This window comes from Ptychodera flava, chromosome 17 (assembly GCF_041260155.1).
Source record: "Ptychodera flava strain L36383 chromosome 17, AS_Pfla_20210202, whole genome shotgun sequence".
NCBI lineage: Eukaryota > Metazoa > Hemichordata > Enteropneusta > Ptychoderidae > Ptychodera > Ptychodera flava.
This window is the reverse complement of record NC_091944.1, coordinates 8,718,209-8,848,262: the sequence shown is the minus strand read 5'-3', so window position 1 is coordinate 8,848,262 and position 130,054 is coordinate 8,718,209. Positions and strand designations below refer to the sequence as shown.

The following is a 130,054-nucleotide window of genomic DNA, read 5'->3' as shown; positions in this document are numbered from 1 at the left end:
GGTGGAGGACTGTATTTTGAAGCAAAATGAAGGAAATCATCCCACACACATTAAAAAAACATGTTTGACAACACCACTTGTATATATGTCACTTGTATTTCCCTAAAATTCTGCCTTTCAACTAATTACTATATCGAAGAGCGACTGTCACGAGCTGCGTGAATTGGCTTGCGACAAAACGGGATCTGAAATACATTGGGTAGACTAGTGAAGATAGGTAACAGAAATCAATGCGTTTTTTATAAGTTTGCACTAAATGACATTCACCATTCCTTTTACGTATTGTAATCAACTCTCCGGCAACTTTCGTCTAAATATTGACAGATTCGTGTACTTGCGTGTAAGCCGTGTGTGAGATCAGATCGTATTGAAAACGACTTGTCGACGTTTGACGTTCGATATTAGTGTGGTATCAAAGATGACAAACGAGATTTTATTCGATGACCATCGAACTAATTATGGTACTCGTCTAAAAAAACAATTTGCGCAAAGCGATGTCTTTATGGAGCTCAGTGGAGAAAATAATCCCCACACAAATGATACATTCAGCAAATCCTGACAACATTACTTGTATGTCACATTTCCTCCAAAATCTGTCTTTCAACTTATTACTGACTAGTGCACATAAGACTGACATTTGTCACGTGAATTAGTTCGCAACAAACGCGATTTGAGGTATATTGGAATAATTTTGTGGTGAGGAAAACTGAGAGAAAATATGTTTACATTCTGTCGTTTTCTAGTTTATCAAGTCTAATATTTGTACAGTAACTTTTCCTCAGTCATATTTTTTTCTCAAGAAAAAATAAAAAGTACTTGTCACTACTCGAATTACGCCACAACCGTTCCATGCGTGTGGCATATAAACTTTTACCAACCCTCGATCAAACGAATCCAACTTTAAGATGATCAGGAACAGTTACGTATGCAAGCAGGAATTTGCCTAAAATATATCCCCTAAATCCTTCTCCGGAGCATTTTTCTGGACCAGAAAGATGCACCGCCTATTGAAAGTCCCAGTAATCCTTTGAAAGCTAAAGCTAACATATGGGAAAACACATGAGTGTTTACGGGTATGATTTTTAGGCATTCAAATATACTCTCTAATGTAATAATGTAACGTGGCATTTGTGTAATTTCTTCAGTAAATACGATTCTGTACACCTAGGGTCAGATGGAACCGTGCCTTCCCGCTATCACCGTCACGGTGTTTATCGATTACGACAATCTAGCAATTCTCGCTTCTAGAAAACATACACAATGTGTCTTGCGTTCCAGAAGAATTAATTCGAAAAGAGTACCTGCGGCTATAATAATGCAAGGTGCGACGTCGGTAAAAAGTTCACCTGAGCATAAAAATGACTCAGTTCTTAAGTTTTCCTAAACCATACTAAGAAACTTTAGCTGCTTTCATCATCATTGAATCCACCACCAGACTTTTTTCTGTCTAACGTAATAGCAGACGAGAATGGCCTATGCATGAAGGGCATTGGTTTTAAAGGCAATGTGATGTTTTTAATATCCGGAACACGTTCAAATTTCTTTCCTGTACGAAAGATAAGTTATCAAAACGTAACTGTAGGGTACAGTCAATTGTGTATATATATATATATATATATATATATATATATATATATATATATATATATATATATATATATATATATATATATATATATATACATGTATATTGTTATTAAAAGACTGGGCAAAGGGCAGTAATAATGCATTTTCAAAAAGCTCCCTGTTTCTGACCTTACACTTTCATAAGTTTCGCAAATAGAAACATTTTAGGCTTGAACTACCCCTCCAAACTGATGAATATGTAGTTTTGATCCGACGTACGCATTTTGCTGTTGTCGTCGCCTTTAGGGATAGCATTGCTAGTCTTTGCAGTCTAAATGATGTTTGGACCCTGACTCGTGCAAATAATATTCCGAATTAGGTAAGAACCACACAGTATCTATAGTGCTTTTTGTAGGTGGTAGTCGCAACTTAGAAGAGACATTTAGGACAAGTTTATGGCCGAAAATAGGAAACGTGATCACTGAAGATTGAAGTATTGTCGAGAAATTCCGATAGTATTTGTAAATTGCGTTTAATGTTTGAGCCAGCCCTTGTAAAATCGTTGTCAAGTCATGGCTTAATCGTCTGGTATCGTGTTTCCTCGGAAGAACTCGGCCGGCATAGCTTTGACATTTAAAAATGAAAGGAATCTATCGTGACGTGTCTCGCTCTACACTATGCACTCTGAAAACGATGTCCATAACATTCTCAATTCACTTGTGCGTCGAGAAGATAATGAAACGAGTACAAATGAAGGATCCATTGCAATGTCGAGGTACGTAAGGCACTCTCAGATATTCCAGTGTTGCCATTCGACGCGAGAATTGTCTTCGTACCTCCTAGATCCTCTGTGAAAGTATGAATTTGCTCTGCTACGAAATGTACAATGGTTTAATTTCAAGGACTCGTGTATAGTCCTCCACTTGCGATAACAGAACGTTGCTGGCGCATGGAGTGTTCTCGTTCACTTGAGAAATTTATCGTGAATGGCACACTGAAGCCTTCAACGTCATCAAAATGTGAACTATAACCTTCGAAGACAATGGCATTGTCAAGAATGGAATAACAGCTCTCGTCTCGATGATATTGGCAGACTGGTTACTTGTGTGCAGCCATGTTTTAGATTAGATCTGATTGAAAACAACATTTCAGATTGACCTCGTATTTTAGAGGATGAAAACTACTCAGCGCAAACAATCTATCGATTACTGCCGAAAGAACAAGACCTATCTCGACGATCAAATATCAATGTACGCGAAGCACTGTATTTTGATACAAGTCGTCCAAGGGAAATGTCACATAATGTCAATCACAACTAACAAAACCTATATATATAATAATCCTTGTGAATAATCGATCATTAAATATACAGTATATATATATATATATATATATATATATATATATATATATATATATATATATATAAAGTATGTATATATATATATATATATATATATATATATATATATATATATATATATATATATATATATATATATATGAATCTCATACTTAAACGTTAGATTTCCCTGGCTTATCGCTACATCTTCTGGACATTCGTCGGGTACGCCATTTTAATACCGTTTCTCGAAGCCAGAATTTCAAAGCAAACAAGAGTGCTGCCCTAGTTGAAAATGAGGGTATGTGCTAAATCGATGTGGCGCACGGGTCAAGATACTTCCACAGTTATATATCAGTTCTGACAAACATGTACGTTAACTTCAAGCAGAAAGCGTTCCCTAGCATGTAAAGTATCCCAAAGGGGTAAGATTAGTAAAAATATGACGTATTTCTCATTGCTGAAAAAACCTTTATTCGAACTAAAAGACACGGGTAAAAGAGAGAAATTAAGTGAATATATAAAGCCACGTTGAACAATGTCATTTCAATTGTCTTGAAAACAGTAGACCTAGTGTTATAACCAAATCTAACCGTTATTATGATAAAATGTGATCACTTTCATTATCGTGTTTATTTCCTGTGACAGTACTTATACCAACACGACTCATCTATGCACACGTAACTTTGAAGCTGAATCACTACATAAGACACAGAAAAATGTGGCTGTAATAGAAATAGTTGTGAAGTGATTGGCGGCTATAAACGTGTATCAATAAGAAAGAATATGCCTAAAAATTTTCCCCTTATAAATGTTATATTTGTTTATTTAGGACTACATACTTGTCCATGTACATTTTGGAATATAGAAAAATGAATAATAACACTGATAATATGTAAAACAAAACAATTGCTGAAGGCAATGAGTACTTGGGCCGTGATAGAGTAATTTTGAGGACAATATATACTACTATTCAAATATGGTCTTGAATTTCCTCCTGTCAATGAGGCATTTGATTAACTGGTTATTAAACGAAGCAATGCAAGCAAATATGTCTAGCAACTTTTGTGGAGTTTGAGGCAGGGGTTCTTTATTTATAGCGGGAATTGCTTAAACTCCTTAAATATTCAAATTACAGCAAATTTCTTTTGTTCTCGATGGTAGATGTCTAATATTTAGATGGGCATATTTAGATTTCTACCCTATAGTTATCCCTATATACCAAAAATCGGACATCCAGCTCTATTGGCTTGCTCAGAATTAGATATGCGCATAATTAATGAAGTACAATATGTGGTGTCATAAGGTGTCCCATCATACCATCTATGAAGGGTGTAGCACCGTTGTGGTTACTGAGTTGTGGACAAATATATATATTTGAGGTCAAAGGTCATCGAGGTCACGTGACATTTTGTCAAAATAATTGTATTGCTAAGTTATTCCTATATACCAAAAATCAGACCTCCAGCTCTATTGGCGCGCTCAAAATTATATATGCGCATAATTAATGAGGTACAATATGTGGTGTCATAAGGTGTCTTATCATACCAAATATGAAGGATGTAGCAAAACTGTGACGTGACCTCAATGACCTTTGACCTCAAATATATATATTTGTCCAAATAATTGTATTGCTAAGTTATTCCTATATACCAAAAATCAGACCTCTAGCTCTATTGGCTCGCTCAAAATAAGATATGCACATAATTAATGAGGTACAATATATGGTGTCATAAGGTGTCCTTTCATACCAAATATGAAGGGTGTAGCACTTGTGGTTACTGAGTTGTGGACAAATATGTATATTTGAGGTCAAAGGTCATTGAGGTCACGTGAAGTTTTGTCAAACAAATTATATTGTTAACTTATCCCTATATACCAGAAATCAGACCTCTTGCTCTATTGGCTCGCTCATAATTAGATATGCACATAATTAATGGAGTACAATATGTGGCATCATAAGGTGTCCCGTCATACCAAATATGAAAGGTTTAGCACTTGTGGTTACTGAGTCATGGACAATAATGTATATTTGAGGTCAAAGGTCACCAAGGTCACATGACATTTTGTCAAAATGTCTGAGATATCTGCGTGAACCGATGGACTCACTGATGCACTCACTGACGGATATGAGCCAATCTATAGCCCCCTGGACTTTATCCGTGGGGACAAAAAAACTGTGTCACTGCATCCTTTAGGCAATATGAATACGATGAGAAACTAAATTTTTATTTTTCTTGGCATCATACATGCGAGTCTATGGAGAACTGCCTTATACATGGGAGTCTATGGAGGTGTAAACTAAAAAGTCCTCTAACATGGCCAAATTTGATAGCATTGTGAAACAAATCGACGTGCATCTGTATGGGGTTGGGTACTGTAGGCGTGAACGGACGGACGGACGCACGGACATGACCAAACCTATAAGTCCCCTCGGACTTCGTCCGTGGTGATTAAAAACAACGCAACAGTTATTACAGCTACCGGCGGTAGGTTCATATCCAGAGCCCCGTACGGTCTGCCGCCGTCGCTTGAAACAATCTCATGCACCCGGCCATATGGGCAGCTGGCCGGATCACAGTCGCTCGAGAGCTATTCAGCTCTGGGACTATTCGCCCCATAGACGAGTATACAGAAGCGAGGTATTTCTCGCTTCTGTATACTCGTCTATGGGCGAATAGTCCCAGAGCTGAATAGCTCTCGAGCGACTGTGGCCGGATGCATGACTTCCCGGAGAAGGCGAGCTGTCACGTTCACGCTCAGGATTATTTGTCGATCAAATTTCAGTAAATTTACCTTACCTAGATGAAATTTTGTCTATAGGCTGAAATTTCGCCGAAGTTTGACAAAATTACATCGATTTTTCAGGTTCATATGCGACATTTTTGAGTTTTGAGTGCAGACAGAAATAAGTTTTGAGGCAACATGGCTGCGACCCCATGTTGACCCCCAGCCCTGCGTACGATGCTATGTGCTACAGCTAACACACAGCATCGTACGCAGGGCCAGCGAGAGAGTTGCCGACATCGACGGTTATTTACGAGAAGTGAATAAAAGACTGTCATTTTTGGAAGCGATCGAGTAGCTGAGGTAGGCTGGGATACGACTTGGGCCCAAGAACGCTGAATTTCGGCAGTAATTTGGCTTTTTACGTCAAGTCCCAAAATGGATTTGAAGTCACCGACCCAACGTACGGGTCTTTGCAGGCTGTGGTGAGCGGGGCGGTTAGCTGTAGCGGAACACACAGCATCGTACGCAGGGCTAGTTGACCCCCAAGTGAAAATGTGTTCGCGATCAAATCTTCCTATATTTTTTTCAGAATTTTCAACAAAATCATTGCTTCTTACATCTTTTGTAAAATATAAAATACTAAAATAAAACTGCGATGTGCCATGTCTCCAGATTTCTAAAATATCGTTCGTTGACCGTTCGACGCAAACTTGTGACGCAGTTGAAATTCAATACTGACCGCCAAATAAATGAGACGAGATCAGTCTAGACATCCTCCAAATTATCCAACCATTCGCATTGGAGTTCAGCTCGCTTAGAGTATCATAACATTTTTCGGCCTTTTAGATCGACCCTAATATCTCCCATTTAGGAAATAAATACACAAGCTACCTCGACAAAACTTCGTGCACCATCCAAGACCAAACGCACTACAAATCTGTCTTGCTGTCATCATCTCCTTACATGGTAATCGGCATACCGTATTTTTTAGCAAAGGGGACACAGAATACGTCGGGTATTCAGTTTCAAAACGTATTACATTGTGTGATGTTGTCAAAAAAAGTCATGTTACTGCAGTGGTATAAATTACAAAACACAAAAGTTCAAATCAGTTTATTTTGGACTGGCTTTACCCAACATTTCATATTGTTTCTTATGCCAGATTTGACCACGTGCTTACTGGCGACCCCTTTTCATGCAAATTTTGTGTCAAATGATGTGTTCCCCTGGAAAAACAAACGTACGATTTCTAAATGAAGGAGGCGAAATTTGCCCTCAAGACTCGAAACCACCCCTTACGGGGTGTACCTAGCTATTTTTAACGAGCTTCTCGAATCTGCAGCTCTATTTCGAAATGATGGTCTGGTTTTCTCAGCTCAAGGATAAGTGTTCTCCATCGCTGTGGGCGTTACTATTCTCAACCGGGGGTACAGTTTCCAGTCGTAATGTTTTTCATTGTGTCCGGGATATAAAACCTTTCCTTTTCAAACTTTCTCTTTGATTAACATTAATCCACATCTTGTCAGTGATTAAACATGTTTCAAGTTTAAATGTTAAATTCTGGTCTCGAGCCCTCCTGTTCGACCAAACCGAAATTACCCCTCCCACTTTGGCTCGTCCAGTGGGTGTAGCAAGGGTCGTGCCATCGCCTAGTAAACGGAGGGTGCATTAATTGTTGCATTTCGATGCACATTTTGATTATATTCAGAAGATATTGTGGCAAAACTCAGATAGAGAAGCATTTATATTCACATCTCACTTATTCAAGACTGGCTGAGAGCAGCACTTCCATTCAGTTAACATCATTACGCCATTTATTATGCCAAGAAAGATGAAGCCAATACATTTTGCCCTCCCTGGTCTCAGCCAGAAATGGTTATACCTTACAGTTTTTTCCCACGGAATGAAAACAAATGTACTTGGGCTGAGGCCCAAGTACAACAAAAACACTTGCAGCTGCCAACGGAAATATATTTTATACATATATACTCATAGTAAAATAAATCTTTCTTTATCAACCATTTTCTTAAGTCTGAAATCATTTTATTGGCTATCAGACTGGACTGCATAATGTACGTTTCAGAATGAATAAACATGCCGATGATATGTAAAACACACAAAACTTGCACGTGCTAATGGAAATGTATTTAATAACTCACAGTAAAAAATCTGACTTTATTCACCATTTTTCTTAAGTCAGACATTATTGTCTTGATATATTTGGGACTAGACTAAATACTTGTCAATATACATTTTAAAACCGAATAAAAATACAGGTGGTATATGTATAACAAAACTGCAGCTGCTTATGGAAATATATTTCATAGTAAAAACTGACTTTATCCACCATTTTCGTCAGTCAGAGTTGAAGGTATACGTAGTATATGCATCTGTCGTATGCACCTTGAAAGTGAAAGACTTAACTTTCTCAAACTGTCCTTAAGAAATCTTTCAATCATTCTCTTTCAAAATCAATAATAAAAATCGGAGGTCACAGTGCAAATTTTGGTACAAGAGAAACAAATAAGCCAAGATTTACCGAGATTTGATATTCAAAATGGCCGCCATCCCTGTGTTAACTCTATATAGAAAAATAAAATTTTCGAATTTCGAAATATTAAGTTGGTGAAAAGTTTTCTTACACCAAGAGCTTTAAAATGAACCCCCACAAGTGGTATATCAGAAAGGAATTGTAAAAGTTTGAGAGTCCGAATATCAGTCCACGAGGTGCAAGCTACCACGTTACAGCAGGGCACCAAAGCCACCGATGTAATTACAGACAAACATTGATCTAACACTACCATACCTGTCATAACCCAAGAGTATGCATGAGTATGGAAAGAAAGCTCTCAGAAAGCTTTTGCCTTTTGTTTGTGCATAGGGGAAACACAGAATATTGAGTTTTAGTCAACTGTACTTGTTACTTGTTCAAAAGTCAAAATACAGACCGTTTTCTCATTCTCTCTGTATAGCGTTGACTGTAGGTGTTACTGGGCGTAAGATTGTGTGTGGGCTAAAATATCTCATTATTGAATGTAAATAGGCTCTCAAATTTTATCAAAACTTTTCTGGTCTGTCACTTATGGTGGATCATTTTGAAGCTCTAGGTGTGAGAACAATCTTCACCTTCTTAGATTTTCGAAAATCGAAACTTTAGTCTAAGCAGAGTTCAACTCAGAACTTGCGACCATTTTGAAATTCAAATATCGGTAAATGTTGGACGATTTGGTTTTTTTTTCAGACCACACTACGCATCGTGTTAAATCATTTTATCATTGATTTGGTGAGGGCAGTATTGAAGGTATCACAGAGAAAAGTTAGAGCAAAAGTTTAAGGCTTCCATATTCGAGGCGCATACTACGATAAGTTTTGTTGGTTGTATTTTGTTTGAAGGTATTGAACATTAAGATTTCTTGCATCGGAATAGAAGGTTGGTGCCTTCTAAAGCTCCAACAAATATTAATGCCGATGAGTTTGTTCCGCTGCCGGTGTGTTTCACACTGTGGTCACCAGCATTGTTATTACACGTTCTTTACCTGCGACGTGATTTTGACCGCTATCTTTCATCATACCGTTAGAGTTTTGATATCTTCCGTCAACTACTGAGTCAACCGGTAACTCTTTTGCGGCGTCTTTACGGCGATGGCGTGGTAGACAGCTTAAATTCTTCACACATCGGTTCAACGGCTCCAGTGAATGCATGCATTCAGGCAAAAAGTTCCAATTTCTGAGCGTTTTTGGCAGACGGTGCGGAGCCTTAGCTTGTAGAACATTCATGATGATTATTAAGACAATTAATAAGACAATAGGCACGCCCACTCCAACTAACCACTGCCACCCTGCGAGAGATAAAGCGAAAATAGAACCGGGGAGGAGGAAAAACATAAAAATAAGATACATGAGGGCAAACCATCTGTATTTTGCTGTTATGTTTCCGAGCTTTTTAGCCGCTTCAATGGGAATTTTCCTCATGTAAGGGAAAGGATACCAGATTATAATGCCGCTGATGTTGAAAAATAAGTGACATAGCGCTATTTGCAAAGCATGCTCGAAGTGTTTGGCATCCGAATTGGCAAGCGCCGCCAGCAGTCCGGTCACGGTCGTGCCGATGTTTGCGCCGAGCGTTAGCGGATAGGCTCTCTCAAGTTTTATGACGTCCAGGCCGACAAGAGGGGTTATGGTCGACGTGAATATCGAACTGCTCTGTAGTAACATTGTCAGACAAGCACCGACAAGGATTGCCACATAACCGGTGAGAAAACTCAGCTTCCCCGGGAAGTCTGCGTTCACCATCTTCTTGACAATTCTATCAACGCCCCCTCTGAGCATGGATTGGAGAAGTTTCACGATCGATATGAGACTGCTAATCATAATCAACAAGGATATTATCAGCAATATGATGCCAATAATTGTGTCGTTTAGGTCGGAATGCGCAAATATGTGGTCACCTGAAACGAATGAAAACGAAATACAAAAATTTAAAACTTGAGTGACTCTACTTCTATAATAAGCAAGATTGAGTTCTTTCACACTTTCACCTGAAAATGAGACGTTGCAATCCGAGATAGGCAGGAAAGTAATCACATTGCAAATATGCGTATACCGTGATGAGACTTATAAATTCAAGCATAGTGGCGGGTGGCGTTGCATATAACACATCGTATTTCTCCCAAAATCAATTTCTTGCAAAGATTAATTCGTTTTTCATTAGTTTGGTAACCTAAGCTATTGCCTGCGGTCACCTTTATGCATGACAAGCAGTCGTTAGATGGCTGCGTAAGAAGTGTAAATTTATGGAAATTTAAAAATCATATTATGAAGCACTGTATACTAGTAAACGAGGTCGTGAGAACATAACTGACAGTGTGTTTCTGACAGACCATGAAGATATCCCTAAACTTAATGTAGAGCAGAGTCAAAAATTAGAGGGTGCATTGACAATTGAAGAATGTACAAAAGCATTGAAAGGTATGTCAAATAATAAAAGTCCAGGTTCAGACGGCTTTCCACCAGAGTTTTATAAGATGTTCTGGGTGACAATTGGAAAATTCGTCACGAGGTCATTAAATCAAGCTCTCCATTCTGGTGAATTCTCAATAACACAAAAACAAGGTATAATTACATGTTTGCCAAAACAAAATAAAGACAGGCAACTTTTAAAGAACTGGCGACCAATAACTCTATTGAACACAGATTATAAGATTGCATCAACAGTGTTAGCCAATAGAATGAAAGGTGTGTTACCCGATATTATCCATGAAAATCAAAAGGGGTTTTTGAAAGGGCGATTTATTGGGGAAAATACCAGACTCGTCTACGATGTTTTATCCACCGCCAAAGAAAAGAATTTGCCAGGTTTAATGTTTTGATCGACTTCGAAAAAGCTTTCGACTCAATAGAATGGGACTATATGTTAAAGTACTGAAATATTTCAAGTTTGGTGAAAGTTTCTGTAAATGGGTAGGAATTTGTTATAGAAATATAAACAGTTGTGTAATAAATAATGGGAACTTTTCACAATTTTTCGATCTTCATAGAGGAGTTCGACAGGGTGACCCATTGTCGCCTTACTTGTTCATTACAGCAGTCGAGCTTTTGGCAGCCTCAATAAGAAGGTCTCCCCACGTTAAAGGTTTTTACATAAGTCAGAGAGAATTCCTGCTAGGTCAGTATGCTGATGATTCGTTTTTACTCTTAGATGGTTCACAAAGGTCATTGCAGGAGGCCCTTAACATATTGGAAAAGTTTTCTTTAATCTCTGGTCTCTGTCCAAACTTTGATAAAACTAAAGCGATTTGGTTTGGTTCAAAAGCCTGCTGTGGGGAACGGCTGGAAACAAAACAAAATATTCGATGGTCTGACGAACCTTTCACTCTACTTGGAATCACCTTTGATGTAAAGCTTGAAATAATTGAAGAACTAAACTACTTGCCGGTTGTCAGTTCAATTGAACGCTTGTTAAGTATATGGGCGACAAGATCTCTGACTCTATGTGGGAAAATATGTGTGGTTAAAACATTGGCAATACCGAAGCTCATACATATTATGTCAGTCCTACCAATTATGTCCACAACTCTCGTAAAAAAAGTGAATGACGTTCTCTTTAACTTTATATGGAACAACAGACAGCCAAAAATAAACAGACTAAGATTATGCTGTGATGTGCAAAATGGCGGTCTGAACATGTTAGACTTGTCAACATTAGCTAGTTCTTTACATATTACTTGGATTCATAGATTAATGTGTGATAAAAAAAGTCAATGGAAGGAATGGTTTAAGGCAGTTAGTGGATTTAGTGGTCAGTGTCTCCACTATTTTACTCCATCAATTGCAAGGAATGTAGCATCAATATATTTTAGTCAAAATAAGTTCTGGAAAGATACTTTGATGACATGGTCTGACCAACTGAAACAATTGAATCAAGACGACGAAGAAAGCGATCCAGTCACACAGTGCATTTGGTCCAATCCAAACATTCAAATCGATAATAAATCAGTGCATTATGTTAAGTGGCATAGACATGGTATCTGCAATTTGGAAGATTTACTAGATGAAAATCACTGTGTCATGACATTTAATCAATTTAGTCATAAATACAATATACCACAATCAGAAAGGTTGAAGTTCATAAGTATTATTGATGCTATTCCTAAGCAATTGAAAGCAAAAATAAAAAATAAAACACATAATCGATTAATAAACCAGTGTTTTTCAGAAAAAATATGTAGGAAAGTATATTTAAGTCTTTTTCAAAGTACGGTAATGAACAAAGTTAAAACACAAGTCAGTACGACCAAGTGGATAGAAAGATTTCATGTCGGTGACCTAAAAAAATTCTTTCCATTGACCTTCAAAATTACAGACGATACTGCCCTGCAAAGCTTTCAGTACAAGATTCTTACACGTACAATAGCTACCAATAAATTTTTAAAAATAAGAAATGTAATCACAAATGACAAATGTACTTTTTGTAATGAATGGGTGGAAGACATAGTCCATCTTTTTTTTGAGTGCAAACATATTCTTCAATTTTGGAGTGATGTAGAATCGCTTTTGCTGAAAAATTGTAATATTCCAATAACACTGATTCCAGAGAACGTTATATTGGGAATTATAACGAAAGATGATACATTCACTGTTAATGTTTTAGTAATTTTAGGTAAGAAATACATATATGATTGCAGAAGATTGCACAGAATACCAAAGATTCACAATTTACAATATGGGTACAAGAAGAATAACAGTAGAAAAACATAAACATAAATTAAGTTTCTTTGATAAAGATGACACGGATTCAAAATGGTCAAAATTAAGTCTATTTTGCCAATAGAATTTTGAGATTTTAAACCGAAGCACTGTCCTGCTTTTTTGTTTTTTTCTTTGTTTGGTTTTTCTTTTCTGTTGTTGTTATTTTTTGTTTTGTCTTTCTTTTTCTGAAAGCCAATAAAAAAATAAAAAAAAAAAATAAAAAAAATTATGGAAATTTATGCAAATGACCCGATTTCCTGGTTTCTTGTTCGTCCCGGTTTCAACAGTTCAAAGACATTTAACTCCACTATGGCCTAGTTCTATTTTTGTGAACTATTCATTTTAAGTTGTTCAAATAATATACAACAAAAAGAGAACTTTACTAAACAACGAAGTTCCTACATTTTGAATCTCTATTATGGTTATTGTGATTTAAAACAACCCCTGCCATATTTAAAAATGAGAACAGATATTACAAAACAAATTTAAATTGTTATTTTTTGGTATATACTCTAGTTTCAGATGGCATATTAAATTTCATAAAGTTGTATAAAGTTTGACTTAAAAATTCATTTTAATTATTAATACCCAATTTTCGGTTTTCTACCCCAAATATACTTCACTTCAATCTGTGAGTAATCTATTGTTATCATACGAAGTAATTAAGGAAGTTAAATACTTCTAAAAAACCTTTCATCTTCTGTAAGTTATGATTGAACGCTGAGAAACCTATCCACGCAAAGAATCGTTGCAACGTAATCAATACTTACAGCGCTTTATGTAGTTCGTATAGTTTGTGACTTCAGACAAAGCTGTCACGTTGGTGCCATTAACCAAATTAGTCACGTTGATGTTCATCATGATATCGTCCTTCTCACACCATCTTTTCACCAGGCTAACTTTTGATGTTTCCGCTATCTCACCGAGGGCAATCTTTGCGATCAAACTCTTATCCAGCTGCAGATAAATGAATAAAAGGTTGTTCAGAACCTTCCGGTTGTTAGTTGTAGTCGGAGACGCACCGTACCCTGATTGCCATGTAGAAGGTAGTTGATAATATTCGCAAGGTTTGAACATGGTACACGATTGTAATTGTAGCTTGTGTAGTTGTTTGGCTGTTTCAATGTTTTGATTATATTTACTGAAACAACCATAAAGTCCAAATTGACGATGTTTGCCCATCTTTGATTTTTATGACTACGGTTGTAACATGAGGGAGCTCTTTATTCAGTAATCACGTGACAACGGCAGGTACTCTTAAGACTACGCGATAAACTTATGATGGGGGAGTGTAATTGTATTAGAGCATTGGAGAAAGGTCTGAGACCAATGTGGCTTACTAATATGGCAGTAAACATATTTGAAAAATTGTAAATGCGATATGAAAATTAGCATTACGTACTTGTATGATCAATTTTGTTAACGGTTTTGTGATTACATTAAGGAAATCAACGTGAAAATCTTCGTTTGCCTCTACATTAGAATGACCAATGATGGCTTCGGTTAACAGGTAGAGATAGTTACTAGCGACCTCCAGTGGCAGAAGAACCAAAACTGACAACCAGTTAAAGCAGTCGTGGACAGTAGCCCCTGCAAATGCCCTTCTGAATTGCTCTGGACTGGCGACTTGACCCATGGACACGATAGTGTTTGTGATTGAAGTTCCAATGTTTGCCCCCATTATCATTGGAATCGCTTGCGTAACGCTTATAACTTATAATCAGTAGGAAAGAATGCCAAAGAGAAACAGAAAGAGCTAGGTTACAAGTCAGTCAATTAAAAAGCGTGTATTACTTCGTTGAAATGACAATACGAGCATGATACTTTGTGGATATACATTTTTTTCTTATCACAAATTTGATTCTAGCCCAAATATTCGTCACGTTTTCATTAATGTTTGGAGTTGACTTACACCATAACGACATTTTGCTTGATAGAGAACGCTCTTCCATCGTATTAAACCTGGTTCTACTGCGTAACTCACTGCACAAAAAAAATCTGTCGAATAGTGTGCAGTGTACAGTGCTGGATAGCGAATATCTAATAATTTCCCCATAGAATTAAAATAGGGATGGCAGCCAATTTGAATTTCAATTATCGGTTAATATTAAGTAATTTGTTTCCCTAGTTGAAACTTTTGCACGGTGACCCCTGACTTTCATTCTTGACTCGGTAAGAGAATGGTTGAAAGTTTCATTTAGGAATGTTTGAGCAAAAGTTTAAGTCTTGCGCTTTCGAGGTGCATACTACCTCAGCCATTTTCTATCTGAATACTTACGATCAGCGGCTACCATAGCGACGATAAGTGAAGTCGACGTACTCGAACTCTGTACCAAAACCGTGACAATGACACCAACCATCAACCCGGAAACAGGATTATTCATGATTTCGCTCTCAAAGACAGCTTTGCCAGCAGTAGAGCCCCCAATCAGAGTGAATGCTGAACCCATCACGTTGAGCGAACAGACGAACAGGTAGAGCAACAGTAGCAAGAGAATCACCTTCAAGCAATTTATCACGGCACATTTCGACGTGACTTCACATTGGAGTTTACCTTTTGGAAAAAATAGAAATTAAATTTTAAAGAACTTAGGAATAAATGCCGACTGTTTGCTTTCATCACTTTATATTCATTTGTATATTAAAACATATCAAGAATCTGTTCTTCAATGATTGATATTCTAGTTTCACATGCTTTCGTTCTTGACAAACGTTTAAAATAAAAAAAAATGCCCATTTTATATTTCCTAAATGCTAGTGACTTGTTTTCCAGTAGGTTGTTATTCACTAGCACTGCAGTGGGCATATGCAAATGAGTGTGTAAATTACGGTAAAGACACAAAGTGATATGATCTACGATTTGTGTATGCAGGAAGTTGTTATCAATGCTAATCAGTTTACACGCAATTATCAGCTGATACAGACTAATATAACGTCATAACTGCAGTACTAAGGTATGGACCATTACTTTATCGAAATGATGCGGTCTGCATGGGTACCTGCAAACTGTTTTTGTTTACATTCAAAAGTCTTTGCAACTCGTTTTTTTAGTCACGAAGAGCTTGCACTTTAAATTGCCTAAGTGTTAAAGTCTTAGACGCGAACTCACAACTTTTCGTCCATACATACTGGAAACATTGTGCGCACAACTATTTTAACTCGTTTTGAGTATGCCAGTTGATACTTTAAAATCCTAAGTGACAAAATGTCTCCAACGATGAAAGCCATGATGAACCTCCAACAAAAACTGGAAATACAAGGTTATTAATACACTGTAACTATATGTACATAATGTTTTGAATGTATTCAAATTCTTCAATGTTTATTATACAGAAAACATCTTTTTCACAATGATCACATTGTACTTCTCATACGTCATCAACATGCAAACCAAAAATACAACAAAACAACAACACACATACAAACAAAAAGTCCTTTAGGCACATTTCCGACACATTAGTTACCGAATGATATTGTCTTCACAGCTCAAAACCTTATCCGTTACGCCCTTTGGTCATCATCATCCCAGCTAACATGTAGTATCAGAGTAGTAGAATAGAATGACTGTTTCTGTGTAATTCTTGCAGGTTTTCCGGATTTTCAAACCATTATGCGTAATTTTGCCTGGATTACAACCTAAGCAGTCGATGTTAAAGGCATAAAATGGCTTCCTCATTCTATGTAGCACTTGTGTCAGTTACATAATTTACATTACCCTTTCGGAGCCCGACATCAGTGCTATAGCCACAGATAGCCCTCCCCCAAAAAACCAAACTAACCTTAAACAACAGTTAAAGCTGCAAGTAGTGTTGGCGGGGCCCAAGCGGTCGCAATGGTTGAAAGTACTTGCACTGATGATACTATGTGCGAAATTTGAGTTTTAAAAGGTCTTTTGGTTCTTGTAAATATAATTTTGAATATCATCTCATGGTTATTAAAGTTTTTTTATGAAAACCAGTATGGCCACCAAATTACGCGACCAATCCAAATATGCTTTGCACACTTATTAGTACTTACACTAAGGACAATCAAGTAAAATTTCAGTTCAAATGGTGCATGGGTTCTGGAGAAGAAGATTTTTGAATATTACTAACTGGTAATCGTAGGTTTTTCACAAAAATGTGGCTGCCAATCCAGTTACCAATAGAAATGCTTTTCACAAACTTAATAGTACACACTCTAAGGATGATACAAGTCAAATTTTTAATTAAATGGTGAGTTGGTTCTGGAGGAGAAGACTTTTAAAGATTAAATTGGAATTTTTTAAAACTAGCCACCAAACCACATGACCGATCCAAATCCCCTTTTGTAAGCTTGAAAGTGCTCAAAATGAGAATAATCGGAGTAAAATTTCAGTTCCATTAGTTTGTCGGTTCTGGAGAAGAAGATTTTTACAGGTTAAAATGTTAATTTTTGAAAGTCCAATATGGCGGCCAAGGTCACGTGACCGCTCAAGATTTCATTTGCAAATTTGAATGATCAGAGGCAAAGGTTGCTTTACAAAAAAATTAAAATCGACCAGCCCCCTAGGTCATTAGGAGAAGCCATTTTTCGTTGTTCCGAAAATCCAATATGGGCGCCTGGTCATGTGACCAATGGACAAATAGACCTCTCAGATGCCCTGACAACTGTAACAAGTTTGAGAGATGTAGCTGTAATGGTTTTTAGTTCTAGAGGAGCAAATAAACGGCAGAAGAAGAAAATAGAAAAATGCCAGTAAGACCAATAGAGGCCTAAACGTAAGCTTGGCCCCCCCTAAAACATGAAGAAACAACCTACCAAAACATTACATGACTATGTAACACTAAATAAATTTTTGTAAGGGAGCTATATTTTACAGTAGATATTTCCATATGCCTGAATCCTATGTCATGGATCAACTTGAACACCAAATATTCTTGCAGGGGTGATGAAGCTGTTTCGTCATCGTTTGCATCATGACAAAAATACAATAACATCCAGTCGTTTAAAAAAATTAAGAGTCTGGCATTCCGTAATGAAGCTAAATATATTATGATACTGATTACCATTATGCAATCATTGACTGGGATTTACTTTAAGGATGTGCCTGTTTGTCCTTCCTAGCCTTCACATTCTCAATATGAAGGTAAACAATATTGCTATGTCTTTTCACAAAACTTTGATTTTACACCAAACATCACTATGCAGTGTCTATGAGGCGAGGTTAAAATATGTCAACATCGAAATTTCGCCAAAAGCAAGCCCACTAGTCACATAAATGAGTTCCCACTTCAAATTCCCATTTCTTTCTTTTGAACATCGGAGGGGTATAATAGTCTGCAAAGTTGGCCTTTATCAGAAGTATGGAGGGGCGATGTAGTCTCCGGCAATTTTGCTGGCTTTCTCATAAAGTGCAAGGTCTTCATCTGTTTCACTTATCCCTCTCATCAATCTGCATAATGTCAAGGTCTCTTTCACCCAAGTCATAAATCATTTGCAGATGTTCATAATACTTTTCAGTATCCGCCTGAAACAGTTCTAGGACTCGATTATGCTGTTGTCTTTCTCCTCTGTACCCTAATAATTGAGTATAATTTCTATCGGATTCAAACCCACAACGTACGGCACCTAGCAAATCCCCACCCTTAAAAAAGAGTGGTTCAATAACCGAGTTAAGTTGTTATAATGTTTCTAACTGTGACCCCTCCTCTCAAGCTGTGGATCTAGAGTTCATTAAGCACTTACATTCACATACTCACTATCAAACTGGGCGTAAGACAGCCAATGGGACAATTCTGTCCACCAGCAGAACTATCACCCCTGGGTAGAAATTTAATGTAAAACAAGCACTGAACGTCCTTTAAACACCATTACATTAGGTTATGTTCCTAAAACTGTCACACCTATCACTGCTATATTTTTATCTACAGATAAGGTTCTTTTGGAATAATATTGCTCTCCTCGAAAACATATTTTGTGGCCACAGCTCAGATAACTACCCCTGCTAGTTTACAACTCCTATAAAGAGATGGTTTCTTGCATTTTCAACCTTTGTTTTCATAATAATCAGGCCGATAGTGATCCATCATACAGTGGGTTTACGAACAGCTCCATGTCCGCTATGGAAAGAGAAAAGATTAATTATTCAACATCATGAACTGCGTAGTCCCCTGGCCCATATAATACATCTTGGCTGTGGTGCTGACATCTCCGGTGATGCATTTTTACAGTTCAAATACTGGCTTTGCTTGATGTAACCCAATAGCAGTTTTGCTGACAACTGTAATACCTATAAATATGTAACAATTATTGTACAATCTGTGTTCTGGCACGTCTCTGATGGACCCTTCAGCTGTTCGACTTGTTTTTTCTGAAATTTAATCTGACGACTGGCTTCAACCCTAGCCTGATGTTTTTCCACCTTTGTAAAGTTATTTTTCGATCATTTATCTTCAGGCTTAACAATGCAGTCACTTTAAAAGCTTTGTAAGAGCCCTTCGTAATCTCTGGTATGGTCTCATCCACTTCGGGATTCACAATTTGGAATTCGGGATTCATTCGTAATCTTCATCGACATGGCCATCACCGCAATTAGGGTTGTTATTGCGCCCACCCCAAATTCCAAATGTTCAGCAGTAATTAGACCAGCATTAAAGGGCAACCACGAATCCTCACTCGTTGTCTTTGCGGCCTTTTATTGTTTGTATTTCAGTAGTGAGAGTCAAGTCATTCTTAAGATCAGTACTAAGTTGTCACTGATAACAGCACAGAGGCTTGACTCGTATGTCTGGAAGGCCCCTTATGTTGCCGATCATTCCAATTCTTGACTTTTCCTAACATGTAATTTCTGACAGAAACATCTTTTCACTAGTGTCATCACCCCGTCCTCTCGGACAACAATGTCTCAGATCCCAGCATCTCTTGAAGTCTCATTAAATGCACTTGTCATATCTGCTATTCTTAGTAGAAAGAAAATCTATGTCAAAATTTTATACAGAAAAAATAAAATATACATGGTGAAGTTATGATGTACGTCCCATTCAATTTGCAAAAAAAAATGCATTATTACTAAGCATCTTACCACAATAAATGCCGTTATCACTGATGTAGTTGCAATTACTATTAACCCATTCTTTATATACTCATATATTGGATCTGGATGCTCCATCTTGGACTGTACCGGAGGTTCCCTTCATGGCTCAAGCACACTTTGGAGCACTAATGTAGTGCCCTGACGTACAATGTAAAGTGTCTGATGTGATCTTTCCATTTATAGACTGCACTCTGTTATCATGAAGTATTGACATCATCATTGTAACCCAATTTCACATCCGGAGTTTCAAGTTACAATTCATTGCTTTAGCCAGCCATACTGTACAGGAAGATTTCCATACTGCTTGGTAACAGGTAAAGTTGAGGACTGACGGCCATTTCTAATATTCCCTATGTTTATGCGATTCTATCTTGGTATCTTTGATCATTTTGTCTTCGTCTGTAGCCACAATCATACCTTCAAGGCGTCTGAGAGACTGTTGCTGTGTTAGGACGGCCCCGCTGCTGCCAACGGCCATGCTTGTTCTTTCCCTGTGCATTGAGGACACATATACAAGCACTGTAGGACAGTCAGAAAAGTCCCGCTGGGGTCAGACCTTTACCGTGCCGTTGTAAAAATCGACAGTATTTGCCCTCTGCATCTCCATTTTTCATATAACTTATACGGGCTAGCACTCTCTTAGTTGCTGATACATGCACTGCCATTACCAGATCATTTGTCTACTTCCTTCCGAAAGCATAAAATAATTGATCTTTTGAGTTGAAGACAACGTTCATTTAAATTTGCATCAAATTTTCATTTGACACTATATGGATTATCTTTACTGTAAGCATGTACGGATATTTATAACCAAGTCCTTTGGCGTCACCAAAGTTCAAGGATGAAACTGACCAAAAGTAAATTAACATAAGTTGATATAAAACGCCTCTGACAACAAGTGGGATCTGCCATTAGCAATAGAAGTTCTTCAGCATTGGGTCTGGAGGTGGAAGCCAATGAACGAAAATCCTGCATCTTGTACACCTCGTCACTGCTATCGTAGTCCAACGCAAATGGAACACTTGGCACTCCGTTGGTGTGACCACACAATCTAGCAACTATGGTAGGATGCATGGATACACAATTTTGCTGCGCTTCGTTCCAACTGCAGCCAGAAAATATCATTGCTTGTTGTGATTGCACGTATGCTGAGTCTTCTTGCTCACTCAGGGTTCCTGGCAGATATTCGTGCTGCTGTACTCCTGGTAGGTTTTGTACAAAATAGCTTTCAGCATGCTTGTATTGTAATATATAGCCCCTGCGATTGTTCTTAAGCATCTTTGTGCCCTGATTAATTTTCACATCTCCGATATCATTTAAGCATAGATTGATAATGGGTTTCATGTGTATTCCCAGTAGTTACATATATTTGTTTGTCTGTGGCTATGGCACTATGCCAGGGTCTGAAGGGGTTTAGGGACTGGACAAAAATTACAGGGGGTGGGGGTGGGCCGGTGTTTTTTTGGGGGTGGGTCGCCATTTTTCGCGCAAGCATTTTTGAAGGGTCATAAAATTTTGTGCTAGCCTATGGGGGAGGGTCACCTTTTTTATGCATAAAAGCTGAAATTGCATGTGCACGTATTACAGAATATGAAATACTGAAAAATGAAAAAATACCTCCTGGCACTTTCATTTTCTGTCATTTCCATTTTCGGCGCCCCCTTCGGGCGCAAGTTTAAGAGTATAATAAACAATGTATTGATGATCCAAGCAGCCACATTGATTTAAGTTTTCATGATTTCTACTTATCCAACTCCTCTATTGTACAAATAAACTGTCCCCTATAATGACGCTTTCAATAACAATTTGGGAGATCACTTATTTGATATCATTCTCCCATTGACAATACATTGGGCATAGGTCGGTGTCAAATGTTCATGAAGCTGTATGTACATTTTTCATTTTTTGAGGACATTGACAGAATGCAAACTATTCAGAATAGTGCAAAATGTCATCAATAACAACTGGAAGCTTCAGGTCGAACAACTTTTGAATAACAATTTAGGATCAGATAACCTATGAGTTATGTGTAGTTTCCTCATGGCCTACAATGTATAGTGAATCAACATTCTGTGAAATTCCAAAATCAAATTTCTTGCACAACCATTGACTTGAAACCACTCTAGTCTAATCATGAACATTAATACTAATAATTAGGTATACATAAATGCACAGATTTACCTAGTTTTGTATTGGAAAAAAATATTCATAGATTCATAGGCTGCCATGCATAGTGAATGGACATTTCAGTGAAATTCCAAAATCAAATTTCTTGCACAACCATAGACTTGAAACCACTGTAGTCTAGTCATGAACATTAATACTAATAATTATATGTACATAAATGCACAGATTTACCTAGTCTTGTATTGGAAAAAAATATTCATAGGCTGCCATGCATGGTGAATGGACATTTCAGTGAAATTCAAAAATCAAATTTATTGCACAACCATTGACTTGTAACCACTCTAGTCTAATCATGAACATTAATACTAATAATTAGGTGTACATAAATGCACAGATGTACCTAGTCTTGTATTGGAAAAAAAAATATTCATAGTTTCATCATATGCTGCCATGTATAAGGAATGGACATTTCAGTGAAATTCCAAAATCAAATTTCTTGCACAACCATTGACTTGTAACCACTCTAGTCTAATCATGAACATTAATACTAATAATTAGGTGTACATAAATGCACAGATGTACCTAGTTTTGTATTGGGAAAAAAATATTCATAGTTTCATCATAGGCTGCCATGCATAGTGAATCGACATTATCGATGAAATCTAAAAATTACATTTTTTGTACATGCATGCACTTTTTCCTGCCACTTCAAGCAAAGAACATTTACATGAATTATCACACACATATGATTTGTTATTTTTTGGACAAAGCTTTATATCGGCCGCATTTTGCCTTTTTTTGGGAGGGGACTTCAAACGTATAGTAAGTCAGAAGGAGGTCTTGAACACATTGCGTGTTTGTTTGGGATACTTAGTAACAGGGGAGGGTCACTTATTTTCATGCAGGGATAAGGGGGAGGGTCACTAATTTTTGTGCATGAACTTTTGAAGGGTCACTATTTTTGATGTAGCGGTGTTTCAAAAAACACCGGCCCACCCCCTGTAATTTATGTCCAGTCCCTTAGGAAACAGCGTAACTTATGTCGGTGTTATATAGAATGGGGAGATCATTTTATACTTCTTAATGTGACTACGCAGTCTGAAGATGCTCACGTGTTTCATTATGTATTGCAGTTATGTGTAAATTTGAACCTTGGCCACATGTTTGCAACTTCATTGAAAGTGTTATAATCAACATGAGTAATATTCAACAGGATTAATTCTAAATCCAAGTATATATTCCCAATCAGGAAAGTTCATTAAAATATGCAAATTAGCAATTGACTGAAATGTTCTCATTAAATACGCAAATAAGGAATTGGCTGAAGTAAAAATGTTAAATGACTTTCAATAATGTCGTATCATAGTATCTTTAATGTACAAAGCAATTCGTCAACTTTGATCTAGTCAAGAAAGATAAATTCCTTAATTAGGAAAGTTCATTAAATTTGCAAATGAGGAATTGGCTGAAGCAAAAATGCTTAACGACTTTCAATGTTGTATCATAGTATCTTTAATTTACATAGCAAGTTTCATCAATTTTAGTCAAGTCAAATCAGATATATATCCCTAATTAGGAAAGTTCATTAAATGTGCAAATTATCCAATATATTTTTGTCACCCCTTAATATCTTTCACAGCTGATATATCTTGGTGTGATCAACATTTGTAGCAAATCTCATCAAATTGTGTGCAGTCGTTGTCAATATATATCCAGTTTTTTTCTAAAATCATTAATTATGCAAATGAGCAAAAAGTAAGCAAGCCACACCCACCAAAAACTCATCAGTTCTTGCCATTTGCGAACTAAATCTATTTACTAGATTTGATTCTGATCCGATGAACCGTTTTTGAGATATCGAGCACAGAGACAGACAGACAGACAGACAGACGCACAGACAGACAGACAGACAGACACACAGACAGACAGACAGACATCGCTGCGACATATGCTCACGTGTGTGAACACGTGAGCATAAAAGGTCGCTCTATACTACTCAAAGAGTTTATTATGTGTGACCGTATTTGTTTATTTGACATAATGATTGTAAACGATTGTGCGCTTCATTTGTGATTGACGACCTTTAGACTGCATCATGACCATGTTAAACGCTCGCAGGATAACTCATGGACAAGTTCAGCAGCACTATGTTTTCATTCAACAAATTCACACCTTTTGCTATATGGGTTCGATGCGGTACGTATTTACATATGATATGTATTGACATCTTCGTTGTTGCAATCGTTACAATTTTGGTGTAGTTTTTATAGATCTGTTGAGTGTTGACTGACATGCTCTCCAAAAGACGTATACACTGACATCCCGCTGATCTGGACCCATTTTATAGCCAAGCCTTGCCTTTAAACAACAGTCAAAATATGATATTTGCAAAACAAGGAAGATTTATGTCTGTCGGCCTTCTTTGAACGATCGGTTTTACTATGGCTTGTTTAAGTATGTAGATGTTTATCCTGTGGTGTCAAAAAGGTTCAAGGATGAAATCATGAATGTATAGCTATAGCTATAGCTAAGAGTAAACAAACAACATTTGATTTAAGACACCCTGCCGACTACAAGTGGAATCTGACATTATCAACAGAAGTAAATTCTTTGCGATACCTGCAAAACAAGAGAGGGTTTGAAGAGAGGTAATTCGAAAAAGATATACCAAAGTTATAGTTTTTGTGGGGAAAATAAACTACAAGTGTGGATCAGAATTTCCGAATGGAAAATTGCACTTGATGAATATATCGTCGTGTTCTTCTTCCATTTTGATTAACCTTTCTTATTGTTATATTACCCCAATCAGAATGAAACTAACGCAGCTTTAGAGTAACATCCTGTTTTAATAGGTTGAAATATACCTGTTGATGTTTCCAAGTTTTTGACGTCATCTTCCTCATCTTCACGTTTATCTTCAGATGATACTTTTGGTGGACAATGTCCCGATTCAATCCTCGTATACATCATGCAGGCAACTTCGAGGAAAAAATGAGACAATTGCATTACTTTCTTCTTTGGTGATTTTGACACATTCTGACGTACTATCGTGCTTAAATTCTTAAATTTCGGGGTTTATTTAAACTGTAGTAATTATTAGGCTTTGATAAGGAACGAGAAACGGTTACATGGAGAAATTGAAAATACAAGAAAATGTTACATACACAAAATGCCGAGTACTTGCATACACGCATTTGCTGTTCCAATAAAGATACCAAAGTGTAATGTTTGACAAAAAAGAAACACCTACTAACACAGTGGGAAATAATTGCCTTCCTGCAGTGCCTGCCTGGCGCGGGTATATCTTTTGGCTGAGCACATGGAATTTCACATTTTGCTGCCCGATGTACTTGTGAAATAATTTCCGATCTTTTTGTATGCCGAAAGTATAGGTGAGGCAGATTAACAGACCAGTTACAAAAATGTAATTTGCTGTATGAATTTTAAAAATTACCCGCTCTGATATTTGTTTCTACGAATTTCTTACAGTGCCGTAGTTCAAAGATGGTCAAAGAGTGGAATATTGATTGATTAAAAACTGCAATGTGCACATTTGTTTCACTAACCTTACGTTATATTTCTGACGAACAAAGCACCAAAGCAGTGGGTACTGTGACCTCAGCCTAAATAGTATATCTGAACGAATCTAATGTTTATAAACAATTTATTAGTCCCCGTGTCCGGGGCACTTGGTTGGGCAATTTCAAGCGTCCAATAGCGTCCTTTCACGCAGATATCTAAGCCTGCCCCGGTCAATTTCTTCCAAACTTGACATAAAGATAAATAAACGATGGCATACGCATACATATACCTTTCATGTCGTTTTTTCGATCCTACTAATAAGAGTTCAACTGTGCCTAATGACACTTTTAATAAGCTTATATGCATATTTAATGAAATTCTGTCATTAGGCTGTCTATCAAGACTGTGCGCCCCGATTTTGACATGACCTCTGTTATATATTGGTCATACCAAGGTCTAGTCATGTTATGAGCACGACATTTTGAACACCACCTCATGGGCATATTTAATAAATTTTGGTAAAGAGACTTCATAATAGTTCCGATTGCACTGACTTTGACGGTACCTCAGCAGTATAGTAATCATGCTTAAGTCTAGCTATGTTATAGCTTTTCTGAGCACGAGATTCCGATTACTAACTCATTTGCGGTAATATCATAAAAACCCAGGAAAAGTACTTCTTGAGAGAAGTATAAACTAGCAGTGGCAGTTACTAGAGCTGTTTCTACCAAATAACATTTTCTCGTAGAGCAGAAAAATGTTTTTCTCAAATAGATGTGGCAGGATCAGTTGGCATATAAAGATTAGACGTAGTGTTTAACACGACGGCGTTTACAGGATATTCAACTTTCGGACGAAAGTTGTCAGGTCAAGGTGAAGAAATGATCAGGAAAGAGAAAGGTATGGACAAATGCATGCCTTAGGACTGTAATCAATGAATATACTGAGAAGTATTGTGAACAGCCGCAAATGGTTTATGATTGGACAAATACAGACTTATAACCATGTAGATTAATAAAAATGACCTAAGTGTGACAGATGGGGACCTTTTACTTTACCTGGACTCGTCAAAGGCAGCAATAGATATCAAATCAGGTCCAATAAACATTATCATTCAAGGTAACTATGAAATTTACCAGGTCCAAGGAATATATTGAAAATGACAAAGGTAATGGGGTCATCTTGAACCACGAAATAGTGGTGGTATCAGGTGTCCGGAATGGGTAAGCGTACCCTGCCAGCTAGCTGCACCCATCAAGATTGACCCAAAGCGACAAATCCGTTGTTATTGATGAATTCTTTAAATTACTTTTGTGAGTCAAAATTTGGTATGCAGTCACTCATCATTTGAGAAACAGACAGGTCATATTATGATACAACATATCCGTATATACCATAGAACTTCTTAAATGATTGCACTAATCTACTTTCCACATTCAGGGTCGATGATGTCAGAATCACTTAAAATTGACTTTGCAGTTTATTATACTCCTTCAAACGATCAAAATAAATTGGAACACATTTATATGACTGGGGAACTTGCTGTAGGGGAAGTTTTGAAAAAATAGACATTTTAACCATTTACATATAGTCCTAATTGGTGGATAGCATATATTAGATATTCTGAAAAAATATAGCAATGCTTTTTCTTTTATATTGAACTAAATTGTGCAGGCCAAGAAGGACAAAGAGGCACATGCCTAAGGTAAATCATAGACAACGGTTGTGTGATGATAACTTGTACTCTTACTACAACAATCTTAGCTTCTTCATAATGCTAAAGAATCAACTTTTTCAAAAGATCGTGTCTTATTTGTATGTTTCAAAAGCAGAAATCGATGAACATTTTTAACCACCACTGGCTGCTTCAAACCAGTTAGAACCGGTTTAAACTGGTTAGCCAGCCCTGTGTATCCTACAATAGTATATATCTCGCTATAGTTGTTGCTGTAGCAATATTAGATGATAATGAAGCCCTCTACCACATACTATTAGGGAACTGGGGTGCATTTCTTAGAAAACGTTTGCCATACATTCTAAAACTCACATGACTAACATTTCATTTTTATTTTCGATAAGCGTGTATCAAAATCGGAAAAGGCAGATGAAGAATGAGATATTCCGAGGTGCCACAGCACATGAACACATACGAAGCATGACCATACCCTACCTGCACAAGAATTTATCATAAAAAGCATCGTGTGACACAAGACAGAAGATGTGAATATCTTCATCCATTTTCTTATACTCCATGTCAGAGGAATCAATTTCAAGTCATATAAGGTTGAAAGACAGGAACAGATATACAAGATCTTAAGCAACGAGAAATACTGTTGCCGGCTGTTTAAGCGGTTGATGACTTCAGCTAGGGAATTAACTCGCTGAGAGGTAACACAAGATGCTACTACACAGAGACGTCGTAAGTTGAAGTGGACGATGTTTATTGCAAACGCTGTCAGCTTGACCGACCAGAAAGTCATGTTCTTACATCCCAAAACTTCTCATTAAATAGACAATTTTTCAGGGCGTAACCTGAACATGTAAAGTAGTTTACAGGAAGTAACTGTTCATTGGTTAAAAAGTATTAAAGATACTTGATCGGATAGAAGATAAAAATCCTAGTACTTGATAGGAATGAAGTTTCTAAAATATTCAGAATTATTCTGCTGAGTTGGCATCTCAACTAACGCTTTTTAATATTTATAATGTTCTTTTGACAAGAGTCGACTTCTAAAAATAATAGTTACTACCGTTGTGTGGTCAAGATTTGTGGAGCCAGAATTTGATTATGTATGTATGTGCCATTGTTTCATGCCGAAGTCAATTAAATGATGACCACTGTGATGTAGCCATATCGGTGTCACACTTCATTTTTTTAGCTTAATTGTCCACTCGAGTACCAGTATCAATGTCAATGTCAGTAAACATCTTTTGTTCGCATTTGTCTGACCGGTAGTGGCATTGTATGTTAATTAACACATTGGCAACGAAACTTGAGTCAATAAAAGAACTACCGGTAAAGATACTTCAGTAAACAAAAGAAAAGACCCTTCACGTTGTACTGTGTGAAATTGTTTATCCCAGTGAACGTTCGTTATGAGTTCAACAAAATTGTACACATTCCCTCTAATACTTTTACTTTAAAAATTACAATCGTAACAATATCCCACTTCCCCTCCAGAAAACCAAAAGCTAAAAACAAACGAAAACCAATAATCTACCTAGAATGTCACGATGAAGAAGTAAAACATACAAAAACCCACCTGCAGGCGTAAGAAGCAGAACAGCCTAAAGAATCAGCCAGGAGTTGATTTATCAAACTCTTGTACTAAATTAGATCAGTGTTTTTATTATATCCCACGGCCAATAATCTACGGGGTAACTGCAATTGTTTCAAGTCCTCCAGCCACTATTGTAGATGTTGCAGCATGCAGCTTTTAAAAGGTGAGTCAGAGCTCTGCAACAAATTAGTCATCGAGTATGGGTCCTGTACATCATATTTTAAATGCGATGGAGCAAAAATTCTGACAAGCAGAACACTTTTATGTAATAAGTAGTTGCGGTTTCAGACGAGCTCTAATTATAACCAAATTTTAACTTTTATAAACATATATTAAACATTTCGTTGTCAATGATCCTTAGCAGGTTGAGGGATAGGTTGATTGTCCATTGACGTCGATCATCTGTCTTCGCTAGCCTTTTTGAATTTCTTTCTCGGAGCCACTGCTCAGAAAACCTTAATATTTGGATTTTAAATAAGTTTGATGAAATCGTATTTGGATTTCAAGTAAGTTTGATCGAGCTTTCCTCATTTTGGTCAAACATCTTTTTTCTCGGATACCGCTTGACCGACAACTTGCAAATGTATGTACACTTAAAGGTTTAATTTACATAAAGCTTCTAGGTACAAAAGTTTGAGAATTTCTTCTTTATTTTTAGCTCAATTTTCTTTAAAAGTTCTTCTTTTAAATTGTTCATCGTGAAAAAGTTTAGTTATTATGGATACGATTGGAACTAATTTGGGATCTTCATATTTTTCAAATTTATCAAATATGTTAGGTGCCCTATGGGTGAATGTCTCGATATTACCAATTACTCATAAAAACAGGTGTGTAACGTTTAAAGAAAAACAGATGAGCAAACATTTGCAGATTTTCAAGACATTACTTCACCATCCAATTATCCCAAATTAGTTCCAATCGTGTTTATGTTTTTTTTTTGTATTTAAAATTGTTTTATTGGTAACATTTTTTTAGTAACATGAACTTAAGATAAAAATGAAGTACAGTGCTTAGTTATCCACAATTTTGTGTAAAATTGAAATCCATTTGTTGCAATGTCTCTCTAGTTTGTCTTTTTCCAGAGCTATTTCGTACTCTAGATGGTAGTTGAATTTCACTTGCAACATAAAAGCTGCAAAGTGTGGTTTACTCTGTTTCATTTTCATGGCATAGATGTGTCTTTTGGCTAACAGTAGCAAGTGATTATGAATGTCAGAGTAACCGTCAACACCAAAGAGCACTTCATTTAAGTTATGTCTCGTGAACAAACTGAGAGATGCCTCGAAAAATGTGTGAAACTCGTTCCAGAAGGTCTCAGTGAATTAACAGGTGTAGAAAAGATGATCTAGTGTCTCGTTGCTGTTTTGGCAGAATGAACAGAGCGGTGATTGGTCCATGCCTCTTCTAGATAGATCGTAGTTTGTGTATAGAATATGATGAAGAAGTTTGAACTGGAATTCACGTGTTTTTTTGTCTATGGCTACCTTAAATGGTAGACTATATATGGGAGACCATGGTCCAGTAAAGTCATATTCTCTTTCATAATATCGTTCATTAATTGGACTTAGTTCCTCTTTACAGTCAATGGCGTTTCTGATGCTCTCCCTGGTAACTTTGTGGGAGGGTCGAAAGTTACAATAAAAAAACTCATATTCATATTCATCTTTAAACACCGGCTCAACCAGCAATGGCTCCGGCCACCTAACTCTGAGACATGTGATTGCTCCATAAAGAAGGAGGACTTCGTGCCCTTGGAGGTTTTTGTTGGTTAATTTTTCCCATGACAGATACCCCTCCTCGGTAAGTAAATCAAATATTAATTCAAACCCTTTCTGTCTTAGCTTTGGATTATAGACAGAATGCCCTCCAATTAGAACATTTCTGTTGTTCCAAATTGTTTGACAAGTAATGTCAATCTCAGAGTCATTGACCTCAACATTGCAGACCGACCAGGATTCAAGCATTTCTTGGTAGAATCTCGGTAGGGGCAGGCTGAGTGAGTTAAAATCGAAGTTACACTTGAATAGGTACTTTCCACCCACAGATTTTAGACGATGGTCTAGAAAGAGTTTCAGGGGTGCTCTATGTTTCCATCTAAATACCTTTTAATAAGGTTTATACGCATAAGCTTGTGTGTAGTTTTCACATCGGGAGCCTTTAAGCCCCCCTCTGAGACCCCTCTGACCATTACCTTTCTGGTTATTCTATCTTTCCCATTCCAGAGGAAATTGAAGATAAGCTGTTCAAATCTCTTAAGAATTTCAGGTGTTATTGTGGTCATTCTCATGACATAATTAAGTTGTGATAGGGCGAATGTTTTCAAAATCTGAACTTTGCCCATGAGTGTCAGGGATCTCTTTTTCCATGTTCCCAGAGTTCCTTCGATCTGCTTGAGTGGTGTTGCATAATTGAGAGTGGTGTTTAACTCTTGGTTATACGAAATGTAAATTCCTGCAATTTTGATTGGTGAAGTCGGCCATTTGATGCCAAATGGTTTTTTCTTACGTCTTTTCCACTTACCAAGCCAAATAGCTTCCGTTTTAGTAGGGTTGACCATCAAGCCTGAGAGTGAGTGGAACTCGTGCAACATTTCAAATATTCTCTGACATGACTGTTCATCTGTAACAAAGGTCGTCAGGTCATCCGCAAATGCGGCATATTTGCATTCACCTATTCCTGACCTGATACCCTTGACATTGGCGTCATCATTCAAGTTAATTAAGAATATTTCTAGCGCAAGGATGAACAAATAGGGTGACAATGGATCTCCTTGTCTCACCCCCCTTTCAATGTTAAAATATCCGGTACTGAAACCATTGTTCATAACGCAACTGCTCAAGTCTATGTAAAATGTAATGAACCATTGTTTAAAGAGTGGGCCAAACCCGTACACTGCATGAAAACGCAATAATACAGATAAATTCACATTAATGAGTTGCCTGTATCATAGAACAATACCCGTGAATTCACATGAATCCACATGGATCCAGGCTTCCTGAACACAAGAAATGGATTCTTGACTGTATTCATCTGTATATGCACTATTCAGCTAAAATACAAGCAATAATCCATGCTAATACAGTTAGTATTATTGGGTTTTTATGCAGTGGTATGTATTTAAACATTCCATAATGTAATCCCATTCTAAACTGTCGAAGGCTTTCTCAAAGTCTATGGCAAGCAGTATTCCCGGGAGTTTGTTTTCGTCTGTATGCCAGAGAATTTCCCCACTCAGCCTGATGTAGTCACTTATATCTCTGTCTTTGACAAAGGCACTCAGCTGGCAGTTAATGAGGCTAGGCAAAACATTTTTCAGACGATTGGCGAGACACTTTGCAGCTACTTTAGCGTCGGCGTTGATGAGAGAGATCGGTCGCCAATTTTTGATGTATTTGGTGTCTCTCCCTTTCTTTTCTATTAGTGTGATCACACTTTGTCTCTGGGAGTTGGAAAGACTCCCGTTTTCGAACCCATAGTTGAGAGAATCAACTACTGTTGTCCCAATTGTCGGCCAAAATGTTGTGTAGAATTCTGCTGGCAATCCATCATTGCCAGGGGTCTTATTTCTTGGCATCATAGTGAGGGCACAGTAAATTTCATTGTGGGTTATTGGTGACTCACAATTTTTCATGAGCTGGTGCTCAAGTTTGGGGATGTTGTCATTTTTCAGGAAGTGGTGGTCAGTAATATCCCTTTCTGGGTTGGTTTTGGAGGAGTAGAGAGTACTGTAAAATGTCTTTAGCTCAGAAAGGATGTCTTTCTGCGATGTTTTCAGTTCATTGTTTGCGCCAATGATTCTTTTGATATGCCCTTTTCTCCCCCTCCTCTTCTCCAGCCCTAGAAAATACTTATTGTTTTTCTCCCCTTTTTCATGCCATCTGACTCTTGAACGAATAATTGAACCTTCAGTTAGGTAGTCATATTCCCTCTCGAGCTTTGCTTTTGCATTTTGGAGTCTGAGGATGTCGTCCTCTGACGCATTTGGCCTGAGGGAGGTCTCTAGATCGGAAACTGCTCCCTCAAGTTCATTGATACGTTTCTTTTTGAGTTTCGCAATTTGTTTTGAGTATGAGATTGAAAATGTTTTAATCTCATATTTCAGGAGGTCCCATTTGAGACCTTTGTCCTCTATTCCGTCGTAATCTCGGAGCCATATGGTAAACTTTTGGGAAAGTTCGTCAATGTAAACACTGTCCTGTAATAAGCTGGTATTTAGTTTCCAATATGACAGACCAAATGGTGTGGTGACAGGGTCAAAGGTCAGAGTCACTGCTGAATGATCTGTTGCAATGGAAGGGATAATCTCGGTGGAGCTGATATCTTGTTGCAGTGAATCGCTGATAAGGAAGTAGTCTAAGCGACTTTGTGTAATGGAAGGCCTGTGTCTACGCCAGGTGAATTGAGTGACCCCGGGATTACATACTCGCCATATATCAATCAAAGTGTGATGTTCTAACAGTTGCAATATGCTCTCCTTGGCTTTTTGCCAATTGGGACCACTGGAGCCCGATCTGTCGATTTCATTATTAAATGTAAAATTAAAGTCTCCGCCGATGACAATTTCTGTGTCTGGTTGAACTTCATGAGACGACAGTATGTCAAGAAGTTCCTGTGTGAATTGAACATGAGATTTTTCATCATTGGGTGCATAAATATTTAGGAGCAGGAAGTTTCTGCCATCAATTGTTACATCTAGCAAAATGTACCTTCCATGCTCGGATGTTAGTGTTTTGTTCACAGTATGATTACAGGTGCGTAAAATAGTCATGACACCTCTACTATTGTGTGTCCCGTGAGAATAAAAACAGTCGCCCGAAGCCTGGGATGACCAAAATTTCTCATTATCTGACGTGCTGTGTGTTTCCTGAAGGAAAACAATATTTGGCTTCTTATGTTTTAACCATGTTAACACCTTCTTTCTTTTCTTAAATTCCCTGAGACCTCTCACATTAAGTGATAAGAATTTCAATTTGTGCATGTTTGATGAAATTGGAATATTTTAAAAGCACACTTACTTCCATTCTGTTGGTTGTTACCTTTTTTTGGATAGAATAGTAAAGAACAAGGATAAGAAAAGGACTAAAGGAGAAAAAACAGTTCCTACTAAATCTAATGAAAAAAGTTCTGGCAATAGTTAAAGATAGTTGTTGTCGCATGACTTGAGTGAAGATGATGTGGCAGTGTAGCTCTCCAATCTGCTGGTCGAATGTTCATGCATTCGCATGGGTGGTCTGAGGCGCGGTTCTTAAACCACATCGAGTGTTGGTGGGGGTCGTGAGGTTACTTGACTCCGTCGATATACAGCATTCCATTCCGGAAGATTGGTTTCTTTCCGTCCTTGTAAGCTTGCGCCATGAACTTGTGGTACAGGCGTTTTTTCTTGTAATCTGCGGGGAGCAGGTATTGTTTGATGTAGATTTCTGTTCCGACTAGGGCTTGCTTGGCTTTGCGTAATATCTGTTGACTTTTCGCCAGTAGAGTGAATTTCACAATGATAGGTCGTGACCGATTATTGGTGATGCTCCCTCTTACTGGGGCTCGAAAGGCTTTTTCTATTCCGTGATCACTTACTTTGAACTTGTCCGTTAGCAATTGTCAGGCAACCTCCATTGGCTTTTCGTTTCTTTACACCGTAGAAGCGGAGGGAGCATTCTCTTAGTCGACGTTGTGCTCGAATACTTTCCTCCTGAGTGTTTTTTAAGTTTTCTGTGAGTTGACAGACTTTCTGTTCGAGGGAGGCGATCCTGGTTTCATTGTCGTCGGCTTTGGTAACAGCATATTCACTCGATTTCTCGATGTCGTTTTGCCTCTCCTCGAGTTTTGTTACTCGATCTTCGACATCTGATAATACCAAGAGTTTGGTTTTGATCGTGGTGACATCTGCTTGCAAAGTTTCCAGTCTTTTGTAGAGCATTTCCATGATGATTTTATCTGGAGAAGGTTCTTCCCCGTCGCTGGCCTCGTGTTCATGAGGGGTGTCGTTTTGGCCGTCGCTTTGGTCTGAAGCAGTTCCAGTGAACGCTGTGATGCTTTTTTGCTTCTTTTTCTTGCCTTGCGGTGGTTGGATCCTCGGCATTTTCGGTCTGCGGGGGGACTGGGTATTCACAGAGGTGATGATTGAGTATTGGTACTCAGACTTTCTGAGAAGAGCTGAAAACTATGGCAGATTTGGAGAGCTGTAGGGTTAACGCACTTGCCTAGTTGTACATGGTCACGTGACTCATCGTGTTTATGTTTAAGAAATGACCTTATTTAGTTTTGTTCAAATGATGATGAAGTTTGTATGGGCAAAATATCAGAGCTCAGTTTCAGGTAACGTTTGGACATTTGCTGGTTTTCACCAATACTATTCCAAACCAAGTATCGCGTTGTTTATTTTAATCATGGATAGTGCGATTTGTATTTTTATCTTATTTACTTGAGCTGGGTCTTGCAAAAACCGCCTTCAAATTATGGACTAATAGTGCGCTTTAGTGTATCATCGCATGCATTCAGGGCGACATAATTTTGATTGCAAAAAAAAGGACTAGTCTACGAATCTATCATAACTTCATGGTGACACTGAATGAACTTTGTTTTGTAATTCTGTTATTTAAAAAAATCGTTCTGCAGTTTGCTGCTACCATAAAACTACTGAAGTAATTTATCGTATGCGTGGGGATTAAACTTCGTCATAACTTATTCGTCGGATTATCATACTTCCATACTTTGGTTCAGGGAAGGGAGTTTGCAGTCAAACGCTTGGAATTTCGTTTGTAATATACGTTTTCAGTATCCTGGGCCCCTCTTATGTTCGCCCATTCTTGATCACAGATGAGAAAAATGTAACAACTTAGCCGGCTACTGAACCACTCTTTTTTGGGAGTGGAGATTTAGCCGAGCGGTTCTGTCTATGGCCTCTCAGCTAGGCGACTGATGCCGTATGTTGTGGGTTCGAATCCGATTGAAAACTAGCCGTATTTTCTACCCTGGGTTGGTAACGCTGCTGGTGGACAGAATTGTCCCCGAGGTTATCGTTCGCCCAGTTAAAGCTATGAAATTCGTTTCTTCGCTTCGATAAAGTGTGTATGTGCGATATACGATAGTGAGCATGCGTGCGTGAGTGCTTCACGAACTCTACAACGTGTTGAGCGGTCTCAGTCAGAAAAATGTAACAACTTAGCCGGCTATTGAACCACTCTTTTTTGGGAGTGGAGATTTAGCCGAGCGGTTCTGTCTATGGCCTCTCAGCTAGGCGACTGATGCCGTATGTTGTGGGTTCGAATCCGATTGAAAACTAGCCGTATTCATTGTCAACTAGAAAGAGTTCTTGAACTTTTCACATACTCTCTGAGGTTTCTCGTCCTTTTGCAAATTGTGACGTATCTGCCGAAATGATCGCTTGGAGCAGAGTTGAAGTTTAGAACTTCGAAGGTAAACGGGCATTTATTTCAATATCTAAATTATGCAACATTTCCAAAATTATTATTTAATCCTGTTCTTAGGCCATGTAACGATAGTCATATCAACTATGAGGTCTTGCGTTTAAACTATTGACAATAAAAAGTTCATTACGCCTGAAATGACCAAATGTTTAAATAAAGAAACCACATTAGAAGTTCAGCTTAGTATATGAAATTTTAATTCCTTGAAAATACTCCACCTAGTCGCCTTACCAATTACTTATCTCTATCTGTATTGTGTCCGTCACATTCGTTAGCATCAGTGCCTTCAAGCGAAATATATTTCGATTGTACAGAAGAACACTATTCGTCTATTACGTTTAAAGCTTGATGTGGATGAATAATTTCAAAGCGTCAACAACTAACTTTATAATACCCTCAACAGACTTAGTGGAGGGAAAACTCGATATCGATGCAAAACTAAGCAGGAGATATCCATTAATTTACAAATTTTTAAGGTATTTTCTTTTCTTTTGACCTGAATTCTTTCAAATTTAAATGATATGGTGATTTGGTAGAGGTGCCAATAGCAATAGACAGTATTTTGATGTGGTCAGGCGCATCAGACATCTACTATTAATTTTTTCAGTTCTGTACTTGCTCTTGGTGATGTTTAAAAATCCATCTGTTAATAATTTAATGATTCTTTCGATATCAAAGTTATGTAAAACATCATGTATTCCAAGTAAGTCTGTTGAGGGGCCACATTAATAAGTTATGTGGTTTGGAAGTTTTGTTTCTTCTTTCTCGTCTTGTGTATGTTCTTCTTGTCCTGACTCTCCCTCTGCTTCTCTGGATAATTTCTTGCAACAACACCGAGAGAGGCACGACATCCGTCCCATGCAATTGTCAAGCCACTCTAGCGAACGCATCCATTGTGGTAAGAATTCCCAGTTTCTTAATTTTCGTGGCAGGTATTGCGGTGCTTTCTTCTGAAGTTGATTGATTACAACAATTATGATAGTTAAAGTTAAGACTATCCCAGCAAATATCACCGGATATATCCATCCAGCCAGCGATAGTGCAAAAACTAAACCTGGCAGAGCAAAGAACATAAACGCGAGGTAGAATAGAGGAAACCATCTATACTTTGCCGTTATTTCTCCTAATTTTTTTGCAGCTGAGATTGGGATTTTTCTTAAAAATGGAATGGGAAACCAGATTAGGATACCACTGATATTGAAGAAAAAGTGGCACAATGCTATTTGCAAGGCCTCTTCGAAGTGTCTTGCGTCAGCGTTGGCAAGGGCAGCCAGCAGCCCTGTCATTGTGGTCCCTATATTTGCACCGAGCGTCAGGGGATAGGCTCTCTTCAGATCCACGACACCGAGCCCGACTAGCGGGGTCAAAGCTGAAGTGAAGATCGAACTGCTTTGCAACAACATGGTCAGACCGGCACCGACTAGGATTGTGATGTAGCCCGTAAGGCACTTTCCAACTTTTCCTGGCAGTTTCGCATTTACCACTTTCTTCACAATCCTGTCTACTCCACCTTTCAACATGGATTGAAGGAGCTTAACAATCGAGACAAGACAGATCATCATAATTGTCAAAGATATTGCCAGCAGTATACCGCCTATAACAGTGTCGCTCATCGTCGAATGTGAGAATAGATGATCACCTAAAATGAAACAAAATAGAATTCTAAACACCTACTTGGAAATGAAAAGTTCATTTCTGCTTATACTTATTGTAATTGTAACGATGATTCTTATAGCCCATTTTGAATTTTAAATGGGTTGTGTTTAGCATTAAATATTCGTTGGAATATGTTTATCTTACTTTGTTCATTCTAATGATGATCATGAGTGTAATCACTTGAGAAAGATCTGTTATCCGATCAAAACCAAGACATGATATTCCAAATCACACTATGGCAAGCCAAATTTCATATTGTAATGATCTTGCACTTGCCAACATGGGTAAAGTTCAATTTCATCGGTTAACGCACCTTCTTGGAAAGTTTAACTTTCAATGAAATGTATCTTTGGGACGTTTTCTGGTATTCTTATTCTGTCTGTTGAGAACGCTTTCTTACTGTACGTCCGAAATCATATCATCGCAATGGATAGTGTTCAATTTCAAATGTTGAAAATTGGATTTTTGTCCGGACTAAAATTCATTTTCAATTACATAGACTACTTTACATTGTGTTAGTCCAGCTCGTACTCTAGTACATTTCAATATGCTGAGGGATAATTACAAGAGAACGAACATGTTTAGTTCTTGAAGCAAATGCAATGAAAATACTGTCAAAGATATTCAGCCATTCTTCCTTTAATATTTCTATTCTTTTAAAACATCCTAAACCACTTACATCGCTCTATGTAGTTCGTGTAGTTTGTCACTTCCATTAGGTTGGTCACGTTGGTTCCGTTGATTGATTCTGTCACATTAATTTCCATCATGACATCTTCCTTATCGCACCATCTTTTAACCAAACTCATATTTTGTGAATCTGTTTCACCTAGGGCAATTTTGGCAATCACGCCTTTATCCAGCTGTAAAGATACAAGGATTATCATTAGAGTCGAGTCGGAATTTATGATTCGTTACGCTACAAAGCAACGTTTCAAAGTTCGGGTACTGTGCATTACTGAAGTTACTTCTAAGTTGCTCTCAAACCGAATAATGTTGCTTTCTGACTTTACAGTCAGATTATAAAGAACCCCGAGGAAACTTCTCATCCAACTCAAATGCGGCTCGTAGTACAAAAATTCCTGATCCCAATGAAACTAGACAGTTATGCCGACCGTTAGGTGATTACACTGATACTTGATCATGGAACATGAAAATAAAGGAACAAAAAATACACTACATTGTCATTGAATATATTCATCTCAAAGCAAACATAAATAATGGATCACATCTACTTTCAAAGATGATGAATGTTACTGCAAATAAGTTACATGTGACAAATCGGGTGCAATCTTTGCAGAGGCGATGATTGAAAAAGACTCTTCGTGGCCATTTTTCCCTCAAGCGCATTGATAGTTCTATGAATTTTTTCTTGAGATGATGTAAGTATACTTGCCTGAATTATGCTCTTTGTCAAAGGTTTTGTTATTATTTTAAGAAAATCAACTTTCAACTTCTCGTTTGCTTTAGCATTAGTGTTGCCCACGATTTCACCCGTCAGTCTGTACAGATACCCAGTGGCTACCTCCACGGGTAGTAGTACCAATACCGACAACCAGTTGAAACAGTCGTGGACGGTGGCTCCCGCAAAGGCCTTTTTAAAACGCTTTAGATTGGTGACTTGGCCAATCGATACGATGGTATTGGTAATCGAGGTCCCTATATTTGCACCCATAACCATTGGAATTGCCTGCCGCACTTTTATAACTGTTGAGACGCCAAAGAGAAATTCGATGGTTTTAGAAATACGTATTTGATCGCAGTTGTAGCGGGCAGAGAGAGAGAGAGAGAGAGAGAGAGAGAGAGAGAGAGAGAGAGAGAGAGAGAGATTTTACGTTGTGTTTTGATTAATTCGCTGATTCGTACGTTTTACTCATTTTATTGGATAACGAAAATATTTTTGTTTTAGTCCATTAATTAAAGAGACTGGCAATGTTCTTGAATAGTTTAATGAGGTACTCACGATCAGCGGCAACCATGGTGACAATCAGTGACGTCGACGTACTTGAACTCTGTACCAAAACCGTTATCAGGACACCCACCATCAACGCAGAAATCGGATTGTTCATGATTTCGCTGTTGACTATAGTCTTGCCGGCAGTACTGCCGCCGATTAAAGTGAAAGCTGAACCCATGACACCAAGAGAGCAGATAAAAAGATAAAGTAGAAACAGCAGCAGAATTGTTTTCAAAAAGTTTATCACACAACACGTAGTATTGCACTTCTGAACAGATTCTGCAAGAAAAAATACAAACACAATTTATTTCGTAAAAAGATTGATTGGTTTTGTGCCTTTGATGTGTCTTATTTAAGCAATAAACCACACCAAGCGACGGTATAACACGAGATTTTAACCAGTTCATGAGCGATATAACGAGTGCATATATGACGGGAACAGGTCAAAATCGAGTATTATACCCGTTATTGAGGTGGTTTATTGCTATTATACATTATAAAATTAAATTGAAATTCTGGCCTGAAAGGTCAAAAATGGAATTTTGCTCCAGCTAGGGCTCGTGCCTGTTCCAACTGTACTTACTATAGCAGGATTATTTTCCACGTTTCGACCAATCAGATCAGTATTTGCGTCATCAATATATATGCAATGGTATGATAGAACTACTAGTTTAGCATGAACCATCGTGAATTATTCTTATTATTGCACGGCATTGTGTTTACATTCGGAAAGATACGTCGTCATTTAGAAGTACAAGTTAAGGTAGACAGGTGATATATGTAAAGTAGCTTCTTTCTGACTTAAACGTACATATACCTCTCATGCTACTTCTTTCTGAGCGATCACAAATTGTTACCTAATTTTTCTGAACTTTCTGTTTTCTCGTTTGAACCGTTGACCCTCACTCCTTCGTCGCTAGACTTTTCAGGTTCGGCCAGTGGCACCAGCGTGTACTCCCCAGTGTCCGACGACATCTGTTAAATGGAAATTTAAGTCAAGATTACCCCATTGCGTCCGTGAACAAAGCTTTCAATGAATTGTTATCATTTTCTTTCCTCGGTAAATTTGACCATTGCAAACTTTAGGTATGATACCCTATTTCAACTGGCATATTTCTTCATTTCTATATTTTTTATTTTAACCATCCTCATCTTAGTAAACTGGGTCTAATCATCCTTACGAATACATTTAGGCTTTCATGGGGGTTCATGTTATGGATTTTCAAACAACAGTCACTCCACCCTCTACTGCTACTCTTATTACCCTACTCTACTTGTTTTGAACAGCAACTTTTGGCCTTTGTTTTGCGCGGCTCCTTTCATCTTGCCATAAATATTTAAGGCACAATAGTAATGTATCATCGAAGATAAAAGGGGCAGTAGAATAGGCAGTACGGTCAGCCCTAAAGATAAAGTGACTGCTTCGTCAGCATTTGTTTCTTAGTACATCGTATACGCAAAGTTAGTCGATGTTTTAAGTTATTTTCTCAATTGTCATAAGCCCGATTATGATAAGAAAAAAATGCACGCTGGGAATAAACAGAGATTACATGCAAAGGAAAGTCATGTGAGTAGAGACGCCGCACATCGCCGGGATGTAACGTTTCATACTCAGAATCGAGTTGGTTCATCCTTTTAATAATTGGGCACTCACCACGCATCGATGCCAAGGAGGCGTTCACATGGTTTGTTGTAAAACGCCAGTGAGTAGATTGTCACTATATTTGTGAATTCAGAGGGGATATTCTGTGGAAAAACATTGATGTAAAAGCGTTCCCGCCACAATAATATTTGCAACAGAAGTGTGACCATTAAATATTTACCAAAATTCGAATCAATAATACTGTTTGACGATTGTTTGCATGGTCGTAGATAGCGGACACGATATCCTTCTGCTTTCTTTGGTTGTTCAGAAACTTGTCGAAGCGTTATGGCTTATTTACTTTAAGAAATTATCTGAAAGTATCCACCCTTATCGACAAGAATTTTGTCTATAATTACTTGCTAAACATTGATTAAAGCTACATATCAGTCAATTGATATTTTTTATAATACGCCATCATTATTAAAGTCTTAACAGTATATGACATTCAAAATGACCGCTATCCCTGTGTTAACTCTCTGGCAAAAATTAATGTTCACAAGCATAGTCACTCATTAACCTTCAGAATGGGTCCCCACAAGTGTTATAGCAACATGCATTGTAAAACTTCGACCACAGACGTTGGAGCGGAAGACCCACTGTCTATGGCTTTCCGTTCTTCCTGAATATAATAAGTGTACCTTTAGTCAGACGTGTTTTTAAAAGCGACTATAACAAGACGAACGAACTTACAGCAAACATCAAAATGGTTTACCTGTCTACAGCAGTGGATCGACTTATTTTTGTGACCTTAGACGGGTTGAAATTTGCGTTCGATTTGGAATGGCGGTATGGTTATCTGGTTGCTATAGATCGGGAGAAAGGCCTTGTGGTGTGTTATGTCGCCATTACGATATGATGTCTTCCATCGGTCCACAACCTGCGAAAACAGGACAAAACTGATTTATTTAAGAAAGAATGCTGTACAACAAGTATTTGGCCGTGTTCTTCGTTGTTATTTCGCTAGTGAGGCGGAGGCAACGCTCAGGTTTGCCCCCGTGTTCACACTTGTGATCTGGTGTCGCACCGATGTCTGTTGACTCGATCAAAGTTGACGAAACTTGCTATGAAAATTTTAGATACTATGATGTAACATTGTTGAAAGTTTTTTAGCATTTTTACTCCAGCTAATTCCTAATTTGCACATTTAACAAACATTCAAAATTTGGGATTATATTGACAAGAGTCGATGAAAGTGTCATACAAATTGATGATAAAGTTATAGAATAGCAGGATAAGAAATGTTGAATTTTCGCGTCAGCAACTTGATAATTTGCATAATTAATGAGCTTTCACAATATGATATAAATAGCTTTACGGAATCGACCATAGGCAATTACACTTACAATGAAAAGTGGTGAAAAATGGCAACTCTCAAAAAAATAGGGTATTTTCATTTCAGCTACATATTTGTGCACTTAAATTGGAGTAACATACTTAAATTGGAATTATCTATGATGAATATTTTCGTGATGGTTATCATAATACTTTCAATGAAGTTGCAAATTTGTGGCGAATGTTTCAATTTACAGACAACTGAAATATATACTGAAACACGGGAGCATTTTCAGTTCATCTCTGGTTTTAAGTAAGTTGTTCAGCTTTGGAAGTCCAAAGGACAAGTAAACTGTATTGGCGACCTATGGAATGTAATCTTGATTGGGTCAAGGATGGACGAAAGATCGAAATCAAACATCATTGTGATTTCGTTTATAAAATTGTCACGAAAATTTGTTTTACGACATACAAAACAAGTAAAGATATATTACAAGTAATAACGACTTATTGACTGAAGATTGAAAACAGATAACAATCGTTTACATGTAAACATAGCTGAGCCTAGTTCTCTGGACAAACAAAGTTGTTTTATTGTCTTTGAATCCAGATAATTTGATACAAATTAGTCCTTAGCAATAGGTTGACTTAATTGCACAAATATATGTAATTGGATATGATCTATCCCTTTCCCACTAGGGATAATTCTATCCTCCCTGGATATACAAATTTTGTTCAAATCCTTGACTTTTGAGCCAATATACTGGTAACGACTACTTCCTGTGCCGGGTCAAATAAAGTTAATGGCGTCCTTGTCATCTGCTATATCTGGGTCAGTGGTAGCAGTAATTCTCCACCACGGTGCAGTGTACTGTGTACATGAGCCACAGTTTAGCAGTTCGTACCCTGAACAGTGCAAAGTCTTACGGTGTACATTGCTTTTTCTCTCCTAGTCAAGATAACAGTTATTGAATGAGTAGATTAACATAAAAGGAACCAAAATTGGAAATCATGCATGTATGCGCGAAATATAAAGCCAAAACGTTGTTGATCTCCAGAGGCAACTTAGCTTCTTCAGTGGTATTTACTCTTGATTATACATACACGATCAGAACCGGCATGTTCTCGAACATTACAAAGTTCTCGAACATTACAAAGGATTTCCAAACCAGACTTTGAGACAGCACAGGTTTGAGTATTGAGCCGATCATGGTGTCCAAACAGGAGGACTTTTCGAAATATGACCCAATAAATTCTGCGGCCCGGTACATGAATCCTTAATGCGACAAGGACAGCTAGTGTGACATACATACCTTTGTATCTAGCCATTACACATCAAACCCACAGCACGACCTGACAGTACACTTCACAGTTGACTTCAGAGAGATGCGTAATAAAGGCATTACAAATTCTCGCCATCTACCCGACTGGTCCTTAGAAGGTCATATATCCCTAAAATACTTTGTGTCATTTATGCAAGCCACCCACCAATTCCAAATATCGTGTACAGAACTAAAATGGACGCAGTTGAGCACATGTTTCTTGCAACGTATCATTTTACTCATCTAAGACAGCTGAGAAATAACTCAAGCTGTTAAACTCTATATTTTCTTCATAATGTTCTTGCAACAAGCTATCTGACTTATAAAATCCCGTCATTATCTAAACTTTAGACACATGTTAGAACATAGGTCAGAATGTGACCTGGCGTATATAGAGCCACTGTGTTCTGCATTCCTCGATACAGCATGTTGAATGGCTTGTTCTCATTTGTGACATCATTTACTTTTAGTGTCGCACAATTACTCACCGACCAATCATTTAGCAGTCTTCACTTTTCCTGAAATGCAAGTCTTTCCCTGTGTCCTGCCAATTAGTTGATCACACACGTAGGGTTACTGTAAAACAAACCAAATGTAACCACGGCAGCTTTTGACCGTACCGCGTTGCCGTTCAACGTCCAAGGGGCGATAGGAATGAAGGAATTAACAATTCCAGGGGTGGGGTATTTCGGGAAACTTGTAATCGGAATTTTTTTCATGGAAAATTTCCCTTTTTCCCAGTGAGGGTCGTTACCTGCCTCTTTGACTTACTTGAATAATCGGTCAAATTCCTGCTCAGCTGCGCTAATAAAACACTCCGCATTCGTAGGAGTGTATACATTTTGCTTACAAATGAAATAATACTTTAAGTTGTTTATTTTATTTAATGTCCTAATTACAAAATAAAAGTAAAAGACGCTTGTGGAGAAAAAACACAAATTTTCATCAGCATGCCTGAAAAGACTTTGGTATAGACAATGGAATAAGCAATAAAATGAAGTGTGTTGAAAGAAGTTTGCTCTGTAAATTAAGTTACTGATGAGTACTGTATAAATATAAAACGTTTTGGTGTGTGCATCAAAGGATTCATGCTACCTCTTGTCCATTTGTTGACGAGTGTTTCCTAAACGGCTTGTTGCTGTTTATTTTCGTATAAGCTAAGCAGTACTTTCAAGGATAAGTTGGAGCTTATGAATATCTGTGTACGACTGAAAAGTGATCTTGAATGTATTCTAGTAATTTTGCCATTCCATTTCAAGCATTTTCCAAATGAACGTAAATCCTACACTTGATGTATGACGTCATAACATAAACATCGCTAATTTATTCGTAAATCACCGGTTTTGATGCGTATTGTCCATCGACGTTGATTAACAATTTAACTGTCTGTCACCCCTCTGTAGCATATCGTTTGACTTTACAGGATACCCAATCGCGAATGGCGTCGCAAGATCTGCTGTAAAGATAAGAGGAATGCGCATGTGTTGATGGATAATTATTCTTAACATATATCGAGTGTTATTTTAACAAAGTCTTGGTTTTCCCGCCATTTTCTGTCATTTGCCATTTTATTTGCTGTAAATGCGCGTCTGCGCCTTTCTCGACTAAAAATATGAGCGCACAATTGTCAAACATTCAATGCTTTTAAAATAACTGATTCAATTGTGTCTGAATTCAGTGAAATCACATCAACTGTACAGCCAGGCGTATTGAAGCACAGAGTACTAGCTCTAAACATGGTGTACACATGGAGTCCACGTGGAGGATCGCTGTACTCCACTTCACTATCTTTATCATTGGCGGGAAGCCAAATACCTGGTTTAATACCTGGTTGCCGGGTCATTCTGGGGTTATCAAGCCACTTCACTTCGTTCCCCGGACTTGACAAAAAAAAAAGACCGTTGTGAAGATTTTAGTGATGTCCACAACATGGGAGCTAAATGCTATGCATAACTTGTTATAATCATATTAGTGTTTCCCCAGGGGGATATGAGATACGGACTGGTATGCTGACACAATGCGTATGATCTTAATTTTTGACTGCCAATCCTAATCCAGTTTGTTTTCTGCTGAGGATATGACGTCATTACGGATTGGCGTGCTGAAACCATGCGTATGACCTTAATTTTTGACTGCCGGATTCAGGTCGCAGGCGTTCGCGAGCCACTGAACACGTGGATAGCACAATGCAATATGCCATTTCTTGTACTTTTTAAGTCATTCCTCGAGCGACAGCATATGATGCGTGTTTCTTCCCCGCAGGCGTTTTTGGTCTGATCACTATATACTGCAAGTGATCGGTTGAACCTCGTTTGCAGGCTACATTGCGACCTTTGGTTTACCATCTCATATACTTTGGTCCTTCTGGACGCATATATACCTAAAAAGAATTTCCGCCGGCTTACAGCGGCCATAACTGCCATAACTCATCCAGGTTGCAGGCGTTCTCCAACCGAGCACGTGGACAACATGAAGCAAATTCCAATCACCCACGTGTACTTCATCGATTGACATCATTCCCTCACGGTATTCTAACCTGACCCATGATCCAATCACTCGGAGATACATGTACAGACAAACAATGTCTAAAGGTTACTCTCTTTTAGAGGGTGGTACACTCCTGAGATCTTTGATCTTATAGTATATATAGACATACATTTTATTAGTAGATAGAGTTTTAAAATGATAAGCCTGCGATATGTATTCAAGTAGCTTTTGTACCATGCATTTCATTGCTTTTAAAACATCAAATGGTGCCTGCGACATCGTACGTGCGTATTCTATCTGTCTCTGTCTCCCCTTCTGTCTCTATTTCCCTGTCTATCTCTGTCTCCCTGTGTCCGTGTCTGTGTTTCTGTACCTCTCTGTCTCTGTGTCCCTGCCTCTCAGTCTGTCTGTCTTTCTCTGTCAGTGTCTCTCTGTCTATCTGCCCGCCTATGTCTGTCTCTCTGTCTCTGTACCTCTCTGTCTTCCTGTTTCTGTCTTTCTGTCTATCAGTTTGTCTCTGTCTGTCTGTCTGTCTGTCTGTCTGTCAGTCTGTCTGTCTGTCTGTGCCTGGCTGTCTGTCTCTGTCTGTCCATTTCTCTCTTGTCTGTCTGTCTGTGTCTGTCTGTCTGTCTGTCTGTCTGTCTCTCTCTCTCTCTCTCTCTCTCTCTCTCTCTCTCTCTCTCTCTCTCTCTCTCTCTCTCTCTCTCTCTCTCTCTCTCTCTCTCTCTCTCTCTCTCTCTCTCTCTCTCCTACTATATGTGTACGGTGTTCACGGCCATTGAAATGTGTATCTTGATTATCTCGTAAATACATGTTATCTTTGCCACAGAATTTTGTACACTAATAACGTCCTTGTTTTACGCATCCCTTTCAAATTATTGGGCGATGATATTTTTTAGAACAGGAGTTTTGACAATTTTTACTATTGAATATTCATACTTTTAGCTACTTAATATCGAAGACTATAAAGACATCAAAATAGGCTCAATTTTAGAAGAAAGATATTTGAGAATTTTATGATCATGATTATATTTCATCTACAATTTCTTAAAGTGATAAAAAGATTATTATACGAAAGAGGACTGACGTCTGACGTCCGTTTTGTGCCGTTTGAGTCGACGTTGATGCTTCGTTTCAAATCGTTGAATCCCTAAAGCAGCGATACAGTATGTACTGATTTGATGTCTACTTGGTTTCTGGACCTGGCAAAGCGCCGATCGGTACAACAAAGGTAACCTGTGGGTCATATCCTTATAATGCTCGTATCTCCTTATCAGGGTCTGATTAAACTTTAAGTATTCTTCGATTGTAAAAAAACTAGATAAAGCTTTTGGATGCTAATATTTCGGTCATTACGGGTCAAATATTGCACAGTTAGCTTTGTGGTTTAATTGCAAAAAAGTGAATCAATTAGATAGACATTAATCTGATGTAACGAGATATTATAAAATGTTTGTATGAAGATACATCTACAGTAACGGACACAGTCGCTGTTTTTGAAATTGGTGTGCGTCATAAATGTCTCCTAAAAATAAATCATGACAACAATTTATGTTGATCATTCGGATCCATACGCATACATGTTTGGTTTTTTTGTGGGAGTGTCAACTGTCTCATTAAGGCATTTCTTGTCAGTACTTGAAATTAGATCATTTGTCTTACACAGTAACATTCTTCAGCATGTTGAAACGTTTTGTGAAATGTGAGTTAATTTTAAAATGATAAAGAAAACATAGAAAAGGCGTCCGAAGGTAGCTGGTTGTCTCTACAAACTTACCAACCGTCCAAAGTTTTATCAATAGTATAGAGACTATAGTGTTCCCCATTTTGCAATAACGGATAAACGGATGAACAACCAACCAAGTAAGCTAACATCCACCCAAACAAATAAAAAAAACCCAAACAATTAAGCAAGCAAGCAAGGAAACAAACAAACAAACAAACAAACAGACTGACAAACATATTGTAAATAAATATCATGAAGTTACAACTGCATAGTCCTAACGAGGTTATCACTAGCAGGTATTTTGGAAATTTAATCATCTGTACTGTAGCAGACCTTCGGTTGAATGACGTCATAAGTATAGCGCACGGCCTTGTTTCTAGTGTTTTTCGTCCTGATTTCCACAGGCAAAACAGTTTCTGCTCTTCACTATTTGAGTCGTTTCAAGCACAGTCCATGCACTAAGTGTTTCAGACAAAGAAAGCAAAAGTGGTGTTACTGACAAAACAGCGCCCTCTTCGTTAGGAGTTTCTAAGATTAGGTTCTAGGCAAATAAACGAGATACCGGGAGGAAGGAAAAGATTCCGACAAAATTTCTTATTCGAATAGATGCGCAGACAGCTGTGAAAAAAAATTTGACAATCGCAAGTTGTAGAAACAGTTCCTTTTAAATTAAAAATAAATCTTACTCTTTTGCTGCTGGCATCAGCTTACAATCAGGCATCCTTGAGCTACATGATGAAGACCATGACCAGGTCACCGATCGTCAATGCAGCGAAAGCAATATTCAGGCTTTTGCAATCAAAGATGGCCTTAATGACTGTCACACCACCTTGCAGAGTTTGACCCCATCACTCGGAGTGTATCAGTGAGTACATAGATTGATGAGCAGGCCGATGAGTATAGGGCTAACGTGCAGCATCTTGCATAATAGCAGGATGAGTACCCTTCGATTAGTACGGCAGAACAAGAATTTACCATCATAGCCCAGCACCTTTCCGAACAAGCTGTGAAAAATAGAGTTAATTTTAATTGAATGATTCGGAAAGAGTGTGCGATCTGGTATTCTCAAGGAAAGAAACGATGATTCAGATATTTTCACAGTTAACATCACTCATTCATAATTTAGAACATAGTTGAAAGGGTTCTTAAGTTCTTATTAGACCTGTTAACTGTCTACTGAATTGGGAAACATATTCACCTTAACCCTTCGAGTGCTGTAATTTTTCCCACCAAAAACTGTATTTATTTATTTATTTATTTAAATAAATAAATAAATAAATAAATAAATAAATAAATAAATAAATAAATAAATAAATAAATAGATAAATAAAGTTTTGGTGGGAAAAATTCGTGTAACATTTTTCCAATTTTTTTGAATTTTTCTGGTTTCATTGACTACAATTTATTATCAAAATTTTGGCAAAAATCTGAAAAAAATGACGAGTATATTTTGTGAAGGCGGCAAAAATTGACTTTGGCGCTCAAATGGTTAAAGGTCTACAGTCACATGTAATCTAAATATGCCCATATATGGTCAAAGGGGCGATCCTTGGTATTCAAAATGCCAATGTGAGGGCGCTGTTTTTAAAAAGCGGCCACCCTCTTAAAATCTGTTATTGATTAGATTTTCTCTTCCCATGGTAACTGGCAATATTGGAACAGGTGACAGTATACCTTTAAGCCCACATGTCTAATTTCGCTTAAAGTCGTCCAGTCTTTGCTATCCTTGCGATACTTTCCCGCCGCTATTCTATGTTGTGAACAATTGTAGTTACTTGACAAGCATATATTTTCTCAGCTGCGAGATACTTCTCTATACATTTTCAGATCTTATTTCGAGTTTCTCTAGTACGGTGACACACCGATTTTTTGTTAAGCCTGTACCAGTCAATGGGGATGAAATCATGCTTAGAGATAGTACTCGACTCAATAATGTCACGACAGACTTGGCAAAAGGGAATCTGTATAGAATTCAGCTTGGAAATGTGTAGAATTTGATGTGTGAAAGTCAAGGAATTTACAGCCATATACACTGTTACATTCGCCTATACATTATTGGTAGAATATCTATACGTTTATTTAGCGTTTACTGTGGGTCTCTGCAATGGTTATTTTTTTTTGAAAAATCCTGGAATGCAAGATGGTGACCTTGAACTACATGGCTCTATTATATGACAACAGTCGGCTGAAAGGCGAGTAACCAAGGCATTTCGAGCCCGTAAACAAAATACAAAGTGTGTTACCCGACATAGTTGTCCCAGCAGAAGGTATTTAGTAGTGTCTGCTAGGTCACACGGTCCATTAATAACGTGATTTGAGCTTCGCCACGGAGACTCCATACATTGCAGTGTCGGTCTTCGACAAATCCTTAGAATTGACAATGCCGATGATCGTCACGAAGTGATGTGTTTGCCGTTCTTTCATTTATCATTGCTGATACTGAAACAAGATCGAGGGGTAGAAATTACCGCCGCCGTGGCATTGCAGCATCTCTTTGATACCGTTGTTGTATCGTATTCATGGTGGCGTTGCAAAATTGTTTGTTGGCAGAATAAACAGAATAATTCAACAAAATGTTTTCAAAGCAATATTTCTATCTCATCTGAAACTAGAGTACATGTAGAAAAACACGACAAGTTCGCTTTGCATCATCTATTCTCATTCTTAAATTCCATTAAAAAAAGCGAATAAGATTTTGATAAGCAAAATTGAAATGACTCTCATTTAAAATGTAAGAACTTATATTGCCATACAAAATTGCCATTTTGTTGTTTACAAGATTTGACCCAGCCAGTGGAGTTACCTTGTTTTAAAATGTTGAAAACAGGAGAAAAAAGAAGACAGGAAATCGAGTGATTTACATACTGTAACTTTGAACCTCTTTCTCACCCAACTTACGACCGCTTGCCATGCTAAAACTAGGTGAACTCAAACAATATTTTAATCTTAGGTTAACGAATTAACAAAAATTGAATATTTGCAAAAACGATTTTGAGGAAAATATTGGGCGTCATGCGCAACCGTTACGTCACCTTAAAATAGCTTTCACAGCGTATTTGCAATTGACAGAAAATAAGTCTGACACTTGAGTAAAGCGTCATGATATCCACGCACATCTTCCATGGCAACTATTGTGATATTTGGGAATTTGTCCCTTAGCATTGTATGTTAATGTCTTATCAGATATCTCTACTACAGGGCTGTTGATGATTAAAACGTGTCCATTGCATACGTGTGACGAAGCCAATGGCGTTTGGCCTAAGCAATCCCCTCCCTTCGCCTTTTGAGGTGCCTGCAAAAATCCGACGACGAAATCATGATTAGAACTATGCCTAAACCCGACGTATACCTTGAATAGCTTATTTGGGTCAGGAATTCAAGCTTTCAAAATCTGAACAGTGAGGACGCATTGCGCATATATCCTGTATTTATTGCGTAATGGTGTCAACTTGTGCTCAAATTTGCCAGGAGCTTCGTTTGTTATGTGTTATTTGTTACTTTCGAATTATCCAAAGCTCTAAACATGCTTGAAGGAACTAAAAATTGAGCTCACTGATATTGTCGCCGCTGGCGGCTCACTTCACTGGTTCTGCAACAGTAGCATCGCAGTGTAGTTCTGAATAGTGAGACTACATAACTGTCTATAAGAGTTTCGTGCCAGACAATCCGATCATGTGTGCTGGCTGCAACCTGAACTTCTGTACACTGTCTAATTAAAGATTTAGGCTTTTTTCCTTTACAGTTGGTCACGACTGTGTAAATATGGAGATTTTTATTGGTTAATATATGGAGACCGAATTGACTACGCCCGTAAAGTAAACCATACTGAGCGTATGTTAGGGAGCCAGTAATGCTAACTTTTGATGATTTTTTCATCAAGCAAATATCAGAAATGACATGTGGGAATTATTAAAAACTTCAAAATGCAACGAAGTATGCCACCAGCGACGTTCAAAATAAAGGTGGCACATTGGTTGTGAATCAAAATATTTCCACGATAACTTTATGACCGTCGCACTAAATGCCAAGTCATCACCGATAAACACAAAACATAGTTTCCGAGAAATGTATTAATAATTTAATAAAATAATTAGAACGTGGTCAATATTTGAGCTATCATTTAAAATAAATTGTTTGGATTTCTGAGTGGAGTCATGGAGATCTTGGAGTTTATTCACATACAGTCACGGTGCAGTACCGGTACCCACAACGTATCAATCTTTTTTTTTATCCCTATGTTCTCGGCCTTGGATTGACTTACCTACGTGTATGTCACTTTGCAGTTACGCCCTCACCGTCATCGATGGAAATTATCTAATCCCAGTCTGGTTCTGAGCCCCATTTCTGCCGCTGGCTGCGATATGCTCACGAAAAGAGTTCTGAAGTGATGGAAATTCATGCTGTGATATACATCTCTCGTATTTTCGTATCAGTGGTTGTAAGTCGTGTTTTCTATGTCTCTGTCTGGATACCTTAACACTATGCACATCGTTGGCTTGTTTATACTCTCTACAGCAAAACATGCCGCTCTGGTTGAATTCGTCACTGTTAGGCAAAATATAAAAAATTCAGTGGAGCAGAGACTGACAGGTGGGAAAATGAAGTATTAAGGTAGGGTGCGCCTCGAAAGTGAAAGACTTAAACTTTTGCTCAAACTTTCCAAAAGGAATCTTTCAACCATTCTCTTTCAAAATCAATATTAAAAATCGGGGCTCACCGTGCAAATTTTGGTACTAGAGAAACAAATTACCAAAGATTTACCGAAATTTGAAAATTCAAAATAGCCGCAATCCCTGTGTTAACTCTCTGGACAAAAATAAAATTTTTGATTTTGGAAAAACTAAGACGGTGAAAAGTTTTCTTACATCGCGTTTTCAAATGAGCCCCCACAAGAGTTAGATCAAAAACGAATTGCAAAAGTTTGAAAGTACCAATATCTGTCCCCGAGGCGCATTCTACAGATTAACTCTTCCCCTGGCATTCAAATAACCAGATTTCGATAAAATTCAGACTCGGAACTGTTATCTGCTTAGCACTAGGGCAGTTATTGACATATTTCCCTCCCTTTCAAACCTAATTTTGTTCAAGATACCCTACAGAAGTGTATCTATGTGTGAAAATAGTTCTGCTTACAGTTTTTCTATAACACCTTATTGACTGCTCGTGGCCGATGAAGAAGTGAACACATGTTCGCTATGGGGACTTCATCCGCGGGTACCTATCATGAAAGAAACTCAGCTGACGCCCTCACAGCAAGTGCGCCGCCTATCGAATGGCAGTAAGATACTAGGTATAAGTTGTCAGCAAAACAAGCTAAAATTTCTTTCACTGTCTCGTCTGTTTTTGACTCAGTCTCTGTATCTCTGTCTGTAAATCCATCGATCTGTCTATGTCTTCTGTCTGTTTGGTTATATGCAATGCACTCTGTCTTTGTCTCTGCCTGTGTCTGCATTTCATTGATGATTATGAGAATGTAGAATTATGCGGATCGATTAAAAATTCAAGGTGTTATGACATCGACTTAATTTTTTCGAAGATTTAAATATAGCGAAATCATGATTGTACATTTGTGCTCATATTTCGCCAACAGAGAATTATTACAATGCCATTGCTTAATGTTCACTTTGGTTTCAGGATTTTTTTGCCATTCAATGATGATAAATCATCATGAAAGCTCCAATAAAACTTCATTAACCGACTGAATATACAAAGCGTAGTTTTTAAGAGTGCCATCCCCCTCCCCAACATCGGCCAGTGTACGGCAGCACGTGCAGTCTACATCTGGATCAATCTGTAATCTTGCAGACATAGTACACGAATATAACAACTGATAATTCGAATTTGAAGAGCTTTCAACTGAACTTATCAACGCAATCAGATACAAACCTATCAGTTGTAGAAGATCAAAAACAAATATACTATCTTTTCCGAAGAGCTATGCCAAAGTGATGCCATCTGAACCCTCCGTAGAGAGCTTGTTGTTCGAAGCACGTGTCAAAGTGAACAAGTTTACTTGTGACAGATAAACCACCTTTATTTTTTCCAAGCATAGGTTTTACGAAAAAGCGATAACTTGTCAGTTTATCATAACATGAAGTTTTTCCAATGAAGGTAAGTATCGCTTCACATCTTTGTCATAAAAGAAGGTCGCCATGATGATAGATTGCCAAAGTCATTGTGACTGGGGAGGGGGGGGGGTCTGTTTCATTATGTCTTTCACATGTGCTCCGTTATTACTGATCATGACAGCACATACGCATGATTTATTCCACTTATCCAAATAGACAAATCTGTTTGACAGACACCGGTACAGAGTAGACGATAGCCGTACCTCAACCGTCTAGACGCCAAGATATGCCTAAGAAAGGGTTATGTTGAGAGAGCTAGATAAAAACGTCATATGACGTCATCAACAACCTAGGTCAGCGTATAAATTACAGCCTTGAATGAAAACAAATGTCTATTTTTCCGATGATCGGCTCTTTCGAAATCGTCTCATCAAAATTTTGACCAAAAATTGTGTTTTTGTCCTGACCCTGATTCTTAAATGAAGTAAAATATGTTTTTTGTCTCTATTTTGCTCATATTGCTTATACCTATCAACTTTCTCGGTACGGTGGTATGCAATCGCAAGGCCAAATAACCTCTAAGCCTGCCAATGTGTGAGTGGCTCCAACGTCCTAAGATCGCATACCCGAACTGTTTGTATATCCGAACAAAATCTTGTCCCACTTTGGGTGTTCAGATATTCGATGGTCTTCTGTATTTGAATAAAAAGTATCTGCATATTAAAGGATAATCGCTATAATGATAAAAGAAGGCCCTGGTATTTACATGTATAAGAGACCCTGCATACATTAGCAATGTGTTGCAGTAGACTGGCAGCACTATATTACACAGGTGTAGGTAACTACTTACAGTCTGGCAAATTAAACATCTAGTAGAGTTTCAGTCCGATGATCGCTCACTGCAGTACAACTTACATGGAACAAATTCCGCAGGTTTTCCCCTTCGTTTGTTTTCGTTGTGTGCTTACTTCACACCAACTCTCCATTTCCTTGTCGTCAAGTCTATCACTCAGCGTGTCTGTACATTCGTATCTGTATCTGTAGAATCGTCGGCGGTGCCCTAGATGAAAATGCGTAGGACATATCTAACGGGAAATGAGACAGAGCAAAACAAAGAACACTTCGAAAGCACTGTTCTGAATTTTGTCACAATGGCCAGGGAAGGTTGAAATTATTTTTCGGGCGTGATGGTCATACTTCGAGATCAACTCAAGGTGATGCTCTAACAACTGCCCTGATCGGATGCCAGACGCAGTACAGCATAAAATTAAAAAGCGCTGTAGTTAATACTGGTATATAGTCGGGCCCAGTCTACATGCATATGCATTGAGTACTCTGACCGAAGCGTACATCACTCATCTAGGTTTGATTGATAGCTTGTTTAACCTGCTACGGTGACCACATGAAATCTCTCTTACTGATTGGCACTTTGCTGATCATACGACATGTAATCCTATTATCAGTGCTAGATCTTCAAAGGCAGACTCCAACACACAAATACATCTATGTAAGTCATAATCAGTTTTAACCACTCGGAACTCACTTTGACTTTGTTGAAATCTGCTGGCGTGCACTATTTGGATTTTTTGATATTCCTATACTATACGGGATTTGCACTTGGTCGAAGTTATTCGACTATACTATAGCATGATGAACACGTGAATGACACATGGGACACGGTACATGTTCCAAAATTCAGGAAACTGAATCATATGATACCCATGCAGCGTCAGAGACGTCAGACAAAAATTAGCGGGAAATATTAATGTTTGAAGGTCAAGTTTTGCGTTTTCTTGCATGTGGACGCTTGACTATTTCTCTTAAGCGAGTCTTGATCTGTACTCACGGTAAACACACTAAATCAAACAGGGACTTACTGCACGGCCAGTTGTCAAAGTCACCGATCCGATGAGATCATGGAGGCAGTACTTATACACTACCGCCATCACGGATCTACCTTTCAATCAGGACTAGTTTTTGCAGCATATAAACCTTGAAGACAATGTTGCAGATAGACTTTAAAAACGTTTGCTATTGCAACAACCAGACGGACATTGTCAGAATCTGTGTTCGGCTAGTGTTTCAATAGAGGCTTTCAAGAGAACTATGGTAAAATCGTCAAATTTATAGTAAGCACAATTTTCGGATGTTGTGCCTTCACTCGGTTAAGCTACCAGTCAATTCAATCTCATTATGGCCCTCCGCATGAATCAGAATATTTGGTTATAACGTAAACAATATTGACATTCCATTTGTGACTGAAGTTTTCTCCGATGAATCTATGTCCAATTTTTATTAACGGAGAAGATAAAGGACTAATTTTTTTTTTGCTCAACATCATATAACAACTGGATCATCTACAAGCATATAATAGAAATGGAATTATCAGAGCCCATCGGTTCGGTTATACAATACCTATTCCACAAAATATCGGAAGAATGAAATTGAAGACACGATCGTTTGTAAATCCTTATTGAATTTTATTACAAATCATAAAAGCGTATCAAAAATTCATCAGTACGGCGAGTCTTTTCGTCTTTCTAGAATGATTTCGTCCAAATCTACTTGAATTTTACTTATGACAACGTCCAACGGACACAGTGTAATATTTAAATGCATATGAAAAAAACTACGAAATGATTAAAAAGTGGGAATCTACTATTAGGTTCTCGGAGGAGGTGGTCAAAAATCCGACAAGACGCACACTTTTTTGATGTTCCTAGAGTTTACGTAATTTTCAGAAGTTAACATTATGGTTAGAGTACTTTTTTCGAGAATTTTACATTTTCTTCATGAACATTTTGTTTGTGAATGTATTTGTGAATATTATTTTTCGAAAGATTGCAACGCTGAAAGATGTTGCTTGATATATTTCGCCGCCGTTATTTGACCACCCCTCCTAATAATAAAATAAAATTTAATGGTCGATGCCCTTGTAAAAGTCAACACGGCATAAAAGTATATATAGTGATAAATGGATACTCACGAACGGTTATATCGATAGAACTTCTCCATGAAATGTGTACAAAGAAACAAGAATGATGGTCGCCCTTATTTCAAATTTACAAAGATTGAGAAAATATCTGTACAATAAAAAGGGATTAATCTCCTACTCTAGAATAGCTAACCGGTTTGAACCGGTTGCTAACCGGTTTGAACCGGTTAGGTATCCTAAAAAGGGGATCTTCTCTACTAATACCTGCTGTCATGTGTGTCGAATAAGCGGTCGATAACAATGCAGACACAAATAAAAGAACCTCAAGGTGTGATAGTAGGTATGAAATCAGAAAGTGAATGACCCGCGAAACAAAATTTTAACTTGTGAACGAGTATATTGAAACTGAGGGAATTGGAAGTTTACGGTAATTGTGTAAATAGTGTGATAATTTGAAAATCTGCTTCTGCTAGCCATGGAGTATGAAATAAGATATTTCCCCAATTCGATGTGCGACAAGTGTACATTGTGTACAGAAAACCTTAAATAGCACTGTTTACATAGTAATGTAATCCGGCACTGTAGAGTAACTTTTTGTTCTTTTAACATGTTTTAAACAGAAGTCAGTGTTCTGTCTTTAACTGTAATTAATTATAAATGATGATATAGAATTTGTTTCAAAATGATATGTTGTTCTTTTTTCACACGGTAATATATACAAATGATATCACACCAAAGTGTAAATAGATATATAATTTGTACACTCATGCACTCTATGATCCTACCAAACCATCCTCCGCTATACTAACAGACCTCATCTCCTCCCATCAATTCCTTCATCGCTCTATCCATCCATCCATCCATCCATCCATCCATCCATCCATCCATCCATCCATCCATCCATCCATCCAAACAAAGATCCATAGCAACATGTGGAAGGTTACATAAGTGTGTATATATGTACTTTAAAAATGAATGAGTGTTCGGGCTCAGGTTTGATACAACCTCATCCTACACGGAAGCTGAAGTTGACCGATATACGTATATGTGTGCATGGAGCCTTGTCGAGTTTTAGCTTTACTTACATTGTTACTATAGTCAATATGCATATACATGATTTAGAAGTATAGTAATGTTTTCTTTTCTTTATTGCTAACAACCTGATTTCTGTGGACCCACCAGAAAAAGTCGTAGGACTTGAAGTTAAATAAGTGTATATAATCTAAAAGTCAATGAATATACATATGAAGTTTTGATAGGACCTTACTTTATGCTGAAGTGGGTGTCATTTGTAATTTTATTGGTGCTTCAGCTAAATATTTAATATGCATGATATTACAGAAGTTAGAGGTACAGAAAGTTTACTTTAATATTGCCTGACTCCCTAACTTTCTAAATGAATTGTGGACCCATTCGGAAGAAAATCTGAAGGATTTGATATTTACTTATGTTGTGTTATTTTAAAGTCGGTTTCATCGGCTGTGTTTACAGGGTTTTCGTAGCATTCGGGTTCGGTTTCGGATTTCCCCTTACAGCAGCAGCATCTACAAACTCGCCTCGTCTTCGTAATCAGATTGTCCATTGGCTCAAGGGAGTGCATCCATAGCGGTAGAAAGTTCCAGTTCCTTAGTTTTTTAGGAAGGCACCGCGGTGCTTTGCTTTGTATGATGTTAATGACGACAATTGCTATGGCAACGACTGCAATAGGTACGCATACTCCTAACATATACTGCCAGCCGGCGAGCGACAGAGCGAAGACGGCTCCCGGCAAGACAAAGAACATAATTATCAGATAGAAGATAGCGAACCAGCGATACTTTGCAGTTGTGTTGCCAAGCTTTTTAGCCAATGCGATTGGCACTCGCCGAAGAAGAGGAATCGGATACCAGATTAAAATACCGCTGATATTGAAGAATAAATGACACAGAGCAATTTGCAGTCCTTCAATGAAATCTGTGGCATCGGCACTGGCTAACGCCGCCAGGAGTCCGGTGACTGTCGTTCCGATGTTGGCACCAAGAGTCAATGGGTAAGCTCTCTTGAGTGAGACAACGCCGACACCAATGAGAGGGGTCAAAGTTGAAGTGAAAATCGAGCTACTCTGCACTAAAATAGTCAGACCGGCGCCAACGAGAATGGCCAGGTAGCCGGTGAGAAACGAAAGTTTTCCAGGGAAGTCGGCGTTTACCACTTTCTTGACGATCTTTGCCACACTGCCTCTCAGCAGGGAATGGAGAAGTTTGACGATCATGATGAGGCAGAATATCATGAGAGTTAACGATATGACCAACAAAACAACGCCTATGATTGCGTCCTCCCAGTAATTTGAAGCGAACAGGTGATTGCCTGTAAATAAACAGAACAAAAAAACTTGTAGGTTGCTGGTTTTATGTCGAAAAATTATTATTTGACGATGTTGGTCGTTTTCAATGTTGTCCCCATCTGAAACGTTTTTCACGTTTGCCGACAAGTTCAAGTACCGTATAATGCATAAAAATCGACTTTGCTAGATGAATTACAGTATACAACTCAAGATAGTTCTATACATGTCTTACATACAAACGATAAAGAAATCTCAAAATGAGCTGTCCCTGTTTATTTTCCAAAACTTTATGGACGTTACTTAAGCACTGGGCAAATAGCTGTTGCCCATAACCTTATCATAAATTGGCTCAACCATGGCTCAACCAACGGCGAACAATGCAATAAACCTGCGATATTGATATTGACATGGCAGTCTGAGGCGATGCGACTTTACAATGTGCAGTCATATAGCATGACATGGTGCAATAAAAATAAATTATGTAAGTTTCAAGAAAAGGGGATTTACACTGATGAAATCATAATTGATGGACTCTGAGATTCCCCTTGCCATATGGTCCGCTCTTTGAAACTCAAAATCATGTGAACGGTGCATGTACTGACTCTATTGCTGATTGTAGTATATCAAGGTGTCACTCTTGATTAAATTTTGGTCGTTTGTATCTCATCACACAATATCACCACGATGGAATCTCTGACGGCAACTGGCGGTATCTCTCCGCCTCAATGTGTCAAAAAATTGATACGGTTAAGAAACCATGTATCTTTTCGACTGGTCATTCTTAACTATTTTTCCACCACTGCAAAGTTTATTCCTGATCGGTGAGAAGCGAAAACAACGAGACGTTACAATTGATTCCTTGAATATGCAAGAAATCCTAACGTCATGCAATATTGCTACTAGTACTTCCTCAAGCAGATGGAAGCTGGAGTTGACAGTTTATGAAAAGCATGATTCCGATAGTAGAGTCTAATAAATCAAATGAAAGATCATGGCAGGCAAGTACCCTATAGTTCCCTCGACAACAGGCCTATACTTACAACGTTCGATATAGATGGTGTAGTTTTTGACTTCTTCGGGCAGAGTAACATTGGTTCCATTGATTGTCTTGGTCACGTTCACGTCAATGTAAATATCTTCCGTATCACACCAACGTTTCACGAGACTGACCTCGCCGGACTTAAGCTCCCCGAGGGCGATTTTGTTTATGATGCCTTTATCAAGCTAAAAAGAGAAAACGGAAGTGAAGCATTACCAAAACAAAAAAAGTTTAACGTTTAGATCATAAAATCTAAAGTAAAAGTTGAAATCATGTGACTTAGAGGATGATTTAACATTTTGAGAGAGAGAGAGAGAGAGAGAGAGAGAGAGAGAGAGAGAGAGAGAGAGAGAGAGAGAGAGAGAGAGAGAGAGAGAGTGATGGAGGGAGGGAGGGAGGGAGGGAGAGAGGAGAAAGGCACGGAGACAGAGACAAATAAAATAATACATACAGACAGGCAGACAGAGAGAGAACGCAATGGGGTATAAGAGACAATTGGAGATGAATACAGACAGACCGCGTAACGTGCAGACAGACAGACAGACATACATACAGACAGACAGACAGACAGACAGACAGACGGAGAAAGATTTAACAAACCGTGAAAGACATAATTTATGTTACCTGGATGATTAAATTGGTGAAAGGTTTGGTGATCACTTTCAAAAAGTCTACATCCAAATCCTCGTTTGCGTCACCATCAGATAGACCGACTACTGCACTTGACAGACGGTATAGATAACCAGTGGCAATCTCTATAGGCAAGAGGATAATAACACACAGCCAGTTGAAGCAGTCATGGACGGTTGCACCCGCGAAAGCCCGGCGAAACTGGAGCCGATCACCGGCCTGACCCACGGAGACAATGGTGTTGGTGACAGAAGTGCCTATGTTAGCTCCCATTACCATCGGAATTGCCTGGCGGACACTTAATACTGTGAAAATATGAGAAGGTGACTTATAGTTGGTGGTTGTTCTGAACAATAAACGATAAACGTCCAGAACTTTAAATAAATAAATAAATAAATAAATAAATAAATAAATAAATAAATAATAAGTTACTTTGCCAACTCCAGCAAACGAATGTTCAGTCATAGTCATATCTCATTTTGCAACATGGTAGAGCTGTTCTTTGTTGAATTAAACTACCTGATCCGATAGTAGCAGTAGCGGTTTTGAATTTGTCTAACATATTACCACAGGGTATTGCTGTCATTGTTCGTCTAAAAGTTATGAATATGATCAGTCAATGTCATGTATTAAACTTTTTCCCATTATACAAGCCTTTCCCGTGTCGCGTGTGTGCCTATAACTTTACCCTCGCTATCTCTGTATAGTATTTCAAAGAAAACAGTTTATATCTCTTAAGTCCGTATTTTACCTTGTGAGCTGAACGAGTTATTTGGTCAGAGCGACAAGCCCCCCCCCCCCCCCGCCCACCCGCGTTGGTGATAGGTAGAACAAATTAATGAAGGGGACTAGGGAGGGTAATCAAAAGCTATAAACTGGTTTCGTTGAAATACTGTACAGATAGCGAGGGTAAAGTAATGGGCACACACGCAACACAGGTACGGCTTGTATAATGGAAAAAAGTTTAATACATGACATTTATTGATCATATAACTTTTAGACAAATAATACCAGCAACATCCAATGATATTACGGGCATTAGTTTTGTCAAAATCATAGTTCTAAATTTTCGAGTGAGACTAACTAGCTTTGATACTTTTATTTTCACATTCCCTTAGAATCAAAAATCGAAAGCCAGGGTATTCTCCTTTCTGAAACTTAAAATTTGACGTTTAGGGACAACAACCACATAATAGAGAATCGACGTGTCGATGTGAGAAACAAGAGCAGCAAAATATTCAAAACCAGGCATGTACATCAATGTTAGGTTTCAGTATCATCGGTGATATCTTCGCTGCTAGTAATGTCCACGTTTTAACACCTATTAACTCAAGCCTCGAAATTTAAAGTATTAAAGTTTTGCTAAAACTTGGAATTCAAAATGGCCGCCATCTCAGTGTTAACTCTATGGGGAATATCAAGTTTTCTTTTTCTATATCCATCAAGGACGCCGGTAAAAACTTTATTTACTCCGTGGACCTCAAAACAGGCCATCGCAAGTGGTAGACCTCAGAAGAGTTCTAAAAGTTTGGAAGTTCGAATATCTGTCCATGACGTGTAAGATACCATAAATGATTGATTATACTTACTATTGGCAGCTACCATGCTGACTATCAGTGACGTAGACGTGCTGGAGCTCTGCACCAAGACCGTAACCAGGACACCGATCATCAATCCTGCGAAAGGATTGTTGAGGATTTCACTGTCAGAGATGGCCTCGCCGGCAGCCGTACCCCCTATGAGAGTGAACGCTGACCCCATGACGTCAAGGGAACAAATGAACAGGTAGAGAAGACCCGTCAGGATGCATATTTTTGTGATGGCGATCACAACTCGCTTGAATTTCCCGGATGCTGTGAGTTCTGAAAGGAGAAAAGAGAATTCGTGACGAGTGAATCACCATCATACGGTAAAGCTAAATTAATGTATTCATGTTTTGATGATTAACATGTGTATTATTTGGATGAGTCGGGAATGAATCCTTTATCCTCTGTTTGTGATCCGAATCTGAAAACGAATTTGATTAGCCGCTCAACTTCCGGAGAAAATTTGGGAAAATATTATTCTAAACCACAGAGTAACATGATGTTACTCTGTGTCTAAACAAATTAAAAAAATATAATACTGGACAAGTATGATATTCTCTATGAAGCTAGAGTAAAATGTTGTTCAACGTCTATGATGAGAGCTATCCAGAGAACCTTCTTGTTTGTTTCATTCGAAAGTGTGATTTGATTGAACTCGACCACAGCGAAGGTTTTTAAAAATTATGACATGAAACGTAACAAACAGACCCTACGGTACAGTAATCGCTAAATCCGATTCGCTCATCAAATTACAACTTTTGCGTATGAAATTAAAAAGACAAAGACCTAAAATCGTTGCGTATGATTTATTTTGTCAGGGATCAAGTTTGTGATGTCACTAGAAAACGTCGAGTGCACAAAGTTGTTATCATTTTATACATGTGAGTTCAACTTAGGAAATTTTCATTTCTTATGGGAGGGGTTGTCCAGAATCGGAGCATGTCCTTAGTTTGGTATGTTGTCCTCCTCTAAATCCTATTTCTTAAATATGCCCCTCCCCTTACCAAACTTGTTCAACGTGACGCTCCACTACCTTCAATTTTACTGTAGCCTTGAAAAATCATTCGATTTTGATACAGGTATGTCGTGCATGTAATTACCAGACACTATGTTATTGCAGACACTAATTTATTTTAATGAACCTTTTGTACGCAAGGGACATCAGACAATCAAACTAATATTGTTCAGATGAGATGATAAGAAAAACTTCATGACAGGTTTTCAGAATATGACCCTCTCCCTGATTCCCCCGACTCACCCCTCACAATAAATGAAAGCTTCCTTACCAGACCACGGTTTCCCCGTGTACGGCACAGCCTCATTGAATACGTCGTACGGATCTACAACATCGGCACTTTTACTGCTGATGTCAATGTCAATGTCAATGACAATAGCATTTTCCGGCAGGGCGTCAAACGTTTCGAGTGGATAGTCTGCCACATTTTTGCCATTGAAGTTCACATTCCCGTTACAGTCTGGTTTCTTCCTAGCATCATATTCTCCGCCGTCATCAAAATCCACCTGCGACGCTTTTTCGTGATGAAAAACCGTCATAGCTATATAATATCTGCAAATGAATGAATGAATGAATGAAATATATTGATTAATCAATGTTAATATGTCAAATTAATTGATAATTAATGAAATATATAAATATAGATGTTAATTAATCCATTCATTTATTCTATAATTATAATTAGTTCCTATTTATAGTTATACATTTACTTATGTTTTTTTAGTGATATTTACGTTTTTACTGAATATTAGTTGATCGGACCCCTCTAAGCATTAGAAAGATATTACAGGACCTTCGTCGTTTCGATCACAACTGACTGTTGGCCTAGACACTCGATAGTGCCTAGTTCAGCGTGACGTGTCATTTCATAAATCCACGGAGAATGTTATGTTCCGGGTTAAAAGTCAAGCGAGACCTAGACATATTTAACACCATTTTATCAAGCATAACGTGCTTGAACGATTGCGTTTTTGGGTTTCAAGCTTGCTCAATAGTCGCTTAGCTTTCACAGCGACGAGGTGTATAAAGGAAAGACTATTTAGTAAATTGACAAAAAATAATGATTGAACTGTAAAAGCCGTTATTTAAAAACAAATATTTAAGAAAGGCCAGCTATTTGGTTTGAAATCGACTCTGTGACGTTGCAGCTTGATTGTCATTCACAACTATACACTGGTTACTTTTTGTCATGTCAATTGCCACGAAGATTTTCGTCGAATCAGAAATAGTAGGTATTATTTAATATATGATCAATATCTTGTCAATGCAGTGATTTTTATCGTCGAACTCATTATTGTGGACTAAAAATCTCGTTCCTCATCGATTATCGGCGACAAATGAGACTGCGCAGAAGTAATATGACGAAGACACTGACTGTATTACCGGCATAAAGAAATGGGAACGTTCAGATGTCGAGCACTTTATCTCACAGTTTGCTGATATACAGGAGAAGGTCCAAGCACACCCGGGACAGAGTCTTGAGCCGAAGACAACTATTGAGAAAAATTGTTTTCAAGTTGAAAAGAAGGTCGAGGGCTATTGAACTTGAAGATGCAAAAGGACGGCTGCTCATGCTAAAATTATTCGAATCGAATCCCATGATGGATGTCCTCATTCACATGAAGGATCAAACACAGCTGAGGCTTTCATGCGATGAGGCTGCCTCAAGTAAAGAATATGAACGTGTTCAAAATTCACCCACAAAATTGTCGAATGACAAACTGCTCAATGTTCGGGCGGTAAATACCAGTCACTCCACGTGAAGGTCACATTCAGTTAAGCAATGAAATCAGAGTTTTCTGATATCAGGCCGGAATGCCATGCAACAAAGACATGCCAACTTAATAAAATATGGTTGCAAATATTTAGGGTCTGACGAATGATGAACAGTTCGTTTTTGAGTTAAGAACATATATATCCAGCGCAATCTGTGCCGGTACTGTGAGCATATCCGGAGTCAACGACCTGGTGTCAAGAACCTCTCTCAAACATACATTGTTTGGATTGGCAGACGGACGCTTGTATAGACCTATCGTTTTGTGAAAAAAGGCGCGAAATAGTTTGATGCTGAGTACGTGTTCTTGAATTTCCGACAACCCTGGAGCCTGTTAAGCAAATCATCTAGTCTACGACGGTTCATCCTCGTGGGCTGCCTAATGTGTTTTAATGTGTTTCCTCACACTTGAAGTGTAAGATCACAAGATCTGACAGGCAGCAATTTAAAGTCTCCCCAGTGCCAAAGAGAAATGCATACTTTATAGGTATCAATAAGCATATATAGCAAAAGAGGCTGATTATTCAAGTTTAATTCAAGGTCATGATCGGTTTTGTTTAAAGGGTATTTACCTGACGTGGTAGCTGATTTTTGCCTGATATTTAACAACCAATGAAGAGCAGGTTATACCACCAGGTGGTGCCTATGTATAGCAAATGTTGGGCACATGATATATCCGTGATGGGCCCAAGCTTGGCGCAAGGAGTGCACTAGGGCTATACCATTGCGTCTGTTAGAAAGGGGTGGTCAAGATTGGGACATGTGAAATTTGATTTATTTTCCGAGTAGGCGGAGCATGTAAGCTCTTTTCAAGAGTTATGCATCGTTTTATGCTCTGGTTGTCTGAATAGTTTTTTTTTTTTGCCGAAGCAGCAGGGTGGAGAATCGTTTAAGGATTTTCCTACTCTTAGATTTCTTTTTTTTTCTCAAAGTTGAGGGCTGTCAAGTAACCGATAGTCTATCACTTTTAGATCCAAATGGTATGGTGCCAACAAAGCAGCGAAAATCATCGACGTGCTGTCAGTAATAGTTGTAGACAATTTCAGATCACCAAAACGACCGAAGTTTTTTTCGAATGTACAGCAGAGTCATTTCAAATGGGACAATTTTGCTAGATATTGTACTTTTTTACCACAATGCTTAACACAATCAAGAGAAAAAAGTTTCCAACCTACATGTTCCTGTTTCCAAAAGCTACGCAGTAAGAAACCCGCGTAATTATGTAGTTTGGGAAAAACATTCTTCAGGTATCACAGTTCGTCATTTGGTATAGGTACAGGGACGTCACAGTAAACGATGCGGAGAAAGCGACCAAAGAAGGTGAAATTCAACAAGATGGAAACTTCAAGCTTTCCTCACTGACGGTTACAGTGGCAGAGCCAAGACACTGTACGAACTCGACCATACTTGCGAAGATGTGAAAGGCAAGATGGCGAAGTCGATCCGAAAGGAATGGTGGTACAACATTTTGAAAAATAACACTGAAATATTGAAGATTAAAAGCAGTGGAAGGATAAATATCACCAATCGTTAGACTAGGAAACTGTACAGTGACGTGACCATAAAAAATTGGATGTAACAATCACTACTCGATGTTACCTGAAGATGTAAATATTAGAGTCTTATTTCTGAAGTGAATCCCGATTGTTCTCAGTTTAGCAATACGTAAAGAAAATATGAATTTAAACGATATCGAATCGGCAAACTTGCATTCGGTGCTAGTTTTCAGGGATTTTTTCTCTTTTCAAAGATGAAAATGGTTCACCGTAGTTTAGGTCCCAGTATTTGCCATGTGTGATCTAGATTTGCCGAAAGTGGGCATATAAATATCAAAAAAGAGTAAATTGAAGGGATGAACTTTAGCAGACTGTCGCGTTGACTTGGTGAGGTGATCGGGAAACTGAAGCAGTACTTTGGCAGAGCGTCGCAGGTATGTCGGTGAACGAGTACATCTGTTAAAAAGTCAAGCGACTGGTTGGTCAGAGTAGGGGCGATCGAACATTAGAGCTTGAATCAAACTATCACAACACAGAGAGAAAATCTGCTGACATTTCTTCAAATTTAGGTTATTCGAAATACTAACAGGCATAGTATAAGTATAGCAAATTACACACGGAATCAGATTTGTGGTTCTAAGCCTTGGTTTTGAAGTCTGAAAATCGATTGCACACCGACCTACGTCAGACATGCCGACATATACATGCTCAAACTGGTACAAACCCGGAACATTTCAACTCCCGGATGCGTCTAGCTTTGGGGTCCCCTTACAAGTGAGACAAAAAGTCGATCTTTTAAATATTACGTCTCTGCTAATAGAAATGAATGATATGAATGTAAAGAAAAGTGATTAACTTTTGCAGCTGTCCGACTCCATGTTCCGTGGTAAAGTGTGTGACTCGATGAATAATTTAGAAGTTTTTAGCAAAACAACCGGATATTCTCAATTTTAGATAGTATAAATACCCTTCATGTATGCGTATATCTGCAATAAACGCAACCAAAATCCACATCCTTTAAGGCAAATGTAAGGATTTGGTTATTAAGTAACATCGCCTACTGTTAGCAGAAATTTGTCGTTGTCAACTTCATTTCAATATTGTGATATCGAATGTCATTTCGTGTCATGTTCTGACTCATTTCCCGCGGCTTCGCAAGCTTTAAGTCGAACTGATATCAACCAAGAAAACAATCGTTGAAGTCATGTAAAATACAATACAAATCTGTTTCCAGCCAGTCTCGTTAATATTCGAACATTGACGGTAGAGATCTCGCGCATGCTTAGATCAACCACACGTTCTGGCAAACCTGTCACTAACTACATACAAGTCTACCGTTGACACAAAATTTGATATAAAGAAAATCGTAACGGCTGAGAGTTGTGAGGCCATTTCTCGTCATTTCTTGCTTTTTCATATCACGTTAAAACGTTACGTATATTTACAACTTTTTCTTCCTCACGGTCTTTGCAGCAAATCACAATTATAGAAAACGTAACGGTCTCACCCCTTTCGTTGGAATTTCGCTATTCTCAAAACGCAACTTAAACTTTCACGGCACGAATAGCGGGTCGATGCTAAAATAAATTTCTTCGCGTATCGAGCATTTACCGTTTTCATGGAGATTTTCCTGTAGGAGAAGAAAGGCAATTATTTCACCGGCATCCTGACAGCCGAGCCGACAGAATTATCCTATCATTACACTGCCCGGTTGTCGTAGATATGCAAGTTTGGTTTCTGTTCAACGCCACGAACTTTCAGTTTGTTTGACCGATTTTTCTTCTCGCCTTCGACATTCTTTGTAACTCCTTCCCTCTGTTTCTTCAAGTTTCCGTCAGCGAGAGATCATTTCTTTTAAATCACTTACAATTCTGACCCCTGACTCTCTCTTACTCCGTATTTCTACCTCTATAGGTCGATTGACTCCCGCATATTTTAGAAAGGAGAGAAAATGTCAGGAAATCTCGCAAATACACTCATACAGAAAATACACTCGTACATGAATTGTACGTACAATACAAAGGTGACATTGACTTTCATTAAATGTTCACATCAGTTTCCTATAAGACTTACCACTCTGGTGCGGCGAAGATCACGGAGACGGACCGGCTGGACCACGGGCGTGTGTAATAAGAATTGCCGAAGTAGGGTCGAGACTTCTTTTTTGGCGCTATTTTCTTGACGACTTACCGCAAGCTGAGGCTGTCAAAATGTTTGCACATCTATATATATGCGTTCCCCGTTATTTGTTTAGTTGTGATCGGTCATAAAAATGTCGAGCTATTTAAGAGTAACGCCCAAGTTGCGGCGCCTTGTGCAGCATTGACTCCCGAGGATTACTCTGATTTTTATTTGATGGGGAGAAAATTGTTGTTACGTTCAGTTTTACGCTTTCTTCCAGAAATTTTCAACTGGCTAATATAGCATTGGGCGTAAACGTTGGCGCTTTGGTTGCAATTTTCATATCGCTGCTAACTCTGGCCCAACACGAACACGTGGACATCACATGTAGCACAATTGTAGTACTCTCCGAAGACGCGCGCCGTAAAGGTTGACTTGAGAGGAAGTATGATTGTCTTGAGCAATGTTTGCCAACCTTCAATAAAGTGCCTGTGTGATAGAAACATTTTAAACCGCCGCCATTATTGAATCGCTGAATTGTGACAGAGTCTGGGCAAGATCACGCCACCTGGAACAGTGGCGAGACTTTATATTTACACAGAGGAATTTATCCCGAATAATTTGGAGAGTGTCAATTTTTTAAAGATTAGACTTCTTTAGGAATCCTATTATTTCAAATAAAGAATATACATTAACTTTAATTTGCAGACACGAAGCGTAAGTAACAGACGTGGAGTCTGCTCAGAAAGAACTACACCGATAAATACGTATCATGGCCTGTAACTCACGTCTATACACTACATTACAGTACACTTGGGACCTGAGTTCATCGTCATGAGATAATGCATTTTGTCCGTGAGCTGAACTGAATAGCAATGTGTATGTACACTTTCTCGCCAAAACTTTGATCTGACAGACTCTTGAGCCAACGTATGGCATGCTGACGCCTTTCTCTCGAGTACACTTGTTCCCAAATGATTACATGGAAGTTACGGGAATGTAAAGTAATGGAGCTAAAACTACATAGATCACACACTCTAATGAGAAATCTATGCTGTAACTTTCTGGAACAAACTTGTTATACGTTAACAGAGATTTATGATCATTTCTAACCAAGGCCAACTATTATATGTTCAAAGCCGGTGTTACAAAGCTGCAGCTGTGCAGGGAATTCTGTCGTCGTCCTAGTCATTCTTACAGGTGACCGTACGAGACTTTACGAGATCCTGCGTGGTTGTTTTGGTTAGCTGGATGCTACGGGACTTCGACAGCACATCATGTACTAAGGTGAGGACTGCAAAATGCCAAAAGCTTTCTCTAAAATATACATAAGCAACACTTTGACACTGGACTTGTCTTTTTTCACTTCATTGGCGTCAAATGAGACATGTCAAATTCTCGCGAGATCTCGCCATGAACGGAAAAAAGTCTCACATGAATGTTTTTTTTTATGAAAACATGGCAATATTTCCATAAAGCACAGTTATTGCTTCAAGGTATTATTTGCCTTGGGGACAGGTATTCGGACTTTAAAACTTTTACAATATTCTTTAGCATACTATTTTAGACTCATTTGAAAGCTTGTTGAGTAAATACAGTTTTCACCGGCTGAGTTTTGCGAAAATAGGGAATTTGATTTTACCCAGTAACACACGGACGGTGGCCATTTTAAATTACAAATACCTGTAACTATTGGAGAATTAGTTTCTCTTGTATAAAAAAATGCACGGTGACCCCTATTTTCATTTTTCATTTTGAAAGAGAACGGTTGAAAGTGTACTTGAGGTAAAGTGTAAGCAAAAGTTTAAGTCTTTCATTTTCGAGGCGCGAACTGCCTTAAAGCAAATCGTTTATCTAATTCATTTTGAACCACTAATGAATCGTTTTGCCGATTAAAACACGGAAAGAAGAAGATGTTATCTAAATTTTCTTCAGCGTTCTAGACGAAGAAGGTATCACATATAATTGTCCAAAAAACTGTTGTCTAGTTTCGAAACTAATTTGACTAACATATTGCGGACGATATTTTGTTGTCCTTGTACATTGTATGGTGATAAAATGGTAAAGAAACTAAGCGGCATACATCTATCATAATGTAAAATGCTATTATGAACAGATGCCATATTGGTTTGCGTGCCTATAAATTGAACAAATTCAGCGTGAAAAATGTCTGTGTGACGGTCCTTATAAGAAAGAGACGAAACTTAATCGTTTGGTTTGAAAGACATTGGATTCGATCACAAAAGAAACTCACTTGCATTTCAGGGCACATTATCTTTCCTTGAAGTTAAAATGTTCAAACTTTCTGTTCTGTTTCAGAGGTGTATTTCCCAAAGTAAAAGTCGTTTGAACACATTAGCAGTCAAAACGTGATAGCTATAAATGGATTTGTGCATAATGGTGACGATCAGTTAGTAATCAAGTAAATGAAGAACACAGACAATTGTTTGTCATTCACTGCAAAGAAGTCATAATTTCTACACGGTCAGAGTCACAAATGTATTGGCAATCTCTTATTTGAAAACCATGAAATACCTTTCATTCATATCTGTTACTTATTTGGCAATATTCTCAATGTTGCCATGACATCAGCTAAATATCAATTTTCCTGCTTTACAAGGAAGTTGCCCAAGCAGTTTCGCACACTCATACCCATGTGAACATACGTACAGATTGAACACAGACATTTCAACAACATACAGCTTTCAGACCTCCAACATGCCACTGTTACTGTTTCAAGCTTGACAACACAATTATAACGTTTCTGTAAGTTTGATGAGGTAGTTACCGTTTGTTCACTGAAATAAAATTGCCATAGCTATCGATGACACCATGCAAGACGTTTCTAATGATTTCTGACATTAAAATCTACGTTCCAGTCTTACTCTAGCCATCGACATATTGATTTGAATTTCAAGACATTGGCTGCATTCAAATAGCACCTACTCGTTTCGGAACTTTGTCAAAAATTCCCCTGTGGTCGAAATAGTGCAAACCGTGAAGGAATTTTAATGCGACAGGGGCAAAGATAAATAGACTGAGGTTGCCGGGAAATTTCTATAAAGGCCATGGCTTCCATCATGTACCAATTCAAAGTCTAAAATGGCTAATTGCAAGTACTCCCCAACGTATGATGAAACACCCACTATTAAATTTATCAACAAAGCGTTTATACATGAAAATGCATTGTTATCATTTACATTTTAATACAAGACCAGAATCCAATCGTCAACGAGAACAGTGCTGTTTACATTATATATATATAAATATATATATATATATATATATATATATATATATATATATATATATATATATATATATATATATATATATATACTTGTTTAGTTCAAGATCAGCTGGAGTAGAGTGCTCAATACTAGAGTAGAGCTAAATACACAACTGAGTTGATCAGGATAATCTAAAATATTACATTTCCACTACAAATTTGTTTCGTATAGGCTGCAGAGCCGCCTACACTCATCGGGTGGCTGTGATCGACTGAAACTTTGGGCGGGAATGATTTCTTTTGTTTTGTTTTTGTTGGCACCTGTTTGTTGCAAATGGGAAAATGCCTCACCGAGGGCGTGGTTTACCAAGCAACGGTCACCAGAGAAGACAACAATACACACGCAACATACATCGGCCTGACGGAGACTCCATTCAAAACAAGATATAATAACCACATGCTATCATTCCGCAACACAAAATACAGAAACAGCACCGAACTGAGCAAGCACATCTGGTCACTGAAAGATGCAAAGACAGAATACAGGATTGACTGGAAAATAATAAAGCAATGCAATCCATACTCCAACGTCACAAAAAAATGCAATCTGTGCCTCCACGAGAAATTCATACTCCTCAGATATCCAGAAATGTGCTCCCTCAACAATAGAAACGAATTAGTATCGACCTGCAGACACAGGAGAAAATTCCTCCTGTGCAGTCACTAATTATTCAACCATTTGCAACAAACAGGTGCCAACAAAAACAAAACAAAAGAAATCATTCCCGCCCAAAGTTTCAGTCGATCACAGCCACCCGATGAGTGTAGGCGGCTCTGCAGCCTATACGAAACAAATTTGTAGTGGAAATGTAATATTTTAGATTATCCTGATCAACTCAGTTGTGTGTATATATATATATATATATATATTATATATATATATATATATATATATATATATATATATACTTATTTATTACATGCCTCGAGGTTAATGCAATCAGTGCATTGATTTGAATAGGAACATCCGGGATGTAAGCGGGCAGGTGAACGATGTACTGACCCGTTTCCGTGGTTACCCGGGCCAGTGAAGCCTTTCGATGATTTCGACTTAATGCTAGATGTAAAATATCCATGCGCGCACTGCTATTTTGATTTTCGTTAAAATCTTTTTGATGCTGGTCGATAATGGTCAATTGTTTTAAAATGCCCTGCATGTAATTAAATGCCATATAGCATTAACTGTGAAGAGGCATGTAATAGAAATATTATTGCCTGAATACACATGGGCTTATGTGCCCTTGCAGTAGGAGATAATTTGCCCTCCTTGCGTCAAACAAATTGTCACCTGCTCTCGGGCACCTAAACCCATGTATTCAGGCAATAATGTATATATATATATATATATATATATATATATATATATATATATATATATATATATATATATATATATATATATATATATATATATATATATATATATATATATATATATATATATATATATATATATATATATATATATATATATATAGATAGATAGATAGATAGATAGATAGATAGATAGATAGATAGATAGACACACACAGAGGTTGAGATGACTAGTAACTGTGTATCTCAATATACTTTAAGGAAAGACCAAAAACTGTCGTTGACATATAAGAAAACCTGTGAATAAATTATCAGAAATTACTGGTCTTTTAGTAATACTGTATCACGATATTATATATTATTGCCTGAAATATGGGTTTATGTGCGCGAGCAGGTGACAATTTACCCGACGCCAGGAGGGCAAATTCTCCCCTGCTGCGAGGGCACATAAAACCATGTATTCAGGCAATAATATTGTCATTACCTGCCTCTTAAAGTTAATGATATGTAACATTTAGTTAGTGCAGGGCATTTCCAAACAATTTTACCATTATCGACCGACATCAAATACATTTTAACGAAGATCAAAATAGAAGTACGCGCATGGATATTTTACATGTAGTGTTAAGCATCTACTTTGAAGTCGAAAACGTCGAAAGGCTTCACTTGACAGGGTAACTATGGAAACCGGTCAGTACATCGTTCACCGGCCCGCTAACTCCCCGGATGTTCCTATTCAAGTCAATACACTGATTTGCACTCACATCGAGGCATGTTATAAATCATGATATGGTTTATCGACAGAATCTTCTTACGTACTGTTTCTACAAAGTATATGTGATTTTGCCTTCTCTACGTATGCGACCCAGAAATATTTCGCTGCTTAGCTTTGCATTAAAAATTTCTCCGTTTTTCTCGATGTAAAGTGAATGTGAGCATTTTGATTAATTCTGCCAAAGTGGCATTCTATCTCCACGTTCAAGAAAGTCCAGGATTGCTCTCAACTGCGTAGTGTGTACATGGCGACACTTTTCGTACAGTCTGGCAATCACGACACCATCATATTCTAATTTTAGAAATTTTAGAAAAATGCAGTCTTCAACGTCTCGAAATCTGTCAAAGTGTCGTGCGAATTTTCAAAAAATAAAATATATCTCCAGATAATTTCAACAATATAAATTGAATACAATTAACATGTCAAGATAGCATCGATCGATTACAAATAATGGATGAGGTGATAATCACCGTAAAGATATGCTATCTTTTTTGTCGTGCGAGGAACTATTACATGTACACGGCAGGATCTTCTAAAAACTTTATAGAGACGATGACGTAATATACCAACAGATATAGATCTGATCATGTCAATCACATAAGATTTATAGACAGTGTTTCAATAATTCAATCTTGATTGCCTTAATTTATATGATTGAAAACTCACTGAGTTTATTTCGTCCATCTGTCTCTAAAATGGTCAAAGTAAAAAGGGTTTCCACTCAATTTTCCACAATCACGGCAAAGTCTATGCACTATGGGTTTAATATACAACACACTCTACCATAGCACCAAATATTTGACCTGGTACCAGTTGCAAAGGCATATTTTGTACATTGTAATGTTTTGCGCGAAGATTTGAATCAGGCAAGGAAGTATTACAATGGTGCTATCGCTGTATGTTGTCTAGATACGCCGTTAACACATCTTAACGTATACACTGGATTAGAATCTTTCAGCGATAAAAGATCCACTAACACTTATCTTATAATAAAATCTGAGCCCTCGAAGCTCGTCATATAGATGTGCTTTGATTCTAATGGGTCTATTACAGACTATCTCTATGCACCATGTAATGTGTACGCCATGACATTGGCTTTACCGTACAGACCATTCCCTGTGAATCATGGAAGCACGTATATTTGAAGATATCAACATTGTATGTTTCTCATGGATCACCTTTCATGAATTCTGAATGTCCCAAAGTCTATGGTCACGAGACAGCTTCAATGACCAATTAAATGCTACCATTGAAAGGCGTCAAAAGACTGTGTTCATTTAACGTCAATTGTTGCTTATTTATCATCCTAAAATGGTGTTTTCAGGATATTTGATTTGTCTGCACGTCATATTGACGTGTGGCATCAATCATAATAACATCGTTATTCTTTTTATATCATATATTGTGATTAAAGTTGACGATGAGATGATAAGGGTTTGTTTTCACAATAGAACTGTCAATACCAGACTAACAAGAGGGTTACCTGTCTATATCTCGACATATGAATGACTAAAATCTTATCAAAATTATAAATCAACTATAGGTTGTCAATCATCTGACGGATCAGCATTTAAATGTCTTTTTAGACGATTACAATTCAATTTCAAACTCATTGCTCTATCGGATATTAACTTAGTAAGATATATTTGACTTTTTCATTGAGTATCTTTGCAAAATTCCACTTTTACACTTATCTTCCCATACGAGGCAGTAATGATCGTAAAATTCCAGTTTTTTCGTTATATATGATAGCCTATTTTGATTTGATGACAATATTTCAACCGGTACCTGCCAACTAAATCACTGTGTCTGATTCGCACGGTGTGTCACGTGTGATAAATACTTAAAATGAGACACATGATGGTGCTTATCTTAAAGGAAAACATTGCATTAAACCATGATTTGATATCGTGATAACTGTCAATCAGAGATAATTAAGTGTCATTGATTCGAATCGAGGCTATGCTAATTTATCTAGATTTGACTTGTCCATTTCAGTGTTTGGCAACTGCTTTCAAACTCAAACCCAAAACTGATTGAATATCCTGGTGTAAGCAAATGTAGAAAACAAATCCCATCGTGTATTTTTGACATGCTATCCCTGCACATCAACTGAAAAGACTTCCAATAAACAGCTTCAATCATGGCCAATTAAATCATATTATTTAAATATTGGCGTCAAAAGGCGGTGTTAATTTAAAGTCAATTTCTGCTTATTTATTATACTATTAGTGTTTTATGGATAATTGATTTGTCTGTACTTCATATTGAAGTGTGGTGTCAATCACTATAACATCGTTTTTGTTTTTTTTTATATCATGTAGTATGATTAAAGTTTACGATCAGATAATAAGGGTATCTTTTCACATGTGCCTGTCGATACGGACTGACAAGAGGGGCTCTCTGTATATCTCAACATATACATGACAAAAATCTTCTTATCAAAAGTTATAAATCAACTAAAGGTTGCCAATCATCTGACGGATCAACGTTAACATTTAAATGTCTTTTTAGACAACTGTTCAGATATTAACACTAGTCAGATATATCTTTGACTTATCTTTTGAGTATCTTCACAGAATGCCAATTATTGTCATTATCTCCGATACGAGGCAGTAATAATAAGAAATTCCAGTAGTTTTGTCGTCTTTAATATATGATAGCCGTACTTTGATTCGGTGACAATATTTCAATCGGTACCTGTCAACTAAACTCACCGTGTGTGTTTTGTACAGTGTGATAAATAATGGAACGAGACATGGAGGGGCTTATCTTTATGAAAACATTGCTTTAAAACGTGTCGTGATATCATGATAAATGTACATTTGGATCATCTGTCAATCAGAGATAATTTAGTATCAATGATTCAAATCGAAGCTGTGGTATTCTAGATTTGACTTGTCCATTTCAGCGTTTGGCAACTGCTTTCAAACTCAAACACAAAACTGATTAAATACTCTGATATAAGCAAATCTAGAAAACCTATCCTATGGTGCATTTTTGACATCCTATCTCTAAACGGCAGCTGACAAGATTTCCAAAGAACAGCTTCAATCATGGTCAATTAAATTCTATCGTTGAAATATTGGGTTCAAAAGACGGTGTTAATTTAGCGTCAATTTTTGCTTATTTATTATCCTAAAGTTTTGTTTTACGGATAATTGATTTGTCTGCATGTCATATTGACGTGTATCAATCATTATAACATTAAAGTTTACGATCAGATAATGAGGGTATCTTTTAACTATTTGTCTGTCAAAACCAGACTGACAAGAAGGTTCTCTGTATATCTCGACATGCACATGACTAAAATCTTCTTATCGAAAGTTATAAATCAGCTCTAGCTTGTCAATCATCTGACAGATCAACATTCAAATGTTTTAGACAACTGTAATTCATTTTCCAGCTCGTTGATCTCTATCTCACTTAACTCTGTTCAGATATAACTCTACTAATAACTTGTCCTTTGAGTATCTTTATTGAATTCCAACTATTAACATTTAATCTCTAATACGAGACAGCCACAGTCCAGTTTTTTGCCAATTTTTTGTCGCCTTTAATATATGATAACCGTACTTTGATTCGATGACTATCAACTAAAATCACCGTGTCTGCTCTTTACGGTGTGATAAAAATTGACAGACACATGGAGGAGGTTATATCCTGAAGAAAACATTGCTTTAAACCACGGCATGACATTATGATAAATCTAGATTTGGATCATCTGTCAATTAGAGATAATTTAGTATCATTGATTCAAATCGAGGCTGTGTTATTTTAGATTTGACTTGCCCATTTCAGCGTATGACAATTGCTTTCAAACTCAAACACAAAACTGATTAAATACCCTGAAAAAGCTTATCTAGAAAATCAATCCTGTCGTCCATGTTTGAAAAGATCTAGTCCCTCTATCTACGGTTAAAAACTTTATTTTACCAACGTTTCGACCACATACAGGTCTTCTTCAGGGTCTAAAATATGAAAACGAGATGATAAAAACACAGTGTAAATTGATTGTAAAGAAGTAGATACAATGTGTAAAAACGGAGAAGACAGTGTAAATGTGGAGTGATAAACTGATAAAACTAAAACGAACAATGCTTGATGCAGCGTGTAAAAACGGAAGTGACAAAATGTAAATTTACATGTATGACATCCTATCCCCATACGTCAGCTGACAAGACTTTCTATGATGATACGACGATGATGCAATCAAATGACAATGACTTATCTAGAACAGCAAACTCCGAATGAACTGAAACAGACTTAGGGGCTTTTTGACACAATTTAGCTTTTTTAATCGGAATAGATTCAACTCAACCAACTATCATTGATACCCTATATGTAATATTCGTAAAATATGTGTTAGTGTTTTTCATCACTCACATTCACGCTGTCTGTGTCCGCATACAATGCTATGTACCTCAGACCATGCACTAATATATGTGTGCAGATATAGCATGACACATATATTTTACCTTTTCCTGTATAGTAACAAAACGGTATCACGTTATCACAAAACAATGCAGCCGAAAGGTCTGATAAGGTGGACGCGCTTTTCCAATCGTAGACGAAATGATTTTTCCTTTCATTAGCGTACTGATTTGAATTACACAACACGAACAGGATACGTACGGGAATTGACATGATACCAGAATTCCCATGTGGTCTTAATATTGCAAGTTATACCATTGCCAAGGAAAGACACTTTAATAAGGCTCGGGCAAAGATAAATATTGCCATGCATAGAGAGGATTATTCTATAAATCGCGAGCCTATCTTAAGTTGGTATAACACTTTTGAGTCGAAAATGAATAAAACAATTAATTTAGAGAAATTCCAGCCAAAACTAAATATCAAACAGTGAAAAAGTTAAAAAAGAAAACGTAGAACTACAGATTTCAAGGGACTTTAGGTGTAATAACCAGGTGCATGCTATGATTTAGATAACAGTGACAACAAGTAAATTCCAACGCACTTTAGACTCCAGAGTCGTCTCGTATACCTTGTATATCTTTTTTCAGATTTAAATCATTTGGAAGTTACCATCAAATGTACCGTTTAAGTAAAATCAAATGTGGTCGTTCTTTGATGTCAAGTTGTACATCATCTCATCACAAGGACGAATGTTTGTACAGGTGCAAACGAATTTTGAACAAATTTCGCGGCATCTATCTTTCACCATCGAGATGATCTTACTGCCATTAATATCCAAACCAGAACCAAGAACTCAACGGATATTTCTCCGCTCTTTTCTATCCTTCAAATTGATTAGTTTAACAAACATAACGATTCATGAATGTATTTAGTACTCTAACAGATTACATCGGTGTTTATAAACGACCTAGTGTTGACCATTTCTCGGCCGTTGAGGCACGTTGTACGGACGCTTTGCGTGCCAGGAATTCGTGGTGGTCTTATACTCGAACGACCCACAGGTTGAGCATGGAATACAAGTCAGATTTTTAAAAATGTTCTGAAGTCAGCTTTGAACTTTCAGTGTAAAATGAATTGGCTGGTGCACAGAAAAAGTCTCTTTGAGACTTTGGCGTGTGGTACTTTGTAGCTACAATGGCCGAAAATGCATTAAAATATTGCAGAGGTCTGCCAAGGGCACATTTCGTATCCTTCTACAACCGAAGTAAAAACATTTTAATTTAATAATCAGCAAACTGTCGATATGCTTTTCGTCTCAAACGCCTCACAGTAAACCGACTCTACTCGTAAAAATGTTCCTCGTCTACTTTTTGACATCTTATTGGTCGACATACTTACAACACATTGATGAATGTATCTCTCGAGCAGTTTAGCCAAACAAGTAATTTGAATATAATGAACATTTCAAGATAAGGTCGATAGATTGGAGTCAATCAGCGAGGAGTAAATCATCATAAAGATATCTGTCTAGTCTAATTTTGCCATGTGAGTAACGTTTACATTTCGTTTATAAATGTGCCTACTTGAAATTATACTGACATAATGGCGTGATGTGGAGACAAATGTAGATTTGATTATGTCAATCATTTGTGATTTATTTTCATTTATTGATTTCATATTAAACTTTGTAATTTTCTCTAGTCCCTCTGTGTGAGCACTGTCTTTAACAATATTTTAACTTTATTTTCATGAAATCCTATAGAAAAATGTCACTATGTGACTGTCGGTAGATAACATGATATTTTACTTGTATTTCGTCTTTGCCTGATACGCATTGTCCGCATAGGTCGTTAATCAATTTATATCCAATTCCAGTAATCCATCGTATATCATTTTCGTTCTTCGACACAGCAGTAAGGAGAGAGTTACCTTCAATGGTACGAATACTGTATTTTGTGTAGACATAGTGTTAGCACACACACACACACACACACACACACACACACACACACATATATATATGTATATAATATATATATATATATATATATATATATATATATATATTATCAAGAGTACAAATAACATATTTCATAACTTTCGATAGTTATTATGTCCTTGACACTTGGCTCACCGAACTGCCTTGATTCAAATAGATCTGTACGGACATACGCCGTCACATGCAATTCAACATGGTTACATTATTATATCTAGAAGGATTCATCATAAGTCTTCGGGATCATCTTCACAGAATTTGAGAATGTTTTAACATTTCCATTAATGAAATAATTTTCTTTGATTGATTTACACACTTTCTTTCTGATAAATCAAAGAACTAATGGCAGAGTCGGTATCAATATTAATGGCTGCGTATCTAGTGTCCTCAAACTGTTTGTTCCAGGTTGATGGATTTCATTATACGTCGTATTGTAGTGATGTCAATCGTTTTATTACAAAGTGTACAATCACACGACAACTAAATCAGTCAGACAGGAACAGACCTATCTACGAGGGATATCTCGACATAGAAAGATTTAATGGGCGAATCACTGAAGATAATCTTAGTCGATAAATCAGTCCTGATGCACTGTCAATCATTTAATGCCACCTCGTATCATTTGAAATTGATTCAAATTCAAACCTAATAGCACTTAGGGCGGCAGATACGTGTATCGTGGTCAGTTAACCGTAAATTTAAAGCATCTTCATACAGACAGCGTCCATGACCTTGATGAAATCTTGCATTTATTCAATGACGATATCTCACATGCTATCAACCACCTTCAATCCCCATGTCCGTTTAGTATGTCTTGATCAAAATTACAACCGGATGTAAGAGGGGTTATATTCTTAATAAATCAAGTTTAGACCACGGCGTGATGTATAGGTGCTTATCTAAAAGCATCTGTCAATCTGATGTACTAAGAATTGAATACCAATAATGCTATCTACGCTTGTTTTTAAGTTATTTGACGTTTGTCTCAGCAAATTGCTGTCTCAGCAGACCAGACCTCATACAGCAATCAACCAAAGACACTGTCGTAGGACAATGAATCACTTGAAGCTGTTGATGGCATATAAATTTGAATTGATTGACAATTTGAGGTAGTCGATGGCTGCGGAGTCAACGCTATCACTAATCAGCCTGAATGTACTGTCAGCCATTAGTATGTCAGCTGTTATCATTCACTGTCATCAGTTAACTGACTTGGTTCGCACACAAAACTGTTGCCATCAAATAAAGTATTTGACAAATTTGACGACACGGGTTATTCTTAAACTAAACTCAATGGTATCGCGTTTGTAACCGAACAATTTCATCAAGCACGTATAAACGAGGGGGAAGGACTTTTGCCATTCATTGACATTAGAAAAAAATCGAAAAACCAATCCTATTGTTTTACAAGACATTTAAGGCACCGTGGCCCAGTGGTTAGGGTAACGGATTCACTGTCAGAGGATGGTGAGTTTGAGACCCGGTTCAAGACCCGGTAGGTCCAGAGTAACGGACTCACTGTCGGAGGATGGTGAGTTCGAGACTCCAGCACGGTGTTGTGCCCTTGAGCAAGGCACTTTACTCCTCAGTGCTCCATTGGGGGAGTTAGTGGGTTATTTACCTCATCCTGTAATTGGGCTAACGCCTGTTGGATGATGGACTAAATAAAAAAAAAAAATCAAAAAAATCACAGACTTGGTCTTTCAAACTTCTTCTACACTGATCAAGAGAATTGCAAGTAAAGAGTTTAGACAGGAGCTTTTGTAATTGGATAATGTTCATAACTTCAAAATTCAGACTTGTTCTCTCTCTCCCCTCTCTCTCTCTCTCTCTCTCTCTCTCTCTCTCTCTCTCTCTCTCTCATCGTCCGTGTGTAATGCATGAGGTAAATGTATCCTTTAAGTTATGTGCACGAGTTATATAATAATATATATATATATATATATATATATATATATATATATATATATATATATATAATATATATATATATATATATATATATATATATATATATATAGAATGGTAAAGAATTTGTTACTTTGGAATTTTGACCAGATCATTGCCAAATTTTGAAAACCCATCGATACATGGTCTCTTTACGGTTGATCGTTTTGTACGAGTGTCCAAAGGTTATTTATTTACATGTACAATACTTCACACGGCCCACTACAAATCAATTGCTGTCATTCGTTCGAGGTAAATTTTCGTGTCATATATCACCGAGATAGCCTTTTTGCTACTTGATCATAAATTTCGATGGCGTGAGCAAAAATAAATGCTTCATAATCCATTTGCATTAGATTATTGGCATCTCAGTACATTAAGCAAATTGTTAGATGCATTAGGAGAGCAAAGAATACAAATTTCTTCAAGAGAGTAGAAAAATGCATAAAAAGTAGTATTGTTGTATGACATGTAAACATCGCATTTTATAGCCGGGATGGTTCACTATCATTTCAAAGTTTCATCCACTAGATAGGAGAGGAGAAATTTCAAACCACAAAGTTGACGAACTCGTGAGCAGATTCAGGAATACTTAGTCTCTCTTTGTGGGCTCTAATCCAACTGTCTCGAGTACTCTGTGTCAACATGTCAGCATAATGTACAGCCTGTCTGTCATCGATCTAGAAGACAGGCTTTTGTGATCACATCGTGGTTAACATAAATTACATATGAAAACGTGCACTTTGTTATTTTCTTTCAGCCAAATGAAATACAGACATATCGCACAATCGTAAATCGTTGCCCAAAGAATTTTACAGCAGATAAATAACTCTGTGACATTTTTATGAAAACTGTAGTTCGGGCAAGAGGTATGGAACTAGAACGGAACAGAACATGACTGAATTTTATCTATTCTAAAGAACCATGAAGACTACAATATTGGAAAAGGTCATCTTACTCTTATCATTCACTGTTACATAGACTTTATTATTAAATCGACATCTTTCACTCCATGTGCTGGTTCAGATATGTGGCCAATTGCAGATAATCAAATTTTATCGTGGTTAGAATTACATGACGCCATGTCTCTTTTCGACTTGTTGTAGCTTAACACGGTGGCTGAACTATGTTCTGTTTGATTGATAGAATGATTGATTGATTGATTGATTGACTGATTGATCGATTGATCAGAGTATAGTCTCCTCTTGTCATCGACTGTTACAATTTTTATCAGGGAGTCAGAAAACACAAGCGACCGTCTAACTGTTCACTGGCCTCTTCATAAATAGGTCAACAAACTCTGGCCCTTGGTATTGCTTGGCTTGATTGGTCGCAGCACTATGGCCATTTTTTTCTAATTACGTGCAATGTATCTCCGCCCCTACATGCTACTCGCACGTCTTTTTATTTCTCCTGAACGTTTTCGTCGACACGAAGAATGATGCTCAGCTTCAGCTAAGAAAACGGTAGGCAGAAAGGGTAAAGGATTTACAATGGCGCATTTTCTGTTCCGCAAGTAGTTATCTTGACTATATCGAAACCCTATGGACCGAATTGTACTTCACAAGAAGTACTCACAAATAAGTCAAAGTGAGAAATAATAATTTTCCTGTCTTTTGTTATGACTGTCATGATGATGCATTGAACTTATCGTTCGTCTGCTGGTCCACCTGCCTGTCTCTCTGCTTGACCTTGTGACAGCTTTGCAGCAATATTTTTCTGTTGGTCTGAGTGAACCATTTTTTGCCCGTCGTTATGTATTTGTAAGTCTTTACGTATTTGGACACATTTTTATCCGGATGTCGCTAGCTTTGACCACTTGGAGCAGCGTGTAAAGTGTAGGAGTTCTGGTGTGAATTCATTATCAATGATGCAAAAGCTCCATGCGAATTGTCAACTCATATTTAAGAATCGTCATGATTTGAATATCCATTGTTTTGCGCTACAGGTTTTACACCATCCACTTAGATTTATATTCCACAAGTTTTCTAACGGCCGCTTTACTGTGCCCTTTACCTGACGAATAAACTAGCGTTGCTCCAAGTCTGTGGGCATATAAGTATCAAAATATATAATAAATTGAAGGACTAAACATCAACAGACCGTCGCGCTTATGGTAGGTTGTTGCGTAGATCGTAGAGTGAACGCCTTGGCCCGCAGCCAGTAACTCTGCTGCCGAGAAAAACCAGGCGACTTGGGGCCAGTCTAGACGAATACGCCATTTTACAACAGACGGCACATACTGATGACGCCTGACAAATGTAAAGAATATTAAACGAGACCTGGGTGTGGAATAGGACTTCTTTATATATGCACTGTTTTTAGTAACATCTTCTTATTACTGTATGGTTATGGTTGACTTTGAGTAATTTGGATAGATAATGGCGAGTTTCTCTTCGTAAACTGATAATACGCCAAAATGGGTACGCACTCGGTGTTGCGCCCGCTAGTGTCGACTACGACAGTATCTTAATACCCTTGCCCCCAACACCGCTTTCAAGGCAACAAAACTGGTTCGGCCCTTGATAGGCGTTCAAATCAAATTTCCCGGATTTTGATGATCAACGATTGCTCAGTATCAAAACTACTTTAACGAGTTAAAGATGGTGGACGATGATAATGTTACATATGTCACCTCTTTTTGACTTATGAGCAAAACAAAACAAGTGAGTTTACTTTGCCCACAACCGCTTACAACCATCGGCTCATTCACTGACTACAATCATTCCTTTGAACGCAAACATGCCAGCACAAAAAACACTGCAACTTTATTTTTAAGCTTGGTTTTCAAAAAGATTTAATTATTTTAAAAAATAATCTTCATTACATAATCATCCATAAAAAAAACGTTTCTGCAACATTTGCTCAAGTCAAATCTGTAAGATTTAAATGTATTTTCCGTTCCGGAACAAAGTTTCAGACTTTAAGTTATAAGACTTTTGCACTTGAGTGAAATTCAGTGATTGAGCTTCGAAATTCTGTTAGCATAATTCCTGAATCTCTCTTGGCTTCAAAAGAGTCGATGTTGTCGCGTCTTCGCTTAGTAGCGTGTCCGTGGCGTTTTTTACTGCCATTTATGTTTTTTGTTGGATACCTGTGCTATAAGTACAGCCGATGAAGTCGTTGAATCAGATATATAAAAACTGCATGAGCTGTAACTGTTGTGTTTACAGTTTCCGTTTGTTCTGTTGTGTCTGCAAACACAGTTTTCTTCCATTCCAGATATCAAATCCAAACTGCCTCATGTCCGGCTTGTCAATATAGCTTGAAAGCGTGTAATGTCCATTGATGTTGTCTACACCTGAATTTTAGTTCGGACCAGCTAGAATTCATGTGTCAACAACAACAAAAAAACAACAATAAAAACAATAATATATCATTGTACATAAAGCACTGTTTGCAGGACCAATGCTTTGTGTTTCAAAATACATTAGGGAGACAAATAAATATGTACTTATTTTACAGAACAAAGATAACGAAAGTTTAAAGTGAATGGGCTTTATTATATTACTTCTGCGGGTTTCGTTTTTCATCCAATTGTTACTTTGTGAACGTGGCCACTGAATGTTGGCAAAAATCACGGCCAGTGTCCCTTGAATTATTTACCTGCTCTGTATAACAGACAATTGACTTCTTGCAGTGTGGTATACGTCACGGATAGCGTGGTGTACGTCACGGATAGCGTGGTGTGTAAATAACATTATTCAAGATAGTACCTTGCATAGTGTCCTCGATGTGTAACTGAAGGGGTATACGGAATATGATTCTTTGTGGCAAGTCGCAGCGCCCTCTTGAAAAGGAACAAGGCCGGCACAGCCTTCGTTTTTCATGATACTTAGCGAGTTGAAGGATCACTGGTTCATCCCCTTCGCAGGCAAGATCAACAGAGAGGACTTAAAAGAACAGTTCCTTGTTGTACCGATATCCAATCGAAAACCAAAGAGGCGATAGCGTTTTCTATGAACGGTGCACGATTACACTGACTCACTGTATTGGTATGGTACTTTGGGTTAAAAGACCGAGATTATCTCGTCGCATCGGCTCCTAAAATTCCAATTGAAGATTGTCATTATATAATGCACATATTATCTTTGGCAAGTCAACGTTGCAGTTTTGACAATGAGTTCTTCACATGAAAGTCAACGGCTTTTTGGTGCGTTGCAGAAAAAATGCATGTCCACTCATAAATCCCACTGACGTCAAAGTATCGTCAGGATCGCTAGGCTTGAAAGGTAGCTGATAAGCAAGGATGAGGATGGCACCCCCGGGACATCTGCGCTGACGTCACAGTTTTCCATGTTTGGCACTGAAATAGAACGGAACAGGGATAGAATGTATGCTGTATGAATATTAATGAGAAAAGCTATAATCCCAACTTGGCGTTCACAATTGAACTGAAGTAATACATATGATTAATGTAGCAGTGCCACATGACCTTTGTGTTTTCACGAATTACATTGACCCACCGTTATGCACATTGTGCCACTAGGAGCAGAATGGTTGCGTATTTATTTCAACAAAATGTATCTGGAGAGAGAGAGAGAGAGAGAGAGAGAGAGAGAGAGAGAGAGAGAGAGAGAGAGAGAGAGAGAGAGAGAGAGAGAGAGAGAGAGAGAGAGAGAGAGAGAGAGTTCACACCTTTATTCAAAATAACTGCGTTTTGTAGTCTGTGGTCAGCTGCTGTTTCTTCGGGTTGCGTTGTACATTGGAATTCTTCTATCGTTCCCTTGACAACGTCATTTTTATGTTGTATGTATGCCTGTGGATCGTAAGGTAACAATGTTCAGTATTAGATCAGATCAAGTTCGAGTATATATATATATTGAAAAAGTGTTAAGATTGTGTGAACATAATGATCGGTAGCTCTTGTTGGTATTCCGTGCAAGTACAAATGAATCAACGAATCAATACATTAGTGAAAATGTAATTATTGATTACCTAAGCAGTCGTTGATTCGACGTTGAATCAGGCCCTGTCTTTTACTGTACTGTGTCTAATTTGTAAAACGGTACTTACATAACAAAAATGATCATTAAGAATAGCACCATATCTGTTTTCCCTTGTGAGGAGTAAATAGTTGACGCCGGTGGAACCTTCCCACGATGCAATGCATTTGTAAATGTTAGACTTGTAATCTGGAAGTACGAAAAATATTTGCATTTTAATGTTATGAATATATCGCGTATTCAATGTAAATGTATGTATGTATGTATGTATGTATGTATGTATGTATGTATGTATGTATGTATGTATGTATGTATGTATGTATGTATGTATGTATGTATGTATGTATGTATGTTATTATGTTATTATGTATGTATATATATGTGTATGTATGTGTGCATGTATGTGTACACACACATATATATTTCATATATATTATCTCCATTCTCCACATATTTCGTATATATAATATATATATATATATATATATATATATATATATATATATATATATATATATAGAAGGCTGTTGATGAAATGATGATTGTTGTTGTCGTCGTTTTTTGTTGCCTTATTTTGTGTATTGTTTAAAAAGGAACATTTAATAACCAATGATGTACTAATCTTTCATTGAGAGTCTTAAACAACAGTTTGTTGTTTTGAAGAAAGCAAAGTCACCTGAATATTGTTGACTTTTACAACGATTGTCATCTTCAAGCGTATCATACGGGTAATTACATGCATCGAGAGTCGAGTTCCCGGATGAGCATCCGTAATTCCATCGATGGCGTCCGATGAAGGGACATTGCACTGAGTATAACTTCTGAGCTGAAATGGAGACATAACATTCCACTCATTGCTATTTTCGGCAACAAATTGCAATTATTTGCGATAAGCTGTGCCCTTAAAGGTAGTATATACGCCTGAAAAGTGAATTTCCCTAGGAAAATTTCAGCCGTTCTCTTTAAAAATCAAGAATGAAAATCAGGCGTCACCGTGAAAATTTTGGTACTAGTGAAACAAATTATCCAAGATTTACCAATATTTTAAATTCAAAATGGCCGTCATCCCTGTCTTTTTTTTAACTCTATGGGAAAAAAGAATTTTCGACTTTCGAAAAACTAAGACGGTGAAAATTTTCTTACACCAACAGCTTTAAACATGTGGTATATCAGAAAAGAATTGTAAAAGTTTGAGAGTCCGAATACCAGTCCACGAGGTAGTTCTACCTTAATAGGATAATCGAGTATGTTTGTTGCGTCTGTAAAATACGGTTTATAGATCAGCTCCAAAGAGCATTTAGAAATGCCAGGTATTCAACATGTTAACTGGTAATTATTGACAATTTGTACTTATCTTACCTTTCAAGAACAAAAGACAAATCCTGATTTGGAAACCAGTCGGCTAATATTCCTTGTATTGACCGTCTGACATACGGAATATTTTATAATTTCAATGTCAAGGAGAGATGATATAACCTAATTTACGCTACTGGTTTTAAATAAAATGTGCTTGAAGCGAAGCGGAAGCAGGCTGAAAAACTCGAATTTTTAGCTTGAGAAAATCTATCCCAAAAAGAAATTATATTCCTATATCGGTAAAGGACTGTTTACCCTCAGGCAAAATTATGTAAGAGCGTCACAAAATCACAAAACAAGTCAAGCTTTTTGAAGCTGCCGATTACAGTCCATCTGATTGCAAACGTGGGGTACAATCGCGAATATTTAATACATACCGTAGTAGGTTCCGATCGCGCCCTCCGCAGGCGGATCAGGGAAAACGTTGAGCGACGATGGACAGTCGGACACAGCTGGCGTCTTCCCGTTGGTAAAGGATGAGTACGGTGATATGTTGGCTGGGAGAAAAAATCACCAAGTTGCGTGAATTTTAAGATTCCATTTCACAAAAAGATCAAAATCATGATAGCTGTCGTCGGGATATTTTGGCGCTTCTAGATATATTGTGTCTTGCCACGCTGGGCGTAAATAGATAAAATCTATTGAGAGACTACTGGAGATTCGGAGTGCTCTTTCAAGAGATAAAATCGATCATTTTACATGATTTTGTATTATATGCAACTTCAGAAAATTAAATTATTTTTTGACATAGTAGAGATATCACACTAATTCCCGCTCAACACAGTCTGTGAAAAATTTCGTCGGCTCATCAGCGTAAATTTACGCAATTGAGCCTCTTCCGGTGGGCGGACGCGCGCTAAATTTGGTATAATGAGCAATATATGGCAAAAGCCCCTAGGCAATATGGAGGAAACTGTACTTAAATAGAGTGTACACCCGCCTGCGGAAGGGCTATTGCTATGACATTATATTAACATTTGTATTTCTGTCTTTGAAAGGTGGTTTCCTCTATTATTTTAGCATCAAAAAAGAAGAAAGCGGATTTTAGAATTGAGCGACCATCGTCGAAAGGAAATCTCGCAGGACCCAACAATGATATCGAGAGGTTCTAGCAAACGGAGCATGTGCCCGTCCTACGCAGTTGCAGTGGATGTGAAGCAGACGACAAAAAGTGACAAGTCTGGGATTGCACTACAAATGCGCGACAATTGTTCTGATCAGGCAGTTCTTCAAGCAAAATTACGACACGTTTACTCTGTTCTGCAAATTATCTCATCTAATTGGTTCTAAATTATCTAAACGCTGCGCTGTAATGGGGAGGGGCGCTGTTTTAGCACTGATAGTACTCTTTTACTAGCGTCAGCGCGAACTCTTGTTCAATCAGAACAGCGCATTCACTGTGAAGCTGATTTGAAAGTACGTTTCCTCAACTGTAGTCTTTGTAAAATAGCACGCTTGCTTCAAGGCGCTGAATATAGCCACTTCAAAATTAAGGCAAAGCTTGCAAAAACAATGCCGAAACTACTGAACTTGTGGCTTTCATGCGTAGGCCTAATAGGCAAAAGTCAGAGCGAGAGATCGTCAGAATGCAAACATTTGAAAATACGTCCTTGCGATTAAATGATTTAGCAACGCGCGATATATAATACGATAGGAAAGTTTATTCAGGACGCCCTCATGAGTACAGCAGAAGGCAACTTGCAGGATGTATCATATCCGTCACAGTCATCGTTGTATTTGCCAATACTTCCGCTCTCATTCCCATAATATCTCATTCTGAGGCGATGTACTGCCACACCAGCCAATGAAAACTCAAAGAATCGCGCAACGGTTGTCAGATAGGAACAGCGGGGTTGTAAGATAAAAAATGTAAAGACATGCTTTTCTATCTTGGATGTATTATTTCAAAGCTTTTAATTTGTCACCTATCAAGGAGAAACAGCTGTCTACATTTGAATTTCTAAATAGCTTGTATTCAGGAAGCTTAATGGACTGGCGTACATTATTTTCGCGCTTCAGTATTTGACGTGCTTAGGGAACAAACTTGAGCATTCCTCTTGTGTCGTCAGTTCACCATAAGCTGATTGCGCAATAGCAGAGACTGGGCGGACGCCGTGGCGCCAAAAGTTTCAGAACTGTCTTAGTACATTTCCTTACCCATTTTTCCATAAATTAGCAGAACGTTTTGGTTGACCTTGAAATAGGACCAACACAAGTAACCAATAAGCAGCAACCTGAGGAGTTCAAAAACACCTAATGAGTTTGAGATTTTGAGAGATGTACGAAAAAATAGGCAGCATAGCACTGACGTTCTTTATTCTATAAGTTCTACATGATCATGGAATTTACACATGAAAAGGTATTTATGACCGGATCTGTACAAGCAGTTTTCGTGTTGCTGGCTGATCAGCAAATGGGTGACAGTATTTTGCTAACCTTTTGCGATTTTTATCGCCACTGTGTGAAAAATTCAAACTATTTGATGTGTAGTTGTCTGTCAGACCCTGCCATTATTTGCTCTGAATATATTAGATTCTCAACTATAAACTTCGTTGGTCGTCTGTTCAATGATATGCAATTGCAAGCTTCATGCATCAACACTAACACCCAACATCCCGGACGATTTGTCTATAATTGCAGTTTGACTTTAGCGTACAGTCACGATGCGTATGAACTCCCAGAAAGAGTATTACAGTTATTGTAGCATTAAGATTGAAGAGTGGCAGAATCGGTCGAGTACTGTGGTACTCAAGGGTCAGAGATAGTAGAGCACCTGTACATGACTGCATGTTAAAGTCTAAGTAACACAGCTGAAAATTGGCTAACTCTGACAAGGATTGATGCTCGGGTAGCTAAAACTGTTGATGTTCCATAATTTCTGTTCTGCTGCAAATTGCAGAGTCTCGTTCTGCTCCCCCAAAACACGTCGAAATAGTCAATCTGTTACCTACCAACACTGTCAGGCTATATATACTGTCCAACCCTATAGGACTGAATTATAATCCAGATTAGGTAACTTGTTTGTCAATAATAAAATTGCGCATAGTATACACAATATATTGCGTGTACAAGGCCACATTAGGATATTGATTCAGGACCCCGAATCAGCCCTGTTAATGTGCTGAAAAGGCGACGAATAAACTGTCTTTACGGTTACCAGGCAGGTTGTAAACCTCCAGTAAGTGTAATTGGTCCAGAAACGTTGAAGTCACGTGACAACTCACCCGTCGACCATCGTCGGTGCCGAAAGTAGAAACGTGTTTCCCCGTCGCTGAAAACAGTCTGCTACGACAACTTGATTATTGCCGTTGCCATGGGAACCCGATTCGTTGTATGATCTTTGTCCGATGGTCAGTGTCGTGCGCTTGCCAACCCATGTGCCCTGAATTTCTCCCGGGAAGTCACATGACGAATCTGAGAGAGAGAGAGAGAGAGAGAGAGAGAGAGAGAGAGAGAGAGAGAGAGAGAGAGAGAGTTAAAATTATGATGTAAATTTTTTACTCATTTACGTACCATATGAATGACGGATGGTGTAACGACAGTTCAAAGTAAAAGTCAAAGAGCACCAGACTTAACAAATTTAGAAAATCTATTTTCGGAAGTGATTTGCATCTGAAATGGGGAAAACCAAGGATTTTGAAATGACATGGGGCACGAAGCTGTCTCTGACACAAATAACGGGTCAGTAGCTGTAACATTTGAAGGATTTTTCAGTTTGTGTTTTTAATGTCGACTGCGGCTTCTTTTTCTACTCCTCAAAGCATGCACAGAATTATATTGTCAATTCAGCCTGTGTATGAGTAGACAGCATTTTTTTATTTTTGACAAGTGAATTCTGGTCCGGACTAGAATTCATATGTAAATAAGTGCATTCTGCACGTACACAGTGTTGGCAAGCTAAATTGTAGATATGGAACTGTATGTTGCCAACACAGTTTTTTTCAAAGCAATATTTCTCATCAAAGATGACGAGAAAATCCCCTTATACTATATATTTTTAGAAAGCAGAGACTCTAAAGTTTAGTATGGTAGCAGTAGTTTACTCGAACGATGAAGTGGGTGTATATTTGGGGTAAAAAACCTCAATTTTGGTATTAATGATAAAAATTAATTTAAGTCAAAAATTTGAAACTATTTTCTGAAATGTAATATTTCACTTAAAAGAAGAGTATATGTAGAAAAAAAGAATAATTTATTTGGCATTATCTATCCTCATTCTAAAATGGCAAGGGTTGAAAGACTGACACTAAAAAAGTGATTAAAATCATGATAAGCAAATGCCTCTTTTTCAAAATGCAAGAATTTTATAGCCAAACAAAATGGTCGTTTTGTTATGTAGTATTTAAAGAACATAATGTAAAAATTACAGAAAGTTTGACCCTGCAAGAGTGGAGTTAAATTCTTTGGAATTTTTGAAATTGGGAAGAAAAAGAAGCCAGGAAATCCGGTGATTTGCATACATTTGCATAAATTAACGCTTCTGAATCACGCAATTTACAGCTGCTTGACAAACTAAAGAGTGAACCAAGCCAATATTTTAATCTCGGGTCAACTAATTAATTGAAATTGAATGAGTATTTGCGAAAAAGTGATTTTTGAACAAAATACGATGTGTTGGGTGCAGCGCCCCCTTAACACGCTTATAACAACAACTTTCAATTGACATTTAAAAAACGAAACTAGTGAAGAAATCATCAAACGTTACAGCTACTGGCCCTTTAAGATTCCTTTTGGCATGCAATGGACTTTGTCTCGATTTGTCGATATTCCGCGACTGCGCATGTGTGATATTAGCACCCTGGAAATCACAACGCAAAGCTCAGTGAGGATATAACCTGCAACTTCTCTGTTGCAAGTACCCTGGATGTGGCTTACTGTCTCAGTGACATAAATGCTATAGCATAGTTTCTCATCGGCCCATAAAAATTACAGCTGATTGGAGATACAAAAATACCACTTTTTACGACGGATTTGATAGTTTCTGTTCAGACTTTCTTCGTTCAACCATTTTTTATTACAAGACCGAAAAAGCTATAAAAAGTTGATCATTAGAAAGGCGAGGACAATATACTGAATCACCATGACTGTGTCGGCAGCTTTCGGGAGATTTTATTGACCTCGGAACCTGCATGACTGCCGATCCACTGTCTGTAGAAGCAAGCCATAGCTTTAAACGTGTAGCGAAGGCCAAGAAAATAAGATTGTTTCTCATCCTAGATATATTGTAAAAATGATGCGGGTTTTTTCTCGCATTTTTTTATTCTTCAACCAACAAGAACGCGCAAAACATGAAACAACATAGGAATGCACGCAGAGATAAATGCAAAGCAGTGTTGCTTTAGTTTTTTTTGTATCGCAACAGTTTTGCGATTTGACTTTTAGTGCAGCAATGCGGTTTTGACAGCTTAATAATATAACAGTGACATATGTGTACAGTACTAATGGAATGTTAGTGTCAGTTATTTTTTGTATGCAGTTCTGTTTTATACAGCATTGTGTTTTGCACTATCGTCGCGTAAGTTTTGCGGGTTTTTTATCTATTGCCTCATGAGCAGAAAAAAAGGTTGACGCGGTGGGTCTGAATTGACGCGCGACAGGATGAAAAACAAACTTTCTATTTTTCTTGGCTTAACGTAAAACGCATGGGCAAATGATATTTCTTGCTCTGATTAAGACAGAAAAATTAGGAATAAATTTGCATCATGTGCGAGGCGAAATCATTAAAGTACCACTATCATTGAAGAATTGGGGGACCGTGATATTAATAAGAATAGGGGTACGTTTTTCCAGCAATATTGGCGGAATATAGAGGGATGTGTTGCACATTATCAAGTAAGGTGTGATCAATGGAAACGAGCGGCTTTGGTAGAATGATGCATATTTGATAGGGGCGCCAAAAGCAGGCTCCATGGTGGGTACCCGGACGGAAATCTGACACGACTCTCAATCATATTCTGCATTTTTAAATTTTCTTGCAGGCGGAGATCAGAAAAGTTATATCTTGAGACCGGTTTTGCACTTTGATAAAAAATCAACATGTAAAAAGATATACCGAGCGTGCAAATTCGTGATAAAGACAACACCGAGAAGCACAGCCCACTGTATAATTTATATAGCCGCTTATTTATTTTTGAACGGCCCGGGAATAGTGTTCCGAACAGTGAGATGAAGGGACACCGCGCGCTGAAGAGAATATGCATTATTTATGAGTACGAGTATTTATTATTTAAATATACCTGAGCGGGAACTCGCAGACAAAATGTCGTCTGCAACTTGCCGACACGAAAGGGGATGAGAAATTCTAGTAATCAGTACGCTACGAATAAAATGGAGAAGATTTAGTCAGCAAATAGAACAAAATAAATACAATTTAACTGAAAATTCCCGAGAAGCGCACGAAATATTTTGTAGTTTGCGTTCAGCTAATTAGTACGGCCATGATGATTGATCAGAAAATGAATCGAATTCACATTCCCAGCGGAGTTGATTTGGGGGACATACTGACCATTTTGACTGGAAATTTGACAGTTTGTTAATTTAGCAACGTCAGTGTGGTAGTCCCCCAGGATGCATAATGGGAGGAGAGAAAAAAAAATCGCGAAGGTGACGATATAACATGTTTGTCCACTTTTCCGAGATACATAGATTCAGGAAAAACGATTCGTCAAAGCGCAGAGTTGAAGTGTAATTAACATCTTCTGTAAACCTTTGCAGAAATCAGCAAAATGTGAACATTTGCTCTGTTTTCCAGTTACTTATCGCCGGCCTGGTACGCCTGATTTTCTGTGACCCAGCTTTAGAGTCAGTGCCGATGACACTAACAAGCATACACTTTGAATCTCACAACATTACATCATGCCCATTATTCTAAGTGATTATCACACTGTAATTTCAGCGGATCATATGATATTTGACGCTATAAAAAAAACGCGGGCTCGACGGCGGATGGATATTCTCATGGCGAAAGGATAACTTGCTACAAATATCGCCTGTGTTAAACTTGCCAACAAGGACAGGTTCTTTGTTCCAAATAACGACTCGGAGAAGTAAAGGTGTTCATCATCATGCTCTGGCGGGAAAACGTTGAATATTACTCGAATCGCCCATATAGAACTCAGATACAATACAATGAATTCAGCAAATTAACATAGTAAATTACTCATCGTTGGGAGGGGGGTCCAATAGACAGGCAGTGCGTGTGCTGTAGACGATCTTTTGACGCAAGACCATGTGTCATATAAGTGGACGTGAACTCGGTGTAGATCGCGTGGTATTATGTCTACACGTTCATAATCAATCATACTTGATACTTAATCACCCAGTTTGACAAATTTGAGTCACTGCTCATGTTACTGAGCATATGAATACTATGATTTAATATGTACAGTGCTTATCATAAGCTTGATATCATACAGTATATGGAGCTCTTATGAATTAATGACGAAACGAGCCCTTCCTGAAAATATCACCGAATACACTGAATATTCTATCAAGAACAATCATACTGTGATGTTTTTGAGGGATGAGAATTTGAACTTCACGAATGCGCTTCAACTACACAGCTTGCAGGATGTGGCACAGGGATAGGACAGGCGTGTGCGTGAAATGAATGGCCTTATTGAGTAAAGCGCCAAATTTGACAACTATTCAGTGTGCTCAGTAAAGGGCCGATATTCTGCCTTGAGAGAGGTACATATATGAGTCAAACTAGAGGAGTCTGGAAAATGGAAACATTGCTAGTGTTCTTCTGTGTCCAGACTCCGGTGACGACTCTTTTCTGGCATTCGTAGTGATTGCAAGCTAAGCACATAAGCTGGTTTACCAATTAACTAGTCTTTTCCCCCTGTTTCGGCTGACTGAATTCTACCTTATTACTCTCCAAATTGTAGCTCAAAGGGAGAGAGTGGTCCTGAATGCCTAACATAGTAACTATCTGCCTTGATTTTCTTGAAGAGGGATCAACGAGATTTTGGGCGGGAAATGACTAACATGCGTGACAGAAACTGAACACTGAATAAATTGGAAAATGTCAATATTTTCCGTGTCGCGTCATCCTACGATCATTCTAGCGACAGTGAGGGACACTCGAGCTAATTGAAACACCTGAACCCAAACGATCGGATACATTGCCAGTTTCCGTGGCAACGAGACGAGGTCGAATATCCGTTGGGTAACGCGTGCTTACCGACAAGACGATACGATTTCACTCATGGGTCGCCGTAGCTCAGGTGTAATTTTCAGTAAGACGCCCTATGAATTTTTATACGATTTGAAAGTCATGTCGTCGAATCCGGCAAGGAACGATATTCATGACGTAAGTTGCCTCACTGATCCCTTTCCACAATGTTGCGAGATGATTCTGGCGCACTTCTGTAAAACAAAATATCAAGGTTTTCACACTTTGAGCGCTGTAATTTTTCCCGTCAAAATTTTAGTGCAATTTTTGATAAGTTTGGACCAAATGGACACCGCATTTCATTGGCTAGTTTTTTTTTCTCAAAATTTTGGCAAAAATCTTGGAAAATTGGCTGGGGTTTATTTTGTAAAGGGGACATAAATAGGCTCTGGCGCTCAAAGGGTTAACTGTTTGGACTAACTGGAGTACCTTTTTATAGTTGCTAACGTACCGTAACCATCGGATGAAATGAGCTTTACCCTTAAGAATTCTCGACTTCGAATTTATTCAATTTCTTTGTCTACCACTTACGTCGGTTACGAACACAATTTCCTGTCGAAAAGATCTTGCTAAATTTGCCTGATTTTATGTTTTGTTTATTCAATATCATTTCAAGTAAAATTTTATCTACACTTTTTCCTTTCTTCTTTACAATCTAGTTTTTTCTCTCTTGATTAACATTTGAATTTTGATCAATATGATGCTCTTATTCTTACAAGGAATGCATTCACATATAGATCACCTGTTCCATATTGCAATGCATCAACAATGCATAAAATCACAAACGTGTATTCGGGCACGAAAATTTGCAAACTACGTCCGTAGACTTACAATTTGAAACAATAACTTTGTGTCAGACAATGCTCTGCTTCAATATGGCAGGAGGACAAATAGGGACACTTGCGCACAAACGCGCAGAAATTTAAAAAAAATGCTTGGGTTTTGGTACTTCAGATCTGTCTACTTGTAGAGACCAAATTACGTCATTGATTGATGAATGGGCAAGTGACGTCATTGAATTACCGAAACCAGTCGTTTTGACTTATTTTTTGTTGACGTTGTGTCGGAACAAATGATAAAATCGAGTGACTTTGAAATGAGAAACTAACATAATAACTCAAATTTCCAAACATATCAGAGTGACAGGTAACATTCATCAGAAACCTGACACAAAATTTCCGATTCGATACACGGAAAAGATGGCACATTTACGACAGAAGTTTACCTGCTACATCATCGTAAGCAATGGCCTTTAGTGTAGACAACTCTGAAATTAACAGCGGTTGAACCCTATGCAGACGTAACAACGTTTGTCACAGCGAAATTTTTTTCAATGGCATGTCAACGTAAAGATGATTGTGTAATTGTCTCAGAAAAACGCCGAAAAATTTTAAAATCTTCATTTCACGTTAATGTGCTGCCATGTAGTAAATACACCGTGCACTATCGAAGTGTATACTCAGAAAGCGATTTGGTCATGTCCCCGTGATGGACAGCAGACATGAGATAATTGTGTGAGTTCACTTTATTGTCGTCAATTTAACCTCGTCGATTAGGGGAACTAATCGGTGTTCAATGGCTGAGATCAGTGTCAATTTCACACTATTAACCTTGATGTTAACATCGCTGTCTTCTGTATGAATGGCACGGCACACTGAAGTCTATGGAATCAAAATGCACATTTCTCATTACATCAATTCCATATCGGCATTAATTTCATTCTGATGTATTTGCCTTAATAGGTGAGTAGTGCGGTTCCCGCCTTTTTACGGACATTACGTGGTTTTCGTGGTGGCTTGCGATCTCTAAGGATCGTTGCTATTGTTACGGGGCATTATCTAAGGCTATTTCCACTGTTGTCAATAGCGTATGAGCGGAGCGATGGGGAGATGTTCCATGCCATTATATCAGCTATCGTTTCACAATCGCGTCAAATGCAAAAACTTACGTGACTCGAAACAGAAGTACACTGATAAGACACTGCAAACACAGCCTCGCAATGAATTTATTTCCATACTTGTTACCCTTCAGCAACATTTAAGAGACGAGACAACATTTAATGACAAAAATCAACAAATCAACAAAATCGTAATATATATATATATATATATATATATATATATATATATATATATATATATATATATATATATACATATATGTATATATAAATATAATGCTATATCAACAAATGACCAAATACATATATATGTATGTATGTATGTATGTATGTATGTATGTATGTATGTATGTATGTATGTATGTATGTTTGTTTGTTTGTTTGTTTGTATAATATATATATATATATATATATATATATATATATATATATATATATATATATATATATATATATACACATATAAGGGATGCTGGAGAATTGATTTTAATTGTAAAATCAATTCTACAGCATCCCTTATATATCTCGCTCTACATTTGTATTGAGCACTTTGTATCGGACAAGTCGAAACGCATGCTTCGTATATATATATATATATATATATATATATATATATATATATATATATTTTATTTTTTTTTTTTTTTTTTTTTTTTTTTTTTTTTTTTTTTTTTTTTTTTAACTTGAATATCATCAATCCGCCTTGTCTTGTGAACATTACAATGTTACATCGCGTTTACGGGATACATCGCATACTGATTCTTAACTGTAAACTCATCACGTTCTCGTCGAGTTTGATGAGTGGATGGTGCGATCGGTGAATCACACGCAGTAAGCGTGGCCATGTATCTACAAACACGAGTCGATCATCAATGAATCAGCACGTCGACTAAAGAGACGGCGCGACTGTCGATCGATGCGTCAAAAATACACCATACAAGAACAGCAGATGGCGAAATACGGTGTCGAGATTAGCAACGTGTGTCGAAGAAAGTAGTGCCCAGCAGGCTCAGTGTCGAAGATATGTCATGTCCTGCATGTCACAACCCATACTTCCCATTTGTATATGCGTGCCCAAGCTGCTAAATACAGAGATTCATATTAATTTATTGAAGTAAAGAAGATTAATATTGAAGACTCTACACTGCGTACCCTTGTCAACTGAACAACTTGCTTTGAATGTTTTCAAAGATGGCTTGCGATAAGTCTGGTCGATGTAGCGATTTCACATTCGTTTAGAAACATGCTCTCTGATGTAACGGTGTTATGATCGCAATAACATTGTCAGTCGAGATCGCTTCGACCTTCCCTTTTGATAGAAATTCAGTGATAGTAAATTTAATTTTCTCTGACATGTTTAGCGCCATGGCCGGTATAATGTCTCGCGTTAGTGAATTAAATTATCGGATTATGAGTCGTAGAAGGAATTACAACGAACTTTAGGGACTGTGCGTTGAAGATAGAGTGTCTGCCTTCCCAAGACTGAGCTTCATGAATATTTCTTGATCGGGGCTACTGTATGATTAATTGGCCCAAACTAGCCTAAGTGCCTATATTTCAGTAACGAGAGACATAGTTTGAAACGAACGATCGAAAGTGCAAATAGTTACTGAATTATGAACAGATTAGGACATGCAATTTTGTCTTGAAATAGTGATTGGTACATCAGGTGTCAAGGATAACTATTTTCAATTTGACATACTTTTAGTCTTGCAGTGTTGATCAGGAACAGTAAACTACGGTAAGGTAAGGTAGCACCGACTGTTTGGCATTAGCAAATGCGTTCTGGAATACCTTGAAGATTGTTTCTGAATCTGTTGAATGTCCTTTCTCTATCATCACCCTATCACCATCGCTATCTCCCTTATCAAGTGTTTGGTGTGGCATATATTATCTTTTCATAGCACCATTTGAAAAGAACAATCTGTTTGTTGATATTCATAGCAGAATAAAACCGTTGTAGTCTCAGTGAAATTTGTTCTGAGACAGAATAATTAAATGCATCACATATTCTTATCTTAATCTAATCTGGATGCTCTTGCCTTTCGCCTCTGCGGACTTTTCCAAACGGTGCAATGACGTAATGCGATTACAGGTAGCGTACGTTGTGGGATGAACTAATTTCCTTGATTTCCCCGGGGCTTGTTGTGAGCGTTCTGCCGGCCAGTGAAGCTGAATAGTTAAGAATAGTGCGAACATCCGTGTGACTGCCTGACCAGGGTAGTGCGCTTACAATGCATGGCGTAACAGCCGAACTCGAGCTATATCTTGGTATGCCCGCAGAAATATTGAATTATGTCTCGCCGTCAACGCCCATTCGTCGTGTCGATGTACTGCTCTTGATGTTATTACGATATTGACATCATTGACCCAGAGTAGATGAGAAAGTGAACTACCAAACCTACTACGACGTATCCGTATCTACATAGCATATTTGTCTTTCCCGTCCTTCATTATGAAGACATGCTCTCACAATGTGCATGCGTTTAATATGCATTTGTGATTTTTAAAAGTCCTTTTGCTTATGATTTCAAACATTACATGTTTCATTTTTCGTCTTTTTTGGCAAGACTGGACAAAGTTGGACCTCAAAATGAAAAAATTTATAAACCAGGTGGACCTTAAACTGAACAATTTTACAGATCAACGCATTCTTAGAGGGTCCAGTTGCTTTTGAAGGCTATAGGTGGGCCCTTCAGGTAACTCGTTGAAAGAGCCTGCAGCTGTAACTCATGGTGATATGTTCAACGTTTCTTTTACGTCAACCAAATTTTCTTGTTCTATTCCCCAAAGCAGTTGGAGATCCACAGTATTCAGCCTGCACATGTTAATTAAAACTTCCGGTCCGCACTAGAATTCAAATGTAAACAATACATGTACAGTGCATTTTACGTACACGCTGTGTTGACAAGCTAAATAGTCGATGTTTCAACATGCTTCGGGGATTAGAACAAGAACTTGCAATAGCGGCAGAAGCAATATAAAAATCATCAAAATGTACGGCTACTGGCCTTTTGAGACTTGGCCCTGTGTTTTAAGGTGCGCTTCTGTATATTTTGGTTCTCCATGTCTGTGCTCTTACCCAATATCCCTGTGTATCTCTGTTTTATCATTCTGATATTTGTTTTATATAATCTGCCTGAAATAAAGATGAAATGATAACGATAAATAATAAAAAAATTATGTCCCTGCAGCGGCGTAATTGCGCCGGCTATCGCATGATAGATAGACCAGACACCCCGTCTTGGACACAGATGTGAATTCTGTGGTAGAGATGCCGTGATAAGACTGGGAAAATATTACGTCCATAAAAATATAAAAAATGACGTGTTAAGCGACGAATGGTGCAAGGACGTGTATTCTGTATCCGATGCGATAGATCTTGGCATTTACAGTCAGCGGTTCGTTTCTGTAAGATGCTATCAGCAAGTCTGATAGTGAGAGTCGATGTGGGTGATGTCAAAGCGAAATAAAGTATTATCGGGTCTAAAATACGACAATGTGAAGGAGGCGAACACGGGGATAAACGTTTAAAAGTTGTACGCGCGACTGAAATAACACCCACTCACACATCCGTAGCTTGGTAACATCAACCCACGACCAGAATTTTCCGAATTGCACTCAAAGAAGTGATAGCTCTCCTCGGAACTAAAGACTTGGTCGATTTAAATCGAACTATTACGCTTCGTTTTACGGCAAGGAGAGTACAATAGGGAAACCATATCTTCGTCGGCTTTGATGGTTTGAGTGATATTCATTCCAAATTTTTAAGTCACGAAGAATATGACCCGTTCAACAACCGAAACTGCATCATACCATTTATTGTGGTAGATACTGGAACTATAAAGGGTGGCTCCATTTAAAGCGGAGAAAAGGACCAAAGTAAGGAACACACGAGTTGTTGGGAACAGAATGAAAAAACAAGCCAATCTTCGCACAAGAACGACACGGGTAGTAGCATTGACAGAGTATACGACATGTACAACGACAATAATAGTAAAATAAGTTACGAAGTCGTTGTGGAGGTCAGCCGTACTTAAACTTGCCCAGGTCTCCACCTATTCGTGGCGAGGTATGGCAGTGCAGAACGCCTGCCTGTCATAGCACGCGCAGTACGCACAAACACAGAGAGCAAAAGACATAGCCGAAATATCTTACACTCACCCATTTTCACGAGCGCTGCGGAACGAAGTGCTTAAAATTAAACACTCCCAGGGGATAAAATCATCGAAGCATATGACGCTGATGACGTGACAGTCAGTCAAAAATAAGTGCTTAGAGTTCTACAGCTGCAGACGTCTGCTCTTATCCGTCTAAACGCATCAGCTTGGTCACGTGAAGTGTGTGTGTGTGCTCAAATTTAACGCAATGAGGTAATTTTTCCTGCTTATGCCGGAAGTTCCACCCTTTCTCGTATATACATATTTATCTGACCTATTTCTGTTCCAACAGATACCTCTTCATTTAAGTTTTGTACCATCCAGATCTTTAAGATATAAAAAATGAGCGCATAGGGAGTGAAAGTCTTAGGACAAAAGCTGTGCGTGGAAGGACCACAATAAATATATGTATATCCCAGTTCGCACAGCTAGGCGCCTCTATACGTCACGTTGCTCCAGCGGAAACCTTTCAGCGAGGATCCTATACATTTCCTGAAAGTTGGCATCATCTGATCATGGATATGGCGGGAAGGGGAGGAGGTTGATATCACTGTTTTAGGCCATGTTCCATGTAATTAAGCTAGAGGATTCGTTATCAGTGGAGACAAGCCCATTCAGGCGGCTTGAACAAATTCTAAGCTTATGATGTCAGAACGAGCAACACATATCTGAGAAATATATTTGTCATTTTTTTCATCCTACACATGTTGTGATTATCCATGAGAATATTGTTATGAAATGCAAGCACATATTTTCCTTCGGTTATGTTGAAAAAAAACACAAAGTAAACAATTGAATGTTGCTATTAACTTTTCATGATACGTTCATTATTTTTGTTTTATAAAACAAAACGGATTCTTCGTCTGCTCGCTAGAGGACATTGTCCACTCACTGCACTGTCAAAAAAATTGAATAGTATTGTTGGTAATTGGATTCTACTCCTTGCTATAATTCACTTTCCAATAATAACATTAGATATCATTACGCATAGATTTTGTAATGGAAAAAAGAAACTGTATTTTATATATAGGAAAGAAAAACAAAGAAACAATGAAACAGACATCAAAAGTTACGGCTAGCACACAAATTTGACACGGCATGCTTCGTAGTACAAATTTACATATTTATGTAAATATATGTAAATATTATCCGGAATAATTTTATAATGGAGGATCAATCACCAATGTTGTTGAGATCTTGGAGACAGAGCTGAGGCTGGAAAAAATCATTTCAGGTTCAGATACACATGTAAATATCATTATTTTTTTATGTCAGTTTTCTCTGTATTTCTTGTCTATTTCTCAGTGATTTGAGATAGAGTGATGCCTTGGGCACCGTGACAAATCTTTGGCCTCTAAAATTTTCACAATTTTTTTCTGAGCTACCACATGCGTTGGCGCCTTTTGAATTTCTTTGAGTGAATAAAGATTTTACTTTCTATTTGTTTGAAAAAAATACTAAAATATATTTTTAAGAAGTAAAATTAAATTTATTTTTTCCCCATATATAATTAACACAACCTGAGGATTGCTGCAATTTCATATATCATTAAATCTAATTATATTTGTTTCCATAGTATCAAATGTGCGCTGTGGCCTATATTTATCTGTAGAGATTTGGAAACGAAGAGAATGGGTCTCATTGGGTAAAAGTTTTTAAACGTCTAAATTTTTTTTACAAGAGCCCTGCAAAGGCAGCGCAACGGCATTTCCCAGACAACAAATGGAATTTGATAATTAAGCTCTAAACTATTGTGTAATCACGATGACCTGTGGCATATTGAAACCAGACAACTTGACTTTTTAGATACCAATCGATAAAAGTGTAGGAAAAGCAAAAGAAAGAGAGCCAAAATTTCTCGGGTTCATTACAGCGATGCACTGCCACTATAAAATGCAAATACACGCCATTGTTGGCGAATTTTACGAGGGTATAAAATGAATAGTTCTTTCTGAGACTGCTCTTGACTGAATAAAACCGCATAATGATGATCGTCTTAATCTACTGAACAGGCGAAACCTACATCAGGATAGAATTATTCATAAGTTTTCACATAAGCGTGAAACACGGCCAGCTTGCGAAGGAAGGGTGTTATGCAAAGCTTGGGGCTCTAGATACGTGGAATCTAGTCTAATCACACTAGGCGGGAAAGCGTCTGCGATGACAAGCGCCCAAGGACGCTAAATATAGACGAATACGCATAATCGCAATTTGATGGGAGTCTCACGTATGAACGTCATTATATAACTTTCGGTAACAACTAACATCTAACAAGCTGGTTACGCAGGCCTTCGCAGGCTCGTTTGGCGTTTTTAAATGAAAGGCGATAGATTAAATTTAGTTCAGTATTCAAATAAGATGCTCAGTAGTGACATGCTTTTACTCTCTTGATATTAGCAAATCTGGTTTTAGTTTGTACGTTATTTCATATAAACAGAAAAATCACAATTGGACATAAGCCGGAACTATGTATTGAGCATGCGCACAAAGGCATTGTGGCTTTAGAACGTCTCACACATCCATGGACATTTATTTAATAGCATTTCTTTTTAATGAGGCAAGGGGTAGGGTGGGGCAATAGTTAGAACTTTCCGATGTTCTTATTCACAGTCGACCTTGATTTGCGTGACAAATGCCAAAAGCCTTACAAATCACTCCGGGGGGGGGGGGGGGGGGAGATCTAGAGAGCAAGTTCTCAGCCCATCCTCGTTCGCGATGTCAAGTGCAAGTAGTACAGAAGGAATAATTTCCAATGGACCGTCCCAGATTGGCTTTTCTGTCATAGCCCTGCACCTTGCAAGCAGACGAACAAGGCACCTCGTGCATACTGTGCCGTTGCCTTGGAAACGCCGTTGTTCACACTAAGTTTTTTGAAGGCTCTTATCAGGATCTTGTTCGAATATACAATTGTATTGGGATAATTTCATTTGTTTGCTCAATTTAAAACGCAACTGTCCTAGATCTATATGTCCTAGATCTATATATAAAAAATGCAACATGTTTACAAAGAAATTCTAGTCCGGACCACAATTTACTTGTCAACAAATCAGTGCAGTCTACATATGAATAGGCGGAGCTTAGAAGCTCAACACTGTGTATTTCAACATGATTTTGGGAGTAGAACAAGAAACTATAGTTCATTAAAACTGAAAAATGTCACAGCTAAAAGCCGTTTAGTTAAGGTGTTCTTTGAGTCTGGCTATACCATGTGCATGATTTCTGTATCAGGCGTAGTCAGTGATCGCTTTTTGCCATAAGAACTAACCTGTATGAGACTCAGAGGAAACTAATATTTCTTGCACTTTAGAAGTCGTCCAAAACACTAGGCGATGGAATTATATGATTCTATCTCTAAAAGCGACATAGGTATGGCGGCAATGGATATCTGCATAGGCATAGGATATGATAGTTATCGGGTGAAGACTTTGAAACGACCGAGGTATGACAAAATAGCCAAAGGCGCGAGTCTTATTTACAGATTCGAGTAGTAGATACGAAGATGGCGCGTTCTAGTTTTGAAATTTCAAACATAACCTTATGTGTCCTGAGAGGTTCGATTACCGACGGTGACGTATTTGTGAGTTCTGACGCTGAGGCGCGTACGAAGCTGCCAACTCGAAGTCCCCTAGCCGATTAAGAACCGTATAGAAAGCCAACTGAAATCAAGACTTAACGGAAATAAGGACGACGTTTTTAAAGTCAAAGGCAGACTTGTCGTCTGCCGCTCGCCTATTGTGAATTTTAGAAGCACATATCGTCGGTGCCGATCGGGCGACTTTTAGGTCGTTTCCATGGCATCGTGTGCAGTGAGTGATTTATGATAGGTATATAATAAGATAGATGATACGTCATTCTGCCGCTGTTTGACAATTAAACTCGTACCGCCGCGGGCACGCCGCATCGTTATGACTATACTGTTCTCGATATCACGTCTTGTACGAGGTTGCTCCGCCAGTCCCCGATCTCACTCCCTGGTGTCTTGCGCGTTGTTGTTTCCCCTGATTTTCTATTCTAAGCTTGTCACTGAGTTTTTCCCAGCACGCTTGAGTGGACAGATATATGAGTGAACATCAAGCTCAGTCGGTAAACTTCCTGCATTATATACGACTTGTTGTTTCTCTGAGCAAAAGTAACACGCCGGTTAAAAAACACCCCGCGAGGGCGTGGCTTTCCGGAGACACCGCTCACTCGATTGTCTGCTATTGTACACTTGATAGCCGTTTCACCGAGTCTTAATACCCGCTCTCAACAAATCTGCATCGATTTTCTCCCTTTCTCATTCCCAGCGCGTCTGAGTTGATCAAGAACGCTGGAGCCACCGAGAATTACGGTTTTACGTCGACGGCGACGTTCTCGTGGCCCCTGAGAATAGCAGGTCTGCCAATTCAAGTTCGTCTGTCTGCATTTGGTTCGTGAGTAACGTACACATGTATTAATCAAACGCAAAATGGTACTATGATTATTTTCAGGCAGGACATTAATCCTCATTCGTCAAAGGTATGACTGTGACGCGGACAGATGCCGATTTATTCGTTCCATACTCATTAAACATGAATTTATAGGTCATTAATTTTCCAAAACCTACCAACAGTGACTGATCAGTATTGTTTGATAATTCAAATTTCACCCGGCGTCTTTTACTACGATCGCTAAATTTCAATCGGGCATTTTATCTGGAAGTTCTAATTTACATGCCACGTTTTTAATTATAGCAAAATTGTCCAGGTTTGTACATGGTAACGTTTGCAGATCTGGCCTGTTCTGAATAGATGCATCGACACTCAACCCTAAATAATAATGATAATTTGAAAATTAGCTCGGTAAAAGGAAAATTGTCCTCAAGAGAGTGAAGAATAGACTCGTCAATGGAATTTTTTCATCGGAAAAATGAGTATATTTGTATGATTCCGTATAAAACAACCGTGACTGTTCAATGTCACAACTAAGTCCAGGAGCACTGAGAGATACGGTGAAAATGATACCCCACTCCCGGTCATGGAGAAGTTGAATGCAACGCAAAGGGCAAAGAACATGGAGACTGCCGAAGGGAAAAGCGGGCAAAAGTTGAATTTTAAGGTAACGGTTGAATACTAGTGCCCGCATATATACACGGCCAACAAAGACGTGCAGAAGTATATAAATACACGTGACTTCTTCATTTTTAAGCGCCCGTCTCGGTGCGGTGAGACTAGAAGAACATGGGTCATTTTTTAGTTCGCCGGTTCGTGTTCGGGGACACAAGCAGAAACAACTGTACACCATTCGTCATGAAAAAAGTACAAGTTATAGCAACGATATCTTCTTGGCAATGCTTACGTCCAAACACTCAAGGGAAATTAATCATTGCCAATGTACGTGATGAGGTTTATGAATTAGTAAGTTCTAATTTAAAAAAATCGCCGGACTGGCCCCCTGGATATGATGATATTCATAAACACCACAGGCAAGCTCAGAGCCGATTAGTCGCAGAATACGTTACCGCGTGCCCGTCGTTAATATTATTTGTACCACGCCCAGCCAAGCCGCTCGGAAGTCGTTCAGTAGATAGAAAACGCAGAATATCTTCCCCAGAAACAAACTGTGTGAAATTTACATCGCAGGTGGTCGTGTAAAGAGTACCGCACTGCGTTGTTTAGTGAACTTCTACACCGTAAAAACTTGTAGAAGATTGTATTTTTCGAGTGATAATACAAAAAGTAATTCTATTTTGTGCATTATTTATACCGGGGAAAGCCGGATTAAAAGTCATTGTATCAAAAAGTCGCACTGAAAGCATCGGTTTTGGGCAAAATTGCAGAGAGCTTGTAACTGAGCAATTTAATGTCCAGAATCTGACTGCGACAGAGACGAACTGATACGGTCTTCAACGGCTCCGATAATCTACATTCCGTGAAACGCAAGCCACTGTTAGTTTACAACGCTAAAAACTGTGAAGTTCATTTCGGAAAAATGTGTAAGGATGAAACGGAATCTGTCAAACGAAGAATTCCAAGTTCAGGGATTTAAAGGCTTCATCCGCCTGTTGACAGGGTTGGAAAGATATTGTCGCTGATAATGATAATTTGAAAGAGGAATGTTGACCAGAAGCATAATTATGCGACATAAGTGAGATCGAGTTCTCTTAGACACAAAAAAATCCGATGTACCGTCTAACCCTGGCACAAGAAAGTATACACGCCTTCAACCTGGAAAACCTTGTGACAAAGAATCGCCAATGCACTGTGAATGATTGAAGAAGTGTGGCGCGTTTCACCTGAACACCTTATAGTTTACAATGCAGCGCAGTTAATGTCTGCAGTGCTCGACACACCCGAATACGTTTAATAGTGCATGCCATTTCGCCCACCTAACGTGTCTACTCTTTTCACAAAGGCTCGTAGCGGCGACACTGAACGAAAGAAAACCCTACCTGTTCGAAAGAAGAGCAACTGAAACACGCCGGCGAGAAATACCATTTTCCTTCTCTCCAGCAGGGCCGTCATTGTCGCGGGTTTGGCGTCCGCTCCTGTCACCTTATTCTTGCCATCTGACAAGACTCACTGTCAGTACGATCAGGTGTTTCGGCTTCTATTTTGATATACTGCGCAAACGCCGATGATGCGCCTCCCCAGGCGAATGCGAAACGCGATGAGCGATCGCATGAAAAAAGGCGACGAGACCCCCTAAGTGACTTGCTAGACTGACTTTTATTTCGCGCATTTAAAAAATATACATGCTTCTTGAAATTATTACCTCGGCGGTCTACAGTAAAACGGGTCGTCCTTTACTGCCGTGCCGGGTCACAGATTGTATTTTACCGAACAAGATCGTTTGGTTTAGGGGGAAATTCAATTAAAATTTTACAAAGGAATCTTTCAATCACCGAGCCATACACCAACAGAGGTGAAACCCAGTCAATTTTTCCCGCTTGGTTAAGTCTATTTAAAGACATGGGCACCCATACCATTCTGCAACTGTATCTATTTATCTGATTAGCATAACAACTCACAGACAGATGGTCTGAATAAAACATTTATCGTGGACGACATACGACAGAAAATTTTCAGCGCCAATATCAGACGTCCGTCATAGTAGGCTGTGTCTGTAGTCCGTTTGTTTCGTTGACTTGTGGGTCGATCATGATTGATGTCGATTTGAAAACAATAATACTATTTCAGGGAAACTTTGAGGTAGTAGCATACCCATAACTACAACCTATCAATATTTAACAACAAATGTGGATCCATATTTCGAAAAGAGATTTGCACATCTAGCGATGCGTGTCACTGGATTCTAGTATACAACGGTATCTTGTCTCAAGACTCCACAAAGAAGCGTCCGTGTCTCGCGGGGTTGCACGATCCCAATTGAATCGGCCATCGGCTAGAAATGTTGTACCACCCGGGCCAGCGACTGTGTGGAGTCTACCTCCGAGGGTAAAAAACTGAATGTTTGAGTTACAGAGTGAGATCCCCGGGAATCTGTATGGGCAACAGTAAATGATACAAATATAGGGTTTGCATCGACCAAATATGGGCGAGCTCACGAGTTGTTTTAGCTAGATTGCTCAGTGCGCCCATGAATGACTAACATCTGATCCCTTTTGTAAATTTCGTGACTTCTCGCTTTGAATTTGTTTGCCCATGCATCTACATGTATTGCAGAGGAGAATCCTATAGGCTCACCATGGAACTTATAGGCCGTATGATGATCTAGTCACGATGATGAGACCTCTACTTTAGTCAGGGGAGAGAGAGACAGAGGGAGAGAGAGACAGAGGGAGAGAGACAGGGAAACAGAGATAGAGAGGGAAAGACAGGGGACACTGACAGTGAGACATAAAAGAAGACAGAACAATTAAACAGAAGTAGCGACTGGGTGAGAGTTTTGGAATGGTGCTATTAATATTGATCACGTGACTATAACCGCAAAAATGTGTCAGATGTTTACCGTCCATCAGCTCAGTCTGAAAAGCAAACTTCACTTTGGCAATGGTAGGATTTTGTAATGGGGCTATAAGAAGATCAAGGGAATGCGATCATTGCTCGATGTTATTATTACCTTCCATGGGGAAATAGTAGCATCAGATGCCGCCGTCACATAGTTTTCAGTGACCGTGAAATTTTTTTATGCTAATGTCGTATTTTACGACATATGACAATCATGTGACAATGATTACACCACTGCACTTTTGTGACTATGTATATGCATGGATACACATTTAAAAGATCTGTGTCGAAAGGTATTGAGATTCTGTAAATAAATTTTAGCAAAGCCCGTCCCGTGACAGTTTGGAAATATCGAACACGGACAGGCAAACAGACCGACATCAACAGAGAATGCATGAAAACCTATTCTGAGAACGGTAAATATCATGGAAAAAATAAATTCATTTATAATTTGTCATATGTCTTGAAGCATAAATTGTGAAATATCAGAGTTCATTGCGTCAGCAAACTAGCTAAGGACCTACATAATGCCCATGGTTAAGCTTTTACCACAGTAATAGCCCCTGTTTCACTTTGACGATCAGCTGCAGGCATCACGCTTGTAACCAGCAAAGCACGTTATCGAGTTAATTAGTAACAAATTCGAAGGGGACAATATTTAACCGAAAGGGCACGTAGACTGTTAAGCTTATAGATCGGCGACATCATACGAAAACTGGATCCGCTTGATTGTGTCGATTTTTTCACTTGAAGAGTAATTATTGAACTCCAAGGGACTGTGCAGAGGTATATAAGGTAATCGTCAATGTCATAAGCTTATATACGCAAAATATCGTGAAGTAAGATTAATGCTTTACCTTCCGCTACTATAGCTGAATCGAACGTTCAAAGGTCATCCGATGTCGCCCAAAACAAGTAGCTGATAGAGCTGTCGTCACAAAATCATGTTTGATTCCTTTACAATTACCCAAATTTGATGTGACATATCACAAATCAAGATTACCGTAGTGAATAGATTGCAGGGAATTGACGCCGGAAGTGGCGACTCTTTCGTGGAATGATTTGCAATGTCAAGTGCGCATCGTACAATGTGCAGTGGTTATCGATGCGATTATTCTTTGACTGTTATTCCTGTGGGCAGAGAGAAGCAATAGAAGTGCCAGGCTTAATACAGAAATTCTACAGCTCATGAGTAAACCAGATAAACGCTCACGCTTTCCCCTTTGAACAGGTAAATTTTGCGTGAAGAACAGAGCTGCATCTAAAGTGTGCATGAAGTATACAAAATGGCGTCTGCAGTGTCAGAGGTGAAAGGTCAGTGACATATGGTCTGGGAATGAACACCGAACGAAAACCTCCATGGCGTAGGACCACAAACCATCTAATATTTGTATCAATCATCGTCGTTGCTATAATTTTCACTTACGGATATATGAGACTGCGAATATTTCATGTCCCACCAATCGACTGGCAAGCGGGTCGAGGCACAGGTGAAACAGCAGTAGAAGTAAACAGTACAGATCACCACACTTCACGAGAACATGCCAACAAATCAACGCCACTAAGAGCGCATTTCAGCGCCCAGTTATTGGATAAACTAGGCGATTTGCGGGATGGTTTTACGGGTACCTTGAAACCACACGAGAAACCCGTAGTTCCAAATATCGCCCATTACATCTGGTTTTCTTGCCATCCATTCGAATTTGAAAATTTGCTGAGTTTGATCAGCGTCCACAGATTTATGAGAGCGGAAAAGATTCTGTTCCACACCGATTGTGAACCTTCAGGGCAGTGGTGGAAAGAAGCGAGAAAGATCCCTAGTTTGGAAATCCTACAGAGGGAGCCAGTCAAAACAATTTTTGGTCGAAATATAAATCCGATTTGGCCAGAACACCAGAGCGATGTTGCTAGGTTGCAGATACTGATGGAATACGGTGGAATTTATTTTGACACCGACATATTTGTACTGAAATCTTTAGAACCTCTTCGTTACTATGACTACGTGGTCGGAAGACAAACATCCGATGGTCTGAACAACGGAATAATCCTGGCGTCTAAGGATTCCGAGTTTCTACGAGTCTTCTACGAGAGTTACCGAAATTACAAGCCGAGCTGTTACAGTTGCATTTCCATCAAATACCACAACGATTTAGCAAAGGAGCATCAGCATTTGGTGCACATCGAAAACTACAGTTTGGTCCAGCCGAATTTCGATAAATGGCGGACTATTTTCTATGGAAAGTTTGACTGGCCAGATAACCACTACACCATTCATTTATGGATTAAACAGTACAAGAACAAACACAAGGGATTTTCGTTCAACAGCGAGAATATAAAATCCCTCGATACTGCATTTGGAGAAATGTGTCGATATATTTATTATGGAACATCAGATCTCATTCAGACAAACGCCACTGAATTGTTTGAGTGGTGGAGTAACGCCACTTCATAAAGTACATTGTGGGAAACGTAAGCATGCTCGGCCAATTGAATATTCATAATCTTTGAACCCGAAAACAGAATACCCCATCATCCCAACAGTCCCCTCCCGAGATCTTAGGGTGTAACCCCTAGCGGTGCAAGCATGGTGTCATTCACTCATTTTTTGATAATTTCTTCTGAAATCGGGTAACTGCGTTTCTGATGTTCATTTCCGCTCACTATAAACTATAATTACAATTTTGATTGAAAGAGCATTGCGACCTCCTTATATTACATTTTATGTGTGGCACAATTTGGTAAAAAAACTCATTTGCATGAATTTCTGGTACGCACCTAACATTATTTCTCCGTCCTGTGCATCTGCACGGTGACCGCTTTAAACACATTCCAGTATATTTCTCTGAAGAAACATGTAGCAACATAGTTTTATATATTTGAAATGACCGAAATTGTACCAGAAATAGCGAAAGTGTCACTTACATGAATAATGATATATTCGCGTTGTATTTAATGATTTCATATTCCGAGGTCAAAGACTGGCTGCTCTAGATAAAATAATCACAAAATTTAAGGAAATTAAGCTCTTAAATCATCCCAAAGCGGAGACAAGCATAGAAAAATGGAATATTTGAGCTTCAAGGTTGGATGATGTTCTAGGAAAAGGAAATTTTCAGTGACCTACCATGTATCAAAACTATTAATAGGAAACGATAAATTTTGAGAGAGAGAGAGAGAGAGAGAGAGAGAGAGAGAGAGAGAGAGAGAGAGAGAGAGAGAGAGAGAGAGAGAGAGAGAGAGAGAGAGAGAGAGAGCTACTTTTAATCTAGCTGATTATTCCCGTCAAACTTCTTTAAATATTACACTTTAAATCATATATATATAGTATGTTTTGGAATCACAAATTTGTCCTGTTCGATCGTATTCGACGAGAGTACTTGCAAAATGTACATCTTATAGTTATAACAAAGCGGCATTCTCTGTATCACTCACGAGAAAGCCGTTTTTATTTATTCAGCCCTGTCTAGCTAGTTAAGCAATCTGAGATTTCAGTTTGCCCAGGGCAGAGTGCTCATCATTGTAATATTTATAACTCTGAAACGACTGAAAATAACATCGATACGGCAGTCGTGGGCACACGCCGGGAGCAAGATTTTAATCGCAGTGTACACGGAGACTCTTGGGCTGTTACGTTCATTCAATATGTACAGCGATACCACGGTAAACAAATTGTCTGTCACGCACGAAGTTTAAGCAAACGAACTTTTACACAGCGCGCTTCACGACTCCAGAAATATCATAATACACTCCTTTGTTTAAATTCATCACCGAGCACAGGAAACTTTCTACGACCTATACAGTGCTAGGTGTTAATCCATAGAGGAGGGACCGTGAACTGTCCATCGTTAATTCTGTTCAGCGGCTAGTGAGTTTCACTGAGATATACTGTTTATCATTATGGTTGAATTAAAAAAAAGTGCAAAATCAAGACTTGTTTCCAACGGCTGTCGTAATCCAAGGCATCTAAGCTCCCGCAGTCAGGGTTAATATCCGATTTTTTTAGGACTCAGATTTGAAGTCGGTCCTAAACTATAATGAGAATTTTACGAAAGCAATAAAACTGATTTATTGGCATGGGCGACTTTGTTAATCTGTAAGAAAACACACAGTGCTACCTTTGTGTACGGCTTAGGACAAGTCAACAGCCATACGTTTTATTGAATGTAAATAATGTTGCAAGTAGCGATATCACGAAGCAGTGGTCGTAGACAGCAAATTATCCAGGAACGCAAATAGAATTAAGAAGAGGGGAAGACTTGGGGGATGCCGGCATCAGTGTGAGAGAGATAGAATATGAGAAACATGTACAATACAGACAGCTACGTACAGATAAATACAGAGAAATGCAGAGAGAGAGAGAGAGAGAGAGAGAGAGAGAGAGAGAGAGAGAGAGAGAGAGAGAGAGAGAGAGAGAGACGGAAAGCCTATTCAAAAACGGATAAGGTAGGAGAGGCTGCATATAGACGACAAATGAGAGAGAGAGAGCTAAAGTATGGAGAACGAAGGCTGAAGACTTACTGCTGCGAAATAGAATAAATAGGGACACAGGCTGAGAATGCAGCAGAATGGAGCCCGGTGACATATTATATGAGTGTGATGACACGGAAAGAATACTCTAGCCTGGCTGTAATGATACGCAGCAGATGTATTCCCTTAGTATATTTAGATGCTAATATGAGGAGCAACCTCAACACTCGATACCGGCCTCTGTCAGCCAGATATATTTATTTGACAAAATTTGACAGATGTGTGCACTTGCACCCGGGACATCAATCATAATCAATGCGGATGAAAAGATTGTCCGGAGGGAACAAAGGCCTACACGATACCGATTTGGAAATATTGCCTCGGGTTATGTAACAGAAACCCGGTCGGCATCCAGTGATGTATGACATGTAATAACGTAGATTGAATACTGAGTTAGGGAGTCTTTTGTAAAGATGGAGAACAAAGGAGCCTTGTGCGCGACAATTACCGAGATAAAACAACTCCAATTCGTGAGTGAAACGAAATTAATGCGTCATCAGGCAGATTCTATTGACTGGACACTTCAGTGTTCGCTTAAGTACGCTAAGGACATGAAACGATTCTAGTTCACATAATTTTACAGATGCGTCCATACTCTGCCTGAAAGGATGCGTCAATAGGGTCGGAAGGATTGCAAGCCACTTGTTGAGGATTGCCTGTACCTTGATCGCTCCTGAGATTCACGGTTCAGCACATTTAGAGAGAGAGAGAGAGAGAGAGAGAGAGAGAGAGAGAGAGAGAGAGAGAGAGAGAGAGAGAGAGAGAGAGAGAGAGAGAGAGAGAGAGAGAGGATTCATTGTTTTAGACAGTCAACTTCTTTTCAACGATGGACTATACGGCAAAGTATGTCAATCCACTCTTTTAACGAAAGTTATACACGCTCAGTTTCCTATATGAGAATATTGAAAAATAGAGTGCAGCTCAGCAGTTTCGGAAAAAATCGGAAGTGTGACATTTCCCCAGGCCATCTGTCTTCTCGTTATCATGCTAATAAGAGAGGTTTTTGATACATCAAATTGAATAGAAATAATCTGTTGAATGGAGGAACTCAAGCAGGAGTGTTTTCACGGCGCGATTGAAAAGGCGATTGAAGTTCCCTTTGTGAAATTTTAATTGAAAGCTAAACAAAATCACCCGACTTTTGGAAGCAGAATATGCCCGGGTAATGTCTTCTGGCCCCCGTATGACCTTTAGCTAAGGTAGTATGCGCCTCGAAAGTGAAAGACTTAGACTTTTGCTCAAACGTTCCTCAATCAAACTTTCGGACATTCTCTTACCAAAACAAAAATAAAAATCAGGGGTCACCGTGCAAAATTTGGAACTGGAGAGACAAATTACATAAGATTTTCCGATACTAGTATTTGAAATTCAAAATGGCCGCCAACCCTGTGTTATCTCTATGGCAAAAAATAAAATTTTCGATTTTCTAAAAGCTAAAGCGGTAAAAACTTTTCTTTCATCAAGAGCTTCAAAATGACTCCCCACAAGTGGTAGATCAGAAAAGAATTGATAAAATTTGAAAGCCCGAATTTCTGTCCCCAAGGCGCGTTCTGAATTGTTTCGCAGTCACCGAAGTAAAAAGTGAAGACACACTATAGACTCTGCTGCGGTTCACACCTGACCACTATTGCGCCTTCAGGTAAATATGTTCCAATTCCGAAGGCGAGAGTGTGGTGGATTTTCAATTAAATTAGTCACGCTTCTAAAACCTGACCAGTAGGAATTAAGCTTAGATGTTTCGCCGCCACACAGACGCACGGGTGACCTGATTTCAGTTTAGACAATGTTGACGGCAAGTAATTCTTTCAATTCGAAAGGGAAAATATGGTGGCTACCTGACGACGTGCTCTTGTTTGACAGCATTAGGATAAATACAAGCACTGCAAATTTTTGTTCAGGACTACAAATGCATCGCATCAAAGACCAGCCGCCATCGCTGACAGATGTTCTCACATCAAAAGTAATGAGTTTTAACGTTAAATATGAGTTGGCGACACCAAATATTGCTTTGATAAATTTCCATGCTATTGTGTGTACTGTTCATTTTAGCTTGGGGCATACGGTTACCTCTTTTACCCTTTCCTATATTTTTCATTCATATAAGGCAAAAAGAGTGTCCGAAATGATTGCAATTAAGGTCAGGTCAGGTCACGTTGTGTCAAAAGAGTGTCCGAATATGGAGAAAATGAATTGCAGTTTGTGTTGTGTTAGCTCTTCACCACTGAATCCGATAACCTTCTTCTCTTCACTTTCTGGGAAAGTACAGTATTTGAACTTCATCGATTAATGAACGAAATAAAGACAGGCTCTTTCCGTGGACTAACGACAATATGTACCATTTTATATTTACGAAATGTAGAAAAAACCTAACTTGCGCGTGTAGACATGTGTAGATAATATCTCGTGTGGTCTCACAGCTATGTAAACGATGAGTAACCGGATATGATAGTTAATGACCGTAGAGATTGGAGATATCACTACAAAGGGACTAATAAACCATTAGAGAGAGTCTAGTCAAAATCAGAGAGAACTTTTTTCCTCTGTTTGCTATTGAAAAATTGAAAATAAGTTCATATTTTAATCGCGTCTTGCAGCAGACTTAAAAGTGTGTTTCCGACGAATTTCAAATTGCCATTCGGAGTTGTGTGAATCACGTGACGAGGCGTATCGTGACGGCGGCGCAGGCGCTCAAGGGCCTACTTACCATGCATTCCCTCCAAAGTCTACTCGTAAATTCAATGTGGTAACCTGATATCTGACTGTACAAGTGTAATGTGTCGTCATGTGATACGATGTAAAAAGATGACGTCAGATTCTGGCAGATTTTCACTTCAAGTAGTTTCCGAAATTTACCGAACGCAGCCGGGCGTTTCATAACTGAATCGACACTTATACAAGTTGGAATGACACACTATTTCCTGATTTTATCTTGTCCACCATACATTCGTTCAAAGGGAGGAAAATAATGAAATAAAAACCGCACACTCATCCACCGTACTTCGCTAGAAATGGGCATTGTTGCTCTATGCCAGACATCTTTCCGTCTTTCCATTTTGGTTGCTCTCAGGAACGAAGCCAATTCAGGCAAAGATTAAAAATATACGTAATCATACCCTTTCGGGATTAATTCAATACTAATAGATCACCCCTCATTACCCTTGCAAAATAGCCGGATATCAGATCATTGCGCGGAGCAATTGTTTCCATGGAAACGGACGGAAAAATTTTAATTTTGATCAAACCTCGTTAAAGTTATTTCCCCTGAAATTCAATGAAGTCGTGTCGGTGCTGTGAGCGGTGAATGAATAGCTTTCCGCACTTTCTTTCAATTCTCGTGGATGCTGCCTAATCGAACTGGAATCATTATATTCGGTAAAAAAAAGCGCAGTGTGAAAGAGCTCTAACTTGGCGAATTTCCAATCTAGCCTGACCAAACTGCCTAGGCTAGGTGACTGCATCCCTTGAGCTAGGCATATCATTGTTTTGTTAATTTCAGACTTTGCATCGATCCTGTAAACTTTAAACACCTGCGTCGGTGATTGCTTAAGAGCGATTAGTATGCTTGTCTTGCAAGATTTCTTTTTTCAAGTTCTGCCTCAACGCTCTGAAATACTGAGCAAATCTTGATACTGATGGGCGAGATGATCACGGCGACTTGTCGGGGCAATATGGCATGAGTCACGCCTAAATCAATTAGCAAACACCGTACAGTAGCGATGACAGCAGCGATCACTCCGATATTGCGGCGGAATTTAACGTACATCGAGAAGAGAGCGATAATGAATGAACAACGTGAAGACAAACATAAAATGTAGTAACTTTAATAAATAACAGTCGCATTTTTCCACGATCGATCCTTCCAGAATATGAGCTAATTACTGTAAAAGCTACCGACCACTTGGGTCGATATTATCTTCATAATTGATGGCGTTCCTCGAAACACGAAAGAAAAAACTTAAAGATAATCCGACTATATTCTGTTTTAATCCTTTTCATGTTTCCCGCCTAGACTATTAGATATTTCCTGTTTTAGATATGACTTAATTAAGCTGGAGTAGCAGATGATAGACGCTATTACACAATTAATGTTGTATATTATTTACAGTTATATGCAGATTTTTCTGACGATAAGTTTGATTGCATATCTTCCGCTCCTGTGACCCTGAATGGTATCATTTCATTCAGCATACAACCTGTATGTTAATTAGTATTACGTCACCGCTGACCCCTTTGAATGTATATTTTAACATCATATCGATTTTAATTATCACTGCCTTGTATTCCTTACATGCTGATCAATAATTAGGTTGGAAAACAGACTGTTAATTTCACCGTGACAAGATTGAAATCGACACTGTTTAATTAAACATGAATAACCGAAGCGAATATTAATAACAGTCGGAACAAAAGCTGGCAAATGTATTGATTATTAATGAATTAAAGGCTTACTGCACTACCGTGTTCAGCTTATTTTTGCCCTACCGTCCATCCATGATTTGCATGGTGTAAGAGCACTAGGTTTGAGTCTAGTCTACAGGCCGACGCCGCTCTGTCTGTCACGTGATGGGTACAACCCCTACGAAAATACCGAGTTTTGATGAAATAAATTTCTAAGTGAAGAATCAACATTTCCTGACTACTGCGCTAAGAGAATGATAAATGACGCTATTAGCATGGAATTTCAGAGGAAAGGGCGTCCTGCAGTCGCCGTGCTTGTTTACTTCATTATTTCAATCAGATGAAAAATATATTCCCCTGATTCAAAGAGAAGCTGGGTTGAAATTAATACTGTGACGTTGCCTTGGCAACAAACGCGGTAGCATGAAAAGGGTGATACTCTTCCATAAAATGCCATTGTGATTCATTGTAAATTGAACGATAGGCCCTTTCATGTCGTGTGCGTATCTCTCCCCCTCCCCCCCCCTCCCTATCTCTCTCCCTCTCTCCCTCTCTCCCTCCCTCTCTCTCTCTCTCTCTCTCTCTCTCTCTTTATACCTGTATACCTTAATCATAAATTTCTTTTTAATATTTGCTGATTCTTTTAACACATTCCGAAATAAAAATACCAGAAGTGCTTAAGTAACAGTATGCTTTGTATCTTATTTAATTTTTCGCAAGACTGCGAATAACATGGAAATGCCAAAAACTGATTCTTGACGCACTAGTTGGAATTATCAACGCACGCGCAGTTATCTCATGCGTGCGTTGAATGACTGAAAATAAGAATCTATAAGAATTCAACGTTCTTCGAAATCACATCATGTAGAATTTTATTTATTGAGTTTGCAAACGAAATTTTTGCCATAACCGTACGACGCTGAAAAGACGATGCGAGAAAATGTATGCGGCATATCACTCAATGCAATATCTGTATAAATAGTGCTCGTTAAAATATGTAAAAATATAAAAAAACAACACCTGACCATGCAGAAACGAGTGCCTTGACTGTTTCGTTAATGGATTGAAAATGGAAATACCGCATTCTGTAAAGCTCTTTTCATGTATTTGGCGCTCAAAAAAGCCGCTATTTTGACAAGTTGATGTGTCAAATCTCCTAGAAAAGATTTCCTCCGCGCATTCGCAAGGCAAGCCTGTAACACTAGTCTCGTCGGAATAAAACAAAATCCCACCTGCCCTAATTATAAAGCGACTCCTTTTGAAGATTAAAGATTAATTCCAGGACGTCATCCGATCGTACGAGTGTGTAAGCCATATCGCTGTTTTTTATGTCGGTAATGGCGGCGCGCTTCAAAGCGGTAGCACTCACGGCGGCGGGAATTGATAAAGGGGGAAACCGACTTTATGCTCTCGTAAAACATCCATCATTTCCAACATTTGCATTTTATGATGTCTGGTCCCATTTCGATGACACTGTTGCTTTCAGCATATCCATAACGTCATGGTCTATTCATTCATCCATCCATCCATCCATTCAACCATCTATCTATTTATCTATTTCCTACCTAACTACTTAACCTACCTGTCTGTCTGTCTGTTTGTCTGTCTGTCTGTCTGTCTGTCTGTCTGTCTGTCTGTCAATCAATTTATCTACCTATTATATACGAATTGTACTTTTAATGGTGCTTCTATATCTTGCGCATATTATATTTATGTCGTATATTTTATGGTATACTTTATATGAATTGGTGTTTAGTTGCTCATATATTCCTTATATTGGCATATACAAATCTATTTAATGGAATACACTATATATGCACTTGTATATACAGGCATGTACTTGTAGATGAATTATACACATTCGAATATTTACCGCATGTTTTGGCGACAGACATTTGTTTATGTGGTCGTGCATGCGTATGTATCAGCACAAACACACACACACACAGATATGTACATGCATCTAGCGCCATTGGGGCGATATCCAAAACATTTGGCAAAGTAAAAAGTTGTCTGTCCGTTCGTCTCGTGGGTAATATTTAAGAGATGTCTCTTGGCATAGTAGGGGAAAACCGGCCTTTTTTCTTGATTGTTAAAGAGTAGTTAGTACCTAGTTACCGAGATTTTGTTTGTGAAACGAATATTTCAGGAATGAAGAAGAATTAAAAACCAACGCACAGTAATTCGTACATTTTCTGCCCATGCAATTAGTTTTTCAGTAAAATAATTCCATGTTCCAACACGCATTCAGGTAAACTGTTTGCATCGCATCTTAAAAGTTTAACGTTTCATATCAACCGACCAACAAACAAAGATACGAAGTTCTTATTCCCGCGTAAATCTGCGCACCGGTCTCTCAAGGATTTTCGAGGCGTACCTATACGGAGCCTCGGCAAGATAACATTGTGACAATTCATCTCATTTGTCAGCAGGTCACGTCTGATTTTCCAATGTGTATGAATACAAAATACAAATTATGAAACCGAAAGAACAGAAACCCGGTTTTGATTTCATAGAAATTGAAACAATACGTACGTCAATTGGCTACACACTGGCGCCAACTGCGCACTCAAGTGTCTGGACAGACAGTACATAGACGTATACATAAGAGCTTTCTATCTTGTCGAAGACTTTCTATCGCGTTGAAACATTTTCATGTAAAAACGAATCAATCAAGAAACTCACTTGGCTCTTTATAGGAAACCTTGCAATATTTCAACCATGGTAAGATTTGCAAATGTCGTTCTTAGGAATTAAATCGGAAAGCTTGCCAGGATACTGTGACCTTCCAGTGGTAAGAATCGATTTGGTTCTACTTAAAATTCCACGGGTAGATTTCTTGTGATCCACAATTTTTCCTTGGCTGGTACTAATGCAGGAGAGCTAGTCATCCAGAATCAAGGCATGAGTTTCCCTGATGGCAATCACGTCAAAATGATTAATCCCTTCTCTTTGTGAGAATACTAAACCAGTCATTCCAAACTCAACAGCTTACTTTGCCCCGTTTAATATTTCAAAATGTGATCCCGAAGTTCTCTCGGGTTTTCTTAATGAGAACCTTATTACGAATATTTTAATGACGTAATTGAGTTACAGAACTGGGGCACTTTCGAATATCTTTGGGATGCAGATGTGTGTATTAACATGTATCGTACACGGCTTAGCATTTTGGAAAGTTGGGTTCACATAAAAAGGCCAGCATTTTGGGAGATGTAAGTTATTTGAGAAGGTTGCCATCTTGGGAAATATAACATACTGAAGTGGCCATTTTTGAGGAACTGGTTGTACACAAGGTGCTGATATTTTAGCGTTATTACTAGGGACATTTTATATTGGACGTAATTGTTTTCAGTTTGTATGATTTATACTGAGTTATATCGACAGTGATCGTGAAACATGCCGAAAGAGTTGTCGGCAAAACGTACATTATGTCTCACATGAAAACCAGATCAGATTAAGAGAGCAACGACATGCCTTCGAATATCTGAAAGAAAAATATACATGGATATGTCGGGGTACATCAGTCCAGCAATATTTTACCTGACACTTGGTGCTTTACTGCTTTACTTTATTAAACATTAGTAGTGCTCATGGCTAGGTTTTTTATGCATTTTGCTTATTCGACACACACTCAGTGCGTCAATAAACTTGACTTTGATGGAAATATCGGTTGCAGATAAAAGACGCCATCTTTAAAGACTGTAAATGAGTGTGAAGAATCGGTCACTGTCAGATGCGCTTACCATTCTAAGGAGCAGTAATCATGCATTGCATGAAATTCAAAATAAGGGAATAAGGTCGCACGTGTGGAAACCTTGAAGAAAACAATGACTTTTATTGTATTTATTGATTCGTTTTGCATGTGCAGACTTCATCATCTCCAGGCAACCGGGGGGGGGGGGGGGGGGGTTGGTGGCGTAGAAGGGGTCTCCAATGATCCAACAAAAAGTTAGATTTACAGTTATTAGATACAGTATCTATATCACTAAATGCATTTCAGAAACAAATCGTACAGATAAGGCCCTTTAATTCCAAGATCATGTTTTCCCGTAATTTCCTTGTTTTACACTCGTCGGAAGGTTGTGTTATTTATTGTGTTTACATAAATTCTGAGACAAATCTATGACGCATACAACTCACTCAAGTTGTTTGCGCCGGATACATGTGTTAGGTCACGCTCCTTTGCCTAGCACAGCATCATGGATATATGACATGTTATTGTTCCTAAGGCGTTCATGTGTAAGTTAAAGTACTAGGCTCTGTATTGCATAAATAACGTTCAACGTATATTCTGACCTTTCCCCGACTTATGATTGATAACGCCTCGAACAATACAATTATTGCGCTAGCAACGCGGAGAGCTTTGGTCCTGCAATGTTTTAAGTGCTAGATATAGTTTTACTTCCAGATCGAGTGTGCCACCATACTGATGTAAATAGATACATCTTTCGGAAGCTGAAATTTCTGCATATTTTAGCTATAGGGATAAGGATATAAAGTGAACGTTCCCATAATGCTGTGCTACCATGAGATATCCAGGCTAAGTACGCTATTTGAGATGACATTGTTATTGATAGTAGATATTGAATATCCATCCTCATCGTGAAGCAATTTGAAAAAAACACATGATAATGCTAACTTCTTCTTGAGTGATCATTTAAATATCTATTGAGCCAATAATGTCACTGATACGGCGATCAAATCTAGAATCAGATATGCACTCTTTTCTTGGCCTAAATCAGACGATAATCTACTGAGAATATTAGAGTCGAGAATTTCCGGACTGTGGACAACTCAAGGGTCTATTCTAGATACTTCATGGTAATCAAGACGGGCATATACCACAGTTCCTCCATCAACGGAGAAGAAATTTACGTACACGCTTGTTCACCAACCATAAAAATCACCAAGGACATACACACGATGAACGGCGACAATCATTCGAGATCCGTGGACGTGATGTGACTGTATCAACATTGTGGCGCCAGCCTGAGGAATTCACTGTTTGATCAGTTTTAAAGCATGTATCTCAACAACAAATATTGGCACTCATTAATATCAAATGTTCTGCTTACATTTGATGGTGTATTTCAACATTTATGATACGCGAATCGACCTCACGCAGGTCGCTCTACTGCGGAAACACCACATACATGTACCATTAAATGTTGAAACGTAGCGTAGTGCAAGCCACAAGCATACCATATCTACAGAAATTGAACGTTGAAAGTTGTAACGCTGTAATTGTAAAAAAAGAATCAATAATAACCTTAATTGCCATTCTTAGATTCGGAGAAGTAGCAGCCCGATGATACACTTTGCCACAACGCACATAGGCAATGTTTAAGCGCTTCATTGAGCTTTCTATATGTAGACAAGAATGTACATAAGCTTACTGAGTGGAATTCTGAGCGTTTCAGACATTAACTGGACATATATCGACCTTGGGACTTGAATGGAAGAACATGTGGGAAGAAGTTAGGGAGATGTGGCGATACATCACACATTAAAATCACCAACACGTTGAGAAGATTAAGGTCCAGTTGTGTGCCACGTCAGATGTCCGCGTAACAGTTACTCTGCTAATTGATCTTGACCTGTCTTAAGTTATCAACATCACTTGTTGATGGGTACACGTATATATTCGGCGGATGAATTGTTCAACATTCACAGAAATGTGTTTTCAAACAACTTCCTTTCGTTTGGCAAACTTTCACACCTTAAACCCAACCCAGTTTTCATTAAAAAGTGAAATTGTTACCATATGACAAAGCATTGGATCACAGATAACATCTGGACGTTCACAACATCTGTAAGATAACGTTTTAAGCTGCCTTTGGTCTTTTGAGTTGACTAACCGGCCATTTTTCTTTCTGAAAAGAGCTCGTTCGATAACCCTCCATTCGCTGACCTCGATACAATTTCCCGTGATTTTGTTGTCCTCTGTCTTCCGCCCGTCTGAATGTCATGGATTCGTTGAAAATATGTTATAAAGTCTTGCAATTCGGTTTGACTATGGCTTCATATTGTGTAGACCATGCTCTTTCTAGGACACTCTCTCCCATCTTGCTGCATTCACCTAACAACGTACTAAATTTATAATACAGAAAGCTCGCCGCTAAACCTGTGAGAGTTGTCCACTGATAAGCCAGTGAATTATTCATGTAAAAATCGTTACTTCAAGGCGAGCAGATATCGTGTGCTGTATTCGGTTTCTTTTCTAATTTCTTTAATGTGAAGACTAAACCTTCTTTGTCATAAATATATGATTTGGTAAAGAGAATATCTTGTGTGATACTGAAACCCGCCGTCGCCTGATAACACCTAAGACGTTTCAAGACGGTAATTTCTACTTTGTACGTGAGTAAGTTTATGCAAGACGATGTCGTTGCACATGCGCGTTGGATGCAGTCTTCAAACAGACTTCATAAGAGGATCGTTGCATTAGCTGGTGTTTTTTGCATGTCCTTTCCGATTTCCTGAAAGGTGTACACGGCAAACGGATAATGATGATAATATCGACTTTAGCTGCAGGGGACAATATATATCTGTCAAAACTCGAATCAGTTTCAGTTTTCTATTTGTAGTTTACCAAGTATCGCATTTGACAACATTTGCATCGCTTGCAGATATCGCTCTAACCCTACACGAGACCGAAAGCTAGCAAGGGAATACAAAACATGCCAATTTGTACAGCAAACGCTTTCCGTCTATCCACATCGGAGGACGAAGCGTGAACCGCGTTTGGCTCGCCCGAGGCGGCAATTACAACCAGCACCGAGAAACCTGAAGAGTCGTTCGTCTTCTTTTGTAGCGTTGATCACGTTCGCCCATTCAAAGACGAGATGTTCGTCTGGATTACTTATTTTGAAGAGGAGTCTCTATCCTACATTAGATCAATCATGTACAATCAGTTGACAACTGAGTTGGGCAAACAGATTTCATCCGTTTTAGCTCGTCTTTTCAATTCTTATATTGCCTCTTGCAGCTGGTATGACGTCACCGTACACTTGTAAACTCACAAGTTGTGTTTCGTGTCGGGGGAGAGGGTAGCGAGAAGCTGTCTGTCGTTAATTGAAATATTCGATCAACTTGGAACACGTAGTGACGGAAAAACCTCCGCTGCTCAATTTCTTTCCTGTGTTACGGTGACTGGGGTAATTTATATCTTAGACAGTTGCCCAATACGCCTGGGTATCGAATCACGTGGAGTAATCGCATTTCTTAGACACGCAGTGAATGCCTTCGCCGCAGTATATCTCAGTAAGACAGTCTCAGCAGATTCTAACGCCTTTCCCGTAAATTGGACGAAAATGTTTAATAACATCTAGTGTGCCCTTAAGAAATAGAGCGGGTAGGAATAAAATTGCTTAAAAAAAACTCGGCAAAACGAAACAGCAAAATATTTTCTCTAAAATGATATGTAACTTATTGAAAACTACAAGTTTCTTCACTAGCTTTACTTTACCTTAAGAAAAGCGCAAGTATCAGCAGCTCGTTTTGATTGCATAAGGTCACTAAAATAACGCGGCATTCCGATCTCGCGAGATTTGCTTTTGAGTTGGGCAGGGGTTGACCATTGAAGGTTATTTGGGTTACCGAAACACATTATTGGGGTCTTAGCAAACACAGTGATAAATGGCCTTTTCTTACTTCTATTCTATGCGATCCATCGACCTGTAAGAGTTTTAAGACTAGGTTAATGTTAATTTCTTGAGATATCATCGAAACAACCTTTCCTGTGACGAAAATACGTTTTTTGTCACGGTACACAGACTTGTGCTGTCCTCTTTTTCTTTGTAAAACATCATACTTCAATATCATCATTTCTTTTGCGAAATACTGGATACGCAAATGCGTTTGCCATCACCTCAGTTTTGTCTTGCCTAGACTCATCCCCAAACGCTATAATAGTTACAATCTTATGCATCGAGTCAAGTGTTCTCCTGTAAACAAAAATGTGTCTCATCCATATCTTCAGGACAGGAAGAGCATTTGACCGCTCTCTTTCATCCATTTTCAATGTCTTAAAGGAATTAAGAATATACTGTGACGTTGTAGGAACATACGGCCAGGAATTGTTATGGTATGCCGTTGATGGCGCTCGCTTGCCAACAAGACGAAAAGCAACCGCTCTCATAGACTCTCTCACAGCCCCTCGCCTGCTTCACCTCTGACCATAATACCGCCCTCAGAAGGTGAGCCGAGCGAAGCTCGGCTCAGCGAGCCGGCGAAGCAAGTTCCGCTACGCTATACACGGCTGGCTCAGTGAGCGCGCTTGTTAGAAATACCGTTGAGGGCGCATAACTGCGTAGCGAACGAAGGGGCTGTGAGAGAGTCTCTTGCCAACAACTCTCTAACTCAGCCACCGAGAATTCTACCTGTATGTGCATTCTCTACTTACTCATAGCTTTGTAAAAAGATAAAAGAGAAGAAAAGTACAAAATGTTACCTGCTCAAGCAATCAGGAAATGCTGACTTTAGGGTAACACGTTGCTTAACTTCTGCTCATCCTCAACATGGAAATTATTATGGAAATTTTCAAATATGAATTTTATTAAATTGGTGAAAAACCAGGAAAATGCAAGTTACTCAAACATACCAATGTTTGTTCTCTAAGAACTAAGTATTCTCAATCTGGTTAAAATAAATCACGTGATACACTCAGATTATTTTCGATTTTCACCAAATCAAGACCCGTCACACTGAAATATATTTAAAAGAGTCCACACAAACTCGATTACAGCACAGAACTGAGGGGTATTTCAAGTTCGCATAGTATCCTTTGAGTGCTGCATGCCTAATGAGCGTGTGAGTTGCATACGTATAGATTTTTTTGTTAAGGCCAAAAAAGATCGTTTCTGGTCACAGGGGTGTCATTTTAGAACCAGCGCGTCATGGCTTTTTTCTTGGGGGAGGGCTGGCTCTTCAGTACAGCTATCCATCGTATCCCTGTTTGCATTTCCACAAATGCTAAAAAGAAAACGGAAATATTATGCAGCCAGTGATAAAAGACAATAACTGTTGTATTGTTATGTAGGTCATTTCCCCCACACTCATCATGACCTGAGTTCAATTAGTCTAGAACATTCTCAAGGTCACTGCCCTTGATGACCTCACAACCTTGAATTCAATTAGTCATGTTTGGAATGTTCTGGAAAGTTGATTAGTTGTGTAAGGGAGATAATTTTAGAACAGTAATTAGCATGTCAATAAGTTCTAGATTGTTCTTATATGCCTTTATAAAAGGGACGCGCTCAGCTTCCAGTCAGACTTTTGGGATCGTGTCTCTTGTGTGTTACTAAACTCCAGCAGTAGTCATTCTCAAGACTTTTCAAGACCTTCACTGCCAACGCTGGATTTATACTGTGGTCTTTGTGCAGCTTCAAGCCTGCAAGCCAAAGGACTGTTCATTCATCCAACTGACTGTTACAACTCTGAGACTGGAGCTTTGCCGTCCCAGCTGAGATAAGTAGTCTGTACACTTTTAAAGCTTGTACTCTGTCCCTGACTTAGCAATTAGTTTTGTTTTCGTAATAAATTTTGTTTAAACGTAAACTGCTGAGTTCACCCTTTTGTTCGTTTTCTCTGCACGTAACAGTATCAATAGAGCCAAACC

At 38.3% G+C, this 130,054-nt stretch overlaps 5 protein-coding genes across 7 annotated transcripts; 1 reads left to right on the top strand and 4 right to left on the bottom strand.

Annotated features, from left to right (window-relative positions):
- Positions 1-7,666: 7,666 nt before the first annotated feature.
- LOC139115325 (sodium-dependent phosphate transport protein 2B-like) lies at positions 7,667-25,703 on the bottom strand. The gene is made up of 6 exons (XM_070677352.1): positions 25,634-25,703; positions 24,932-25,045; positions 15,165-15,440; positions 14,289-14,599; positions 13,657-13,843; positions 7,667-10,086 (listed from the first exon to the last, which is right to left on the bottom strand). The coding sequence occupies exons 2-6, from the start codon at positions 25,035-25,037 to the stop codon at positions 9,134-9,136; spliced, it is 1,833 nt and encodes a 610-aa protein (XP_070533453.1). The 5' UTR covers positions 25,038-25,045; positions 25,634-25,703; the 3' UTR covers positions 7,667-9,133.
- An 11,200-nt stretch (positions 25,704-36,903) lies between these two features.
- LOC139115326 (sodium-dependent phosphate transport protein 2B-like) lies at positions 36,904-44,746 on the bottom strand. Its single transcript, XM_070677353.1, has 7 exons — positions 44,635-44,746; positions 42,265-42,429; positions 40,765-40,882; positions 39,914-40,186; positions 39,347-39,657; positions 38,630-38,813; positions 36,904-37,933 (listed from the first exon to the last, which is right to left on the bottom strand). The coding sequence occupies exons 3-7, from the start codon at positions 40,880-40,882 to the stop codon at positions 37,020-37,022; spliced, it is 1,800 nt and encodes a 599-aa protein (XP_070533454.1). The 5' UTR covers positions 42,265-42,429; positions 44,635-44,746; the 3' UTR covers positions 36,904-37,019.
- Positions 44,747-56,911: 12,165 nt separating this feature from the next.
- Positions 56,912-69,420, bottom strand: LOC139115324 (sodium-dependent phosphate transport protein 2B-like). The gene is made up of 6 exons (XM_070677350.1): positions 69,299-69,420; positions 64,227-64,507; positions 62,944-63,216; positions 61,349-61,659; positions 60,726-60,909; positions 56,912-59,708 (listed from the first exon to the last, which is right to left on the bottom strand). Exons 2-6 carry the CDS (start codon positions 64,492-64,494, stop codon positions 58,804-58,806), a joined length of 1,941 nt encoding a protein of 646 aa, XP_070533451.1. The 5' UTR covers positions 64,495-64,507; positions 69,299-69,420; the 3' UTR covers positions 56,912-58,803.
- Positions 69,421-85,819: 16,399 nt separating this feature from the next.
- Positions 85,820-110,233, bottom strand: LOC139115323 (uncharacterized). 3 transcript variants are annotated; one of them, XM_070677349.1, is made up of 8 exons: positions 109,992-110,233; positions 92,571-92,760; positions 91,504-91,580; positions 89,724-89,843; positions 88,667-88,816; positions 88,061-88,179; positions 87,683-87,803; positions 85,820-87,350 (listed from the first exon to the last, which is right to left on the bottom strand). In XM_070677349.1, the coding sequence occupies exons 1-8, from the start codon at positions 110,062-110,064 to the stop codon at positions 87,244-87,246; spliced, it is 957 nt and encodes a 318-aa protein (XP_070533450.1). In that variant the 5' UTR covers positions 110,065-110,233; the 3' UTR covers positions 85,820-87,243. The 3 variants fall into 3 exon arrangements, with proteins under 3 accessions (XP_070533450.1, XP_070533449.1, XP_070533448.1); XM_070677348.1 differs by lacking the exon at positions 109,992-110,233 and adding an exon at positions 103,587-103,696 and having other exon boundaries at positions 85,821-87,350; XM_070677347.1 differs by lacking the exon at positions 109,992-110,233 and adding an exon at positions 102,505-102,526 and having other exon boundaries at positions 85,821-87,350.
- A 1,930-nt stretch (positions 110,234-112,163) lies between these two features.
- LOC139115322 (uncharacterized) lies at positions 112,164-115,584 on the top strand. The gene is made up of 2 exons (XM_070677346.1): positions 112,164-112,305; positions 112,742-115,584. The coding sequence occupies exon 2, from the start codon at positions 112,847-112,849 to the stop codon at positions 113,960-113,962; it is 1,116 nt and encodes a 371-aa protein (XP_070533447.1). The 5' UTR covers positions 112,164-112,305; positions 112,742-112,846; the 3' UTR covers positions 113,963-115,584.
- Positions 115,585-130,054: the final 14,470 nt, after the last annotated feature.

Excerpts from the sequence above, each read along its gene's own strand:
- LOC139115322 (XM_070677346.1), top strand. The coding sequence starts at position 112,847 with ATGAACACCGAACGAAAACCTCCATGGCGTAGGACCACAAACCATCTA.
- LOC139115323 (XM_070677349.1), bottom strand. The coding sequence starts at position 110,064 with ATGACGGCCCTGCTGGAGAGAAGGAAAATGGTATTTCTCGCCGGCGTG. Across the intron at positions 92,761-109,991 it reads GTTGCTCTTCTTTCGAACAG|ATTCGTCATGTGACTTCCCG; the intron begins GTAGGGTTTTCT and ends TCTCTCTCTCAG. Across the intron at positions 88,817-89,723 it reads CGCGATCGGAACCTACTACG|CTCAGAAGTTATACTCAGTG; the intron begins GTATGTATTAAA and ends TCTCCATTTCAG.
- LOC139115325 (XM_070677352.1), bottom strand. The coding sequence starts at position 25,037 with ATGATGTATACGAGGATTGAATCGGGACATTGTCCACCAAAAGTATCA. Across the intron at positions 13,844-14,288 it reads TAACAAAATTGATCATACAA|CTGGATAAGAGTTTGATCGC; the intron begins GTACGTAATGCT and ends ATTTATCTGCAG. Across the intron at positions 10,087-13,656 it reads TACGAACTACATAAAGCGCT|GTGACCACATATTTGCGCAT; the intron begins GTAAGTATTGAT and ends CATTCGTTTCAG.
- LOC139115324 (XM_070677350.1), bottom strand. The coding sequence starts at position 64,494 with ATGACGGTTTTTCATCACGAAAAAGCGTCGCAGGTGGATTTTGATGAC. Across the intron at positions 63,217-64,226 it reads CACGGGGAAACCGTGGTCTG|AACTCACAGCATCCGGGAAA; the intron begins GTAAGGAAGCTT and ends TTCTCCTTTCAG. Across the intron at positions 60,910-61,348 it reads TCACCAATTTAATCATCCAG|CTTGATAAAGGCATCATAAA; the intron begins GTAACATAAATT and ends TTCTCTTTTTAG.
- LOC139115326 (XM_070677353.1), bottom strand. The coding sequence starts at position 40,882 with ATGTCGTCGGACACTGGGGAGTACACGCTGGTGCCACTGGCCGAACCT. Across the intron at positions 40,187-40,764 it reads AGAAAGTTCAGAAAAATTAG|AATCTGTTCAGAAGTGCAAT; the intron begins GTAACAATTTGT and ends TTTTTCTTGCAG. Across the intron at positions 39,658-39,913 it reads CACCATGGTTGCCGCTGATC|TTATAAAAGTGCGGCAGGCA; the intron begins GTGAGTACCTCA and ends GCGTCTCAACAG.